Consider the following 144179-nt stretch of genomic DNA (forward strand, 5'->3'; position numbering starts at 1 on the left):
CTTGAATCAAAACCGTTTGACCAATGGCGAACACCTTTCTCAAATGGTGATCTTGTTAAAACAATTTAATATAAACACACTCAAGAACAATCTCTCAACTAATATTCAACAATGGATTTTGAGATGAAAAGTTCTTTGAGAATAAATATTAACAAGCAAATCAGTTTAGATGAAAAATTCTATGAGAATAAATATTAATGAGCAAATCGATTTACCAAACCTTAATACCAAAATGAAAGCACAATGATTGCTGGATTGCCTTTTGAAAATTGAGATAGCCTTAACTCAGATTCGACATATAAACTTTGAAATCCCAAGAAAAGGTTTCAGCAGTGTGTTCAAAGTTGTGCTAATCTTACAATATGCTCAATCATATGCCAAAGGTTTGCTCTCTCTTCACTTCTTGGGGGCACAAGGGTTTAGATGTTGATTATATAAGTAACCTTGCCCTTAGAATGAATCCTAACCATTGGATCAAAAAGTAACTCAAGTGTTCTCTCATTAAAAATCAATTTTTTAACTTTCCTGCAAGTTCAGACGACTGACGGTTAAAACTCAAATGACTGAAGTTCCTTAGAGCTTTGAAGAAAATTAACCTGGACATAGGGTTAGACAACTGAAGTTGGGGTTCAGTCTACTGAAATGTCGGGTTCAGACGACTAAAGTCTGAGTTCAGTCTTCTGATGTGCTTCTTCTAGGTTCCATGTTTCACCATTAATTCTTCAAATGACTAAACTTAATCTTCAGTCTTCTGAAGAAATTCTTTAAATGACTGAGCTTAACTTCAGTCTTCTGAAGTTAAATCTTCAGATGACTGAACATGGAGTTCGGTCTTCTGAACTGTTCATTTCCTGGATTTTTCCTTTTTAGTTCCAAAAATATGCTGCTATCTTTCTTTGCTCTTTTATAAATATTTTCTGGGGTTTCAAAAATATCTCTAAGTCCATAAATATCCCCTAACGATGTTCATGAGATGCATGAGTCTTAAGGTCAATCTAGGGTGAATTTTGAGCCTCAAATTAAATCATATGAAATATGTAAATACATTAGTTCTAAATACCCATTCCCATGATGATCTTGAACTTGTCGCTTGCATCTTCATTCTTCAACTCTTTTAGTTCCATGGATTTTGCCAAGATGTGTATACGTTAGTCTTCATGGCTTCCATAATTTTCTGTCCTTCCGTGCATGCTAAATATTGTTCCTGTTCACAATTTCAATGCACAGATCAAATACCAAGTGATTTGTCATTATCAAAACCAGATTGGACTCATAGAGTCAACACCACCGTTGATTTCAGAATACGTGAGTGAATATTGTTATAATCAACATAGCAAATGCCCAAAATCTAGATGTGAATCAGTTGGAGTGTAGGCAATTGCTGAACAATATGATCAAGTCTCTGAATCTTATGCAAAAGGTGAGGCACTAGGGTTTAGAGTTCATTTTTATAAGTAATCTCGGCCTTAGGTTAAATCTTGACCGTTGGATCAATTAGATTAAGTAAACAACCCGCGTGCTTTCTCGCTGAAGTTCAGACTTTTAAAATTTCCGCAGGTTCAAATGAGTAAGCTTTTGGGTTTAGACGTCTGATGTTCCTTAAAGCACTAAAAATTATAGTCTAGACACAAAGTAAGACGACTGAACTGTAGGTTCAGTTTTCTGAAGTCCCAGCTCAGACGACTAAACTGAGGGTTCAGACGTCGAAAGGTGTTCTACCTTATCTGTGTTTCAATAATTAAATCTTCATATGAATGAACTAATTCTTTTGTCTTCTAAGGAAATTCTTCAAATGTCTGAAGTAAAACTTCTGTCGTCTAAGGTTGCATCTTTAGACTTCTGAGGGTACACCTCAGTTTTCTTGGTAGACTAACTTCAGAATTTTTATTTTCAGTTTCAAAATCTTTGATCCCTTATAAAACATTTTTTGGGGTTCAAAATAAGGTCTCTAAGTCCATGTTTAACCCTAGAAGATTTTCATAAGATGCATGTGTAGGGCATATTTTGAGCTTCTAGCTATATCATATAAAATATGCAAATACATTCAATTCTAAATACCCATTCCCATGACGATCTTGAACTTCACACTTGCATCTTCACTCTTCTACTTTTTTAGTTCCATGTATTGTGCCAGGTTGTATATGCTTTAATCCTTATAGCTTCCATTACTTCCTAACCTTCTGTGCATGCTAAATATTGTTCCTGTTCATAATCTCAATGCACAATTCAAATATCAAGTGATTTTTCATTTTCAAAACAAGATTGGACTCATAGAGTCAACAGTCATTTTTCCTCCAGTTGAGCTATTTTGGCTTTAATAGAGCTTTTTAAGTCATTTTGGGTTATTTTCTTTGCCATTTCCTATTCTCTTTTTGGTAAAACCTTACTAGAATTGCCTCTACTCAACCTTGCTTAGTGATTTGGCTCAATTCAAGTTGGTAAGTCTACATTTTTTGCCCAATAGCCAAGCAGTTGACTTTTTTTCCAAAGCAATTTCTCGCCAAGCACATAATTTCATTTGGTCAAATAGATCATTTTACCTGCTGAGCAACTTTTATCAAGAACAAGTTTTTTTTATCCTTCTATGCTCATTAAAATGACCTTTTTTATGGGTTGTGCCCACCTCTTATTTTATGTTGTGCTCATCAAGTGGGCGTCCCCAGACCTCATAAGTGGAGCTCATCAGATAGGCCATTTTTGTGAGTCATGCTCACTTATTTTTCCTTATGATTTATTTCCACCTCTTGTTGTCGCATAAACTAAAGTGGGCTTCCCCAGGAATCATAAATGATGCTTATCAAATGGGCCATTTTGGTGAGCATGATCACTTCTTATTGTCTCATGAGTTGTGCTCATTGAGTGGGCATCTTTGAGCCTCGTGAGGGGTGCTCATTACATGGCTCATTTTAGTGGGTCATGCTCATTTCTTGTTACCTTATGAGTTGTGCTCATCAAGTGGATTTATTCGGGCCTCATAAGCGGTGCTCATCAAATAGGCCATTTTGGCGAGTCATGCTCACTTCTTATTGTCTCATAAGTTATGCTCATCAAGTGGGCATCTTCAAGCCTCATGAGTGGTGCTTATCGAATGGGTCATTTTGGTGATTCGTGCTCACTTCTTTTTACTTCATAAGTTGTGCTCATCAAGTGGGAATTTTTGGGCCTCATAAGCTATGCTCATCAGATGGGTGATTTTGGTAGGTTGTGCTCACTTCTTATTGTCTCATGAATTTTTCTCATCAAGTGGGCATCTTCAAGCCTCATGAGTGGTGCTCATCCAAAGGGTCATTTTGGTGAGTTGTGTTTCTTGTAATTGGTGTATTCCCAAGAGAGGGGTGAATTGGGTATTTCAAAAATTCTTCCTAGGTTGAATCCAAATCACAAACGGTATTACACAACCTAGGGTCTTTCTATGAAAACAGAAATACCACTAATATCAAACTAAGCAGCTAATCAAAACAAGTATAGTAGGTTTAGTATTTCCCAAATAAATATGTATGCGGATATTTAAAGCATATAAGACATTCACAACAATTTAAGAGCAAGCATACACATACAAAAAGTAAAGAGATCAAGGAAAGAGTGACACAGGAAAATGTGATCGAGGTTCAGCCAACAATGCTTACGTTTCCGCCTCAAGCCAACGAGCAAGAGGATTCCACTAATTGTGCTCACTTACGGGTGGAGCGTTGAGTAGAATGTAAAATGTCATATTTTTCTCCTTTAATGCTCAGTACTATATACTTATTTGGTGCCTCAATTTACTCATTATTCTTATATTTTGATTTAGGATGCAAATGGAAGCGTTAAGTGGAAAACGAAGCTAATTGGACGATTTTGGACAGTTTCAACATTGTTTCGTAATTTGGGCATAACTCTCTCATCCAACTCTAATTGAGATGATTCAAGATGCTATAGAACGCCAAGACAAAGTTATACAACTATTGTGTTTTGAAGTTTGAGAGATACTAGCTATATCAAGGTTAAAATCAGGATTGAAGTTACCGCACCTGCACTGCTGACGTTCTGGAACGTTCCTTAGCCTGCAATTCTAATAAGGTGGAAGTTGTTGCGAAGGATCGTTCCCTGCTGCAAATGAAAAGTGTTCCTTTTGAACGATCTCTTTTTCAATGCAGGAGTTTTACATGGTTTAAATGCTTTAAAGCCAAATTGAAAAAGTTATTGAATGGAGTGATTGGTTTTACATGTCTTATATATTCGACCTTGAGTTGATTCATTTTTGCTCCACTAATTTCAATGGCTTTTGAGCTACATTCCCAAATACTTCCCACCTTGATCCTAAACCCCATTACAACCTTTGAAAATTCCTTATGATTCGTGTTATGCATGTGATCCCAGTGGTGGAAAATGAGAAGATATGCAAGTCTATGGTAGATCATTTCCATTGGAATGAATTTGAGCAAAACACATACCCTTCAAACACATGAGAATCGCGTGTTTATTTTCATAAGGGTCTACGTATTTAGTTTACTCCATCTTTGAGTGAAAATGCTTACTAAGTAATTGCAAGTTGTTTAAGAATTAATGACATGTTATGAGTTTTGAAGAGCTTGGTTGTTCTTTGTTGATGGTGTTGCAAACTTAGCGTTTTTGGGAAAGTAAATTTGACTTTTGCTCAAGGACGAGCAAAAGTTAAGTTTTGGGGAATTTCATGAGAATGCAAAATGTCATATTTGTTGTTCGAATTGGTGTATTCCCAAGAGGGGGGTGAATTGGTTATTTAAAATTTTATCTCCTAGGTCCAACAAAACTAGCAACAGTATAACCACAACCTAGGGTCTATCTAAATAATCATAAACCCAATCAACACATGTAAAGCATATAATGAATCAAGCATACAACATACATGTGCTGAAAATGAAAGTGTGAAAAATAAATTGCAGAAATATAAAGTACATGCATAATATGTTATCGGGATTCGACCAATACTGCCTACGTCCCCGCCTCATGCTCATAAGCAAGAAGATTCCTTAAGGGCTCACTTCAAGGGTGGACCCGCACCGATTACAATCAGGTCAATCAACGGGGCTGACCTCAACCTATAACTGCACCTTACCAGGATGGTGCACCCAACTTTCCTAACCGGATCTAAGTCAATCCAAGACTATTCAACAAGGCTAGTCTCCCTCTTCAGGCAATTGCCTGGAATAAAATAGATTCATAATAAAATTTGCGTACAAACTATATGCTTCTCAATCAAGCATGTTTGCACCAATATAATCAACACACTACCAAATGATAAGATATGATAAGTTCAGTGTAGTCTTAATATCTACTCTTAAAGATTAATGCAAATATGACAATCAATATGTGAGAGTGTGTGTGAAAGGATCTTTGTGTCAAAATAATAGTATCAATCACAATGTAGTAACAAAGATCTCAAGAACACCTCAAATATGCTTAACAAATATTTTTCTCAAAATAAATCACAAGAGATCTTTGAAATCGGTTTGTAAAATAGTATTTCACAAACAAAATGCAATATAAACTCTTGAGTATTGCAATGAAGATGCAAAACTCACGAGCTCTAAAAAGTTTTCCTACGGAAGGCTTATTTATGAAGCCCCCTAGAAAAAACTTAAAGCTTACTCTCAAAATAAAAATATCTCAATCAACAAGAACAAATGAGAGTGCAAGCTTAGTGAGAAAATATCAAGAACACTCTTACTATATGATTTCAGCAATAAAAATAAGTAAGAATGAGTGTAGGGAGCTTGAATGTGAGAAATGGAGCTTTTGGAATTTCAAAGAAAAGACCACTAATCGTTTTTTCTAATCTCTCGCTAATCTTTGCAAATGAGGGGGTACATATAAACACCCTTGAATTTTTGACCGTTTGAGATCTATTAGTCATTTTTGGAAAAGTTTAAATGAGGTTAATAAAAAATAATAGTATTTTAATCTAGGTAAAATTCGAGCAACCCGAGAGAGTCGGTCGACCATTTTCATGGTTCAGTCGACCGAGTTGCCAAGTTTGGTCGACCAGGTGATTTTTGAACTAGAGGTTCGGTCAACCGTCCAAAGGCGATTCTGAACCCTTCGAAGTTCAGTCGACCAGACATAGTTCGGTTGACCGAACTTCATCTACTTTGGTCGACCAAGTCATTTTGAATTTAGAGGTTCGGTTGACCAGGACGTTGGGGTTTCCCACATACTGGTTCGATCGACTAGAGGGTTACAGCTCATTTTGAGGTCATTCGACCAAAAGATCAAACTCTTGACCTGGTGGAGGTTCGATCAATCGAAGGTCCCTGAGCATTAGGATTCGGTCAACTGAACATGCCAACTTTGGGCATTTCGGACCCGTTCCTCTTATACAATGTCCTATTCATATGATGATTAAATTTAAGTCAATAGGGCACATTTTCATGCAAAAATGAGAGTCCTAAGGTCAGTCTAAGTCCTTTTGAGTTTATCTGTCCTACCATGTAGGTAAGGCATTAATTATTACAGACCATTGAACTTAAATTATTACAGACCCAAAATCTAAAATGCAATTAAAATGAAAAATAGAAAAGTCTTTAGTCTTCATGCTCTTCACTGAATGAGATATGCCAGGTGAATGTATATAATCAGTCTTGGCCTCTATTCTCTCTGTCCCTTATGTGTGATCTCAATCATAGACCTGTGCACATGCTAAATACACACATAAGTTCCCAGTGTTTCATCAACATCAAAAGAGAGATCGGATTCATAGAGTCAACATTTTTCTCCCTTAATGTTTAATATTTTATACTTATTTGGTGCCTAAATGTACTCATTATTCTTATATTTTGATTTAGGATACAAATGGAAGCGTTAAGTGGAAAACGAAGCTAATTAGGTGATTTTGGACAATTTTAACATTGCTTTGTAATCTAAGAATAACTCTCTCATCCAAGCTTCAATTGAGATGATTCAAAATTCTATGGAACTCCAAGACAAAGATCTACAACTTTTATGTTTTGAGGTTTGAGATATACTAGTTGTATAAAGGTCGAAATTGGGATTGAAGTTTCCGTACCTGCACTACTGACGTTCTGGAACGTTCCTTAGCCAACAATTCTAATACGCGGATCTGACGCGGTTTATTTACGGAAGTTTCCAGATCTAGTACACAAAAAATTCCAGCAAGAAACACCACTTTCCTAGTTATATTAGGACTTCATTTTATTTTTAATATTTTCCTTAATTAGTTAGATTTTGATATTGTTATTTCAGGATAGCATTTAGAATATTTTTAGGAGATTTTTTTGGCTTCTAATAGGGGGAATGAACGTTTAAAAGGGGGAGAAATCATCAAATTTCTCACTCCTCCTCTTCTCACACGTCTCTCTCTTCCCTTTTCTCTAACTTCTGCTTCGATTTTTCATCATGGCCCTACGTGGCTAAACTTTTATAATTCTTCAAAGGAAATGGAAGCCTTGGAATTAATAAAACTGTGAGATTTAATTTGTTTTTGTTTGTTCAATTCATGCTTTGAGTATCGGATATTCTTCTGTGCCTATTTTCATGATTGTCTTGTTTAATTACTAGGAGGCCTACTAGTTTATTATTCGTTGCAATCTACTACTAGGTTAGATATCAAATCCGTAATTGTTTGATACCTCTAATTTATAAAGCAACTAAGATTTAATGATTTTCTGCGTCAAAACTTATTAGATCTTAGGAAGAACGCTCGACTAAATTAAATGCAACCGCTTGTGCTCGTGCTGTTTAGATTTATCGATCTCTTTAATTCTTAAGGTTGTTACTAGATTAAACCTTTAGCACTTGTCTTGGGTTGTTTAGTAGTTAGGGTTAATAAGATCACTTGTTTTCAAATTAACTACGACTAAGGAGAGATAGGAAAATAGTTTCAATGGTGAATATTCAAAGTGTGAATTTATATACACTTGCATCAATGATCAATTGTAAAATTTCGATGGTGGATGTTGACTTGGACCCAGGTTTGTTCTTTTGATTGATTTTGATACTTTAATTTGAAAATTTTCTTAGTTGTTTCTCTTAAAATTAGTTTGTTATACTCAAATTCCCTCCCTCCCCCCCCCCCCCAAATCCTTGTTCACGTAGCATAAAACTAGGCTAGACACTCTCCGAGGGAACGATCCTTACTCACACCACTACATGTATTTTTAGGAGTATAGGTTTTATATTTGGTTTCCTACGACAGCACTCCAAGCATCACTGATTACAATACCCTTTCCTTACTAGGCAAGGGAATACTCCTGGTCAAATTCACACGGCTGGCCCCAACCTTTACAACCACACCTTAGAAAGGTGCTCCTGGTTTTCTAAATTGGGTCTAAACCATCCAATGCATTTTTAATCGGGTCTAAGCAATCCGGTGCATGTTACAGACTAGTTTAATCCTCTTCCAATGATCACATGCCAAAAATACAGCAATGATAATAAAAATTTGCATACAAATAAATGCTTCTAAGCTAAGAAGATGTGTACAACAGTGAAGCTTAAATGCACTCTAGCATGATAAAGATTTATATTCAGTAGAGAATATGTGCAAATATATCTCCAAAGATAGTTTATGAAATATGTGAGAGATGTTGATTTTGAGTTAACAAAATATGTATATCAAGAACACTTCAAAGATCTAGTGCTTTAAAAAAAATTATCTCCAAAAATTATTTTCAAGATTAAGTGCAGGAGATATTTGATATAGCTCAAAAGAAATTGTTTAGAAATAAGCACAAAGTATAGCTCTTGAGTCTTGCAATGAAGATGCTAAAGACTCACAAACAAGAATGAGATTTTCCCAATAATATTTATCAATATGAGATGATATGGGAAAACACTCTAAGCTAACTCTCAAGAAATATTTCCAAAAGATTATACAAGGTCAAAGTTTAAGCTTTAACAATAATATATACGTGAGCACACAATACTAGAAATCAAGCTCTCTCAAAGTTGCAATGGATTTGAAAATGAGGAGTATAAAGATGCAACTCTATTTTTGTAAATGATCTTAACAAGAAGTAAATAAAGAGATAGTATAAAATAGGCTTGGAAAATGATGTGCATAAGCAATGGAAGCACAAAAATTTAAGAGAGAATTTTTGCTAATCAAATCTCTAATCTCTCTACTAAACAAGACAAATGTAGGGGTATAAATAAGTTTCCCAAAAAATATAACTGTTAGGGACACTATTGGCCCAGATGTGCATTTAGAGGGGGGTGAATAAACGTCTTTCACTGATATAAAACTTTTTCTACAATCACAAAAATAACTTGGCAAGATGCAAGAGTATTATATCACAATTTATATTTAAGGCAAATAATAACAAGCAAACAATACGAAAGAGGAAAGATAAGAAAAGCTTAACACGGCGATATTAATGTGGTTCGGCACCAAGCCTACGATCATGCCTTGAAACCAACTCAAGGATTCCCCAAATCCACTAAGCAATCCTCCTTCACCAGTGGAGAAGCCTTTATAATCCAGCTGCTCTCCAAGAGCTACAACAAGGCGCTCACCAAGAGTCACCTTACAAAGGCTCACAAAGAACCCTTCAACACAATGAATCAAAACGACAAGATACAACTTCAATTGCACCTTTTTGAGCTAATATTACAAGTCAAAACCTCACACTGCTCTCTTTGTGAGTGCTATGTAAGGCAAAAGTAAAGAGCAAAAGAGTATGAGCAAAAATGAAAACCCTAGAAATGAATGCTCATTTAATGTGCTTAACCACAAAGTACTCAACTAGATCTAGAATGAATGCACAAAACTCATATTTTTTAGCAAAGGGACGAGCAACACCTTGGAGAGTCGTTGGGCATTAATGGAGGTGAGACAAATTGAAAACTAGCCGTTAATATGCATTAAATACTGCTAGTTGCCCGACGCTCATCGACGAGTCCATGCACTCATCTCTGATTCATAAACATGCATTCATCGACGACTCCATTTAGTTCGTCAATAAGTCTTCTCTTCTGTGAAAAATCAGCTCTTGGTTTCTCTTCATCGATGATTCCCCTGTGTACGTCGACGAGCCACTCATATGCATTGGTCGATGAACCATGTGTTCATCAACGAGTCAGCTTCTGAGATTTTAGGTGTTCTAGGGATCTTCTCGCTCATGATTCCCCTATATATGTCGATGAGTCTCTCGTATCCATTTGTCGATGGGTCCTTGCATTCATCGACGAGTTGCCTTATTTACACTTTTCAAAAGAGACCTAAAAGAGATTTTAACAAGTTCAAGGGTGATTTTTGTTTAAGTTAAACTTCAGACTTGTCCAGAATTAATTTTACCATTTTATAAGATGTCTTGATTTGATGAAGTATGTTTTAAAAACATTTAGACATCTTATGCAATCTAAAGTGACTCAGTATGCATGTGTGGCCTCGGTATTTATGTTCTAGCCTATTATGAACTAAATGAGTACGCAGTTTGCTCATCTCTTGCTAGTTACTCCTGAACAACACCATACACATAAGAGTTACAATATTAACCTACCTCACTCACACACAACTCAAAGATCGTACAAGCAATGTAAGATTCATAAATTCTTTGGTTGAGTGGTTGATCTCAGGATGTACCAGGTATGGAACCTTGCTGATGGTTATTTGCTCTTTTCTAATGCATGTCTAACCCTTATGCTTGCCATGGAACTGTCATGCATATTTGAACTAAACTTGTGGAAAAATGTTAGCATGCTTAAGAACCACTAATGGGTTGTTGCCATCAAAACCAGCTAGAATGAGAACCCTTAGCTACTAGGGCTAACATTCTCCCCCCTTTTGATGATGGCAAACCATTTGGGTTCTTTTTGAAAAAAAAAATGCTCAAAAATGCTCCCCCCTCAAGATATGCATATGTGTTTAAACTATTTTAACGTTTCCTCCCCCTTAATGTATGTACTTTAGGACCCTTTTTATTTTTGGAAAACCAATAGAAATTTTGGCAGCATGTCATCTATAAATATAATATTTTTCATATATTTAAACCTAAACCAATTCAATATTTCATTCAATGCAAGCAATTTAGTATTTCAATTCAACACAAACAGTTCAATATTTCCATTTAACACAAACAGTTCAGTATTTCACAATAGTTCATTCAATCACAAGCAGTTCAGTATTTCATTAGAAGTATCAGTAAAGCATTCAATCACAATGAGTTCGGTATTAGTCCATTCATGATTACAAAAGTAAAGTGAATAAGGAGTACAAGGTAATTTGCATCAAGACACCAAAATTGATGCAAACTCAGCAATATGATTAACAAAAGATCATCTAAGAACAAACAGAACCATCGATCATTCAAAAAGAACAAGTACTACTGCATCCATATATATCTCCCCCTTTGCCATTATCAAAAACATTGGGGTTCCTACTCAGAAGCCTCTATTGCTGACACTCGAGCTTGGCTAGGATGGCAACTAGGGTGGTCTCAAGGGAGTCAACATAAGCATCAAGAGAGTCGAAATGGGTATGATTGTGTTGATCCGATTGTGTCACGGTGAACTAAATCACATCTAAGCACTTGATTATTCGATCAACCTATGGTACCTCAGGTGCCACAGGCTCGTCCATAGCCGCTTTGACCTTATCTATTGGTGCCCTTCTAGGTGCTCTGGCTTTTACCCAATTATTCGTGTCCTCGACCTTCTCAAAGTGCATGTGGCGAAGGGTGGTTCCATGTAAACATCATCCTTAGTGGGGCCCACACTAGGGATGCCATCGCTAGTAATATGAAAGTGATCAAAGAGCTTGGTGAGTAGGTGACCATAGGGTAAGCATCCTCCTTAGTATTTCACGCACTCTTCCATATTCTGAATATTGATAGATGGCAGAAATATCCCTTTCCCATTCCACATACAGAACATGGAAAAGATATCTCCCATGGTTACCTAATCTCGCCCACCCTTCCACGACGAAAGATTATAAGTAATCATGTGATGTAAGATCCTGAATTCAATGGTTAGGTCCTTTGATTTTGGTTTTTCCACATCGAGAATGTTTGGGCTTCCTATTACAAGTTTCAAGGTATTGTGTGGATGGAACTAGTCAAATTTTGTGGGCCAAGCTGCTTTAGATAGACCTTGAATGGGATAGAATGAGCGTCCCAACACAGTAGAGAAGGTTTCATCAATCAATCGGATTAATTTTCTCCTAACGATAGAAAATGCATGGCGCACAGCCTCGAGCAAACGGGACAAATTTTGTATAAAACTCCTGGACTAAGTCAACATATATTGGGTCGGCTAGGCTAAAAAACATGTCCCAACCTATGGCTCTCAATTTTTCAACCAAAATGGGAAAGTTGTCGTCAAGGAAAATGGAAGAGACGATTTTACCATAACTAATATCCCTTTTGGAGATGATGTTAAGGTAGCGGTAGGCTGCTTCAGATGACACGAAGTGGTTGTCAGCTTTGGCTATCGCCTTCCATGACTGTTCAGTGTGAGATGAGCTCTCACTGGCTTTAGGATGGTAAGGAGGATCTACAGCCCTTTGCTTGGGACCTGGCACCATGGGTGTGAGTGGATAAGAGGTCGTGAGGGTAAGAAAAGAGAGATGAAAAGGTTAAAGCTTGGATGGCTTGGCGGAGATGAATCAAGAAGTGTTAGGGTTTGAAACGAGCACAGGGGGAGCAAATGAGGAGTCGCAAATTGAGAGAAAGAGAGAAAGAGAGAGAGAGAGAGAGAGAGAGAGAGAGAGAGAGAGAGAGAGAGAGAGAGAGAGAGAGAGAGGATGAGGGCTCTGAATGATTCAAATGGGGGTCTTCGAAGGGAGGTGATCGGAGAGGTAAAAGGAGTGAGTGCGCGAGATCTAGGGTTAGGGCATGAAGAATGAACAGTTCTGAATCAGATATATTAAAGTGCCCTGCCAACACTCATCAATGAGTGTCGATTAGATGTCGACGAGTGGGTGTCGATATGTCGTTGATGAGAGCCTCTGGCTCATTGACAAATGCAGTGAAAATTTCTGCTTTAGAGTTTAGTATAGCCTTGAAAGAGCAAGATAATCGAGTGAAATTTTCACTCATCCTTTCAAAAACAAAGAACAAATTTATTTTCTTTTATTCTTTTCTTGATAAGGTCCTTGTTTGAAAGATTTTGCTTCAAAAATGGGATTGAGGAGACCTTGCAGCTTGGTAATCAAAGGGCATTCCTTATAGAAAAAACTAAGATAGGTCCTCGGAAGTGCACATGCCCAATTCATGCCTGATTTCACTGAACCTTTCTTCATTTAGGGGTTTTGTTAAAATATTAGCCAATTGATCTTCGGTATTTACGTATACTATTTCATCGTCCCTATTTTGAACATGATCTCGAATAAAGTGGTGTCATATCTTAATATGTTTGGTCCTAGAGTGCAGGCATGGGTTTTTCGAGATATTGATGGTACTAGTGTTATCACAACGAATTGGTGTACCCTTAATCAAAATTCTAAAATCCTCAAGCTGCTGTTTCATATATAAAGCTTGAGCACAGCAACTACCGGCTATAATGTATTCAGCCTCAGTGGTGGAGAAAGCAACTGAAGTTTGCTTCTTGCAAAACCATAAGACAAGTGAATGTACTAGAAAGTGACATGTGCTCTTTCTATCGGTTTTGCACCCTCCATAGTTAGCATCTGAGTAGCAGGTGTGATCAAATAGGGCATTCTTAGGGTAAAAGAGCCCTAAGTCATGTGTTCCTACTAGGTACCTAAAAATTCTCTCGATGGCATTAAGATGTGACTCTTTGGGACATGATTGGAATCTAGCACATAAGTAAACGCTGAACATAATATCAGGTCTGCTGGAAGTAAGGTACAACAAACTACCAATCATCCCTCGATATGGTTTTTTGTCAACATTCTTCCCTTTTTCATCATTATCAAGTTTCATTGTTATGCGCATGGGGGTTGCTTTAGATTTTCCCATTTCAAGACCAAATTTCTTAAGCATATCCTTGACGTATTTGGCTTGATTAATAAAAATTTCATTCTTCATTTTTTTTATTTGCAACCCATGGAAGAACTTTAATTTGCCCATCATACTCATCTCAAATGTCTTTTGCATAGTTTGGGCAAATTCTTTACACATATTCTCATTTGTAGCACCAAAAATGATATCATCTACATAAATTTGCATGACTAGCATATCATCCTTATGTTTCAAGAACAAGGTAGTGTCAAATTTTCCTCTTGTGAAGCCATCTTCCAAGAGAAACTTGCTTAATCATTCATACCAAGCTCTTGGTGCTTGCTTAAGTCCATAAAGAGCTTTTGAGAGTTTAAATACATATTTAGGGTGTATATGGCTCTCAAAACCTAGGGGTTGTTTAACATAGGCTTCTTCATTGATGTACCCATTTAGAAAAGCGCTCTTTACATCCATTTGGAATAACTTGAATTTTTTATAGCAGGCAAAGGCAAGCAGCTTCCTAATGGCTTGAAGTCTTGCTACAGGGGCATAAGCCTCATCATAGTCAATACCCTCTTGTTGGTTATACCCCTGCAGGACCAATCTAGCTTTGTTTCTTACAATGTTACCATCTTCGTCTTTCTTATTCCTATTATTGTAGTGTTTTTGGGTTTAGGAACTAAATCCCATACTTTGTTCCTTTCGAATTGGTCAAGTTCCTCCTGCATGGCAAATATCCAATATTCATCATTTTCAACTTTCTCAAAGTTCTTAGGCTCTAATTGGAACACGAAAGCTATATGATTACATCCACTTCTCAAGTGACATCTAGTACTGACTCCATGGGATCGACTACCAATGATGAGATCAGTTAGGTGATTCTTAACAAATTTCCAAGCTCTAGGGAGTTTCAAATTTTCATCTTCCAGTTTCATAGACTCTTCTTGAGTTGATGATTCTTGAAGATCATTTTTGATTTCTTGAGAATTTTCATTTTGTTCATCATTTATCTTAAGATGCTCAAGCTCCTATTCAATTCTCATGGTAGTCTCTTGATCATCCAGGTCAACTATCGTTTTGGGTGTATATGGGTTAGTTTAATCAAAAAGAACATGTGTTGACTCTTGAATAGTTTGGGTTCTTTTATTAAACACTCTATAAAGTTCATTGCATACCCTAGAAAGATTCCGTCATCGGATTTTGGGTCAAATTTTTCTAAGTGGTCTCTATTGTTTAACATAAAACATTTGCATCCAAAGACCTTAAAGTGTGAGATGTTTGGTTTTCTACCCTTCCATATCTCGTATGGGTTTTTTCCTATTTTGAATTTGATGATGACATGATTACTAACATAGCAAGATGTACAAAAGGCTTTGGCCCAAAAATATTTTGGAAGATTATGTTCATTAAGCATTGTCCTGGCTACTTCTTGGAGTGTTCGGTTCTTTCTTTCAACTACTCCGTTTTGTTGTGGAGTTTTTGGTGCGGAAAAGTTGTGTGAATAACCATTTTCATTACAAAAGTCTTCTAATTCTTTGTTCCTAGAGAAATCATCAACTATCACAAAAGCATATAGTTTTCCACTAATACTTGCAATATCATTTGGTCCAAACAAATCAGGATGAATCAATTCTGATGGTCTTGTTGTGGATATCATTTTCTTGGTTTTGAAATTGAAATGCATATCATTCTTTTTCTTTAACATAATTTGTTGGAATTGGTGTGATCCCAAGAGGGGGCGTGAATTGGGCTTTAAAACATTTTGACTAATTTAAAATTTACGCCGATTCATCACATATCATATCCCATTTTAATTATGGTTGTGTATATAAAAATGGAATAAGCAATATGTGCAGACACACACGTGTATCTCATTTAAAATAAATGTGTGCATGCAAATTGTTATAACCATAAATGAACATACATACACATGCAAAATTTAAAGTGCATAAATTAAATGAGATAAGGAGAGAGTGACATACGATATTTGTTATCGAGATTTGGCCAAACCAGCCTACGCCCCCACCTTGGGCATACCCTCCAAGGATTACACTAACCTTGCTCAATTGAATGGGCGGAGTAGAAACCGTTACATCCTCTCCTTACGGGGTGAGGTAAACCCCATCTCAATTACAAGGTCAAACCCAACTTGTCTCACTTATGGGGCTAAGACTCCCCAGTTCAATTTCCCAAACTGAACCCAACCAGTCTCACTTACGGGGCTGAGACTCGCTAGTTCAATTCTAGGCTGAACCCAACCAATACAATAAGAATATTTATGTACATGATAAAATGCTTCTAAATACAAGCAAAGATGTGCAACGTTTAAGCTCTAAATACATGAACTCTAATATGATAGGAAATATGCTCAGTAGAGTAAGGGTTTGAGGCAAAACCTATATGAATAGGTGGTATGTTTTCGAGCTCAGACTTTCTCAAAGATAGTAGACAGGGTTGCAGTGATTAAGAGCGGCCTATGGAGAGGCGCAGTAGCACGGAGCCAAAGGAAGAGGCCCATGCCTTTTGATTTTCAGGCATAGTCCAGTCGAGGGTCGTGGAGGATATATGATAGTAGAGGAGGACGACAGCAGGGAGAAGGGGAGCGAGCAGTAAAGGGTAGACAGATGCTCCCTCCTTGTCCCAGATGTTTGAGGAGGCACCCAGGAGAGTGTTGAGTAAGGGAGGTTGTCTGCTATCAGTGCCACTAGCCTAAGCATATCGCAAGGAACTGTTAGACACTGCCAGCAGTACCAGCTGCTCCTCGACCATATAGAGGAGGCTACCAAGCACCTCGAGGTGGACAGCAGAGGAATACTACTACGGCATGAGTTTATGCACTAATGTCAGGAGATGCTGAGGTGGCAGGAGATGTGGTGACAGGTACTGATTCAATTCTGTCATTTAAAGCTATTGTCTTATTTGATTCTAAGGTGACTCATTCTTTTACCGCCCGAGAATATGTTAAATTGTGTGGGTTTGAGCCTCAGCAGTTAGATATCAGTCTATCTGTTGCTATGTCGACTGGGGCTGCGGGGATATGTAGAAAGGTACTCAGAGGTTGTCCAATGGGTATTTAGGGGAGGATTTTGTCTGCTAATCTAGTAGTTTTTGATATGCATGGGTTTGAGGTAATCTTGGGAATGGACTGGCTAGCTGCCCACTATGCTAGCATTGATTGCCATCAAAGAGAGGTAGTGTTTAGACCTCTAGGGGGACAAGAGTACAGGTTCAAGGGTTCACATGTGCGTACCCCACCCTAGTTACTATTTGCTATTCAAATACATAGGTTGCTATCAGAAGGCTGTTAGGGATATTTAACCTGTGTGAATACAGTATTAGAAGGGGAGCTGAGGGTGGAGGATATCCCACTAGTGAGGGATTTTCCTGATGTATTCCCCGAGGATTTTCTAGGACTACCTCCTAATCATGAGGTAGAGTTTGTTATTGATCTGGTTCCGGGGACAACGTCGATTTCGAAGGCGCCGTATAGAATGGCACCGGCAGAGCTGAAAGAATTGAAAAAACAGTTGCAGGAAATGTTAGATCTAGCCTTCGGGCCGCACAACCTTGACGATGGGAGGATGCATGACATGAAAAGAAAGATCCTCAGGTTGGCCATGAGTTACAGACGCGATGTTGGTATTTGATACCAAGGATACTCATGAGCCACAAAGTAAAATGTAAATGGAAAGTAAAAGAATGACAAAATGGGCAAAAATGAGAAGTGAAATAAATAATGAAAATTGAGAAATAGAAAATGGTAAAATTGAGAAATGGAACCATGTGAGTTAATAATATAAATAATTTAGGCAAAGTGAAACTCTCCACCTGAGGGCTTACTGAGTAAGGTGAGTGCCCTGATAAGTATCAGATGTGGTTATACCTAACTGCATAACGTGTTAGGGTAGAGGTAAGCTACCTGTATGGGCAGGTAATCTTCCCTATTCTCAGGAACTTCGTGGGTAAAAATATGTGTTGGAAATCATGGAATTTGAGAAATGGTTTTAAAGCTTATAAAAGCTTGTGTTGTATATCTATATGATTATGAGAATGTGTATATCAGTGTATTTTCTAAGATGAAATGATGATTTGAAAAGTAAAGTGTATTATAGCTGAGCTCTTATGGCCACACACTATAAATAATTTATTCCTTCTTACTAAGATGTGTCTCATCCAAATTATCTAAATTTTTCAGGGAACAGGGATAGGCCAGGAGATAGAGCTCTGAGACCATAGGGAGTTGGGACCCTGACACACAGTGTGAGTTTTTGGAGTAGGGGAGGTGTAATTCCCCTAAAGTTGAGTTGTTTTTGAGTATACGATGGTGATGTTTATATATATGCATGTTGAAACGTTGGGTATTGTATTCTAACTTATATGTATATACTGTCTTCGCTATTAGGTTGTATAATAAAATAACTTTTAACCTGGTACCCAATGCGGGTCGGCTCGTGTGAATGGTCATAGGGTGGTTAACGTGGCCGATTTATGGATGTGATGATGAAGTGTAAATTTTTTTATTTATTTTTTAAAAAGATTGTACAAAAATCGGGGCATCATAGTTTCGTATCAGAGCCTAGGTTGCTAAGTTTTGTAGACTTTATTAGACAACGGAATACAATACCAGAGTATAGGAGTGGATTTTGAGAGAAATAAGAGATCGGTAGATTGAAATGTGGGTTAGCGATTGTTAGAGGATAAGGTGAGAATTTAGGATTCTATCTTGCGGCCTAGAGGCAGCAGTTCCGGGGGTTGTTTCTGTGTTTTTCCTAGGGTGACGATTTCATGAAAACCATGGATACTATCACTGGGTCTTGTTTCTAAGTGGTAGGGTTGAATCCTAAATGGGGATTAAGGATGTGGATAGAAGAGTAATTTATGAGTTATAGTGGTATATTGGTTGGGTGATAGTAATTGTATGCTGCGATTAGTTGCTTCCTTTGCAGGATGGATCCGGTGAACAGTAACATGAATGCGGGAGGTGATGGAGTAGGACCTTCCAGTATGGGTGGTGCAGACCCTGACGTTGTGTTGCATAGCATCACTCAGCAGGTGATGGTAGAGATGGCTAGGAGCTCAGGGGAGTGGATCTGCACGATTGAGCAGTTCACGCGTATTACCCCTATCTTTTTCTAGAAGAGCGGACCCACTGGTAGCAGAGAACTGGGTTCAGGACATATAGGACATACTGGCAGTTCTCTCATGTACAGATGAGCAAAGGGTGTTGTTTGCCACATTTAAGTTGACTGGGGAAGCAAAGCGCTGGTGAAGGTCAGTGAGATTATTGGAGGTGCAAAGGTCGGACCGTATAGTGATGACGTGGAGTCGCTTCATGAAGATTTTCTTCAAGCGGTACTTTCCCGCTACGGTTAGGAGCGAAAAGGCATCAGAATTTCTTTATCTAACGCAGGGGTCTTTGATGGTGTAGCAGTACGCAGCGATATTTATTTAGTTGTCCCGATTTGCCCTGTATATGGTGCCAAATTAGGCAAGGAAGGCAAGGAAGTTTGAGGAGGGCTTGTGGTAGAACCTGTACGAACAAGTGGTAGGTTTTCGAGCTCAGAATTTCTTAGAGATAGTAGACAAGGCTGTAGTGATTGAGAGCGGCCTACAGAGAGGCGTAGCAGCACAGAGCCAGAGAAAGAGGCTCGCACCTTCTTATTTTCAGGCAGGGTCCAGTCGAGGGCCGTGGAGGAGATATGATAGCAGAGGAGGACGACGACAAGGAGTAGGGGAGTAAGCAGTACAGGGCAAACAGATGCTCCCTCCATGTCCAGGATGTTTGAGGAAGCACCCAGGAGTGCCGAGCGAGGGAGGTTGTCTTCTATCAGTGCCACCAGCCTGAGCATATCGCGAGGAACTGTTAGGCACCGCCAGCAGTAGCGGCTACTTCTCGACCATATAGAGGAAGCTACCAAGCACCTCGAGGTGGACAGCAAAGGAATACTGCTCCGGTGCGAGTTTATGAACTGATGTTGGGAAATGCTGAGGCAGTAGGAGATGTGGTGATAGGTACTATTTCAATTTTGTCATTTAAAGCTATTGTTATATTTGATTTTGGGGCGACTCATTCTTTTATCACCCGAGAATATGTTAAATTGTGTGGGTTTGAGCCTCAGTAGTTAGATGTTAGTCTATTTGTTGCTACGCCGACTGGGGCTGTGGGGATATGTAGAAAGGTACTCATAGGCTATCCAGTGGGTGTTTATAGGAGGTCTTTGATAGCTAATCTGGTGGTTTTTTATATGCATGGGTTTGAGGTAATCTTGGGAATGGACTGGCTAGCTATCCACTATGCCAGAATTGATTGCCATCAGAGAAAGGTAATGTTCAGACCTTCAGGAGGACAAGAGTATAGGTTCATGGGATCACGTGTGCGCACCCCACCCTAGTTACTATCTTCTATTCAAGCACGTAGGTTGCTATCAGAAGGCTGTCAGGGATATTTAGGTTATGTGAAGACGGTATCAGAAGGGGAGCTGAGGGTGGAGAATATCCTAGTGGTGAGGGATTTTCCTAATGTATTCCCTAAAGATTTACTGGACTACCTCCTGATCGTGGGGCAGAGTTTGATATTGATCTAGTTTTGGGGACAGCGCCGATTTCGAAGGCTCCGTATAGAATGGCACCAGAAGAACTGAAAGAATTGAAAGAACATTTGCAGGAACTATTAGATAAGGGGTTTATTCAGCCCAGTGTGTCGCCGTGGGGAGCACCATTTTTGTTTGTGAGGAAGAAGGATGGGTCGATGAGGTTGTGCATCAACTATCGAGAAATAAACAAAGTAACTATCAAGAATAAATACCCGCTCTCGCGTATCGATGATTTGTTTGATCAGTTACAGGGGTCACGGATCTTTTCGAAGATAGACTTACGCTCAAGGTACCATCTAGTGAAAGTCAGGGCGGAAGATGTTCCGAAGATAGCATTTAGAACATAGTATGGACACTATGAATTTCTGGTTATGCCGTTTGGGTTGACAAATGCTCCTGCAGTGTTTATGGATTTGATGAACAGGGTCTTTCACCACTATTTAGATCAATTTATGGTAGTATTTGTTGATTATATACTGGTGTATTCGAAAAGCCTAGCAGAGCATGAGGAACATCTGAGGATAGTGCTGAGAGAAAAGAAGTTGTATGCGAAGCTCAAGAAGTGCGAGTTCTGGTTGGAACAGGTTACCTTCCTTGGACACATTATATCCAGGGGTGGTATTTCTATTGATCTGAGTAAGATTGAGGCGGTAGTAGACTGGTACGACCAAAAAATGTGCACGAGATCAGGAGTTTCTTGGGATTGGCTGGGTATTACAGCAAGTTTGTTGAAGGTTTCTCTAAATTGTTAGGCCCACTAACCACATTGACCAGGAAAAGAGTGAAGTTTGAGTGGGCTAATGAATATGAACAGAGCTTCCAGGAATTGAAGCAGCGACGCAGCGACTCATCACTATGCATGCGTTGAAGATTCCTTCAGGAGAAGCGGGGTTCATAATTTACAGTGATGTGTCCCATAAAGGGCTTGGATGCATATTGATTTAACGGGGGAGAGTAATAGCCTATGCCTCACGACATTTGAAATAATATGAGAAGAACTACCCTACCCACGATTTAGAATTTGCAGCAGTTGTTTACGCATTGAAGATTTGGAGCACTATCTATATGGGGGTAGGTGTGAGATATTTATTGACCATAATAGCTTAAAGTATTTCTTCATGCAGAAGGAATTAAATATGAGGCAGAGGAGATTGCTGGAGCTAATAAAGGATTACGACTACACTATCAGCTACCACCTAGGAAAGGCTAATGTGGTCACTGTTGCTTTGACCCAAAAATCAGTGGATTCATCTATATCTGCAGTGGAGATTCAGCATCCAATCTAGATGGATCTAGAGAGGCTTGGTGTGGAGCTAGTAGAGGGCGATCACCGGGCGTTTATTGCAAACTTGGTTTTGCAGCCGACTCTACATGAGAGAATTAAAGTAGCTCAGAGGAATGATACAAAACTAATAGAGCTTATGGAGAGGGTACAGGATGGTCAAAAATTGAGTTAAGCATCTCAAGTCATGAAGCTTTGAGGTTTCATACCAGGTTATGCCTTCCTGCCGATCCTGAAATCAAGAAGGTCATTCTAGAGGAAGCACATCGGTCCGTGTATAATGTACATCTAGGTAGCACTAAAATGTACAGGGATCTTCGAGAGTCCTTCTGGTGGAGCAACATAAAGAGGGAGATAGCCCAGTATGTGGATCAGTGTTTGACGTGCCAGCAAGTAAAGGCTGAGCATCATAGACCAGCAGGATCATTACAGCCACTCCACATTCCTGAGTGGAAGTGGGAGTGTATAACGATGGATTTCTTCACAGGATTACCACCGACGTTGCATGGACAGGACGCTATTTGGGTAGTGGTGGATCGATTGACATAGACTGCCCACTTTGTGCCAATCAGAGTTAGCTACTCCATGGATAGATTAGCTGAGTTATATATCCAGGAGATCGTTAGACTCCATTGCGTCCCGGTGTCCATAGTTACAGATAGAGACCCACAGTTCACATCTCGTTTTTGGAAGAGTCTGCAAGGGGCCATGGTTTCTTAGGTGTCGTTTAGCACAAATTTTCATCCTCAGACAGATGGGCAGACGGAGAGGACGATACAGATTATGGAGGATATGCTGCGAGCATGTGTGCTGGACTTTGGAGGTCATTGGATGCAGTATTTGCCACTGGTTGAGTTTGCGTGTAACAACAGCTACCAGGCTAGCATTGGGATGGCACCGTATGAGGCGCTGTATGGCAAGAGGTGTCGATCCCTGTTGTACTAGGATGAGATCAGGGAGAGATAGATATTGGGCCCAGAGCTGATACAGCAAACTCAGGATAAAGTCAAACTCATCAGAAACAGGATCAGAACAACACTGAGCCAACAGAAGAGTTACGCAGATACTTGTTGGCGAGAATTGGAGTTTGATGTAGGAGATCACGTATTACTGAGGGTGGTACCGCTGAAAGGTGTTATGAGGTTCAGTAGGAAGGGTAAGCTGAGGCCTAGGTATATTGGACCATTCGAGATTCTTGAAAGAGTGGGTCCAGTTGCCTATCGATTGGAATTACCACCGCTCCTATCTAGGATCCATGACATATTCCACGTTTCTATACTGAGGAAATACGTCCCAGACCCCTCCCATGTGATCTGCTATGAAGCACTGAAGTTGGGTGATACTCTACCTTATGAGGAAGTGCCAGTGTAGATTCTTGACTGGAAGGAACAGGAACTACGCACGAAGAAGATTCCACTAGTAAAAGTTTTGTGGTGTAATCATGTCGTTGAGGAGGCTTCTTGGGAACTAGAGGATCAGATGTGCCAGAGATATCCACACTTATTCAGTGGAATTTAGAGTTGAGCCACTCAGAGTAAAGGAAATAAGACTGTGTATATTTATTTGTATAGTGTAACGTAGGATAGATAGAGTTTTTAGTTTTGAAATATGAATGGCTTTGGGAGAATCTTGAATAGTTGTAATCTCCCATAACCCCCTTTGTAACCAAGGTATTTCTCCGCCATAAGTGAGGGTAATTAATAAAATTGGGGTGTTTCTCTCTAAGGATGGGAAGCAGATGAACAGCAAATTTCAATGGCGAAATTTTTATAGGGAGGGGAGAATGTAATAACCCCAAAAATGACTATAGAAGATTAGTGGAGTGATTCCAAAAAAAAAAAACAAAGCTTCAGGAGGCACCTCAATTGGATTCTAAAGTATCCAGAACCCCCCCCCCCTTTTCCCTTCTTCACGCCCCTCTGTAATTTCTCACCCTCTCTCTGTCTCATCTCCGTCTCTCTCCCACTCTCTTCGATTTCTCGACTGATTTTCGCCTGATCGGAAATCAGAAGATATCACTGGACTCCATTCTCCGCTGCCGCCATTTCTACCGGAGCAGATTGGTAGTTGGAGCGGCATACGCATATCTCCTGGGGTAAGCCAATTTATGCCTTTATCTCAATTTCTTGCAAATTGTAAGCCTGATTGATGATCGAACACCACCACAAGAATCTAGAGGTAATTCTCTACAAGTCTAGTGGAATGGATTTCTCGTGGGCTCGTCGTGGGCATAGCTCCAAATTTGGGATATGGGGGTTATTAAGGGGCTTATTTTTAATTAATTAGTATTAATTTAGAAATGTTAGAATATTGACCATCTAAGATTGAAGTAGGATTTTCGGAATTTAGGGTCCGGGTGAGCGCCGCAGGTGTAATTTTGGGACCCGCAAGCATAATTCAGAAAACTAAGTGGGGATGTTAAATATTTGTTTAAATGTTAATTTAGGGTGTATGAAGCCTAGGGAAGATTAGATGAGTATTATTTTGGGAAAATGAGTAAATTAGTCTGGGAAAAATGCAGATTGCAGGATTTGAGTTTTGAGTGCCAAAGGCGTAGGATTTAGGTGTTAACGAGACTCTTAGTAAGTCGGGTAAGAGGAATAAATAGCAACATTTTTAAAATTACTTTTTGAATTAATATGTGAAAATGAACATATGGTATTTTGCATGAAAATTATTATGATATAAATATTAGATAAATTGTGTGGCATTTGAGTAATATTTTATTGTGATATTTTGGGAGTGTGAAATTAATATATTATGAATATTAGATGAAAACTGTGTGGCATATGACATGTATTGAAAAATGTGAAATATAACGATGGGTATTTTTTCAGAAAATATTAAAATGAGAATGATTGATGTGATTAGTGGAAAATAATGAAATGTGGTATTTATATGTAAGTAGAAATTATTTGCATGAAAAATGTGATTGTACAAATTACTAATATGAGTATTTTAGGAAATATGAAAATACGTGAAATACGATATGTACTATTATGAGATGATGGAATGTGCACAGAAAATGATGAGAATGTTTATATTGAACTGAATTGTGATATACTAAACTATGATTGATGAAATTCCAATACTACATAATGATTGTGGGTATGTGGTAGTGAACTCTAATGGATGGTTATGATATTGAGCATATTGAGCATGGTACCCTTGCTAGTGGTGTAGTACAACCACACGGACTCTTGGAGCGTGTGGTGTGACAGTCAACTGTGCCATTTTGTAGGGTTATTGGGCCCCCTGAGTCCGAATCAGGGCTATAGACCGGCCAGTCGTACTACAGACACAATATGTGATATGATATTTTGATCTAGCTAGGTCGACCAACCACGGTTAGATCCAGCCTTCGGGCCGCACAACCTTGACCATGGGGGGAAGCATGACGTGAAAATAAAGATCCTCAGGTTGGCCATGAGTTACATACGCAATGTTGGTATTTGATACCAAAGATACTCATAAGCCACTAAGTAAAATGGAAACGGAAAGTAAAAGAATGACAAAATGGGCTAAAATGAGAAGTGAAAGAAATAATGAAAATTGAGAAATAGAAAATGGTAAAATTGAGAAATGGAACCGTATGAGTTAATAATATAAATAATTGAGGCAAATTGACACTCTCTGTCTGAGGGCTAACTGAGTAAGGTGAGTGTCCTGATAGGTATCAGATGTGGCCATTACTGACTGCATAACGTGTTAGGGCAGAGGGAAGCTACCTATATGGGCGGGTAATCTTCCCTATTCTCAGGAACTTCGCAGGTAAATATGTGTTGGAAATCATGGAATTTGACAAATGGTTTTAAAGCTTATAAAAGCTTGTGTTGTATATCTATATGATTATGAGTATGTGTATATCAGGGTATTTTCTCAATTGAAATGATGATTTGAAAAGTAAAGTGTATTATAACTGAACTCTTATGGCCACACACTGTAAATAATTTATTCCTTCTTACTGAGATGTGTCTCACCCAAATTATCTAAATTTTTCAAAGAACAGGGATATGCCAGGTGATGAGCTCCGAGACTATAGGGAGCTGGGACCCTAACACACAGGGTGAGTTTTTGGACTAGGGGAGGTGTAATTCCCCTAGAGTTGAGTTGTTTTTGAGTATGGGATGGTGATGTTTATATATATGCATGTTGATACTCTGAGTATTGTATTCTGACTAATATATATATAATGTCTTCCGCTGTTAGGTTGTATAATGAAATAACTTTTAACCCGGTACCCAATGCGGGTCGGGTCGTGTGAATGATAATAGGGTGGTTGAAGTGGCCGATTTATGGATGTGATGATGAAGTGTAAATTTATTTTTATTTTTTTAAAAAAAATTGTATGAAAATCGGGGCGTCAAAACCTATTTTGAAACTCATATTTTTAATTGCTTCAGGCAACCGAACTACAAGCTTAGTCAATGGAAGCACACGATAACTTTCACAAACAACAAGATATCTTTTTGATTTTGAAAAATAATGTTTCCAAAACTTGCACAAATGATCAAAATTCAAACCTAGCTATAAATAGCTAAACCTTATCATGTTAGAAAAGAAGAGAAGACAAGAATTTTACAACGAAAATATGATGTGCACCATTCCCCTTGTTGAAAATATTTTTCTGGTTTATGCTTCCAGGTTCTAAACTTTCAAACCCAGAAACCCGAGCCAATCTCATGAGCTTCTTAGCAAATTTTTTTTTGACAATATTACAGTATTTATTTGTGTACAAATATGCTCTATTAAGAGAGTTTTTCATTGTACAAAATCAGCTATTGATTTCATTGTAAACTGATGGTTCCAGTTGTGAATTGTTGACAAGTGAGAGGATTGTTCTTACTTAAGAGTTAACTCCACCTACTAAAAGAAGAGAGGCAACTCGGCCTAGTGAAGGAGTGGGGTGCCCTGCCCAAGTAAAGGAGAGAGGTAACTCCACATACGTAAAGGAAAGAGGCAACTCCGCCTATTAAAGGAGTTTTGTAAAAAGCATCTCTGCCTACTAAAAGAGAGAGGCTTCTCCTCTTAGAAGGAGGGATAGTAAAATCCTCATAGCGGGTTGCATGAGGCAAGGACATAGGCACGATTGCCAAACTTTTTAAAAAATCTAGTTTCACTCTTTCTCCCTTATCTCTTTTATTTTCAGGCATATTAATCTTAAAATATATCTACTATGTATGCTATGAATGTTTTACTTTGAGTTGTGAATGCTATGAATGATTTGAATACCCATGTTAATCAAACTCTAATATAGTTACGAATTTATGTTTGATTCAATCTGCTGAATTGTACGGTGTTGGTTTATTAATCATGCAAGTTCTAGGATAAACTTGTGTGTGGTTGAGCATATTGTTGTCAATATCAATCTGTTGTAATTATTGTAAATCTTGTAGTTTGGTTTCACGTTTAATCTTAAGCTCATACTCGTTAGAATTTAAGGATATACATATACTAATCAAGTTGGATATTGAGGATACTGCTACTGTTAAGGAATTAGGGCACATGTAAAATAAGTTTTAAAATTGATTTAGTTTCCGTGCATAAAATTTTAAAATACCCAATTCATCTCTCCCCCCCCCCCCCCCCCCTTCTTGGGATTACAGCTTAACTTTCATTTTCTGGTTTCCTTCTTTTTACCTCCCTTGATTGTCTCATCAGCATCTTCTTTTCAAATATGCCCTACTCCTTCTCATGGTAATAACCTCTTCTAAGTTGATATACTTTTAAGCTCGTGTCATTAACTCGCTCATATTAACTAAGGGTTTCTTTCCCAAGGAATTCGAGAAATCACATAACTGAAGTGTTGTCGTCAAAGCAGCTACTACAACCCCATGATCTAAGCTTCTAATTTCCAGAGTTGCATTAACAAAGTGGAGTTTTAAACTCCTTTAATGTTTCTTTTTCCTTTTGAACAAGACTCATTAGGTGGGCTAAATTTTTCACCAATTTTTGACTTCTGATGAAATGTCCTATAAACTACTGCTCCATTTCAGAAAATGACTCAATTGAATCAAGATTTAAAGTCTGGAACCATGCCCCGACATTTCCTTCAAGGTTGCTACAAATGTTCGGCACATAATTTCACCTTGCAATTGCATCGGCATTTTGAAGGTGTTAAGGTGGTCCAAAGGATCTAACAACCCATCATACCCTTTAATGTTCAACATTTTGAGCTTACTAGGCAAAGTAATCTCCATTACCTTCTTGACGAAGGGAGGATCTGAGGATTTGGTTGAAGCCTCCCCCACCAAGGGTTAATCGCAAACTTCCTTGACCAACTTCTCTAGCTAGTCAATTTTTCTAAATTTTTCCTCAAGTTCCTAAGATTGTTATTTATAAATGCCCATACTATTGGAATCTTCTATTTTTCTGGTCGAATCTGACACTTTCACAATTGCCTTTTGTGGTACCACCACTTTTTCTTTAGGTGTTGCTTCTATTTGAGTAGCCTCTGGATCATGTACCACATAATTCTTTTTTTGTTGTAGATCAAGCTAAATATAGCTTCCACCCTTTTTTGAAAAGTTAAAAATTTGTTAGGGATACACTCTGTGATGAATTGTCTACCAGTGTGGAATGGATCAATTAGGGCAATTGATCCCCAACAGTTGGTCTTGATTTGGAGTTATGCGACATGGTCATAGTCAATGATAAAAATCCTGCCAAATTCCTACAAATGGCACCAACTGTTACTGCCCAAAACTAGCTGAAAAATGTGGACCGACATTTGACCTTGATCACCTGCAAAGAATCAAACAAAAGGCTTAAAAGACCCAAGGTGTACTCTGAGGGATTACTCTAATTCTTGCGTTAGGGAATGTGAGAGGAAAAGATTTTTGCAACAAGAATGGATGAGAGCGAGATGCCTTATCTCTTCGCGGAGTGCCCCTTTTTATAGTAGTGGAGGGCATGTCTCTATTGAATTCAGTATTTATTGGTCAATTATTTTGATGGTAGGGGGTTATATTTTAATTTAAGGATATTTATTGAGAATAATGGTGGTGCCTTGATTTTGGTCTCTTATTAATATGTCCTATTAATCTTAGTTATATCAATATTTTTTGTTTTCTACTTATTAACAAAAAGTGAACAAACAAGTTATATGACAGTATGGTTGTTTGTCATATTAGTTCAAGCATGTTTCTGTTGTCAATTTCTGTAAAAACTAAGATCTAAAATTAGTATTTTTCACTTATTTTGATAACATGTCGTTATAATAGTTTCATATCGACAATTGACTCGCATGGATTAAATCATTATATCTAAAAAAAATTATTAGATTTTAAAAATAATAATAAAAGTAATTCAAAAATATTTTCATCATTTTTGAATTGTCATCTACTACAATAGGAATGTTCTTTAAGCACTAAAACGTGAGTTACAAAAGAAATTTAAATTAAAATTTTATATTTTTCACCATTCGTGGGCATGAGACCTATGAGACTGCAATCCATGGATAGGATGTTGTTACAACTCATCAAATGCCATGAATGATAACCGAATGGATTAAAAATTCATCAATACATGATTTCCAAAAATGTAGCACTTGGGTGCAATCCATTGAACCATGTCAGTGCCTTCCAAATTTTAATTTTTTTTTAAATTCATAAGAAAGAGAAAAACATAAATATTTTCCACCTTTCGGATCTGCAACCCACAGATGACGATGCTGCTGCTGCCTGTGAAATGTCGCCGCTAATAACCAAATGAATTACAAATCCATGAATACACGATCCCAGAAGTACAACGCTTAAAAGGTCAATGAACTAGCAATCAATTTTTTTTTTTTTTTTTTTTTAAGGGTATTTTTTAAACTAAAAACATAAATCCATTAAGAAATACTAACGGTCTTGACAAGAGTGGAGGATTCGGCATCATATAAAATAGTTGTTTTAATTCAAGGAGTATTGCGCAATAACATTTAGTGCAAGGTGGTTTTACTCATTTTAGCCTAATTTCAAATCCAAAGTTATAAAGTCAACATTCTCAAATGCAGTGAAGTTGAAAAATGAATAAAATTTACCACAATGGAATGCATCCTTGAACTTGTCATTGAGCATTTTCTTCAGTTCAACTGTATGCGAGTGTTATGGATCTTGCTCTGCCCTACTGATTACAGACAAGCCTAATGCTGCAGCTGCACTCCTGTACAGACGTTTTAACATCTGCTGCTGCCTTGCATTCAATTCTCAAGTACTCGATCAATTCATTATAATGAAATTTACATATTCATATTATCAACATTTCATCGACAATTTAAGTGGCTACGTGGAGTCGAGACCAAAAGACCTTAACATAGCAACCCAAAGGGTTCAACTGACGAAAAAAGTAGCAATGGAGAATAGGAGAAATCAACATCTTCAATAATACTAATCAAGGCATGAATATTTCCAATTTGGCTTCTAACAATTATCATAGGTGGTAGATGGTAAACTTCTTCGAAATGACACATGGAAGCTCCAATTTCAACCATTACAAAAGGAATAAAGTAGCATAGCTTATCAAACTTGACGAGTACAAGAAAGAAAAGTATACCAAAGAAAGTTCCCCATCTAATTCTGCAACTGACCTCTGGTAGATGGGTTATTCCTACTATTTTAGGATGGTTTCTCTCGTAGACAAGTCAAGACTGATGGAAGGAATCTACTCCTTGTTCATGATGGTTACTGACTGGGGGGCTGACAACAGAAATATCCAAGCTTCTTCCTTCTGTCTCATGAGTGATCTCTCTTACATCGGCTACCCGAGCCTCTGTCGCCTGAATATCACTCCATCCACTGTCTCCTGGTTGCTGGAGGTCTACTTGATTCATGTTGACCACGCACTCCTTAGATGCACTGAGACATGCTTTGTCAACATTCTCCTCTAACAAGTCGACGTGCTTTGTCAAGGGAAGAGCACTGCCAATATCTGAGCAGGACTCTGTCTTCTCCTCAAACACTTGCTTTGTGTCCATCTGCTGTCTGCAAGTGTTAACAGCAAAATGATTGATGAATCATCTTTCCAGATCCTTCTAGAAAACTTAATAACCAAGATCTACAATCACTTTATGATACTCTCAATGCTGATATGATGCACCTTTTTAATGGAAAACATGTGTTCAATAACTTGTATATCAAGGTTATGCTTAATGCTCATAGTATAGAGATTTGATAGCTTTAAAATTTTTAAATAATAAAAGAGAAGTCCTCATTATAAAGCAAATGACAATGCAAAAATTTGTTTTATTTCATCAAACACGAAATAAGATAGGAACAGACATTCCCAGATTTAACAATGATTATTCCTTGCCTACTCTGTGCTATGGATTAGTTGCAAGGTCATTTGCTTGACATTAATATAACCATTCTGTTCTTCTAATCTTATGAATAGTTATTCTACGGAACAAACATAAGGTAAGTGGTTACACATGGAATCCCAGCTATTGTCAAGTCAAATGGAGGGTAATTCCCCCCGCAGGAGGGAGGGGATCTCCTTTAATCCTTCTTATTTTCTTCATTCCAAGAGAAGAGGCTGCAATAACTAAATTCATAAATCAGCTGCTCATACCACTGAAAAATCCTAGGAACTCTTAAAAAAGGGAGGGGAAAAAAGGTAGAATTACTAAGTCTAATATTAGCCCCGTCTTGAAGAACAGAGGCTTACAAGCCCTTCATTCATCATGATGACTGTAATTGGTCTAGGATCTGTATGTCTTTCTTCATGACAGAAACAGAAATCTACATGTTATGACATGGATATGAATTTTTCTCATAAATGAATGCTGAAATAACTAGCTCATAACAAATGAATGACAGATAAAACACAAATAAATTTTTTGATGTTTAAATTTTATTTGCTCTCTGTTTTTTGTTATCAGCATCCCTCATTTGAGATGATCATGTTTTCTAGTGAAATTCTACGTTCATTTTTCCATTCTGTATCGCTACTTGTATATGTAGAAGGGCAGCTCTTCCCCTACGGAAAGGGGTTAATTCCATCCCCAACTATGCTGACATAAAATTAGAACAGAACTGCAAATCACAAGGGATAATCCAAATCAATATGCTGTATATGAACTCATACTAGCTAAGAAAAATCAGATGATAAACCTTTGAAGCTGTGCTTGTAAATTGTTAACATATGCCAAAAGCTCCTGCTTGTCCATCATGGCAGCTGACTCATTCTGCGCAGCTTCCTTTATTCGTCCTTCAGCATCTGCCTCGACAACCCTTACCTTCTCCTCAGCTCTAACAACAGCACCTTCTAGTATCACAACACGTTCTCTGGCCTTTGCAAGCTCAGAACGCCACAAATGTGCCTCCTGAATAGCAGAGTCTCTCTGGCTGATCAGTTGTTCTCTTTCTTTGCCTAGAACCATAACCTTTCCTTCAGACTCTTTCAACTACAAGTTCAAATGACAAGCCCATATAAAAAATTTAGGCTTCGTCTGGTAGAATTTACTTATCACTTTATAAGAACATTATAATGATATAATATATTATGATATAATTTAGTATTATATAACTACAATATTGAAAATAAGAAGTAATATTATTACTATGTCATAACATAAAAAAAAAAAAAAAGTAAATAAAATTGCTGCTGGAATTTGCTGAATCAGAACACTTCCATTTGTGTTGAGCTTGTGTAAAATCTTTGTGAGTGAAATTTGCGTAAATTCAGAAAAATTTTATTTTTTTCATTTCTTCAATTTTTCCAGTTCTATAATAGGTGTTTGAAAGGGCTAAAATGGTATATATAGTTAAAAATATACACATTTAAATTTTTATGAAGTTTAGTTATCAAACATTCTAAAATCTTCCGTGTTCAGTTGTTCCTTCATTGTCATTCTTTCTCCAACCCCAGAAAAACAAAGTCCTAACTAGTTTTACCTCAAAAAACTTTCCGAAAAGAAAAAATAAGTGAAAATTTTCCACACCAACCCCAAGTTTGTAGCCTAGTCCCCCAAAGATCCACAAACATGGTAACCAGTACATTTATAGAAAGGACAGGAAAACTAAGAGAGGGGAGAGGAAAAAAATAGAATTTATCTTACAAAAAAACCTTCCAATTAACTAAATGCAGATGCCCTCAATTAGCCCACTCAAAGCACCCATTAGCAAGATAAAAAGAGTAGAGAAGATAATAAGCAGAGTCCCCCACAAGAGTCCTATTTATACTCATTTCTGAACTGAAGTAACCAAAACCCACCCACTCCACTCATTTACAACACTCATCCTCCTTGGGCCATTTTTAAGATTAAGATGTCAACTGCTCACATTTTTCAAAACATCTAATTTCTTCTCCTAGCTATGCCCCATTTGCTACGAGCACCAAACCCACTCCCCACACAGAAGTTTATTTTTTTGACACATTTCGCCCTGCCTGATGCAGCCAAGCATATGGAAGATTTTATTTTTATTTTTCATTTTTATTTTAAGGTATTGTTAGCAGGGTAATATTTTCAAAGATTCTGGATTAGTTTTATTTAGGGAACTGGTATTTCAATTTAGTTAGGTTTGAATTTATTCCTTTCCCTTCAAGCATTGCAAGCCTATAAAAGCCCTTATGTACTAGGTTCTATTCATATTGGAATTGGGTATCAAGTTGTTAGACAGCTGGTCCTGCTGCATGGTCCTAGGTTTCCACAGAAATGACAACGGAAATTTCCGCTTTCCATCACCCTCAAAATCGAAATAGCAATTGATTTTTCTTACAAAATCTCCATCAAAATATCAACAAATCATTTGAAATTTATAGAATCTCAAAATTTTAGCAAATTTTGTGGAAATATTGACTATAGAATGAAGTTTCCACAGAAATGACAACGGAAATTTCCGCTTTCCATCACCCTCAAAATCGAAATAGCAATTGATTTTTCTTACAAAATCTCCATCAAAATATCAACAAATCATTTGAAATTTATAGAATCTCAAAATTTTAGCAAATTTTGTGGAAATATTGACTATAGAATGAAGTTTCTTTGGAATAAAAATGTGAGATCTAGATGCATAGTGAATTTTTTTCTCTTAATTTACCTTTTTCTTTATTGAAACAAAAGATTATTAGATGGGCTTTTGAAATTATATGAAAAATTAAACTTAGATAATAGCAACGACATTTTAATTCAACCATTAATGTCTAAATTATCTTTATTTGTAATTTAATTGATTTATGAATTTCATTTGTATTAACCAAATATGTTTGTTACAGATTATATAATTTAAACTACAACAATTGCACCTTATTCACAACATAGATGTACATAATTTATAATATATTAGTCCTAAAACTTACATTATGTCTATCAAACACTTCTAAAGTTTCATAAAAAGAATCCAATGCTTTACTACTAATTTACATCATTTGTTCAAATTGAAATCAAATTGATATTGAAATCGAAATTTCCTTCAAAACTTTCGTACTTTTGGAGCTTCATAATTTTAGTCAACATAAAAAAGTATGACCTTCTCTCCCGCATCAAGTGGAATCAGAGTAAACTGTGATCCAACACGACCATTAGCATTATCTGACAATGTCAGTGTTATTCAACAGAGTACATGATTTTAACTCAAATTACCACAGTAGTTAGCATCTGACAGGGTAGTATACAATTTCTATCTCAAACTTGTACAGTTCGCAATTTCAAATTAAATCTTCAAAACCACCATTCAACATCAACCTTCACCTTTTCTCCCCCATTTCCAACCAACCGCAGAAATATTAGGGGAAAAAATGCAATGCTAGATCTCTTCCAGCCCAGGCCAACCAATCCCAAGACACGCTGATCTAAATCCCTTGCTGCAGATTGATGTAAGCCTTGAAGCAACCAATGTTCTTTGTTGCTGTCAGTGCAACATCATAGACCTTAGTTTGCAAGCTACTGTCAGTCACAAGCTAAGCTTGTTCAGGGCATTATGCTTGCCTGTGACCGCTTATTTTGTGTGTTTGGGATGGGTTTCCATCATGTAAATACTAATATAGGGTTATTTTCTGCTAGTAGTGTCTTTGTATGCCAAATAAGGCAGTATGACTCCTCGGTCACTTTGATGTTTCCTAGTGCTAGAGTGGGAATGGCCTAGAAAGCTCTTTAGGGGAGGGTGAGTGCTCATCAGTCATTGTAAAACTCACTAGCTATTGTCAACGTGTTTAGCCTACTTGCCTCCCTCGCTAAGCACACAATGTCAATAGACGTGTTCTTAATGAATTGCGTAGTTTCAATGTTTACTGCTTGCGTGCCACTACTTTCATGAATGCTTACTGTTTTCGCTGCCATTTGATTGAATGCTAATGAAAGTATTTCGTGGATGAATGTTGGTAAACGATTGGCTGGCTAGTTAACAAAGGTGTTTTATCTAGCGTCGCACGGCCCTTTACAATGGTGTGAAAATAGTCGGACCGTGACACTTGGTATCAAAACCCAAGGTTGAGTTGCTACGTGAATTCGTTTGCCTTCGTTGTCGGATTTTGAAAGCTTTGGTAAGTGACCATGGCACCAAACAATGCTGAGAGGATCAGTGTGCTAGAAGCACGGGTTGAGGCAACAACCAACACTGTGGCCGCGGAGGTGGCCAAGATGAGAGAACTTGTTGATGAAGTGATGGGATCACAAAAACATCAAACAAGTTTGATAGGCGACATGTCAGAGGACTTTCTCCACACAGTTGAAACTTTGCAATCGCGGATGGCTGATCTGGATGCAAAGGTGAATCTGATGGTTCTTGCTATGGGGAACTCCAACACTCTGGGAATTAGTAAGACCAAGGTACCAGAACCCAGGATGTATGGGGGTGCCCGTGATGCCAAGGAGTTAACGAACTTCTTGTTTGATGTGAAGCAGTACTTTCGCGCTGTGAGGATGGCCTCAGAACATGCAAAGGTGGATACTACGACCATGTACTTGGTTGGTGATGCCAAACTATGGTGGCGTACCAAGTACCAAGAGATTGAAACTGGACGTTGTGTAATCGATAGTTAGGCAGACTTTAAAAGAGAGCTCACGACCCAATTCTTTCCTGAGAATGTTGAGTATAATGCAAGGAGAAAACGGAGAGATCTCGAGCATACGGGGTCGATCAGGGAATATGTGAAACAATTTTCTACTTTGATGTTGGATATTCAGGATATGTCGAAGGACAAGTTGTTCTATTTTCTAGAGGGGCTGAAACCGTGAGCAAAAACAGAACTTCATAAGCAAAGGGTTCAAGACTTGTCAACTACACAAGCTGCTGCAGAACGCTTGACTGACTACGCTGGTGATGATACCACTTCATCCAAAAGGTTTGGCGGTGAGGGAAACAGTAGAAAGTCTTTCAAGAAAGGCAAACCCAAGAGTGGGGGAGCCAACTCTAAATCATCAATTTCAAAGGAAGTTTCGTCGTCTCAAGGGTTCAACACGTCCAATGGAAAGGGGAAGAGTAAAATTTTGTACTACTTGTGTGGTGGATCTCACAGAGTGAGTGAGTGTCAACACAAGGGATTACTCAATGCCTTACAATCTTCCACTTCAGGAAAAGTGATGGAAAGCGAAGAGGAAGAGGATGATGCCCCGAAGGTGGGTTTAGTGCGGCTAATTAGCGCATTGGAAAAGCAGCCAAAAGCACCGAAAGTTACACGAGCAAAAGGGTTAATGTTTGTGGACTTGAGGATCAATGGGAAAAGTACCCGCGCTATGGTGGATACGGGGTCTACTCACAATTTTGTTTCGTAAATGGAAGCATGCAGACTCAACTTATCCTTAGAAAAGGATGGACGCATGAAAGCAGTTAACTCTGTAGCCCAGCCTACTCTAGGAGTAGTCAAGCAAGTTACTATGAAGCTTGGACAGTGGGATGGTCATGCGAATTTCACAGCGGTGCCATTGGATGACTTTCCAGTCATTCTAGGAATGGAGTTCCTAAGGGAGATGAGGGCAATGCTGATGCCTTCGACTGGTTCCGTGTGTCTAATGGAAGATCACTCGTGCATGGTGCAAGTCGTTGCAACGAAAGGAAACGACGGGAAGTCCCTTTCAGCCATACAACTCAATGAGGGATTGGGTCAGGGTGAGCAGACACATCTAGCCACGGTGGTGGTAGACAAAGTAGGCCAAGAGCTAGAGCCTACGACCATCCAAGCGATGTTGGATGAGTACAAGTAGGTGTTGCCAGATAAGCTGCCTCGCAATTTGCCTTCACGACAGACTGTGGAGCACGAGATCAAGTTGTTATCAAGAGTGAAACCACCTGCTAAAGGGCCATGTCGGATGGCGCCTCCAGAGATAGTAGAGTTGGGAAAACAGCTTGATGAAGTGGAAGCGGGATGTGTTCGCCCTTCTAAAGCACCGTTGGGAGCATCGGTGTTGTTTCAGAGGAAACATGAAGAGCATCTATGGAAGGTGTTCGACGGGCTGAGGGGAAATAGTCTGGATATGAAGAATGAGAAGTGCTCTTTCGCTTAGCGGAGCAACAAATTCCTAGGTCATGTGGTTGAACAAGGTCATATCTAGAGGGGTATGGAGAAGGTAAGGATGATTCAAGAACGGAAGATCCCCACGACAATGAAGGAGTTGCATTCCTTTCTTGGCCTTACTAGATATTGCAAGAAGTTCGTTGAGGGGTATTCGCGGAGAATGACTCCAATGACAGGACTACTAGGGAGGTATTGTTGGCCGCACACGCGGGATGATGTGGTTGATGATACCAAAACTTGTCTCACTTGCCAACAAGACAAGGGGGAACAGAAGAAGTACGATACTTTCAAGGCCGCACCAAAATACTGTTCGGCAAGGGAGACGACACAATTGTTCCTTGTAATTTTTGTAAAACATTGGGGTGTTCCCCAAGTTATTGTTTGTGACCGAGACTTAATGTTCACTAACAACTTCTTGACAGAATTTTTCAGGATATTCAAGTCACATATTGACATCTCTTCACGTTATCACCAACAGACAGACGGACAAATGAAGAGATTCAGAGAGCTACTAGATAAGTACTTGCGCCATTTTGTCAACGACAATCAGAAGAATGACGTGCAACTACTTGATGTGGCTCCGTTCTGTGGCAATGCCCAAAGGAGCTCAACAACCAACAAGAGCACTTTTGAACTTGTTACAAGCCAGCTACCGCTGTTACCTCACACAATGGGTGAGCCGTACAGACGAAAGAGTCCCAGGACGTACATCTTCACTAGAGAATGGAGACAGAATGCAGAGTTTTACCAAACCTATATGGAGAAAAGCTTCTAAGCAGATGAAGAAGTGAGCAGATCAGGGGAGAAGACTGCAGTTTCATGTCAGCTGCCTCAAGCCGTTCAATGCCGACACCAATGACCTGAGCAGAAGTCAGTCAAACAGAGCAGAGTTGAAAACAGTGTCACCTGATGGACGTGAAGTTGAAGAGATCCTCGTAGACAGAAAGTTCATATCCTCAAGGAAGCGGCAGAAGTTCCAAGTGAAGTGGAAATGCCTTGATGACAAAGAAATCAGCTGGATTTCTGTGAAAGATATTCAACCGTTCGTGCACAAACTTGAAGTGTACCTACCGCCAAAGTCTACAAGGATGTCGACCACATAAGTGGGGGAGAATGTCACGAGCTAAGCTTGTTCAGGGCATTATGCTTGCCTGTGACCGCTTATCTTGTGTGTTTGGGATGGGTTTCCATCACGTAAATACTAATATAGGGTTATTTTCTGCTAGTAGTGTCTTTGTATGCCAAATAAGGCAATATAACTCCTCGGTCACTTTGATGTTTCCTAGTGCTAGAGTGGGAATGGCCTAGAAAGCTCTTTAGGGGAAGGTGAGTGTTCATCAGTCATTGTAAAACTCACTAGCTATTGTCAACGTGTTTAGCCTACTTGCCTCCCTCGCTAAGCACACAATGTCAACAGACGTGTTCATAATGAATTGCGTAGTTTCAATGTTTACTGCTTGCGTGTCACTGCTTTCATGAATGCTTACTGTTTCCGCTGCCATTTGATTGAATGCTAATGAAAGTGTTTCGTGGATGAATGTTGGTAAACGATTGGCTGGCTAGTTAAACAAGAGTGCTTTATCTAGCGCCGCACGGCCCTTCACAAGGGTGTGAAAATAGTCAGACCGTAACACTTAGCCACACCATCACTGCTGAACAGAAGTGTTAACAAACCAGCCATCCCCAAGTGTTGTGCTCCACATCGCTATCATCATTGACTTCTTCCCACAGGCAAGACATGCCATCACTACCAAAGATGGAATTGAGATCCTAGAGTTAGACCAATGCTGACGCTTCAACCTCCATCGGCTGAGACAGATGCTCTCGCACTTAATCTCTTCGATCTCCCTCACCTGAGCTTCCTCCACCTTGTCAGTCACAGCAGCTAAAGATGCAAGTCCTACAGGAAGAGACACGAACCCTGTACTCAGATAAGTACAAGTATAACCAGTTCAGCTAGAAACAGTCTAGCTAGACAAAATTGAAGGGGTTCGACTGAACCAAACCAAACAGATTCATCCAAACTAGTTTGAACCAGCAAAAAACATTTTTTTTAAAAAAAAAAAACAAAACAACAAAAGTATAGGAGAAAAATGGTGACAAAGGACCAATTTGATGCCATCATTCACAAAGTAGATTAAAAGTTTGAGACTTAGTGGAAAGGATGGGCACAAAGGCAGATCTAGAAATTGAGCAAATGAACTCATCTGAGCATTTTGAATCCACTCCCTTATCCTTCATTGATCTGACTCAAAAACAAAAGGGAGTTTCTGAATTGAATAGTAATTCAAGTGTTGTTTACATCCATAATATTTTGCCTCCACACAAACTCCCAACAAGCCAGATAATGGAATCATGGTTGCTTTGCCTGAGTTCACCAACGAAGGTGACCAAGAGCTACTCTTTGACTGGTTCAACCATCATTATTTATTGCAGTGCCTCCTCAGAAAAGAAGGTTGGTATGGTCATTCTTTGTCACAAGGGTCTTGCATGTGTTTGGTGGCAAATTCTTGCTCATCAGTGTCAACTTCAGAGGCAAGCTCCAATTACTGAGTGGAACTTTATGCAACAAATGATGGAGGAAAAATTCATTCCAATCAATCATGAAAGAATATGTACTTCAGGTTATGGGTTTTGGCACTGGGTGATCAACAAAAAAGTTGCCTCTTCGCCCAACAAGTATGAGTTTCAAAAATTAGTTTCCTAATGTTTTTTGATGAATATGAATAGAAAATCATCATTCAAAACCTTTGAGGACTTCATGAAGGCCTATGCATTGAGTTACAATTCTACAAATTTCATTCTGTGGATCAAGCAGCTACCTTTTCTGGGAATGATGAGAAAAAGAACAAGTATTGGAGGGAGATTTGTAAGAAGATGCCTTTTCACATGAACCCCCTGCTACCCCTACCAAGTCCCCTGATTCTAACAGTTTGTTTGGTTGGACGTAATCAAGGTAGGACTAGAGACTCCTCTCCTCAATTTGGTTATTCACTAGATGATAGGAATGCCGATTCCTTTGAAATGAGCAATATTTTTATTCAAGGAATGGGTATTCCACCAAGCCACCACAGCAATGAGCATTCCGTTCCTACCTTTTTTTACTTCAAAGAACAAAAATGCACCTACTAGAAGACTTTATTCCAGTGAAAATATCCCTAGCAGGCCCGATAAAATCACACTCCCTCCTAGCTTGCTCTCTTTGGCTCTCACTCTCCCAAACCTCCATTGTATGCTCTTTCAAGCTCTACAATTCACTCCAGGTGTTTACTCCCTCTAGGGCTCAATTTCTCTCAATCCATGGCTCAATTTTCCTCCCTAGGGCTTCATTTGGATCTTTGTTTTTGCTTAATTTCAACTTGAATCTAGACACAGTTCTTCGGAGATTTTCAAGTTGCAGTCAAACTCTCTTTACCTTGCTCTGTATATGTTGGGATTTTCAGGCTGTTCAATGTAGGGGTAAACACTTATCCGTGAGACATACACAAAAACAACTTGTTAACACATGAAATTCTCATTTGTTTGATTTTCCTAGCATTGGATGATAATTTTAAGGTCCTTTCTATCTCTATTTGTGGTATGGTTTATTGCACTTGTTTTCCTTCTCTGGATTCATGTTTAATTTATTTTTCCCCATCAACCTGCAGTCCGTGGTAGCTTCAGCTCCACGCCCTGTGCAAACCACTTCCTGGAAGAGTTTCTGAGGACTTTTTTATGTGCTAACAGGCTCCAATAGGTAATATCAGGTGAGAATAAATATATCAATCACTAACAATTGCATAAGTTGTTTCTATTTTATTTTTTAGGTTTCTTTTGTATTCCTTCTCTCTTGTAATCTCTTAATTCTTCTGTGCAATTTCTATTTTTAAGGCATTAGGTGTTTTACTATTGTAGTCTTGTAGATTGATTGTTCAAGGTGCTTGACCTTCACTTGTTATAGAAAAAATAAAATATAGTGGTTCCACAGGACTCCATTGACTCAATCAATGTGATGTGTACCTTACTGAAGAAAGGGGAAGAAGTTTTTTAGCCTACAATATTTTATTCCCATGGATCTGAGAATGGATGTGTGGAGTCAATCTGAAATGCTCAACTGAAGCTAAGAATTCCAGTTCAGAGATTAGGTTAATTCTTTATCTTCCTTCCTTTCTTTATTCTTTATTCATTTTTTTTAGGGGCTAGGCTTTTGTTTTCATTCTTGTCTAAATGTCAAACTTGAACTTCAAGATTTGCTGTAAATTGCAATAATCTGTTCCAGAAACCTTTATGGATCATTTTGCTGGGTATATGATTTTTTGACCAATTGCTGATGTATTTTCCCTCAATTTTTACACAAACCACCTTTGGGAGCTCATGAACAAGCCAACAAGTGAAATCATTATCCCTGTAATGGGAGATGGGCTATTGGCCTAATTAAATAAGACATGTGAGCTAATCCCTTGTATTGTTACTGGTGCTGTGCACAAACCACCTCTCATGCAACTGAGGTGCTATGCAAAACATTAATAATTTTTATTCATGCTACTGATTTAGTAGAATTTTGATATATAAATGGAATTTTAATCTTTTGTATATTTAAGTGCTTATACTGTTTTGTCACTTAAATATAAATTTAATTCAGACAATTAACTGCTCGGCATTGGTGTTGGCATTGGCATAGGCAATAACTGGAAACCCAAACCCGCCGTTGGCATTGGCATAGTTCAGAAGTTGGAAAAACATAAGGTTTTTTGCTAATGATTTGTGGAAACTGTTGGATGATATGTTGTTTGGAATAATTAAATGTTTATTTTACAAACTCACAAGAAAGCAGCATGTTTCAGGTATAAGTATTTTCCTTATTTTCCTTATTACAATGATTTGGACAAGGTATTTGGGAAAGACCGTGCAACAGGAGAAGAGGCACAGAGTCTTGCTGATAAGGAGGAGGAAGTTAATAGCAAAGCCGTTGAGAAGGAGATTAAGGGTGACACCATAGGTGTCATTCCTGCATCAGTATCATTTAGTGGAGGCCCAAGTGTTCCATCTGAAGCAAGTTCAAGGAAAGCAAAAAGGAACTGGATGTCTGATGAGAATCTTGGTGAGATGGTCAAGGAGGCTGCTGCTATCATAGGTGCAGATATATGAGAGTCTTCTGAAATATTTAGTGCATTTGGTCTTGCTTCCTTGACCAGCCAACAAAGTATTAATGACGAACTAATGAAGCTACATAGACTCACAAAAAAATCAAAGGTATAAAGCAACTTGTTTGATTGGTTTTGATCATTCAACAACCAATATTTTCTTTAGCATCCCTAACGAAGCAAGAGGATTGGGAATTGACACTTCTTGAAGTTGAAGAATGATGCATCTTAATTATTGTTTTTTCTAAGACTAGTTAATGAGTTTCATGGATTATTGTTATTTGTTTTCTAGATATAAACATAAACATGGTTATAGTTTGTTAGGTAAGGATTGGGTATTGACCCTTCTTGGATTGGGTATTGACCCATATGGATTATGATTTTATATAATGGGGTTCCACTTAATTCTCTTCTTGGATTGAGTATTGACCCAATCTCTGATGCCAGTGATGGACTTCATGTATATGTAGATGTATGCGTGTGTATTTTGATAATTGTGATACGTAAATTTTATGTGATTAAAACTGCATAATGTATATACATTCATGTCCATTTTGATTGTCCATGCATTTTGTAATACTTTGGCACATAACGGCATTATGGTGAATTTTATTAAAATATAATTTAATAATATCCATTCATGTTGATTACCCATGCATTTTGATGCTTGTAATAGGGATGGCATTATGGTAAATATGAGGGCATTATTTATTAAATATCATATTTTGTCACACAAGGGTATTATGTTAATTTAAAATAAACATAATTCCATATTTTACATGCATGTTCATTTTTTATCATCTATGCATGTTCATTTTTTTATTATCTATGCATTTGGATGTTTGTATAGTAAAGGCCCTTGGGGTATTATGGTAAATATAAAGAAAATATTACTAAAATATTATATTTTAGCATACAAGGGCATTATGGTAAAATTCGTATAAGTAGAATTCCATTCCTCTGGTTTTATTGCACATAACAAACAATGGAATGGAATTGGCATTCCATTCATAACTTGATTCCATGATTAAACAAAACATTGGAATGGAATGTCATTCCCTTCCATTCAAACAAGGGTTCCACTCCTAAGTTGATTCCATTTCCCCTCAATTCCATTCCGCAAACAAAACGTGCCATAAGAAGATTCAAAGTTCCCTGCTGGGTTTCTATAATTGTGCACAGAAAGGAAACTCTTATCACCATTGTCCTACAAAGACTCATGTTGCTGTAGAGCCTATGCCTGGCAAGAACTCCACAAGGGTAATGCTAGCTAGCATATGGATGCAGCCGGCATATCGATGATTTTATTTTTATTTTTTGTTTTTATTTATGGTAGTTTTATTAGGGTAATATGTTTAAGATTCTAGATTCTTTTTAGTTAGGAAACTGCTATTTAGATTTAATCAGATTTTAATTTATTTCCTTTCCCTTCAAGCATTGTTAGCCTATAAAAGGCCACTATGTATTAGGATTTATTCAAATTGGAATTGAGTATTAGGTTGTTGGATGGTTGGTCCTGCATTACTACCACTTCTAATATTTAATCCAACATTTTAACTTTAAAAAATTAAAAATAAAAGAACCAGACATTCGATTAATTTCAAAACAGCCATCCAAAAAAAGCTCTCCAAAATTTTCCACATCCTCGTTCACAATTTTCCCCCCAGTTTGCTCAGGCCCTATCCCACTCGCAACCCTCCATATGACTCACCCACCTCTTCCTCAAACAAGGGTTTCTGCCAGAGCACTTGACAACATATCCAAGCTCCCAAGAAAAAGAAGAGATATATGAAGAGAAAAGAAGTACAAATCAGAGAACAAAAAATCCTCCTCAGAACTTAGAAGATATAAGAAACAAAAACCGCAAATATCAAAACAGCACTGCCTGCCAATCACACCATAATCTGAAAAATACAGGCTCCAAAGCTTCTTAGAGGCTGATCAGAATTGCTAGCCTGATATTGACTCTCATTAAGCAAACAGCTCTCTCCTTCATAACCCATTTTCCAAGGCTTCCTTTCAATTTTCACACTACTGATTAGACCCACCCTCTGTGAATTATTGATTCAGAGAACAGACTATTTAATCTGACCCTTCTTGGGGGCGGATAAGAGGTCGCAACTGCTAGTGGGTCTTTTTGCATTTCTTTTCATTTGTGGGTGTGTGTGCGCGCGCGCGCATGTGTGTGTGTGTGTGTTTTTTTTCCCTAGCAGGGAGGACATAAGCATTGAATCAATTATTTCCCAAACTGTTAAAATTATTGTAGGGCCCCTACACATTTCATGCAATCACCCACTCAAAACCAAGAGAAACAATTTTGTCTCCAACTTAACCTTTTCACCTTTTTCTAGTTCTATCAACCTTGCCTAGTTCCATATTACCTCCACTCTTCTATTAAATTTTCCCCAAGGAAATCAAAATACCAAGGAAATCAGTCAAAAAATTGATCATGGATAACTTCTAGTCAAAATTAGCAATTTAAAATCTAAGTACTCTCCAATATGAAAACTTACGATCATCAGAATCTTGCAAAAAATATTCTCAAAAAGGATCTTGTAAAATTGTGATCAAATTGTTTTCGATTTTTGACAGTTTCAATGACTCTCCATAGATGAAGCAACTTGATTTTTTAGTAAAATTAGCATTTTTTTTGTCAATTTTTATTATGGGGCTCTAATTGCAAGGCCTATCAAATTTTGGGTGCAGTACTAGTAGCTCTCATAAAAGATGACTAGGAGTACCAAAGTTGTTGGCCTAACAAGGCTTACGACTCTTATTTTGATGATAACAAATCAAGGGAATTTAATATGTTTCAAAGTTGTAATGTTTCAGGAATCACATATTAGAAAGCTCAAGATCAAGTAAATGAAAATATACAAACAAGTGATTCAAGCAAACAAATTAAAGGGTGACAAAGCTCATAGTTTGACAAAAACCATGAAAGCTTAAAGTCCAACAAATATTGTGGAAGCTCAAAGAATGTTGAAGTTCAAGACAAGATGGACTCAAATCAAGGACATACATGAAGACTTCAAGAATTGAAGGATTTAGAGTCTTATGGAAGTCTTTTGTAAATACTTCAAGAAAAAATCAATATAAATGCATTGAAGCTCTTTAGGGATAATCAAAGACCTAGAAACCATTTTTTTAAGACCTTGAAATATAATTTCTAAAAGTTATATATTATAAAGGTCCCAAGAGAAAATAGTTGTTAAAATAAAAATCTTGAAAAACAATTTTTTTAAAATGCTCAGGCGCCTGACATAAAACCCACAGGCGACTGACATTTTTATATTTTTCAAGACAGGCAGACAAAATGGTGACAAGTGCCTGCCTTGTGAACTAAGGCGACTGACTGTGTTTTGACAGGAGCCTGCCAGTACACTGACTTTTAAATAAAACTAAGACAGGCACCTGACCCTGTGAGACAGGAGACTCCCATTCGAGAGTCTTTTAAAAATTACAAACAGAAAAGTTTCAAAAATTGGTTTCTTGGGCTCCAAACTTTGTGCAAATTAGAGAAACACTCCAAGTAAGCTTGGGGAACAAGGAATTAACTTTTTAAACTCTATATATAGCCCCCAAGGCAAAGATTTTCATTACCAAGAAATATTTTTAGCAATCAACATACTCTTAAGTGCTCTCAATTCTCAAAGGCTATCTTGCTCACATCTTGCTGATCTTTCAATTGAGTTTTTGCTGAACTTCTCACACCGAAATTGAGCTTTAAGTTTGAATCTTTCAAAGATCAAACCGATGATAGATTTACATTCAGCTTCAATTTCATTATATTGAGTTTTATATTGAAGTATACTTTGTGCTTATACTTGTACTAACCTACTCTATCTGAGAGTGATTCTTGTACACACATATCTCTTCTTCTTGTTTCTTGTTTCTTGACGGTTCAGTGCTATTGGATCGCTGTAACCAAGTGTGGGGTATCACTTGGAGAGGGATCTCTACCCTTAAAGAGGGACTTGTAAAGGTTTGCTCAGCCCAGAAAAGAGTGCTATAGTGGAATCCTTAGGTGGTATTGGCCTAAGGCGAGGACGTAGGCTGGGGATAAGCCAAACCTCATAAAAATCTTGGTCTCACTCTTACCCTTCTCTTTATTTTCAGCATATATATATATATATATATATTGTGTGGTGTGTATGCTAAGTGCAGGTTGCTGAAAATCAAAAACCAAGATTAAGAAGACTCTTAACTTAAAAAAGTACGTTTGATTAAACTTTTGTGGAAACCCAAAAGGGAGTACGTTGTGTAATCGTTTGCGGAAATCTTAGTTAAGAGAGCAAGCAAAATTCATTCATATACACAGGGCTACAAACCAATATCTGAGTTCTTGCAAAAGCTGAGAATTGCCAAAGAGTTGCATATCATATCTTGATTTGGTATTTGGTGGTTGATTAGTTATTTGATTGATTGAATATTGGTTTGTGGATTGATTATTCAATTAAGTTTTTGTTGGGTGATTGCTAAATTAATAAGAGGTTTAAGATTCTTAAAAAGAATTAAAAGAAAATTTTAATAACCCAATTCACCCCCCCCCCCTCCCCCTTTTTCTTAGGACTACACCTTAGTTTTCAAAAGTTCCTTGTGAAGGAAGATAATAATGCTAATTTTGAGTCACTAGAGTCCAAGCATATACACAAATATTTGGACCATGTGGTTTTATTAGTTCTCCTCACCTACAACAAAACAAATAATAGTACTATCGTAGTCAAAGCTGCACATGAGGGACAGGGTGCTAGGCGTAAGGCGCAAAGGCAACAAAATAGTACCTCAAGAGGGCTGAGGCAGGGCAACCTGTAGGAGGGGCTGTGAAGTACAGATAGGCAAGAGGCTCCATAAAGTGCTCCTCTTGCATGCTATCTCACACTATTTTTTTCTCTCTTCTAATATTAGCCATGTGATCTGATATTGATTAAATGGGTTAGAAACACCGAAATCATTCTTATAAGAAGAATCCTAATCGAGCCCTAGGCAGCTTCTTGAAGGCTGAAGCAACTATCAGCTTCTTCTTCTTCAAAGGAATACCAGCTTCTTCATACTTCTTCAAAGACAAACAAGACATCATCATCATCCTTGTCTCCTTCTTCGGATCTCGACCAGGTCAGACAGTCAGAGTCACCAAACTTCAGAGCTCTGCTTCTTTCTTCCTCCTCTTCAGTTCTTCTCAAACCAATCAAATGGCAGAGGCTCAGCTCCATGTTTCTTCTTCTCTCTGGGTCATCTTCTTTTTCTTCTTCTGGCCAGGTGAGTGAGGACCTAATCTGCATCTCTTCGCCAAATCATCTCTACCTCTGAGGCTTTTTTTTTCCCTTGGCAGTTTTTTTTTCGGAAATCTCCTGCCTTTTTTGGAATGGCTGCTGCATTTATTTTGAATGCTATTTTTCCTCTATTTCCTGGAATTTGTGGCATGAACTCTTCATGCTGCTTGGCATTTAGGGGGCATTTGTTTAATTTGAATGACCTCTGAATAGAGGTGCCTGAAGTGGATCAATAAATAAGTGAACCAGTTTGGTGGCAGCTTTGAATTTTCTTAAAATTCCTCTAATAGAATCAGACATGGAAACATGTCTAATTCAGATTTAGAGGTCTCTTTAACAATTGTATCCCTTATAAAAAAAAATGACAAAAAAAAACTCAATACCCAAGTGATTTAAGTTAAAATAAAAAATTTTATTTTTGTAAAATATAAATCACATTATTTTTATTTATAATTACTATATTATTTATGTTAAATTAAAAATTTTAGCTTATGTAATTGCTCATTAATATCAAATATTTATACTCTTAAGCATTGAGAAAGTTAAAATAGAAAAACAACACAGATTTAGATATTAGATATCAAATAGTTAAAATAATTTAGGTTTTACATCAGTGATCAGTTCAAGTTAAATTCAGAACTAGTCCACAAAATAAGATTTGAATTCAGTGTTCAGCACTAAACACTTAATTTTAGCAAACACCCCCTTAGCCAGGATTCCTGCTTATTTGTTTCTTTTTTCCTGCTGCTCATTTGTGCTGCAGTGTTCCGAATTTCTGGCATGAAAACTATTGCATATTATTGAAAGTCTGTAATATAGAAATCATTGTAAAATATTCCTTGTGTTTAGGGATTTAAATTGATTCTAAAAGCTCAGCAAAGAAGGATCCAGCATGGAAGTACGCATATTTGATGGCTACGATTCATAAGAATAGTAGGAACAATGTTGATGGTACTTTTCGAGGAAAAGTGATACAGAGGCAGCATGCAGGTTCACCCAAATGCATTGCAAGGTTTAGTGTCATCGACTGAATTGCAAGAAAAACTTTCAAATTACAACTTGTAAGACCACTCAAGGCCTCTTTGAAAATGATGTGGTTGTGAGACTAAGGAAGACAAAAGCACCAAGTAAATTGGCTTTTTAACTACTTTGGTTTTAGTTAGTATTTAGGTGCATTTTTACTCCCTCTTCCTCTTTAAAATAATTTTTATCTACTTAGCTAGTAGCCATTCATTTGAAATTCATTTAACTAACAACGAATTGGTGGAGCTCATTTGGATCATCAACAAACTTAGAAAAATTTGCTGCCAGAATTCTTTGCCTCACATGTTGTGGTACTGGTTGTGAAAGAAATTTGAGCATATTCTAACACATGAGTCAATAGGATATGATGGGTAAAAGAACCTAGAGTATTTCGTTTGTTGCTACTTTTTAGAATAACTCTATTTGCTAAGTTATTTTTTACTTCTAGCAGCTTCACAGCAAAAGCAGGAACAGGCATGCCCAACAGGCTTTGAATGATTTAATGTTTGTGAATAAAATCGAACCTCAAGGCATTGACACAATAGGCATGATGCTATATATGCATTCTTCTAAAGGATATTGATCATAATGAGTGGTTGATTGGAAGAATGATGGAGACTGATTATGATGATGACAGTGATGATGATGATGATGATGTCAACGGAACAGCAAACAGCAAAGCAAAAGATTTCTTTCCTTCAGCCCACAATTATTTCTTTATTTCTCAACTCATTATTTTGTACAGTTAGCATATATTTAGTTTACATGTATAGGGCTTGACAGATTATAGTTTATGTGTATAGGGCTAGGATAATGCTAGAACTTATTTACTTTCCACGTATAGCATTCTTGTAAAGTCTATATATAATATACAGAACTCAAGGCCAAACCATTCGGCCATTCACACAATACTTTGACATGGTATCAGAGCCAGCCGACTCTAAGTTTTTTTTCCCCTTCGAATTTTTTTGTCTTCTTGGTTTGTCTCTCGTTTCTGTGGCTGTTGTGGTTTTTTTTTCTCTTCTGGAATTTTTTGTTCTATGTTCTTTCGGTATTTCTGTGGCTGAGTGGCTGTCGGCACAGCAGGTTTTCTGGTTTTCCATTTATTTTAGTGCAGGCAACAGCATTCTGTTGCTGTTTCTGGTGCTTCTCTGTCTCAGCACAGCAGGTTTCTGTCCTTGTGATTCTCGGCACAGCAGGTTTCTTGGTTCAAGATTTATTTTTTAGTACAGGAAGGTTGGTCTTGGTTCTCTCCGTTGCTGTTTCTGGTGCTTCTCTGTCCTTGTGATTTTTGGCACAGCAGGTTTTTTTTGGTTCAAGATTTATTTTTTAGTGCAGGCAGGTTGTTCTTGGTTTTCTTTGAACCTGCGTTGATTTATTTTTTGAGCTTCCAGATTTTCTGGTGGTCTTTTTCTTTCGGCACGGTCTGTTTTTTTTGGGCTTCTCGATTTTCTCCTTTATTTAGCATGGACTCCGCGCATGTGTGTGCCAAGTTTACGGGCAACAATTATTCTGCGTGGGCTTTTCAATTTGAACTTTACCTGAAGGGAAAAGATCTTTGGGGTCATATTGATGGCACGGCTTGGGCACTCAATCCTGATAAATCTAAGGAGTCAACGGCTTGTCCTTCATGGGCTGTGCCTGGTGCCAAGGATTCAGCGGCTTGTCCTTGATGGGCTGTGCTTGATGCTCGGATTATGTCTTGGCTTCTTGGCTCAATTGAGCCACATATTGTCTCCAACTTGCGACCTTATCGCACCACTCAATCCATGTGGATTTAATTAAAAACAGTATATCATCAAGATAATGGCGCCCGTCGTTTTCAGTTAAAGCGTGTGATTGCCATGTTTCAACATGACAATCGTTCCATCCAAGACTATTATTTTGGGTTTCTGACTCTTTGGAACAAATATTTTGATCTGGTTACTGTGGATGTTCCTGTTGCCTCTCTTCCCATTATTCAACGTCTTCATGAGACTAGCCATCGTGATCAATTTCTTAGGAAACTCTGCCCTGAGTATGAATTTGTTTGCTCGTCTCTACTAAATCGCTCTCCTGTTCCTCCTCTTGATGTTTGTTTTGGTGAGTTACTTCATGAAGAACAACGGCTTAGTACTCAAGTTACTCTGGCACAATCTCATGGTAGTTCAGGGTCTGTCCCTGTGGCATATGCTGCTCAACGACGAGGACTGCCTGTGCATTCTAACACCTTGCAGTGTTTTTGCTACAAAGAATTTGGGCATATCGCTGCGAATTGTTCCAAGAAATTCTGCTCTTATTGCAAGAAGAAGAATTACATTATCAAAGACTGTTGTATCCGCCCGCAGAAACGTCAAGCCCAGGCATTACAGACTTCTGTTATTGTACCCCCCACAGTGACTTTTGCGGCCCCTAGCTCTTCTTCAAGTGACTCCTCTATTCCTGCCTTCCTACAGCAAACTACTGCACACACGAAATGGTGCAACAGATGCTAATTTTGGCATTATCAGCAATGGGGCTCCAAGGTAACAATTCTACTAAAATCTGGTATGTGGACTCGGGTGCCTCTAATTACATGACGAATAATCCCACTACCCTATGCCATGTTCAGCCCTACGCAGGTCAATCTGCTATTCAGACTGCCAATGGCAGTTCTTTGCCAATAGCTGCTGTCGGAGATGCCTCTTCTAAGTTCAGTGATGTGTTTCTTGCCCCTCAACTTTCCACGAATCTTATTTCTGTTGGTCAATTAATTGAAAACAATTGTGCCGTTAATTTTTCTAGTAATGGTTGTGTTGTGCAGGACCAGGTAACGGGGTAGCCGATCGCGAAAGGACCTAAAGTCTTGTTTCCACTACTTTTGCCTGTTCCAGCACGTTCTCCAGTTTCTTCTATTAAGTCTTTTGCTTATAATAATAATGTTTTAGATCTTAGTATGGTGTAGCATCGTCGTTTAGGTCATCCCAATACTCAGATCTTATCTCATGTATTGAACTCTGGTTTACTTGGTAATAAAGAACGTTCTTCTTCATCTCTTGAGTGTGCCTCTTACAAACTTGGTAAAAGCAAAACTCTTCCCTTCCTTTTGCATGCTAGTAGAGCTTCTCAGTGCTTCGATCTTATCCATAGTGATGTTTGGGGACCTTTCCCGGTTAGTTCACATGAAAAAATTAAATAATATGTGACTTTCATTGATGATCATAGCAGATTTATTTGAGTCTACTTTTTTCGCTCTAAATCTGAGGTTTTTCATACTTTCACTGAGTTTTAATGTGTGTTGACAATCAATTTTCTGCTTCTATTAAGACATTACGCACAGATTCTGGTGGTGAATATGTGTCTACTGAGTTTCAGGCATCTTTGGCTTCTAAAGGTATTATTCATCAATGTTCATGTCCCACTACTCCCCAACAGAATGGAGTAGCCAAACGGTAAAATGGTCATCTCCTAGATGTGGTACGTACTCTCTTGTTGGAATCGATTGTTCCATCATTGTTCTGGGTTGAGGCTTTGAAAACTGCTACTTACTTGATTAATCGTTTACCTTCTCAAGTCCTACTCATGAAGTCTCCCTATTTCCACTTATTTACTAAGCAACCTAGTTACAATAACCTCCGTACCTTTCGTTGTGTATGTTTTGTTCATTTACCTCCTCATGAAACAACAAACAACAAAACCAAGCCTTAGTACCACTAAGTGGGGTCAGCTATATGAATCCTTTTCCGCCAATTTATGCGATCACGGACCATTTCTTTTAATAGATTCAAGGATGCTAAATCCTTACTCACTATCTCCTCCCAAGTTATTTTAAGTCTACCCCTACCCCTTCTACTGTCCCCCACAGTAACTAAGTCACTCTTCCTCATAGGTGCACTATGTGGCCTACGTTGCAAATGTCCATACCATCTGAGTCGTCTCTCCCTTATCTTATAAGAGCTACACCTAACTTACCACGAATATGTTCATTCCTTAATTTATCTTTCAATGTTATACCATTCATCCATCTAAGCATTCTCATCTCGACAACTTTTACTTTTTGGATATTATGTTTCTTCGTCGCCCAACATTCCAATCCATATAGCATAGTTGGTCTTATAGCTGTCCTATTAAACTTTCCTTTCAATTTTAAGGGTATTCTATGATCACAAAGCACACTTGAAGCACTTCTCCATTTTACCCAACCCGTTTTAACTCTATGCATGACATCATCTTCAATTTCTCCTTTAGCTTGCATAATAGATCCAAGGTATCGAAATCTACAAGTGCTATTTATTTCTCCATAATTCTAACTCAGCCGCTACTCCGTCCCCAATTTCGTCAATTAATACAATATCATCTGCAAACAACATACACCATGGAACCTCCTTTTGAATACTCTTAGTCAATTGGTCCATCACTAAAGCAAAAAGATAAGGACTCAAAGCAGATCCTTAATGTACAACTATGGTAATCGGAAATTCTCTAGTTTCTCCATCTATAGTCCTTACACTAGTCAATACTCCATCGTACATATCCTTAATGACATCGGTATACCTACAACAAACACCCTTTTTTTCTAAAACCCACCATAGAACTTCCCTAGGTATCCTATCATATGCTTTCTCAAGGTCAATAAATATCATATGCAAGTCCCTCTTCTTTTCCCTAAACTTTTCCATTAATCTTCTTGAAAGATAAATAGTTGTGGTAGATCTCCCAGGCATAAAACCAAATTGATTTTATGAGATCTTCGTTTCTAACCTAAATCTTTGTTCAACTACCCTTTCCCATAGTTTCATCGTATGACTCATAAGTTTAATTCCATGATAGTTATTACAATTTTGAATATCTCCTTTATTTTTGTATATAGGTATTAAAGTGCTTTTCCTCCATTCATCTAGCATTTTCTTAGTTTTTACAATTGTATTAAATAAATTAGTTAACCATATAATTCCATTATAACCCAAGCATTTCCAAACTTCAATTAGGATGTTATTTGGTCCCATAGCTTTCCCATTTTTCATCTTTTTTAGTGCAAACTTAACTTCATTAACTCTAATTTTGCGAATAAATCTTATATATTTAGTCTTTTCCTCATTTAACAATTCTAAGTTTAAGTCTTCTATTTGGTTTTAGTTAAACAACTTACTAAAGTAACTTCGCCATGTTTCTTTAATATCTTCGTCCTTAACCAAGACAATATCATCCTCACTTTTTATACATTTTACATTTTCTAAGTCCTTACTCTTCCTTTCTCTAGCTTTAGCAAGTTTAAATATATCTTTTTCCCCTTCTTTTGTACCTAATCTATCATACAAACTATTAAATGATCTATATTTACCTCCTCATAAGTGACATAAATTATCTGCTCAATTTGTTGGATGTGCATTGTGAGGATATAATGTGTGTCAAAAGGGATTTGTTTGCTATGATCATACATTACATTGTACACACATTTCTAGGAATGTTATTTTCTTTGAAAATCAATCAAAAGGGATTTGTTTGCTATGATCATACATTACATTGTACACACATTTCTAGGAATGTTATTTTCTTTGAAAATCAACATTTCTTTCCTGTGTCCTTTGTACCCTCCTCTTCTACTGTGATTCTCCCCTCCTTTGAGGAGCAGTTCTCGAATCCTCATCAAGTCAGTTCTCGTTTTAAACCAGGTATTGTGTATACGCGACGCTCCCGCCCACAGTCTCTTCCAGTAGCTCATCAGATATCTGATCCTACCACGCTCTAGATTCAGTCAATTGCAGCACCTCCAAAGCCTTTGGGACATTGCTTTTTTCGAGTGTCTGTACCCCCAGATAGGTATGGGTTTCCCTCTTCAAGTTATGGCAATTCTGTTTCAGCTCTTACTACTACATTGTCCAATTTAGATATTCCCACATCCTACTCACAAGCTACCAAGCATGATTGTTGGCAACAAGCTATGCAGAAAGAAATTGCCGCTCTAGAGGCCAATCACACCTGGGACATTGAGCCTTGTCCTCCCACCATTGTTCCTCTGGGTTGTAAATGGGTTTACTCAGTCAAGGTCCGATCTGATGGAAGTCTAGATCGTTACAAAGCTCGCCTTGTTGCACTTGGGAATAATCAGGAAGATGGTGTCAATTATGAAGAGACCTTTGCTCTTGTGGCTAAGATGACAACTGTTCGTACGATTTTGGCGATTGCTGCTTCCAGTGATTGCCCACTACAACAAATGGATGTCAAGAATGTTTTTCTTCATGGGGATCTTAAAGAGTGTATTTATATGAAGCCACCCCAGGGCTTGTTTCCCTCTCCGACTTCACATGTGTGTAAGTTTCATCGCTCTCTTTATGGTCTTAAACAAGCTCCGAGGGCTTAGTTTGATAAATTCCACACCACTTTATTACAATTTTCATTCAAGCAGAGCAAGTATGACACTTCATTGTTTCTTCGGAAATCAGACATGGGTATTGTTGTTCTTTTGGTTTATGTCGATGATATTGTGATAACTGGTTCCGATTCTACTTTACTTGCTCAGCTCAAGACTCATCTCTCAGAGTCCTTTCATATGAAAGATCTTGGGTCTCTCACATATTTTCTTGGTATTGAGGTGAATTGTAGTCCCTCTGGTATTTCACTCAATCAACATAAGTATGCTAGTGAGTTGGTGGCCACAGCTGGCCTTTAGAAGGGTACTTATGATGATACTCCCATGGAATTAAATGTCAAGCTTCGCAAAGAGGAGGGTGACTTACTTGCTGATCCTAGTTTATATCGGAAGTTGGTGGGTAGTTTATATCGGAAGTTGATGGGTAGACCAGATATTTCTTTTGCTGTACAGCAAGTCAGCCAGTCTCTTTAGACTCTTCGTCATCTTCATTTGGCTGTTGTCCATAGGATCATACGCTATGTTCAGGGCACTTCTGCCCGTGGTTTATTCTTCCCTACAGGCAATTCTACTCGCCTTGCTGCTTATAGCGATGTTGATTGGGCCAGTTGTGCGGATACACATCGCTCCATCACTGGCTATTGTGTGTTCTTAGGTGATGCATTGATCTCCTGGAAGAGTAAGAAGCAAGACAAAGTTTCTAAGTCATCAACAGAATTTGAATACAAAGAGATGTCTCTTGCTTGTTCTGAAATTATTTGGCTTTGAGGTTTGCTTGTTGAGTTAGATTTTTCTGAGACCAATCCTACACCTCTACATGTCGATAATATGAGTGCTATCCAGATCACAGCCAATCCTGTCTATCATGAACACACTAAGCATATTGAAGTCAATTGTCACTCTATCCGTGAAGCATTTGAAGCTCATGTTGTCACTCTTCCACATATTTCCACTGAATTACAAATTGCGGATATCTACACCAACGCTCTCACTTGTCATCGACATTGCTTCCTAAGTATCAAATTGATGCTTGTTGATCAACCTGCATCAATTTGAGTGGGGCTGTCAACGGAACAGCAAACAGCAAAGCAAAGCAAAAGATTTCTTTCCTTACTTCAGCTCACAATTATTTCCTTATTTCTAAATTCACTATTTTATACAGTTAGCATATATTTAGTTTACATGTATAGGGCTTGACAAATTATAATTTACATGTATAGGGCTAGAATCACGCTAGAACTTATTTACTTGCCATGTATAGCATTCTTGTAAAGTCTATATATAATATACAAAACTCAAGGCCAAACCATTCGGCCATTCACACAATACTTTGAGAGATGAATGTTTTTTTTAATATGATTCTTTGACATGGTATCTTGTTTCTAGAGCTGCTGCTAGAGTAGATGAGCCCACCCATCACACTAGATCAAGAACAAGTGTGTGGATGTCTCATCCTCAACTTCTAGAGGAAGAGCTTCATCTACCACTGCTAGGGCTACAACATTGGAACTTAGACCAGGATGTGAGCCATGAGACCAGTGTAGAGGAGACTGGAGAAGAAGATATTAGATAAAATAAGTCAAGTGAAGAAGAAGAAAATGATGATATCTTAATTGATGACAAGGACTATCAGATTTTAGATTCTGGAATCTTTTATTGTACTGTTGTCTTTTGATATTGAACAATGCAGCCTATGATTTTGTTTTAAATTTCATTTTCTTCATACTCGCCTTCTTATGTTGAACTAGGCTTGGTAGTCAATAATTTCTATGCATTTATTTTTAGGTATTGAATATTTTTGTATTTTTAAATTCAAATATTAGTGCTCATAGATAAATAATCCATCATATAGGGCACTGTACAATCAATTTTAATAAATGTGTGCCTCGCCTTAGAGAGCCATGCACCTTCACCTCGAACCTTGGCTTCACATACCCTTTGCGCCCCAGTGCGCATTACACCTCAAATGAGTGATGAAAGAATCCAAAACTGCTATTAAATTTGCAAGCTTATCTACTTGACTGCTTCTCTTAAGATAATAAAAGAAATGGAAATTTCATAAATATATATATATATATGTGTGTGTGTGTGTGTGTGTGTGTTTCCAGCAATGTTTTTGACCCCAAAATCTCAAGTCCCAAACCCCCTTCTCACTTATGCCACCTAACCACATCCCAACTCACTAGAGGATCCCTCTCATTATTGCACATACCAACCATAAAAGTTCTCATAATTAACTCTTAACCTAGATCAACTAAATGACTGAATTCAAAAAAGAGAAACAGTAATAAGCATGATACAACCCCCAAAGGATAACATAAATCCTTTTCCAACCCTCTATCAACTACCTACTCTCTCAAGCATGAGATCTTAAAAACACACAAAACAAGGATCACCCCCTAAATGAGGACTTGAGAAACACAAATTCCAAAACAAAAAAGTACAGTCAACCAAGATATGAACTGCTCCATCTCACACTAATCAATACTAATCCCCAAACACTACTCCCTTAATCTTCAATTTCTAAAATCTTTTCAAAGATTTTATTGATGCAAGCACTTTCAAAAGTTTCTCAGCATAATAATCAAAAAAGAAAATGGTGCCATCAACATATTGATGACGAGAAACTTCCACTTCATGTTCCAAACTTCCAATAGTCATCCCTGTTGATGCAGAGCCCTTTAATCACACCTAACGCCTACAACAACAACAACAAACCAAGCCTTCAGTCCCACTGGGTGGCATTGGCTATTCCGCCAATTTTACACAATCATGGGCAATTTCCTCCAACAATTTGAGGGCTATTACATCCTTATTCACTACCTCATTCCAAGTAAATTTGGGTCTACCCCTTCCATTGCCACTAACAGTAATTAGGTCACTCCTCTATTTGGCCTACATTCCAGATGCCCAAGGCATCTGATCTGCCCCTCCCTTGTGGCCTTATCTTCTACAAGTGGTATACTAACATACCATGAACATGTGCATTCCTTAATTAATCTTTTATCGTTATACTAATCATCTACCTTAGCATTCTCATTTCGGAAACTTTTGCTTTTGTACCAAACCCCTGAGTATATAAAGACATTCTACAAATGAACCACTATCATAAACACCAAAGGAGAGAAAATCCCAAACTTCAACCCCTGAAGGCTCTACACTACCCTTAAGTTTTCTATTTACAATCATAGACATCCTCATATATGACATGCAACTTTGAACAATCTAAAACCTTTCTCCTCTAATTCCCTATCCAAAAGACACAACACACCATATCAGATAACAACAACAACAACGAACCAAACCTTAAGAGCCACTAGGTGGGGTTGGCTACATGAATCATTTTCTACCAATTTACGCAATCATGGACAATTTCCTTCAACAAATTCAGGGCTATTAAATCCTTACTTACTATCTAATTCTAATTTATTTTAGGTCTACCTCTCCCCCTTCTACTGCCCTTCACAATAACTAACTCACTCTACGCTTGCTCAAAATCCAGTTAAAAAAACAGCACTCAGCTTTGAACGTCTCTTCCACAAAACTTAAGACACCTCCATAATCCAATATAGGAACTCTATCAGCAAAAAATTAAAAAATTAAAAAAAAAAAATCAAACAACCAAACAATTATTAAAAAAAGAAAAAAAAAAAAAACAGGAGAAAAGGCATCAAACCGTCAAGAATGATGAGAATTCATGTTTACCTTCAACATGGATGACTCTAGCTGCTTCTTGAAATTTTTTGTTAAATGCTCAATTTCTGCACATGCCATTCTTCTTTGTTCATCCATCTTGTGTGCTGCAGATGCTGCCGCCCCAGCCGCTTCGGCCGTATCAGACAACTTCTCTGCTATCTCTTTAATTGTTGAATCACGTGCACGAAGGTCTCTAGCCAAATTCTGGAGTTCCTCATCCTTAACCCTCAGTGTCTCCTGCAAATAAAAAAAGAGTTCAGACAACAGAAAGCAAGTTGAATAAATATCCAGAAACTTATAGCAGTAATGCTACTATATAGAGGAAGAAAAAAAATGCTAAATAACTCAATAACCAATAGCAGATGGTCCAAGCAACACCAGGCACAGGCAATGCCTGCCAATAACTATTTTTAGGCCCATAATCACTAGAAAATCCCACACATCCTAGCTAGCTATGAATTGGTACAAAACATTTCAAAACATGGTACATTTTTGTTTGACAACATTAACTAAATGTCTGGTACATTGCAATGGAATGGAATTGGACAGAATTGATTCAAGAATTGCGACAAACATTTCAACACACGGTATATTTTTGCTTGAGAAACTAACTAAACATTTGGTACATTGGAATGGATTTGAATTAGATAGAATTGATTCAAATTTGTCACTTCATTTTTCATCTTCTCAAAATTGTTTATTCTCTCCCATTCCCACCCAATTCAATATCACAAACCAATGATACAAAATTCAGGGATCCAAAGTTTTAATTCAATATTTTCCCATACGAAATATTTGAAAAAGTAAAAGTGGAGCGTCATAATTTTACAGAGAGATTATCAATCTGCTTCATGAACAAAAATCTCTCTTTAGATTTAAAAACACCTCAATATCCTCTCTCAAAATACAAGTGAATTATGCATTTCACCAATATAACTATTAAGCACACCCCAAACATGCTTCATTTAGAGCATGTGCTGCACCACGAACCCAATGAACTAGAACATTTGTACGATAGATGACATAGTTTCGGCCCATCCAACCACGTGTATGGGCTCTAAAGCCCTTACCTAAACTGCTTAGCTGGCATCTAAAACAAAGCCCATGTATTAAATAAGCTCCCTGAGCAGTAAATCCAAAAAAGAAAACTCATCTTCCTCTTCTTGGGGTAATACTGTAGTGACTATAAATATAAAAACATTAAAACACATGTTCAAAAATCTTTCTACCATGAAACTTTTGAACAATAGCAGTTAAACTGCTCCCAATGCTCCACCTCTTAGGCCAAAACCGTTTTCAGTTCTGGGAAGCTCCTAACACAAGGTTTTACTAGAAGTGCTACAAAGAAGTTTTAAAAGAAACTTATTTTGAGCTTTCACCATTTGATTAACATAACACAACTTTCCTGGTTGTTAAAGGTAAATTTAGTTTCTTAGAGTTTGCATCTTTACAGAAGTCTTAATGATTAAAAATCCATAGAGCTGTCTTCAATGCTCACTTTATTGGATTCTTTTCAATCTCATTCTAGATGGTTTTCCTCTCATTTAACTCATTCACGTAGTAATGTTTCCCCTGTCAATCGAATTTTGAGGGTTAGGGTTCCATCAAATGTAAATGCATTTGTTCCATTGGCATCCTTAAATCGGTTGCAGATTAGGGAACATCCTAAGGATTTATCTCCCAATGTTTGTCAGATGCATTTTGGTAACTGACATTCTTGTCTTTCCTTTTTTTTTTCATAGTTCTCTAACTTGGAATTTTTGAAACATCAGGTGCTTACATTTTTTAGGTTTTGGAAGTCGTGATGATGCTAGAAGATTGTGGATTTGTGCAGTCTTCAAAGTGCTTTTAGCATTTGGATGGAGAGGAATGCTCATATGTTGAATGGTCATTCTTTGTCCAAGCAGCTGTTTTGGGACAGAATAGTCTGTCCTGCTTCTTTTGTGCTTGCTCTTCTACACTTCCAGAGTTCTGGTTGTTTCTAAGTGTTTCATGTTTGATCGATAAGTTTTCAGCAGATCTCATTGGCATCTTAGATTGGATTTTTTTTCTGTTTTCTGTTTTTTCCCTTCTTCTTGTTTACTTTATCCTCCTCTCTGCATCTTCAGTTTTTCTAAAAAAATTGACTTTTCTATTCGAACCCCCTCCCCCAAAAAAAATAAATATATAAATAAATAAAGATTCTCCCCCAAAGATGTGTTGCCTAAAAGATTGAGAGAAATATTAAGACTCTGTCAGTTCCCAGAGCAAGTTCAAAGGTTAACAAGGAATGCTGCTTTGGTCACTAATGAAATGGTGGAGGATGTAAATAAGAGTAATTGAGTTTTTTTTCTTTTTTTTAAGTGGATATTGAGACCTTGTGATTCACTGAATTGAAGTTTTTTTTTGGGGGTAGGGAGTTGGAAACTGTTAATGGTTATTTAGTCATTTAGCATTATTATTAATTGTTAAGAGTTTGGTTTGTAATAAGTGTAAGTTAGTAAGGGTATTATGGTCATTCCCATTGTACTTGACATATATTATTAATAGAGGGAGAGACCTACCATTGAGTTTAGGGCTTCCATTTTACCCAATTATTCAACATGGAATCGGAGCATGATTCTGAAACCTATACCCTAAGTGTTACCACCACCATCAAAACGAAGCCTGAAACAGAAAATCTGCTGCATGTCTATCATCATAGAATATTTTTCAGTGATACTATAACCCTAGAAAACAGCCAGCAGCAGCAGAAATTCAGACCAGTCACTGGAGTTTCTGGGCGACACTGCCAGTTCGAGAAGATCAAATCCACTATAGATTTGTCAAAACCAACACCATAGTCACCCACAGACACTGCCGATCTGCCAACCACTGAAATCCCACCTCCAGGCAGTGTGCCACGTGCCAGCGCGTGAAGCCACTTTCAGGATTGTTTCAATGCTGTGAGTTGCTTTCTTGGGGCTTTGTTTGAAACCTTGTTCGTGGTCGTTCCGATTGTTCCAACAATTAATCTTATGGTCATAGGTCCGAGTTTGTGAATGTTGGGAAGAAATTTGCAAATCCCCAAAGTATGTTTCCTTCGTTAATCACTTGTTTGAGTGAATCACATACTGTAACTATATCAAAGGAGGAGTATTCAAGGCTTCTACAGTATCAGTCATCTCAACAAGCATCTTCTCACATTGCGTATTTTGCCCAAAAAGATAATCCTATAGTCTGTATGTCATCTGGAATCCTTCCTACTAGTCCTTGGGTTATCGATTATGTTGCCACTGACCATATAACAGGTGCAACCAACTTCTTTTCTGATCTCCAATATCCTAAAAATATACATCAAGTTACCCTTGCTAATGGGTCCACTATTGCTATTAAGGGGATAGAAACAGTAAATCCTACTCTTTCCATCTCTCTCTCTTCTGCTTTATACATTCCTAAATCTCCTTCCGATTTCATGTCAATTAGTAAGCTTTACAAAGTCACTAAATTGTTCTGTCACATTCTTTCCTAATTTTGTGGTTATTCAAGATCTGAAGACAAGAAAGACAATTGGCACAAGACATGAGGCTCATAGACTTTACTACTTTGAGTCGCCTTCTCCACCCATTGCCTGCACAGTTGCAGCTACACCACTTCAAATCCATGGTCACCTTGGTCATCCATCCTTGGACAAGTTGAAACAGTTGGTTCCTACATTGAGTTATGTGTCTAATCTTGAGTGTGAGTCATGTCAGTTGGGCAAGCATCATCGTGTTCCCTTTGCTTCCCGAGTCGACAAATGAGTGGTTAGTCCTTTCATGTTAGTCCATTCCGATATTTGGGGTCCTAGTTGGGTCACATCAAAGTTGGGGTTTCGGTACTTTGTTACATTTGAGTATAACTTGATTATACTTGATGAAAGATTGTTCCGAGTTGTTTGATATCTTTTGTGCCTCTTGTTCCCAAATAAGGACTCAATTTGATATGTCAGTCAGGATACTTTGTAGTGATAATGCTAAGTAGTACTTTAGTACCCAATTCAGTACTTATATGACTAGCTCTGGTATGATCCATCAATCCTCTTGTGCCCACACTCCACAACAAAATGGGGTTGCAGAGCAAAAAAAACAGACATATTCCTGAAGTCACTCGTACCTTATTGTATCAAATGAATGTTCCCAAAGTTTTTTGGAGTGATGCTATGCTCACAGCTTTCTCCCTCATTAAAAAAAAAAAGTCATCCTCTGTCCTTGGAGGCAAAATCCCATATTCAATTATCTTCCCTAAGGCTCCTTTGTTCTCCCTTCCTCCTCATATATTTGACTGTGTGTCCCTTGTTCATCAGTTAACTTCAAGAATGGATAATTTGGATCCACATGCTATCAAATGTATCTTTTTGGGATATTCCTATACTCAAAAAGGATATCGATGTTATAGTCCTACTTTACATCGATTTTTTGTCTCTGCTAATGTCACCTTCTTTGAGTCTACACCATGCTACTCTGATTCCTTAAGTTCTATTGACCTTAATGAATCTCTTCCTCTACCTTGCCTTCCAGATCCAAACCTAGTATCTATGCTCAGTCCTCCTACATCTTCATCTAGTTTGAGCCCTTCTCGTCACTTGGATCATCCCAATTTGCAGGTATACACACGGAGACTCAAGGGGGAAGTGCCTCCTTCAACTTCTACTATTGTGCCTCTAATTCCATCATCGGATGATCTTATTTCCCATGATGTTGATCCTCCTATGGCTGTTCGAAAAGGCAAACACACTTGTACCCAACATCCAACCTCTAATTTTGTTTGTTATAATTTCTTGTCACCCTCTTATTACTGTTTTATTACAACTTTGTCTTCCATTGCTCTTCCAAAATGAATTTTTGAAGCCCTATCCCATTCTGGGTGGAGGGCAGCAATGGTTGAAAAGATGTGTGCACTACATGATAATGATACTTGGGATTTGGTACCTCTTCCTCCTGATAAGTCTATGGTTGGTTGTCGTTGGGTTTACATTGTGAAAGTCAATCTTGAAGGTTCTATGGCTCGTTTGAAGGCCCGCCTCATTGCTAAGGGGCATACTCAAGTGTATGCTTTGGATTATTCAGACACATTCTCTCCGATCGCTAAACTTGCCTCAGTACTATTTCTTTAGCCACCATTTGTTATTGGCCTCTACATCAGTTAGATGTGAAGAATGTTTTCCTACATGGTGATCTTCATGAGGAGGTACATATGGAGCAACCATCTGGGTTTGTTGCTGAGGGGGAGTCGGGCTCAGTATGTCAACTTAAGAAATCATTGTATGGATTAAAACGATCTCCAAGGCATCATTTGGCCGTTTTAGTGTTGTAGTACTTGAGTTTGACCTTCATCAATGTGCTGTAGATCACTCTATCTTTTATCATCATACTCCATCTGGCAAGATTTTGCTTATTGTGCATGTGGATGACATTGTGATCACTGGTGATGATGATCGAGGCATCCAAAACCTAAATCTTTTCCTACATAGTAAGTTTCGGACAAAGGACTTGGGACCATTGAAGTACTTGGGTATAGAAGTATCGAAATCTCGTATAGGAACTGTATTGCCTCACAAAAAGTATGTTCTCGATCTTTTAGATGAGACAGGGTTGTTGGGATCCAAACCTGTTGATACACCCATGGATCCCAATAGTAAGTTAGTGCTAGATATAGGTGATTTGTTGCCTAACCTAGGTCGGTATAGGAGACTTGTTGGAAAGTTGAATTATCTCACAGTCAGTCGACCAGATATATCCTTCGCAACAAGTGTTGTGAGTCAGTTTCTTGATTCCTCAAGAACAAGTCTGGGATGCAGTAATTCACATTTTGAGATATCTCAAAGATGCACCAAGGAGAGGTCTTTTATATCAAGATCAAAGCCACACTCATATTCAAGGATATACAGATGCAGATTGGGCCGGGTCACCTCCCGACCAAAGATCCACAACCGGGAATTGTATCTTTGTCAGTATAAATTTGGTGTCTTGGAAAAGTAAGAAACAAACTATGGTGATCAGGTCAAGTGTTGAATCAAAATACAGGGTAATGGCACACACTACATGTGAACTTGTTTGGTTGAAGAACATGTTGAAAGAACTAAGTTTTCCACATTCTCAACCTACAGAGTCGATGTATGATAATCGAGCTGCTATTCATATTGTCTCCAACCCTATCTTCCATGAGCAGACAAAGCACATTGAAGTCGATTGCCATTTTATTCGAGAAAAACTTGTACAGAAGCTCATTACAACCACTTATGTTAAGTCCAAGTTTCAGCTTGCTGAGTTGTTCACTAAAGCCTTGGAAAGTGCTTGTGCGAAATTCATTTGTAACAAGCTAGGGGCATATGATATATATGCTCCAGCTTGAGGGGGAGTGTTAACGGTTATTTAGTCATTTAGCATTATTATTAATTGTTAAAGAGTTTGGTTTGTAATAAGTTAGTAAGGGTATTATGGTCATTCTCATTGTGCTTGACATATATTATAAATAGAGGAAGAGACCTATCATTGAGTTTAGGTATTCCATTTTACCCAAGTATTCAATAGAAACAAAGGGGGCTTTGTGAGATTGGTGGAGGAAATTGATTAAGAAAAGCCCCATCCCTTGTGCTTCCATGTCTTGCCATTGTTAATGGTCACCCTCAATCTTGGTTTTGAGCATCTAGAGGAAGGCTTTGGTAGGGTAATACACTCCCCCCTTTTTGTGGAACAATGATTCCTACCCTTACAAATAGGTATCACAATTCCATTCCTAGCTCACTTATGAAAGGAAATTATAACCCTCACTAAATAATAAATGCGACAAAAAAAAAAAACACACACACACACACACAAGTTGACTGTATCTGAGCCACGCCTCTGCTACTACTACTGCTGCTGATGATGATGATGATAAGGACATCCCTGCTTTGCAAGGTTAGGTGAAGAGTCGTCACAGTGTATGCCGCCTTACCCCTGCTTTTATGCAAGAGGTTGTTTCCTTGGACTCGAACCTATGACCAACCAGTCACAAAGGACATTATTGTTCTTATTAACTAAGATAAAAGATCCAGTTGAAACAGCTAACCCCATGCATGTTGTGTGTACATCAAGTCACAAAAATTGTATAGTATCATAAATAGCTAGTCCAAGTAATGCCCATTGTTCATCCACCAAAAGAACTACTACTACTACTACTACTGTTATTTTTGGTCTTTGAGCATTATTAGTATGTGCTAGAGTTATGTATGTGTGAGATCATGGTCATTGATATGTACTTGAAATATAATATAAATAGAGGGAGAGACCTCATTGAGGTTAGGTCTTCCATTTACCCAATTATTCAACATGGAATCCGAGCAAGATCCGACCAAAACCCTAAAACCTCAAACCAAAACCAAACCCAAACCCAAAACCTCAAACCTGCTGCTGTAAAAGGATAATCCGCACCACCAAAGACCAGAAGCATAGTCCAGGAGCTGCCAGAAAGCACTGTATTCACCAAAAAAATTCTGGACGGCTGCTGCCTCTGTCCTTCTAATAACTCAAATAAACACTTCATATTTTGCAAAAATAACCACAAAGCCGCCCTCAGAACCAGCCAATCTGCTGCTTTGTGAAATTTCACAGCCAGAGAGCATCCCATGTGCTGCCACAGGTGAACTGGAAGCTGGCAGCTCCATTTCCAAGCGCCAGCACATGAGAGTGTTTTGAGCAAGATTTCTGCTCCCATTTTTTCAAGAATGTTCTAAATAGCTCCATACATCATAAAATCAAGTTGTTCGTCATGTATTTTATTCAAAAATTCAAATTTTTCAATTCTTCACTCAGAGCACTTTGTTAATGGTTGGTTGGTACTGTTAGAGCTGTGTGTTGGTTTCGAGGAGTTGTGAGTAAGCTTCTTAGTGCTGTGGAAGCCTTATGCTGGTTTAGTTTTGACTCGTACGTGGTGGGTCACCTTGTTCATGGTTGTTCCAATTGTTCCACTTGTTTGGCACAGTTAGGACTGTGTGTTGGTTTCTTTGGGATGTGTCCAAGCTTCTTGGTGCTGTGGCAGCCTTATGCTGGTTTATTTGTGACTCGTTCGTGGTGGGTCACCTTTTTCGTGGTTGTTCCAATTGTTCCAGCTATTAATCTTGTTATCATCGGTCTAAGTTCGTGTATATTAGAATGGAGTCCCCAAATCCCAAAAATATGTTTCCCTCATTAGTCATTTGTTTGAGTTAACCACGTACAAAACTATCTCAAAGGAGTATTCAAAGTTTCTAGTATCATCTCAACAGGCATCTTATCACATTGCATCTTTTGCTCAGAAAGGTAATCCTACAATCTGTATGCCATCTGGTATCTCTCCCACTAGTCCTTGGGTTATTGACTCCACCACCACTGTGCCATATGACAGGTGCAACCAACTTCTTTTCTACCCTCCCGCATCCTAAAACTCATCCTCAAGTTTTCATCTCTGTTTTGCTGTGCAGCATCCCATGTGTGATCATGGTGATTTGCTGATGTGAAGTGACACACTGTTTTCGTATTTGCTGTCGCTGTGTGACACTCCATTTTTGTTATTTTCTATTGCTGTGTGGCGCTCTGTTTCTGGTAATTGATATGTTTCTGTTCACTGGTTGGTAGTGGCACGATGATGCTGTGTGTTCGTTATTGATTGCCACAATCTTGAATCAGTCGCTGGTGTTTTTGATTGGTGTTCAATGAACTTATTTCCTGCTCTCTCCAGCACTCAGTACTAGCTGCTGCCAACCATCATACCTGTATCTGTTGTGCTGCCAGGTATATCAACTGCCTGTAGTGCTCGTTGTGGTCTTCCTCATGGTCAATTAATTCCTTGTATGATATTTGTAACTTATGTTCCATGCTCAAAGCAGCCTCTTCAAGTACTGAAGTTCTACACTACTTGTGTGCGCTGCCTGAATTTGCATTGTTGCTTTGTTGCTTATAGCTGGTACGTGTGCACTTATTGTGGCATATTCTATAGAGAAAGCTTCAACTGAGACTGTTAATGTACAGATCACAGCTATCAAATTGGTTGGATCCTCCAACTACCTGTTATGGTCTCAAGCAGTGTGTATGTATATTAACGCGAAGGGAAGTCCAAATATTAGCTGCATTCTCCTCTGTCTCCAGACTCCAAGGATTATGAAGATTGGATGAAAGAGAATGACATATTGCTCGTGTGGTTGTGGAATAGAATGGGGCCATGAGTTGATGTGAAAGTGAGGTTTCATAGAACAGCCAAGGCTGTATGGGATGATCTCCATGAAAGCTTCTCACAAGACAAAAATCAAATGCATGTTTTTTATCTAAATGAGAATTTTCTTTTCAAATGTGACAAAATGGTGCTCATTAGTGAATATTATAAATAACACACTAAGGGGTATGTGGGAGGAGCTCAACATTTATCAACCAATTAGTTCCAACATTAAGATGATTAAGAGGCAAAGGGCAGAATTCCAGGCTGCCAAGTTTTTGGCTGGGTTCAACCAATTCATAATCAGATTCTTGCAAATGAATCTATTCCATCTATAAATGAAGCAAATGCTAGAATCCAACGGATCACCAAAGATGGCTCTCGATCTTCTTCTTAGATTTCTTCACATGACAGTTCAGCCATGGTTAGCAGTATGCTTAACCATGGTTGGGGGAGTGTAGAAAAGGATGAGGACGAGGACGAGGACGAAATTAGAATGGCGGTTATGGCAAAAGTAGTGTATCAAGACAAGGAGTTCATCATAGAAATTCTTGCATTTTCACTCATTGTGGAAAGGACAATCATACTATTGATCGATGTTGGGATCTCCGTGGCATACTTGGGCCAATATGTCTCTTGCCGAGTGTGATTCTATGGTTGACACTTCTTTTGCACCTGGCCACTCCATGAGGGAGTTGAGTACATCATCTACCGTGTCCTAAGAGGGGTATAACAATCTTGTCCGCATGGTTCAACTTCAAACCCAGTCTTCTACATCTAGTGTCGTTGTGGCCCACCATGGATTATTAACTCTGGTGCCTCTTCCCATATGACAGGCAGTCCTAATTTGTTTCAGTCCATAAAACCCACCACTTTACACTCCAAGGTGGCTCTTGCTGATGGTTCAGTTGCACTGGTCTTTGTCTCTTTGGTCGTGGCAATATTCTTTCATTTCCTTTTATTCTCTTTCTTCTGTGTTATATGTGCATAAATTTCCCTTTAACTTGTCATCGGTTAGTCAATTAACTTATCTCATAATTGTTATGTGGTTTTCTTTCCTTCCTATTGTTTTATTCTGAATCTCCAAGCAAAAAAGAAGATCAGTGGAGGGCTTGAGACGAATGGTTTGTACTATTTCGATGTTAGTGGTGGTAGATCCAGTTCTTGCCATATAGCTTCATCAATTTCTACCCATGGTATTTCTCTACATCAGTGGCATGCCCATTTGGGCAGTCCATCACTTCAAAAAATTGCAACAATTTTTTCCTATCTTCAAGTCTATCTCTCATTTTGAGTGTTCTGCGTGTCAATTAGGAAAACAGAGGGAAGAAAAGAAAGCACGATTGCACAACACCTTCCCTTTCTTGCTCTTGCCCAAGCCCCAAAACTTCACCCCTTATAAAATCAATCAAGTCATAAGGTCACATTCTCATCTCCCCAAAAACAGTAGGAATATTAGACCAAGGCTAAATGGCCACTTGATAGAGGACAAAAAAGTGTTCATTTTCCCCATTAGATGCCAAGTGCATTGCATAGATAGCAGGGCTAATTGCTTTTTCATGCCGCCTCACTTGCAACAAGACTTTAGCATTAATTATTTTAACCAAAGTCGAAGTGAACGCAATAATCTTCCAAATTATTTTCTACAAATGATATGAAAAAGGAGAAAGAGATTCCAGACAGCAAAAGAAAAGATCTGGAAGAAAGATACTAGAATTATTCCCAAGCTAAATACAAAAGACATGCCCAGGATGAAGAATAAAAGCATTGAGGACTGCCATCAAACCAACAAGCTCATCCACTTCTCTCATTAAGATTCGAAAAAAGGTGAAAATCTCACAAGAGAATTCCAAGGAAGCATTTGGAACATTAAGAATTTTAAAGTCTAAATAGAGGAGGAAACGAGGCACACAAATAAGCATCGCTAACCTAAGGATCTTCCCAAAATCAAATAGGGTGACCATCACCAAGCTTATACTAAGCGGAAAGAAAACGTGCGCACCAAGGAGGTAAATTTCTATAGGCTCGCATAAGAAGCATATATGCAACCCACCACCCACCATCCCAAGGGCCCAACAACATCCCACCCCTTACTATAAAGCCTATAGTTGCTCCTAATGACCTCATACCAAAGGCAACTTGTTACAAAAGGAACCTCAACAACCATTACTCACTAAAGAAATGTTTCTAGAGACCATATTCTCAAGACCTAAATCCACTATGATTCAAGCAATGTAACTGCATCCCAACTTATGAAATAGTAGCTCATACCCCTAACTAATACCGAGCCATTAAAAAAAATTATCATCTTCTCTAATATCTCATTGACACCAAAAAGAATTCCAAAAGAGACAAATAATAAATAAGGATATTCAAAAACAAAAAAAAAAGACAAAAAACAAAACAAAAAGAAAAAAGCAAAAAACTACCCTCCCAATATATATATATAAGCCCTCTTTCAACCCTTTAATTTCCTTACCCACACACTCCACAAAAGAAGAAACTCTATGATTTCACTCCAATGGAAGGCCAAAGTAAAAGGCCAAACACAAAATCAAACATCACAATGGGGAATTTAAAAAAAAAAAAAAAACTCAATCTCATTCTTAGCCTCAATAAACCCATTGTACCACTCAACCATTATCTCTAGATTGAAGATTTTGTTAAAGATTTTCAATAAAACAAACACTTTTAGAGATTTCACTTCACTCTCTAAGAAAAAAATGGTGTCTTTTGCAATTGGGGATGGGAACTGACCAAACTGTCCCTACAAACCCTAGTTTGCTCAATACGCCTTCTTTTTGCATCAAAATTATTTTTTTTTTTTTAAAATGAACTTGCAAACTTTAAATCCATTATCTTCAAATATTCTTGATGGACAATAATGCATCCACTAACTATGGCGGCACAAGTCACACTTTTATCACACTTACAACTATCATTGTCTTTCGTATTTATATGGTTTGAAAATCAACAATTACTGTAGCAACCATTACACAAACATAAGTGCCTGCTAAAAACAATTGTGACAGAGAGATATCTCAATAGTATCTAGCATTCTGGTATATGTTAAAGGTTATTTTAGTCTTTTAGTATTATTATTGTGCTAGTATGTTAATTAGTGAGCATTAGTAAAGGTATTATGGTCATAAGAATCTCTTTGATTTGTATTATAAATGGAGGGAGGCACCTATCTTCAAGTTAGGTCATTCATATAATCAAAATCTCAACATGATATTAGAGCGTGATCCAACCTAAACCCTATCACACACAGCCGTCACCAGGAAACACCTTCCCATCGTTGCCCTTCTCAAATCCACCTCCACACTCCATTATTTCACAAAACCAACCTTATAGCCTAAAATAGAACCATCCAAAGCCTAACCCTACCAAACCCCATCATCATAAAGTTCCTCACGTGCCCCCATGCGCGGGCACATCAAAAGTTGTATGGAAAGAATTATGTTCACTAGTCTAAGGTTGTTTAGGTTCATTTCGTAGGATTAGGAAAATCTGACCACTTGCTCCAATCTGATCCTTCTTATCAGAAAATAAATAAATAAATAAATTGAAGTGTAGATTCAGGAAGATGCCTTGATTGTTTCCCTCTTTTGGAATTTGATGGAGCCCCAAATTGCACGAATGTGCATGCATCTAGATACATGCAAGGATATTTGGGACTATGCTAAGCTTCTATACTCTAGTAACATTACATATATGTATGATTCATCATAGGAGTACTTTCAGTCACAACAAGGAGACAAGAATATGCTGATTACTTTGGAGAGACGAACGTATTCATGAGGAGCTAAAATTCGTGCAACCTATGACTGCCAACGTTCGTGTGATGCAAAAGCAGAGGGAGCAGATGAAAATTCTTCAAGTTCTAGCTAGTTTGAGACTCGAGTTTGAGGCAGTCTAGTCTCAGATACTTAGTAGTGCAAAGTTGCCATCATTTGCCGATGTTCATTCTCACATCCTTCATACTTCCTTTGGCACACATTCTCCTACTATTGTATCTGGCTCTGAGAGGACAGCTTTTTCTACATAGGGTGATTCTAGTTCTCTACCAAACAACCACAGAAGTTATCAAGGGTGTTCAACGGTCGTGGTGGTAAAGATGGATGAGGTAGAGGCACTCCTCGCAAGTGCACTCATTGTACACCTTCACATGTTGCCAATGCAGCCACCACCGACTCCACCTCTTTAAGGGCATCCAAAGCACCAACACCAAGACCAAACCTTTGAGGCCAAGTAGGGGGAAACGTGCTGTATCCATATTCCAAGTTCCAACAGTATCAAGCGTCACAACAAGCTTCTCTTCCCATTGCATCTCTTACTCAAACAGGTAATCCCATAGCATGCCTGTTATCCATTACTTCTCGTCCTAATCCTTGGGTTATAAATGCAATTGTCACTGATCATATCACAAGTACACCTAATTTTTTCTCTACTCTTTAGTAAGCTACAAATTTACCTTGTGTTACTCTTGCTGATGGATCCACCACTGTCGTCAAGGGAATTGGGACTATAAATCACATTTCTTCTATTTTTCTTCCTTCAGTTTTGTATATTCCTAAGTTTCCTTTCAAACTTATGCCCATTAGCAAGATTACTAAATCCATGAAATGTTCAGTGTCATTCTTCCCTAATTTTGTCGTTATTCAGGATTTGAAGATGAGGAAGACAATAGGCCATGGACAAGAAGCTATTGGACTATATCACTTTGAGTCGCTACCTCCTTCTACCGACTGCACTACTGCTGCCACACCTCTCCAAATTCATTGTCACCTTGGGCATCCCTCATTGGAAAAGTAGAAACATCTAGTTCTTGATATGAGTTTTTTGTCTAGTTAGAAACATCTAGTTCCTGATATGAGTCTTGTGTCTAGTCTTGATTGTGAGTCTTGTTAGTTGAGAAAGAATCATCATGCCCCTTTTGCTTCCCCAGTCAATAAAAAGACAGCAAGCTTTTTCATGTTAGTCCATTTTGATGTTTGGGGTCCTAGTAGAGTTGTGTCCAAGTCAAGGTCTTAAATTTAGATTTCGCCTTAAATTTCGAAGCTCCAAAAGTACAGAAATTTTGACGGAAATTTCGATTTCGATGTCAATTTCGATTTCGATTTGAAAAAATAAAAGAAACTAAGAGTAAAGCATGGAATTCTTTGTGAAACTTTAGAAATGGTTAACAAACATAATAGTATAAGTTTTAAGACTAACATATTACAAATTAAATACATCTGTCTTTTATGAGGTGGAAAAGTTGTAAAATAGTATGTGTTTCAAACATGTTTGTAAGACAATATACATTGAACATATTCAGTTAATGCAAATGAAATTAATAAATCATTTAAAAATTATTTATTATACAAATATTGATAATTTAGACATGAATGGTTAAATAAAATATTACTATAAGTTTATTTTTTCATATAATTTCAAAAGCACTTGTGATAACCTTTTGTTTCAATAAAATAAATTAAAAGAGAAATTTCACTTCACTCTTGAATCTCTCGTTTGAATTTTGACGAAATTTCATTGCATAGTTAAAATTTCGACAAATTTCACTAAAATTTTAAGGTTTCAATAAATTTCGGACGATTCGTTGAGATTTCAACAGAAATTATGCAAGACGGAATAGGCTGCCATTTCAATTTCGAGGGTGACGGAAATCAAAAATTTCGACAATTTCAGGGAAATTTAAGACCATGGTCCAAGTTGGGTTTCCGGTACTTTGTAACCTTTGTGGATGATTATTCAAGGATGACTTGGTCATATTCAATAAAAGATCGTTCTGAGTTATTTCATATATTTTGTGCCTTTTGTTCTGATATAAAGACTCAATTTGGTTTGCTAGTTAGAATTCCTCAGAGTGATAATGCTAAAGAGTATTTCAATACACAATTCAGTACTAATATGACTTAGTTCGGTATTGTTCACCAATCATCCTCTGCCTAACTCCTCAACAAAATGGGGTTGCGGAGAGGACATATCCTTGAAATCACTTTACACCTAACTACACCCAATCCCTAAGTGCTTTTCATCCCAATGAATCTCTTCCTCTGCCAAATCTTCCAGATTCTAGTTTGTTGTCCTTGCCCAATCAACCATATGTGTCTCCATGTAGTTCGAGTCCTCATCGTCTCAATCATCCTAATTTGCAAGTCACGACGGCGAATCCAAGGAAGAGTCCCCTCTAGCTTCTACTTCCATGCCTTTGGTTTCCTCATTTAATGATATCATATTTCCCATGATGTTGATCTTCCCTTTGCTGTCTGGAAAAGTAAACGCACAAGTACCCAACATCCCATTTCCAACTATGTTTGCTATGGCTTCTTATCACCCCCCTCTATTATTATTTTGTTACTGCTATATCATCTGTTGCCCTTACTAAATCTGTTTTAGAAGCTTCATCCCACTTTGGGTGGAGGAATGCATGATTGAAAAGATGAATGCTTTACAGGAAAATGGTACTTGGGACTTGGAATCTCTTCCTCCCTACAAGTCTGTGGTTGGTTCTCGCGAAAGTCAACCCTGATGGTTTTGTGGCTCGTTTGAAGGCACGTCTTGTTGCTAAGGGGTATGCTCAAGTGTATGATTTGGATTATTCTGACACTTTTTCTCTAGTTGCCAAACTTACATTAGTACGTTTGTTCATCTCCTTGGCTACGACTTGTCACTGAACTCTTCATCAGTTAGATGTGAAGAGCGTCTTCTGCATAGTGATCTTGAGGAGGAGGTCTATATGGAACAACCACCTAAGTTTGTTGCACATAGAGAGTTAGGCTTAGTGTTTCGGCTCAAGAAGGCATTATATGGTTAAAAACAGTCTCCCAAAGCATATTTTGGTTAATTCAGTGTTGTAGTACTTAAGTTTGGCCTTCGACGATGTGCAGTAAATCTGAAATCAGAATAGATTTTTTGTATTTCTTGAATGAATAATTTGTACAAGCCGATACATTATACTTATAATACAATCGGGTAACAATCTCCTAAAATAATCTCTCTCAATAATACACAATTCTCTACATAAATATTCCTTAAATCACTCCAAGACACTCTGGATTTCTACAAAATCACTCTGTGTTTTATCATCATACTTCATCGGGTAGGGTCCTTCTTGTTGTGTATAATGATATTGTTGTTATAGGTGATGATGATAAAGGTATTCAAAGTCGCAAACTTTTTCTACAGACTAAGCTTCAAACCAATGATTTGGGACCTTTGAAATACTTCTTGGGTATAGAAGTATCCAGATCTCGTATAGGAATTGTTTTGTCACGGAGGAAGTATGCTTTTGATCAGTTGGATGAAACTAGATTATTGGGATCCAAACCAGTTGATACACCCATGGATCTGAACAGCAAGTTAGTGTCGAATATGGATGATTTGTTGCCTAATCCTAGATGATATTGGAGACTTGTGGGAAATGAATCATCTCACAGTCACTCAACCGAACATATCTTTTCCAACAAGTGTTGTGAGTAATTTTCTGGATCCTCCAAGGACAAGTCAATGGGACATAGTCATTCGCATCTTGAGATATCTCAAAGGTGCACCTGGGAGAGGTCTTTTATATCAAGATTAGGGTCACACTTATATTCAAGAAAATACAAATGTAGATTGGGTTGGGTCACCTTTCGACTAAAGATCCACAACCGGGCATTATATCTTGGTCGGTGGTAATTTGGCTTTTTTGGAAAAGTAAGAAACAAACTGGCTAAGTCAAGTGCTGAATCAGAGTATAAAGTACGGCTCACACTACTTGTGAACTTGTTTGGTTGAAGAACATGTTGGAAGAATTGGGTTTTACACATTCTCAGCCTATGGAGTTGATGTGTGACAATCAAGCTGCTCTTCATATTGTCTTCAACCCGGTCCTTCATTAGCAAACGAAACACATTGAAGTTGATTGCCATTTTGTTTGTGAGAAACTTGGGTAGAAGCCCATTACTACCACTTATGTGAAGTCCAATATGCAGCTTGCTGATTTGTTTACCAAAGCTTTGGGGGGTGCTCGTGTTAAATCATTTGTAACAAGCTAGGAGCATATGATATCTATGCTCCAGCTTGAGGGGAAATGTTAACTGTTATTTTAGTCTTTTAATATTATTATTGTGTTGGTATGTTAATTAGTGAGAGTTAGTTAGGGTATTATGGTCATTATAAATAGAGGAGAGACCTATCTTCAAATTAGGTCATTCATTTAATTAAAATCTAAACGGTACCATAACAGCGATTATTGTCCGTTACAAGCCCATTATCATCCAGTACTAGACTTTATGCCCCTAAACTGGTTGTGATTCACTTAAAACAATTTTACTATATTATTTTTGTATTTTCTAAACACTTGAAGCTTTTAAACTTGAAGACAAGATTTATAAACTATATTCATCATATTTTCTATCAACTAGTCAACACTTCCAACTCAAAATTAAGATTGAAGTGAACTGAATATAAACAAACTGCCTGTTACGTGAAGGGTTAAAAAAAGCAAATTTTGGGCAAATTTCTTCTACAAGTTAGAAATCATATTTGTGAGGTACATTTACACCCTTCCATTGCTAACTAAAAATAAAATGATTTAAAGCTTAACGATTTGGTCTTTCCTCCATACTGCTTCCATAGCTTTTATTCCAATAGTTTTATAATTTTTTAGTTCAGATTAGTTTTATAATTTTATACCAAGTAAAACAGTGAAAAGTAGAACATTAAAGGCTTTTACTCCTTTTAGCAACAAAATAACTAATATAACATTTAATTTGAGTATATGCCATGCATAAAACAACAGTGTAACATTATTGACTCAAAACATGTTTTTAATGTAATAGGTTTTTAATAAGTTTATAAATGTGATAAAATAATTAACTAATTCACAAAAACTGTGTCATGTAAAATCTGAAACAACCACAACACTTGTAAAGGAAATTAGGTCCTCTTTAAACCTCCATGACAAGATATAACCTACACAAAACCAGAAATTCTATGGGGCAAGTAAACCACAACTATCCAAACCAGATAGCTCACAGTAAGCCAGAATCGAACACACCATGGGCCCACACATGCATGAATGCACAGCTCATTGGTGTGAACCACCATTGACCCCTACCCCTCACCTTTGGATCAACAAAGATGGAAAAAGACACCAAAAGCTTATCAATTCTACTACAAACCGCAGTATCCTAGATAAAAGGAATAGTCGCACAGAAGATACCACCCTCATCCACCAGATAAGGTGCTGTCTCCGCTCCTCACCTATCCTTCCCGCTCTTTATCATACCACATCAGCTGGTTGTCATCACCAAAATTATAGAAGCAGAAATAAATGTCACCTGGCAACACTGGAATACTGGATATATTCAAGATCCATAAACTTATCCAGTAGTAAATTCCCATCATCCTCCGAAGTTAAATCAAATTCAGATACCAAAACTCCTTCAAAGGTAAAGGATTTTGCATGGATTCTTAATAGAGTTAATGTCAACAATTTGCTGCTGATTAGAAAAACGTATACAGAACCCCCTCATGATGTGTATGTTTTGGGTTCTGCGAGTAATCAGGACCATACTCATTTATTTGTTCATTGCTCAGGGGTTTGTTTCTTATGGAACAAACTTTTTTGTTGGTTGAGAGTGGGCTTGTCCACGTTCTTTGGAGGTTTTTTTGGTTGATTAGTGTTAGGGGCTCTGGGAGGCAAGCGAATGCAAAAATATTGCAGCAGTCTGTAGTTTTTGCTGTTATACGGGTACTTCACCTGAAGAGAAACGCCCAGATTTTTCAAGATCACGTTTCATCTATTAATTTGATGTGGGATAGGATTGTTATTTCACTTCTATGAGGATTTTATCAACAAGGTGTTTCAACAGTACAATACTACAATTTTCTCAGTTATCCAGCATGACTGCTTGATTATATCAGCTTAATTCCATTTTCTTATTGCATTAGTTTTCTTTTTGGTTTTATTCTTTGCCTTCAATTCTTTTTTAAGGAATTCTCATCCTCCTTGTACATTTTCCTATCTTAATAAATTTCATTTTCTATCTTAAAATAAATAAAAAGACTCCAAAAAGATCATTCTCTGGTTCAAAGCAATCTTCATTCTCCTTCCAACAAATCAGAAGAACCAGTATGCCTCAATCCCGAATCCACCTACAAAGTCAGCTTCAACACTTCAAAAATATTCTTCACTAGAATCTGCCATTGTGCAGCTGATCAATTACCTGTATCCAGAATCTTGTTGGATTCAATGGACCATGTTTCACCAGAGTTGCACAACCTTTCCTATCCCCAGGATTCTTGGTAAAAGAAGCAGCAGCAGCTCAGCCATCACTTGCAGTAGCTCTACAACATACCCAGTGGAAGCAGCAGACTCATTTCAAAGGAGAAGAAACAATACCTACTCAAACTACAATAGCACAAAATGCCTCCATCGGAGCTCATTCTGGAAATGACAATCCAGAACCGTGCATCAAACAGTACTAGTCATTTCAAAAACTACAGTTGTGAGTTCAATTATTTTTTAGACATTTTCCTAAAAGTAACTATTTGCCATTACAATTTTATATAGAACTTTCTAGAAAAAAAAACTAAAGGTCGTCCCCGGGTGTCACGGTCCGCCTTTTTCACACCGTTGTGAAGGGCCGTGCGGCGCTAGCTAAAGCACTCTTGCTTAACTAGCCAGCCTTTTGTTTACCAACATTCATCCACGGAACACTTTCATTAACATTCAATCAGATAGCAGCGGAAATAATTATCAATTCATGAAAGCCGTGGCAACCAAGCAGTAAATATTGAAGCAAACGTAATTCATTAACAAATCCTCCGTTGACATGTTGTACTTAGCGAGGGAGGCAAGTAGGCTAAGCACGTTGACAATTGCTAGTGAGTTTTACAATGATTGATGAACACTCACCCTCCCCTAAAGAGCTTTCTGGGCCATTCTCACTCTGGCACTAGGAAACATCAATGTGACCGAGGAGTCATACTGCCTTATTTGGCTTACAATGAAGTAAATACTGGAAAATAACCCTACACTAGTATTTACATGATGGAAACCCATCCCAAACACACGAGATAAGCGGTCATAGGCAAGCATAATGCCCTGAACAAGCTTAGCCCATGACATTCTCCCCCACTTATGCGGTCGACGACCTCGTAGACTTTTGGCGGTAGGTACACTTCAAATTTGTCCACGAACAGTTGAATATCTTCCGCATAAATCCAGCTGATTTCTTTGTCATCAAGGCGCTTCCACTTCACTAGGAACTTCTGCCGCTTCTTCCTTGAGGATATGAACTTTCTGCCTGCAAGGATCTCTTCAACATCATGTCTGTCAGGTTGCACTGTCTTCAACTCTGCGCTGTTTGACTGACTTCTGCTCAGGTCATTGGTGTTGGCGTTGAATGGCTTGAGGCAATTGACATGAAATTGCGGTTTTCTCTGTTGATCTGCCCCCTTATTCATCTGCTTAGAAGCTTTCTCCAGATAGGCTTGGGCAAACTCTACATTCTGTCCTCCTTCACTGGTGAAGATGTACACCCTGGGACTCTTTCGTCTGTACGGCTCGCCCACTGTGTGAGGTAACAGTGGCAGCTGGTCTGTAACAAGCTCAAAAGGGCTCTTTTTAGTTGTTGAGCACCTTTGGGCGTTGCCACAGAACGGAGCCACATCAAGTAGTTGCACGCCATTCTCCTGGTTGTCGTTGACAAAATGGCGCAAGTACTCATCTAGTAGCTCTCTGAATCTCTTCATCTGTTCGTCTGTCTGTTGATGATAACTCGAAGAGATGTAAAGATGTGACCTGAATATCCTGAAAAACTCTGTTAAGAAGTTGTCAGTGAACATTAAATCTTGGTCACAAATAATAACTTGGGGAAAACCCCAATGTTTCACAATAGTCACAAGGAACAATTGTGTCGTCCCCTCTGCCGAACAGTACTTTGGTGCGGCCATGAAAGTACCATACTTCTTCCGCTCCCCCTTGTCTTGTTGGCAAGTGAGACAAGTTTTGGTATAATTAACCACATCATCCCGCGTGTGCGGCGAATAATACCTCCCCAGTAGTCCTGTCATTGGAGTCATTCTCCGCGAATACCCCTTAACGAACTTCCTGCAGCATCCAGTAAGGCCAAGAAAGGAACGCAACTCCTTCACCGTCGTGGGAATCTTCCATTCTTGAACCATCCTTACCTTCTCCATACCCCTCCGGATACGACCTTGTTCAACGACTTGACCAAGGAATTTGTTGCTCCGCCGAGCGAAAGAGAAATTCTCCTTCTTCACATTCAGACTGTTTCCCTTCAGCCTGTCGAACACCTTCCGTAGATGCTCTTCATGTTTCCTCTGAAACGACACCGATGCTCCCAACGGTGTTTTGGAAGGGCGAACACATCCCGCTTCCACTTCATCAAGCTGTTTCCCCAACTCTACTATCTCTCGAGGCGCAATCCAACATGGCCTTTTAGCAGGTGGTTTCACTCCTGATAACAACTTGATCTCTTGCTCCACAGTCCGTCGTGAAAGCAAATTTTGAGGTAGCTTATCCGGCAACACCTCCTTATCCTCATCCAACACCGCTTGGATGGGCGTAGGCTCCAGCTCTTGGCCTACTTCTTTGTCTACCACCACCGTGGCTAGACGTGTCTGCTCACCCTGACCCAATCCTTCATTGAGTTGTATGGCTGAAAGGGACTTCCCTTCGTCTCCTTTCGTTGCAACGACTTGCACCATGCACGAGTGATCTCCCATCAGACACAGGGAACCAGCCGAAGGCATCAGCACTGCCCTCGTCCCCATTAGGAACTCCATTCCTAGAATGACTGGATAGTCATCCAATGGCACCGCTGTGAAATTCGCATGACCTTCCCACTGTCCAAGCTTTATCACCACTTGCTTGGCTACTCCCAGAGTAGGCTGGGCTACAGAGTTAACTGCTTTCACGCGTCCTGTATCCTTCTCTAAGGATAAGTTGAGTCTTCCTGCTTCCAACTGCGAAACAAAATTATGAGTAGCTCCCGTATCCACCATAGCGCGAGTACTCTTCCCATTTATCCTCAAGTCCACAAACATTAACCCTTTTGCTCGTGTAACTTTCGGTATTTTGGCCTGCTTTTCCAATGCGTTCACTAACCGCACTGAACCCACCCTCGGGGCTTCATCCTCTTCCCCATCGTCTTCCACTGCCTGTTCTACAATGGAAGCCTGTAAGGCATTAAGTGATGCTTTGTGAGGGCACTAAAAACTCGATGAGGACCTCAACACAAGAAACACTCAATTTTACTTTTCCCCTTTCCATTGGGTGTGTTGAACCCTCGAGACGACGAAGCTTCCTGTGAGGTTGATGAATTAGGGTCGGCTCCCCCACTCTTGGGTTTGCCATTCTTGAAAGACTTTCCACCGTTTCCCTCTCCGCCAAACCGTTTGGACGAAGTGGTCTCATCACCAGCGTAGTCTGTCAAGCGTTCTGCAGCCGCTTGTGCAGTTGACAAGTCTTGAACCCTTTGTCTATGAAGTTCAGTCCTTGCCCACGGTTTCATCCCCTCTAGAAAATAGAACAACTTGTCCTTCTCCAACATATCCCGAATATCCAACATTAAAGCAGAAAATTGTTTCACATAGTCACTGATTGACCCCGTATGCTTGAGATCTCTCAGTTTTCTCCTTGCATTATACTCAACGTTCTCAGGAAAGAATTGGGCCTTGAGCTCTCTCCTCAAGTCTGCCCAACTATCAATCACACAGCTTCCATTTTCAATTTCTCTGTACTTGGTACGCCACCACAGTTTGGCATCACCAACCAAGTACATGGTCGCAGTATCCACCTTTGCCTGTTCTAAGGCCATCCTCACAACGCGAAAGTACTACTCCACATCAAACAAGAAGTTCTCTAACTCCTTGGCATCTCGGGCACCCCCATACGTCCTGGGTTCTGGCACCTTGGTCTTGCTAACTCCCGGAGTGTTGGAGTTCCCCATTGCAAGAACCATCACATTTACCTTTGCATCCAGATCTGCCATCCGGGCTTGCAAAGTTTCCACAGTGTGGCGAAAGTCCTCTGACATGTTGCCTATCAAACCTGCTTGATGTTTTTGTGATCCCCTCACTTCATCAACAAGTTCTCTCATCTGGGCCACCTCCGCGGCCATAGTGTTGGTTGACTCTTCAACCTGTGCTTCCAGCACGCTGATCCTCTTAGCATTGTTTGGTGCCATGGTCACTTACCAAAGCTTTCCAAACCCAACAACGAAGGTAATCGAATTCACGTAGCAACTCAACCTTGGGCTCTCACCAAGTGTCACCGACTTGGGCTCTGATACCAAATGTCACGGTCCGCCTTTTTCACACCGTTGTGAAGGGCCGTGCGGCGCTAGCTAAAGCACTCTTGCTTAACTAGCCAGCCTTTTGTTTACCAACATTCATCCACGGAACACTTTCATTAACATTCAATCAGATAGCAGCGGAAATAATTATCAATTCATGAAAGCCGTGGCAACCAAGCAGTAAATATTGAAGCAAACGTAATTCATTAACAAATCCTCCGTTGACATGTTGTACTTAGCGAGGGAGGCAAGTAGGCTAAGCACGTTGACAATTGCTAGTGAGTTTTACAATGATTGATGAACACTCACCCTCCCCTAAAGAGCTTTCTGGGCCATTCTCACTCTGGCACTAGGAAACATCAATGTGACCGAGGAGTCATACTGCCTTATTTGGCTTACAATGAAGTAAATACTGGAAAATAACCCTACACTAGTATTTACATGATGGAAACCCATCCCAAACACACGAGATAAGCGGTCATAGGCAAGCATAATGCCCTGAACAAGCTTAGCCCATGACACCGGGCCATAAGGCTCCACACTTTGCGAGGGCGAGGTTAAGGGGAGGAGTGTACGCAGTCTTACCCCTAATTTTATGCAGAGAGACTGTTCCCTAGACTCGATCCTATGAGCAACCAGTCACAAAGGAGCAACCTTACCGTTGATCCAAGGCCTGCCCTCTTCTTGGAAAAAAAAAACTGTTAATACTAAATAGTTTCTTCTAAAATTATACAAAATGAGAGCCAAATTTCCCACAAGATCAAAATTAAACCCAAATCTAAATTCTAACCACCATGCATTCATGACCTAACATGACACAAAGCTAATAACCTCAAATGTTAGATAGCATAGACCATCACCATAGTTTTGATGTCAAAACATTACAAGATGCAGATATAAGACAACAATCAATAAGCATGTTGAGATGCAAATAAAGTAATTAATGGAGTGGAATCAATGCTACTTTCCTTCTTCTGGAGGGAGAGATGGGGATAATTACAGAATGAGGAACTAACACATGGCATACCTTCATGATTGTCAAATCATCCATTTGACCATCACTTGTTCTATTCGTCAACATTCCCAAAGCATTTCTCATGGATATCTGCATTGCCGCTTCAATTTCTTTGGAAGATTCCCTGGCTGTTGAATTGGCAGCAGCAACAACAGTTGCAACAGTTCCTAATTTTGCTGCACCAGTCCCACTTAAGGAATTCACAGCTTCTTTATGGGCTTTTAGAACCAACTGTGTTGCCCTGATTATCGCCAGAAAAGGATTAAATTACAAGGAAAAATACACAATTGCAATAACTATAAATTTTGTAGTTGATCTAGTCTTCCAAAGCAATGAGGGCACGTTCAGTACCAAAAACAAGAGCAAGGAAATAAGAATTAGTTACTAAACACCTTCAACATCACGTGAGGAGACAATTTGATAATAGATAACACCATCAGCAAACCAATTTGATGTAATATATCCACATCTCACCAAGTCAACAATCTTAGCAATGTAGAAACACCTAAATACTTAATAAACCTTTTCCAATTATCTTGTACTGTAAGATTACCTAAGCCTAAGTGAGGCAACGCAGCAGGCAAATCATTAATTTTGTAAATCAAAAAGCTTGCAAGATAAGACATTTAAACAAATAAAATAATGCAGTTGCCCATGTGATGTTGTTAGATTACCTAAACCTAACGCAGGCAACACAGCATGCAAATCATTAATTTGGTAAATCAAAAAGCTTGCAAGATAAAGACATTTAAAAAAATAATAAAGGGAACAAAAGTACACAAATAACAATGATTCATTTGAAATCAAACGTAAATTCCAACAATTGGCAGCCCAGGAGACAAAGGCATGCAAATGCTGGGTTTTGGAATGTTCTTTATATGCATCATTACCCTTTTAGGCAAAGAGGCTGTTTGGCTGTTTCCGCAACTTAACAATTAGCCAATGCCCGCCCTCAATTATAAAGTAAAATCGCCCCCCAAAAAAATATCAACATGCCAATATCTTACAATAGGAAAAACGTAAAAAACTGTAGTCACTTTTTGGATGAAAACAAACATTTTGATAGAGATAAAGAGAAATAACTTCAATTTAAGTTCTTTCTTTGGCCCAATTATTGATTAGAAGATTTAGCTTGTATGAATCACTATTGGTTTGATACCAATAATGGCAGTGCAGTATTACAGCAAAGCATACATTATACAAGGACAGAAACCAAGGCAAGTTAGGTGGCAAGGACAATCCTATTCCAGCTCGTTTCTCAGAAAAATCATCCCCATAAAAAAAGATCTCACAAGTGGCAAAATTAGAATTCTACAGGACTCATTTAACATCTTAAATTTTTTCAAGTATATAGGTTTGATACTAAGTTTGTAACTGATAACACACACAAAACCCAAAAAAATCTTGCATTACAATTAATTGTAGTCATTCATGTAAACGTAGGATTTTATTAAGCATTGCTGTTTTGCCTTATTTCTGAAAACTTTTCTCTTTTTCTTTTTTTTTTTTTTTTGGAGTTTGAAGATCAGAACAGGGATCCCAATATGTTGAAGCACAGGGCAAGATTAATTTTGGAAATTTTTATGCGGATTTATGGTTTTGTATGTATGTCACTTTTTGGGACAAGCCTAAGAACTGGGGATGACATTGAGCTTCTGTGCCCCCCCCCCCCCCGGCTCCACCTTTTCTCCTCCTATCTAATTATTTTTTCCACTTCTTCTCTTCTCTTCATGTACTTTCTTTCTCTTCAGCACTTAATCTCTCTCTCTCAAACCCAAGAATTCCAAATTTTAATGTACATCATCATGATCAATAAAAGCTAAACTGCACCTAACCAGAAGGCCCCAAAGGGGAGCCAACCCAAGTACAAAAATTATTTACATGATAAAAATCAACTAAAACTAAAACAAACTCTAAAACTTGTTGTCCAACCATCCTTTCAAGTCCACTATACCAACAGTTCTCTTTAACCACCTATTTTTAAGCACTAAAAGTAAAGACTCCTCCTCCAAAAAAGCTCTCCTATTCCCCTCCCCCCCATACTAACCGAAAAATGGCGAGAGGGATCAAAGATAGGACTCTCTTTCTTTCTGTGCAAGTATGAACACCCATGCAGAGTAGCTGACCACTGAAGATCCTGCAACAGCCAATGGATACTGACTAAACAAGCCAGATCCCCAATAGAGTTTTAGTGCAAGAACACAAATAAAAAGGGGTCACACCATTTCTACTGAACTCTTACAAAAATAGCATCCATGAACCATAGTCGTCCCTCTTCTTTGAATATTTTCCATGACCAAGCTGAAAAAAAAAAAAAAAAAAAAAGGCATTCTGGCGGAAGCACGGGTGTTCCATAATGCAGAGCAAGTCAGAGAATCCAGACAAATCCTCATCTCCCAATCTTGTGTATCTCATACAAAAGATGCATCCCAAAATATGGAGCCATTAGAAGGATGGACATATGGACTAATCAAGGCATCATTAACTCCTTATCCCCAGCCAATAAAAATAGATCTGGATAGTAGTCTTTTAAGGATGTTTCCCTACACCACCTGTCACAAATTGCAACAAAAAAGAAATTAGATACACTGTTAGCCCTAGTGGCTAAGGCTTCTCATTCCAGTTGGTTTTGATGATAACAACCCATTAATGACCCTTGGGTTACCTAATCTACATTCCCAAATTAAGTTCAGGTATACCGGTCAACACCAAACCAAGCACAAGGTTCAGACATTTATTAAGGAGGCAATGAGCAAAGGCCTTTACCAAAGCACATACATGAAACACCCGAAGCACAGCCAACCAGAGCATACATGAAGTCTTTTGTTTGTTTACATATTTGTAGGGTTGTGTGAGAGGAAGGAACTACTTTGTAACTCTTGTGCATGTGATGTGTATAAGGATACCTTGCAAGAGCTAAGCAATTGCATATGCATTTAGTTCATATCAGTTTAGAACATTAAAACCGAGTTAATACTTGCATACCGAGTCACACCATTGCATAAGATGTCAAAAAAGGTTTTCAAATATGATTAATTAACCAAGACATCTTATACTTCGTCAAAACTACATTAGGACAAGGTTGGATTTTAATTAGAACAAACCCACTTCATTTGAACTTGTCCTAGTACATTTAGAGACTTATTTGTGTAGTAAAACAAGTGACTCGTCGTGAACAGGGGACTTGTCGACTAGCGCAAGGCACTCGTCGACTAGGAGATCCCGAGGCCTAACTGAGATTGCAGAGGTGAATCGTCGACGAGAACAGGGGAATCGTCGACTAGTGTATGCAGGTGACTCGTCGACAAGAACAGGGCACTCGTCAACTAAGAGATCCCGAGACCCATCTATGACTTGCAGAGTAGACTCATCGACGAGAACAGGACACTCATCGACTAGTGCATGTGTGTGACTCATCGACTAGTGACTACGGCAGAGAGAAATTTAATACGCGATAACGGCTAGTTTTTGCCTTGTCTTGTCTCCATTAATGCCCAACGACTTGCTCGTCTTCTTGGCCATATATAAACCCCATTAGCATTCATTAATAATATTGATTGAGCATTGGTTGTTGAGAATATTCATTGTGCATTCATTCTAGGTTTCGCATTTGCTCTCAAGCTCTCTTGCACCTTATTCTTGTTTACACATCATTTGCAAAAGAGAGTAGTGTGAGGTTTCTACTTGTAATATCAACTCAAGAAGGAACATTTCGAGTTGTATCTACTTGCTATTGATTCATTGTACACCTGGAGGTTCTTTGTGAACCATTGTAAAGTGATTCTTGGTAAACACCTTGGTTGAGCTCTTAGTGAGTAGCTGGGAGTGGTTCCCTTGTTGTAAAGGCTTTCTCCGTCTTGAAAGGAGGTCAAATAGTGGATTTGGGAATCCATGAGTTGGTCTCAAGGCGTGGACGTTGGCTTGGTGCTGAACCACGTTAAATCGTTGTGGTTAGCTTTTCTCTCCCTCATCTATTTATTTGCTTGTGTTTTTTCGCTTTGAAATAATTGTGATATATTTCACTTGCTTCTTGCCGAGTTATTTTATTTTGTAGAAAATTTACATATCCGCGAAAATCGTCTACTCACCCCCCCCCCCCGGGCGCTAAATGCACACACGGGCCAACAAGTGGTATCAGAGCCAGTCGCTAGACCTTCAGAGCAACATCTAGAACGCAAAGATCATGGCGGATATGTTTTCCCAAGGACAATTTGTTGATCGTCCACCAAAGTCCAACAGAAGAAACTACTCTGCATGGAAGGACCGAATGGCAATCTTCATCCAATCATACAACTTGAAAATGTGGAATGTGATCACCCAAGGAGATTACGTGTTTAAGGATGACAAAGGTGAGCTCAAACCAATCAAGAAGTTGTCGGACACAAAATCAAGGTTAGTTCAACTAAATTACAAAACAAAAAAATTTTCACTATTGTGCTGTAAGTGATGAAGAGTACAACCGTATTTGCGGATGCAACAACGCAAAGGAAATGTGGGAAAAGTTCCAGGTAACGTATGAAAGTACATCTCAAGTTAAAAAGTCAAAAATTTATATGTTAGTTAAAGAATATGAAATGTTCAAAATGGAAGAAGGTGAGTCAATTACTTCCATGTTTACACGATTTACACATATAACAAATGGCTTGAAAGCACTTGGTAGGGAATACTCTACGGAAGACAATGTGCAGAAAGTGCTTCGTTCATTGCCGGAATCGTGGCATGCAAAGTCCACAGCCATTGAAGAAGCGAAGGATCTTTCAGAGGTCACACTTGATGAGCTCATTGGGTCTCTCAAGACATATGAGATCAAAAAGAAAAATGCTACACTTGAAGTGGAAAAACCGAAAAAGGCATCGGGATAGCCTTGAAGGCAGCAAGTCAAAAAGTAATTGTGGAGGAAGAAGAAGAGAATGACAATGAAGATGAAGTAGCTCTCCTCACAAGAAGATTTAGAAAGTTTTTGTTGAACAAACGGGTTGGTAAGCAAAAGGAGAAAGGAGAATCAAACATAAGGTGTTACAATTGTAAGAAGACCAGACACCGAATGGCTGATTGCCCACAATTCAAAAACAAAGGCAACAATTAGCAAGGAGACAAGAAGAAGTACAAAGATATAAATACAACCAGATGATACAAGCTGAACGGAACTTCAACCGATGGAGAAAACGAAGAAGAAGTTGCAAACTTTTACTTCACGGCAGATGAGCTAGATGAGGAAAATGCAAGAGAAAAGAGATATGTCTTTGTTCTGCTTTAAAGGAAGAAAATGCATCTTTGCATACAAAAATTGAAAAACTTGCGAAAAATTCTCAAATAGATCATGAGTTTTTTCAAAAGAAAATCGAAAATTTGAAAAACCAAATTGATGAAAGCTTTAAGGAAAACTTGCCCTTGAAGAAGGAAATTGAGGACCAAAGCAAAATCATTTATAAGTTTACCAATGGAAAAGAGAATTTTGACAAATTACTTGGAGTTCAAAGATTTGAGATTTTCAAAGGTTTAGGTTATGGCTTTTCATCATCCAAATCTACTGGTTTTACAAATCTACGTGTCAAAAGAAACTCATTACCAAACAAAAACCCAACACCCAAACCAAACCCTTTGCATGTTAATAAAACTTGCTTATACTGTGAGAGAAAGGGTCATGTACGATTCACTTGTCCTTTTAGAGGAAACAGAGGAAAAGAAAAGAAGTACGTGTGGGTGATCAAGAATTCTAACCCCGTAGGACCCAAGGAAAATTGGGTACCAAAACAAATCACCTAACTTTATTTGCAAGTTTGCTTGAAGACCTCTTCGATGAAGAACAAGTGGTTCCTTGACAGTGGGTGTTCAAGGCACATAACGGGAGACTCCAACAAATTTGTCTCTCTCAACTTCAAGAAAGAAGGGTTCGTGACGTTCGGAGACAACGCCAAGGGAAGAATCATCGGTAAGGGTAAAATAGGTAATTCATTTCTTTCCATTGAAAATGTTGCACTTGTTGACACACTTAAGCACAACTTATTGAGTATTAGTCAGCTATGCGATAAGGGACTCATTGTTATATTTCAGTCCACCCAATGCCTAATAAATGATTTGAATGGAAATACTATACTAGTAGGCAAACATGAATCAAATATCTACACTATTGAATTTGATGATATAAATTCTTGTGATGTTAGATGTTTGGCTGCTACAAATGAATCTAGTTGGTTATGGCATAGGAGGCTTGGTCATGCTATTATAGATTTATTGCATAGTTTATCTACTAAAGATCTAGTTAATAGCTTACCAAAGGAAAACTATGTCAAAGACAAAGTTTGTAATGCATGTCAATATGGGAAACAAATTAAATCGTCATTCAAAAACAAGAAATTGATTTCTACAACTAGACCTCTTGAGTTAATACACCTTGATTTATTTGGGCCAAATGATGTAGCAAGCATTAGCGGTAAATTGTATGCGTTTGTGATCGTTCATGATTTCTCCAGATTTTCTTGGGTTATATTTCTTGCAAACAAAAGTGATATTTGCAATGCTATCAGTCATTTTTGTGGAAAAGTTCAAAATGAAAAAAGGAATGCCTATTGTTAACATTAGGAGTGATAGGGGAAGAGAATTTAAAAACAAAGAGTTAAAAGATTTCTGTAATGAAAATGGTTACTCATACAACTTCTCCGCACAAAAAACTCCACAAAAAAATGGAGTAGTTGAAAGAAAAAAACCGAACTCTCCAAGAAATGGCTAGAACAATGTTCAATGAACATAGGCTTCCAAAATATATTTGGGCTAAAGCCGTTAGTATAGCTTGCTACGTTAGCAACCGTGTCATCATTAGATCCAAAATAGGCAAAACCCCATATGAGATATGGAAGGGTAGGAAACCCAACATCTCACACTTTAAGGTTTTTGGTTGTAAATGCTTCATTCTAAATGATAAAGATCACCTAGCAAAATTTGACTCAAAATCTAATGAAGGGATCTTCCCAGGGTATGCAATAAACAGTAAGGCCTATAGAGTATTTAATAAAAGAACCCAAACTGTTCAAGAGACAACTCATGTTGTTTTTGATGAATCCAACCCATATGCACCCAAAGCAACATTTGACTTGGAAGAAGATGATCAAGTAACTATCATGAGAATTGAAAAGGAACTTGAACAACTCAAGATAAATAACGAACAAGAAGAAAGTTCCCAAGAAATCAAAAATGATCATCAAGAGTCATCACCTCCGGAAGAATCTGTAGAAATAGATCAAGAACTCCCTAGAGCTTGGAAATTTGTTAGAAACCAACCAACTGATCTCATCATAGGAAATCCATCTAAGGGAGTCAATACTAGATCACACCTGAAAAGTGGATGCAATAACATAGCCTTCGTATCCCAAATTGAACCCAAAAATTTTAATGAGGCTGAAAATGATGAAAATTGGATCATTGCCATGCAAAAAGAACTTGACCAATTCGAAAGAAACAAAGTATGAGAATTGGTTCCTAAACCCAAGGACAACGATAATAGGCACAAAATCGGTGTTTAGGGATAAGAAAGATGAAGATGGTAACATTGTGAGAGACAAAGCAAGGCTAGTTGCACAAGGGTATAACCAATAAGAAGGTATTGATTATGATGAAACTTATGCCCCTGTAGCAAGACTTGAGGCTATTAGGATGTTACTTGCATTTGCTTGTTTCAAAGACTTTAAACTATTTCAAATGCACGTCAAGAGTGCATTTCTAAATGGATATATTAATGAAGAAGTATATGTTAGACAGCCCGCAGGTTTTGAGAGTCATACTCACCCTGAACATGTATTTAAACACTCAAAAGCCCTATATGGACTTAAACAAGCACCAAGAGCATGGTATGAACGTAAGTTTCTCTTGGAAGATGGTTTCACAAGAGAACAATTTGATACTACCTTGTTCTTAAAACATTAGAGAAATGACATGCTTGTCGTACAGATTTATGTAAATGATATCATTTTGGGTGCTACAAAGGAAAATATGTGTAAAGAATTTGCCTGAACTATGCAGGAGACATTTGAGATGAGTATGATGGGCGAATTAACCTTCTTCCTTGGCTTACAAATTAAATAGTTGAAAAATGGAATATTCATAAATCAAGCTAAATACGTAAAAGATATGCTCAAAAAGTTTGGTTTGGAAATGGGAAAAACAAAAACAACTCTAATGAGCATAACAACAAAGCTTGATAATGATGAAAACAGTAAAAAGGTTGACCAAAAACTATATAGAGGGATGATTGGCAGTCTTCTTTATCTGACCTCCAGTAAGCCAGACATCATGTTTAGCGTTTGCCTACGCGCCAGGTTCCAATCATGTCCCAAGGAATCCCACCTAAATGCCATTAAGAGAACCTTCAAGTATCTGGCAGGTACACATGACTTAGGGCTCTTCTACTCGAAGAGCAACCCATTTGATCTAACCTGCTATTCAGATGTTTATTATGGGGGATGCAAAACCAATAGGAAGAGTACTAGTGGAACGTGTCACTTTCTTAGACACTCTCTTGTTTCATGGTTTTGCAAGATGCAAACCTTAGTTGCCCTTTCAACCACCGAGGCTGAATATACAGTAGTTGGTAGTTGTTGTGCTCAAGCGTTATATATGAAGTAGCAACTCGAGGATTTCAAAGTTTTAGCAAAAGGAACTCCAATTCATTGTGATAACACTAGCACCATAAACATCTCGAAAAACCCGTGCCTGCACTCTAGGACTAAACATATCAAAATCCGGCATCACTTCATTTGAGACGATGTGCAAAAGGGGGACATTGAGCGAGTATACGTTAACACCGAAAATCAATTAGCGGATATTCTTACAAAACCCCTAAATGAGGAAAGATTCAACAAAATTAGACATGAGTTGGGTATGTGCACCTTCAAGGACTTTTGTTAAAATACCCAAATCATTCTTGGTCTTTATTGGCTCAAATTTGAAATTACAAGGCAGCAATTTTTACTACACACTCGTCGACGAGCCAGAAGCTCTCGTCGACGAGTAATAAAGAGCCACTCGTCGACTAGCATATATCACACGTCAACGATCAATAAAGAGGCACTCGTCGACTAGCTTGCGCCACTCGTTAACGAGTCCTGACGAGCAAATTAAAATTCCAGCGCCTAGAACAAAAACCCTTCAAGCCCTAAAAACCCCAACTCTCTCCCATTTCCTCTCTTATCAACCATCTGAGCCCTAGTCTCTCATCCCAACATCTTCAAGCCCTATAACAAACTCCATGGCATCACTCTCCAAGAGAAAAGCCGCCGGCTCTTCCCAACAACCTGAGATTGGCGAGGGTTCTTCTCGAAACCCCACCTCTGAGCAAGCACGCAAAGAAGCCAAAGATGCAGGCATGCAATTTGTGTCTTCAAAGGCTGAGTACCGATACAACAACGACATCTGTAAGCAGAATATAGTATTCGAAAAGATCGTTCCATTAAAATTTCTTAAGGATAACTTCTCTACCTTGTTAGACAATATCAAAGTTGTAGGATGGGAAACTTTGTTTACTTTGGATGAGCCTGTCTATGTTGAATTAGTTAGGGAGTTCTACGCAAATTTTGTTCCATCATCTTGAGGTTGTGCAGCTTACTCCACCGTTAGAGGGAAAATCATTAGGTTAACTGATCAAACCTTTTCTAAGGTCTTATCTTGTGAATTTTACCCTGTTCAAAGCCTTCCCAAGGCAATGTGGCCTACGGGCTATGACTGGTTTGACTCACACGATGCATTGAAATTAGTGACAAGCAATCCGGATATTCCTGAAATACCAAAACCGAAATCTAAGGAACTAACAGTCGAATTTAGAGTTTTACATCATATGATTACCTACAATTTCTCGCCGCGACAAGGCGGGCGAGACTGGGTAACGCTCAGCAACATCTTTGCTATGTTTTGTCTATGGAATGGTCGGGGAATATATTTGCCAACTGTCATTGCTCAGCATATGGAAGAGAGTTTAAAAAGGAAAAAAGGGTGTTCGCCATATGGACGTTTGCTTACCAAATTCTTTGATCATTTCGAAATTATTCAAGCCGACATGCCTAGTGTAGTACCTTCTCCGGAAGACATTTACACTGACGCCACCCTTCATAGGATGCACTTTGTGAGGGGTGATCAGGACAGGATTTGGAGGAATTCTGCAGAACTTGTTGGCAAACCAGAAGACAAAGTGGAAGCCGCTATGGAAGCAGACACGGCAGCCGAAGGACAGATCGTTCCTAATGCTCCTGAGGCACAACCGACTGATCCCATTTTGGAGCACCTTGACAGACTTGAGCTAAAAATGACGTCCATGCGGCAGGAACACCGTGCAGTCGTTCAAGCTCAAGAGGCTCACATGACTCATGCCAATTCTAGTTTAGCTGCTATTCTTGAGCATCTCCGCCGCAACCCATAGGGTCCTCTCGTTTCTTTTTCATGATGGCAAAAGGGGAGAAGAAATTGTGTTTTAGAAAGATTTGTTTTGGAAGAAAGTTAGGAAGGAAGGTTAGGAAGGGAGAACAGAATTTTCGTATTAAAAAAAAAAAAAAGAAATATTGTATGGCTGACTAACATACTCACACTTATGGTTTTTGTATGTACTGTGTTATGAATCTGGCGTTGTTCCACTATCTAGTGAGCATGATACATGCTAATGAAAAACAACTTTTAATGGATTCCGTTGTACTCAACTGATGTTTTATGATTAATACTCGTTGCTTAATTTGATTGCCTACTGACTGTTGAACTTCTTGTATTGGACATACTGAACTGCTTGTGTTGGACATACTAAACTGCTTGTGTTGACATTGGGAATGTTGCTAAACTGTACTATCGATATACTGATTTCTTTTGAAAAAATGCTTTCAAATCATGCATAGAGTGCATATAGTTAGGGGAGGAATTTTTCAAAATTTTTCAAGCATGTATGCATATCTTGAGGGGGAGCATTTTTAAGAAAAATCTTTCAAAAGAACACCAATGGTTTGCCATCATCAAAAAGGGGGAGAATGTTAGCCCTAGTGGCTAAGGCTTCTCATTCTAGTTGGTTTTGATGATAACAACCCATTAGTGACCCTCGGGTTACCTAATCTACATTCCCAAATTAAGTTCAGGTATACAGGTCAACACCAAAGCAAGCACAAGGTTCAGACGTTTATTAAGGAGGTAATGAGCAAAGGCCTTTACCAAAGCACATACATGAAACACCCGAAGCACAGCCAACCAGAGCATATATGAAGTCTTTTTTTTGTTTACATATTTGTTGGGCTGTGTGAGAAGCAGGATCTGCTTTGTAACTCTTGTGTGTGTAATGTGTATAAGGATACCTTGCAAGAGCTGAGCAATTGCATATGCATTTAGTTCATATCAGTTTAGAACATTAAAACCAAGTTAATACTTGCATACTGAGTCACACCATTGCATAAGATGTCAAAAAAAGTTTTCAAATATGATTTATTAACCAAGACATCTTATACTTGGTCAAAACTACATTTAGACAAGGTTGGATTTTAATTCGAACAAACCCACTTTATTTGAACTTGTCCTAGTACATTTAGAGACTTATTTGTGTAGTAAAACAAGTAACTTGTCAATGAGAACAAGGGACTCATCGACTAGTGTATGAAGGGGACTCATCAACTAGTGCAGGGCACTTGTCGACTAGTAGATCCCGAGGCCTACCTGAGATTGCAGAGGTGACTTGTCGACAAGAACAAGGGAATCATCGACTAGTGTACGCAGGTGACTCGTCGACGAGAACAGGGCACTCGTCGACTAGGAGATCCCGAGACCAGTCTAAGACTTGCAGAGAAGACTTGTTGACGAGAACAGGGCACTCGTCAACTAGTGCAAGTGTGTAACTCATAGAATAGTCCATGGACTCGTCAACTAATGACTGCAGCAGAAAGAAATTTAATACGCAATAACGGCTAGTTTTTGCTTTGTCTTGTCTCCATTAATGCCCAACGGCTAGCCAACAACTTGCTCGTCTTCTTGGTCATAAATATACCCCATTAGCATTCATTAATAATATTGATTGAGCATAGGTTGTTGAGAATATTCATTGTGCATTCATTCTAGGTTTCGTATTTGCTCTCAAGCTCTCTTGCACCTTATTCTTGTTTACACATCATTTGCAAAAGAGAGTAGTGTGAGGTTTCTACTTGTAATATCAGCTCAAGAAGGAGCATTTCGAGTTGTATCTACTTGCTATTGATTCATTGTACACTTGGAGGTTCTTTGTGAGCCATTGTAAGGTGATTCTTGGTAAACACCTTGGTTGAGCTCTTGGTGAGCAGCTGGGAGTGGTTCCCTTGTTGTAAAGGCTTCTCCATCTTGAAAAGAGATCATATAGTGGATTTGGGAATCTTTGAGTTGGTCTCAAGGCGTGGACATAGGATTGGTGCCGAACCACATTAAATCAATGTGTTGAGTTTTTCTCTCCTTCATCTGTTTATTTGCTTGTGTTTATTTGCTTTGAAATAATTGTGATATATTTCACTTGCTTCTTGCCAAGTTATTTTATTTTGCAGAAAATTTACATATTCGCAAAAATCATCTATTCATCCCCCTTCTAGACGCACACACAGGCTGACATACCCCATTACCTCAATCTACACAAACATGGAGATATCATCCTAACCTCTCCTAATCCACTTTAAAGTGCCCACCCCATAAAGGATTCTACTACAACTCATGGTCCAACCATGATGGTCCAAACCATACTCAGCAACAACCACTATAAATGATGTTTATTTCCACCAAAAATCTCCAAATCCACTTATTTCGAAGAAATGTCTAAAAAAACCAAAACAAAAAAACAAAAAAAGCAATTATTACGAAGAAAAGCTAAAAAATGCAACACCCAGTGCACAAAGCTGGCATGCCATCAAGGGTCTGGGAGGGCATGATGTGTGCAGTCTTACCTCCATGCTTGGAGAAACTAATTTCATGACTCGAACCTCTGACCTTCAGATATGTATGCAACAAGTTTACCATTGAGTCAAGGCTCACCTCCACCCATTACAAAAAGCTTTACAAAAATGAGAAAGAGAACTACATGGGAATTTTAAAAGAAAGGAAAGTAGGATAAACTTGAGAGAAATTTTTCAAGGTCTCACATGAGAAATATTCCCTCCCGGGCAACACTATAACACCCCAATCATACCTATAAAGTCCATATTTACTCTTAGTAACCTTGTGGCCAAGGGATTCAACCTTTAAAGCAAAAGCCACAACCACTTCCCACCGAGATAGATGTTTTTTAAAAAATAAATAAATTCATAAAAGAAAGTATATTAGATTGAGAAAGATAAGTTACAATGTAAGAGGGCAAGAAATCCACTGAAAAAAATAAAAAACAGAAAAAATAAAAAATAATAAAAAAGAAAAAATACAATAAAATAAACTACAAACAATAAACAAAAAGAACAATTAATTAAGGAAACCCCTTTTCAGTCCTTCTCCATCATAATTCACCGAGCACTTTAGATTTGCTAGCTCCCTCTGACCCTTCTTTGCTTTGTACTTACCCCCAACAAAACGCACTTTCGTTCCTCTAGCATCACACATTTTTAAATCCAATTTCTCCAATATCTCTTGGGCTTCTAAATCCTTCCTGGAAAGAACCTGGTGTAGGTAAAATTCCATTTTGCACCCATTCCATTGTTTTCAAAAAAAAAAAAAAACCCTCCAATCCTTCCAACGGGGCTGGATGAGCATATGATCAGTCCCTGAGACAATCACAGGAATCAGAAACATAACCAAATTGTTCCCGAATCTCATCCAACAGCAAACCCACTTATGTCATCACTATCATTATCTGAAAAATCTCCACATTTCTTAACCTCCATTCCTTTGCAAGCTCCATTACTCCCTAAATCCTTTCTCTTATCTAGTGCATCTTCCATGATACTCAACTCCCCAGCAGAATCTCTCCTTAAACTCTGTGGCCTTATCTCACCAGATTGCTATAAATGTTCTTAAACATAAAATCACTTATTCCTGAAACTCCTCTAGTTTTATGCTTCCCCAAGATGTCCCAACTCACAAAATGATCCTTTTCTCCCCCCCCCCCCAGCCCTTTCCAAATAAAATCTTTCATCAACTTGTCCAAACTCTCAGCTACCCTTACAAGAAGTCAAGAACCCCGAAAAGAGGGGAAAAAGAATGGAAATACTAGAAAGACAAGCTTAAGCTGAAGTAATACAACCACATAAGGAAAACTAACCACACTTCCACCCATCCGACCTCTGAGTAATTCACTCTGCCACAGGATCCCCAAAAGAAATACTATGAGGATTACCTCCAAACAGAAGACCTAAATAAGTTGAAGGCCAATCCTGAATTTAAAACCCAACTAAAGAAATATAGCAAGAGGGATCCTGCACACTCAAATTCAACCCAAACAAGCTAGATTTAAACAAGTTAATCCTAAAATCCAACACAACCTCAAAAATCTGTAGAACAGTTAGGACATTCTTTTTTTTATAGAAAACAAAGAGATTTATTTCAAGAATGAAATTACAAAAAAGATGAATTGAACCCTCCTTAAAAGATATGAAAACAAAGTACATGTAAAATCAAAATGAAACCAACACTCCCAGTCAATCATATGCTGTAAATCCGAAAAACATATCCCTCTGAAACAACCAGCTGCAACAGCCCACAACAAAACCATATACAGAACCCTATCCCATAGCATATAGCAAGGCATTCCCTTTCCCCGTAAATATATGAGTATCTCTTTCCAACCACATACCCCATAAAACGATGAAGAAACCACACCTCCACAAAGCCTAACAATCTCTACTCCTGCCAAATCCTGTAAAAGAAATAGCCAGGAACTCCACCAATTCCGGACAAACCCAACTCTCTCTCTGAAACCCAAACAAACTTATTCCAAACCGTCCAAGAAAAGGAATAATGCAGGAATAAATGAGATACAGATTCTGAAGTAATTAATTGATAGTCAATAAAATAATTAGAGGAAAATATGTTTTTAAGTTTAAATCAAATATTTAATGAGATTAATATCGAGATAGTTCACAAGTTATTAACAAACTAATAAACAAGCTGATAAACGAGCCGAATTGGCTCAACGAACTGCTAAACGAGTTAGATCGTGAGCCTAATAAGCCAAGTAAAACTCAACTTGAGTTTGGTTTGTTTAGTTAATGAGTTCAAAAATTGAGCTAGAGCTCAACTTATTTAATTTAATAAATGAATTCAAGTGAATCATTATCCGGTAGAGTATCGAGTAGTTTACGACAGTCCCTACCTTAACTGTTTCTGCTGAGCAATCTTCAAATGCAAATGGGAGAGAGGTCAATATAGATCGAAGAACAATCGTCACTGCTCATGTTGCAGAGATGAGAAAAGGAAGTCTAAAGATTTGGAGATCTGAAGTGTTTCGAGTGTTGAGGGTCTGAATCAGACCTTCGTGCTTCTTCCTACAGTCATCAATCCTCATGCAAAATGAAATAGTTGTCACCCAGGAAGACAAAGTTGCCCGTGTAGGAAGATTTAGAGCTACTTGACCATTTGAAACGTTGTTGAAGGTTGAGAGAGAGGAGCGTTCATCAACAGGGGTTTCGTGCTTTGAAGTGCAAACGGACGAGAAGAATCCTAACATTTTCCTTCTGTAAACAGTCCATGATGCGTACGCTTCTTTGGTATAGGCATAAAAGACAATTTTTTCTCTGGAACATTCTAGGCATACACCTTTGAGGATTTTCGCCTTTCTAATTGCGCCTTGGTGTGTTTTTGGCCAAAAATGCACTGAGGCGCGCCTCAAGATGCATCCCAATAACGTCTTTTAAATCACTGTTCTGAACTGTCAAAGCAAAGAACACACATATCCAGAGATAAAGCCTTAGAAGGCCTCCTATGCTACAACAAATTGTTTGTCTTAACTGTTAAATCTATTAAGAACAAATAACCAAATAAAAGCCTTATCCTAGAGAGGACTTTAGCCTTCCAAATGGTACAACAAAGTGGAATAATCATGTTGTTATGCGTCAAATGCTCAAAGAAAGAGTCACAAGTATACTCCCATATACAAGAATACATGCACCCCACCACAGCGCAAGCACAAAGAATCAAGGACACATGACCGAAAGTCCCTTCAAATAGAGGGAAAACCAACCCCCAACAAGCACAACAAAGAGGAGAGCTCCATCAGTTCCCCATAATTAAAAGCCCTACATAAGTGGGAATGCCAAGCAAATTCATCCCCATTAGAGATTAAAAAAGATGACTCCATTATACAATGAGAAAAGCCAAAATAAACAAAGAAAACAAATGCAAAGCACAGACCCCCTGCCCAAATGTCTTCCCAAAAGCAAATGCGAATAGCATTACCCACAATGAGTACAGCGTAAGGAATAAAGAGAGAATAGACTGGTAAAGTACACCTCCAAGGACTCTCAAAGGAACATCTTAACCTGAATTTGCATCCAACCTAAATATCAGCATGACAAATTTATTTTTAGTGACTTTATGCCAAAGGGGATTCCCCTACAAGGGTAACCACCAAGCCATTTACCATTAAAGCAATGTTTTTAAACACTAATTTCCCAAGACCCAAACCCCCTTCCTTATTAGTCATATGAACAATCTCCCAACAAACCAAATGATCCTTCTTCTCTCCAACTCAGACTAAAGGAAATCTCTTACGACTCACACAATATTCCTAGCTATGTGTACTAGAATTCTAAAAAATAAACGCACAAAGAGTTTGCTATCTTTGCTAATGTTAGATTACCACTTCACCTAAAAACTTAAGTTCTTAAGTTATGGACTAACAACGTATATCCAACTATAACAATCCACTGCACATGCAGCCCAACAACACGTGAAGAAATAAGCAAACGAGAAATAACACCTACTACAGGCAAAAAAATAATTTTTATGCACCAGAGCACCACACAATAAATGTGGGCAACAAGACTAGAACCCAGAACTTCCTCGTATAGTGGTACCTAGCTCTGATAACAAGTTAGATTACCAATTTACCTAAAAGCTTAAGTTGTTAGGCCGTGGGCCAACAATATATATCAAGCTTTAATAGCTAATACCCACACACACCTTAAAAAAATTATAAAATAAAATAAAATTCTTCGTTAGGCATTTTAAAGTGGGTCAGTTGTGGCAGCATGGGATTTGCATGGTTCTTTCTTGTCTTAATCCCTCGATCCATGAGGATTTGCTTGAGTTCATTCTATTCCTTGCCCTCTCCCAAGAACATTTTCTTTTCATATTTTTTTCTTTTTTAGGCTGCTGCCCCCATATTGAATCCAAAAGAGAGAGAGGGGGGGGCAGGGGGGGAAAAAACTATTTAAGAAGTGGGTACCATGTGGATTTGGTGTAAAAATAGATTCCACCCAAAAAATATACAAAATTATATGCATATATTTCAGCATGGTCCATACAGAACTTATGATTCAATCATAGTGTTTCATATTGAAAAAACGTAAATTATTAACAACCTGAACAAGATAGAAACTAGAATGAAAAGAAGGCTTTAGTTGATTTATGAAATTGAAAAAGAAAAACAAAAGAAACGGGAAAATTAGAACAATAACTAGATAAAAATAATTAAAAAAAATACAGTTTTAGTGCTGTAAAATCTTGCAGTGGCCTTTTAGAATGACCGCCACTGCAGGGTAATGGTGGCCTCGCAGTGGCCTTTTATATACCACTACATGGAAGTGGTGATACATAGAAACTGCTATGGCTATGATTTTTGTTCCTACCGTTATAGCACTGTGTAGCAGGAATCTTGAACCCAAAAAAATCGTACATAAAGGTTGCAGCCACAATTTTCAACAATTTACAATTGAGATTTTCATTTCCTTACAAATATCCATGATAGAGAACTAAAGGTTCACACTTACTTTTCCCCTTTTTCTCAATCTGATGCAAGAAATTGGAAATGTGATGGTTCTGATCTGCTTACTTTCCCAGATGCATTTCTTGTCCTTTCACTCTCATCACGTTGATTTGACTGGCAAAGTTCCTTCAGAAGTTAAACTGCCTCCAGACCTTGATTCTTAACAGAATCAAAACAAATGAAAGCATTTTCCATGATAAGTACATGCCTTCTCCATTGTATGATACAAAAGTTGTTTTTCAAGCCTCCCTCTGGCTTTTTTCTTTTGGTAGTTCGGGGGGTGATCTTTTTAAGTGACATAGCATGTGATTGGATCATTGAAGGACAGCATTGATTTTTCCTTTTTTCTTTTTTTTTCTTTTTTTTGAGAAGAAAAGAAAGAATATATTAAGAAAGAGAAAAAGAATATACAATACGGAGGACAAGAAGTCCACCCATAAGAGCATAAAAAACAAAAAAAATACAGTCAAGCCAAGCAAACCAAGTAAAAATTTAGTGTGTCAAAGATATCCAATCACTTTGAATATGACTCAAAGAAACTCATGCAAAAGTGCCAGCCATTGAAGCTCAGAGCAAGGCAGAAAAAACCACCCTATCCCAAAGCAAACGAAAGGGAAAAGTAGTCTCCCTAAAGACCCTAAAATTCCTCTAAAACAGAGGCAGCACACCATAGCCAGTAAATCACAATCCTATAAAATCCTACAAACTTTCCTTCACCTAAATCTGCAAAATCTCAAGAGAAACAATTCCTCAAAAGTTTTTTAGCACACCCAACACTCATCAATGTTAAAGTAAAGATTCCACAACCTTCAAAGCATAAAGGAAATGCAGAAAAGGGGTGTCCCACAACTCTTCTTACACAGAACACACATTGTGGCCAGTCCTTACAAGACTGCCACTTCTGCAAACAACCAACACTCAAAGTGTAAAGTAAAGATTCCACAACCTTCAAAGCGTAAAGGAAATGCAGAAAATATGGGAATCTCACAACTCTGCTTACACAGAACACACATGGTGGCCAGTCCCTACAAGACTGCCACTTCTGCAAACAACCACAGTGATTAACCAATTCAAAATCAAGCACCAAATGGACCCTTAGCTTTAAAAGGAACCTTGGTCTTCCAGATAAACTTATTCAATATGAAAGGACTATCTGTCGGAGTTTAAACAAGCAAAGAATATAAGGATTTACAACAATAAATGCCAGAACTATCAAAACATGAACATCACATGTCCAAACAAAAGAGCGCCCAACAAAAATCAAGAGTAAAGCTCAAAGAAATAAATTCATTCACCTACCTATCATTAACGTTAAAAAAAAAAAAAAAAAAACTCCATCCTTATCCTTCCCTTTAGTATTTCTCTTTTAATAAATCTTCTTTTTCCATCCAAAAAAAGAGCAAGTGATGCAAAATATATCCCAATGTTCTTAAAGGATGATAAAAATATTATTTAAGGAAGTTTCCATTAGCCAACGCAATATGCACAGTGAACATATAAAAAAGCATGAAAAGAAAAAGTAAATAAATATAATCATAGAAAATCAATAAACAAGATTATTTCTGCAGCAAACTCCAAAGGGAAAGCTCTAGAAAACTTACTGTAACGTTGATACCCAAGCACTAGCAGCACCAGGAGTTTCTGCACAGAGGAAGTAGTCTTTTTTCTGAGGGGTCCCAATATCTAAATAAACTGTCAAGAAGCACTCACCATGGTGCTGTGTTGAATACAACAGTGACAAACTGATTATAGTTCCCAGAAGAATTTAAGAGACAAGAGGTCAAATTTATCTACACTACTGAAAATAAAAAATAAAAAATAAAGCTAGAACAATGTGGATACAGAAACAGCAACCCTCATACTTTGGTAGTCCGCTGAAGCAAAGAGTAAGAGAAATTGCATTAGAAACTATTCAAAAGAAACAACGCTGAAATAAACTAGATTCTGCTTAGTAACAAAGAGAGATTTATAAATTGGCTATCTTACTGGAAATTCACAGGAGATATGGTGATCGTACTATTTGCATCAAATATAATGGTTCCCTTGACTGTTGGTTCATTTCTCCTAATCCTAGAACAAAAAAACAGCAGAAAATCTCAAAGGACCATAATTCATAAAACTAGAGCAAGTCCAGGGAAAAAAAATTAATAAATTCAGACACATGCACTTACTTGTATTCCATTTTTCCCGTTGTTGGGTCTAGGACAACCCACCGCTCATTCCATTTCCTCAGCTAGCCAAATAGACAATGAAATACATTTAAAAAAAAAAAAAAAAATCTAAAGAAAAGCTGGGAAACTTCTTCGAAGTTTTCCAGGGTTCATTTAGGTTAATCCTATTATCATGTAAATTTTTCCCATCCATATTATCCATAATCCATCTTTTAGAATTATCAACATATAATAAGGAAAATAACAAAGCCTTGTCCAATGGCATTTCATCTATGGAAATATTCCACATTGTACTCTATCTAGAAACAATAGGCTGAGTTTGTTTAATAGAAAAGGAAATTTTTTTAACAAAGAATAGGGATAATGCTACGGGGCATTTGGAAATATTACATGACTTTAGCTCTTTGTTTCATCAAATAGAAAACATGTTTATATTTTGTTACAGCATTGCATGACTGTTCTCAAAAACAGTTGAAGCAACTTTCTCTATTTCAAAAAAATCAACTTTCGACAAAATGTTTATAAATTACATAAATACAAATGAAGAAATGTTATAAAGAGTTTTTCTGCAGTACTACAAAAAACAACAAGAAGCAAAAGCATTTTCAAATGCACCCAAGTGAGTTTCATTCTTCATGGAATGAACAATTGCACTTGCATTTCCCCTTCTTAATAGTTCATTTGTTGATCATTTTTGCATCAGATCAAATCCTCAATTAACTCTCTCCTTTTTTATGCCTATACATGTGGAGCTAGGACCTAAACTCTGGAAGACTGTAGATGAAATAACTAACACTTTTTTGGTTTTTTTTTCTATACATACCTCCATCCCCTGCCTATATAGAAATATTTTGCATAATTGCCTTAAATACTAATAAAAGAAAAAAAAAAAAGGCATGTTCACTTAGTTTTAGTTAGTTAAACTACTTAAGTGATTTCAGTTTTCTATTTCACTTCCACAGAAAACTGGTTTTTAGTAGCACAAGTTTGCATCTCCTTATGTTCATACTTCATAGTCACGCCTAGACCATGTACAAGCTAGGCTTAATACCAGTTATGATATAATATCAATTCTTTGTTCGCCTCCTACGTTTGCATACTTCTGGTAGGCATTAAAAAATGGTACTTACTTTCAGGAATTTTTTTTAAAAATAATAACAATAACAACAACATCATCATCAAAATCAAGTTAATTGACCCCACCCTTCTACAATTCAACATTAAACTAAGATGTATACACTGTCGACTGGAAAGACTGTAAGCCCAATCTAATAACTCAATTTGCAATTTCTTCCTTTTAAACAATTAAAAAGTGCCTAAATTGGAGGTAATTTACGGAGCTATAAACAAATATCGGTGGTAAAAAGGAAAATATAATTCAACGCCCTACAATTCGGACAAACAGAAGCAGAAACTTCACAGAGAGCTGCCAGTTAATTGACAATTCAACAATATGCTTCCATGAATCAGCAAAAACATGAGAGAGAGAGAGAGAGAGAGAGAGAGAGAGAGAGAGAGAGAGAGAAGAAGAAGAAGAAGAAGAAGAAGAAGAAGAAGAATTACGGTTTCGGATCGTTTGAGAAGCGGACCCTGCAGCAAATTTCGACCGGAACCAGAACCCAACTGCCGCTTGATCTTCTCTAAGCTGGTCTCCGTATCCCCAGCTCTCTGCAATACCAAATTTTCGAAAACTCTTAAGTTGTTTTCCAAAAGCAAAAACAGTTTCGTCTTGTTATCCAACAACACAAACACACGCTCGAGGGGAGACCTGAGGAGCTCCATTAGAGGCCATGGATCAGGAGAATCGAGAAGGTTAGGTGCTCTGTGATCTTCGTTCGGGGCTGTTAGGTTTCATGGACTCACTGTTGACGATAATGGTGAAATGTTGAGTTTGTACGTTCGCTGGCCGATACGTCGAAGATTACTTGTAGAATGGAAAGGCTAGCAAAGCTGTTGAAAGTTGAAACTTGGAACTTGTCAGAGAAGTACCATCCAGCGGAGTTTATACCAAAATAATATTTATTTATATATTATATATAATATACACAGTAAATGTTTCTTAAAATTATGCTAACCAAACTTAAACATATGAAGTGGATTATTTTTTTGAAGAAAAAAAATGATTCCATATTAATTTAGAAGGCCCATATTATGCTTAATTTACGAATTGGGAAGTGTCCAATCCTCATCCTATTTTTCTTATCATGCTTTTAAGATTTTAACAACTTCTATGCAAAAATTCTAAAAGAAAAAATTTTAATTTGAAACTTCTCTCCCACCCTTATTTAGAGCTTGTTTGGATTTATTGTTCTTTTCTATATTTTTATTTTTTATTGTCAGTTTTCAATTATTTGTGAAAAAATTTAAAATCAGATTTTATGATTTTTAATTATTTTAACAGCCTATTGTCAAAAATTTTAATATCTAGAAATATTTCTTTTGATTAAGTCAATCATTTTATACACTTTAAAATTAAAATTAAAGTTAAATGATCATATAAATTTAAATAAAATTAAAATAAAAACATACGTAAATTTCAAAATATAATAATAAAGTCAATTAGAAAATATTTTTAATATTTTTAATTATCGTGTCCAATAAAATTTTTTATTTTAAATAAATTTTAAAATTATAACAATTAAGTAAAATAACTATAATAATTTTATTTTATAATTGTATTTGTTAATGTGTATTATTCTTCAATTTTATTATTTTAATCATATTTTAAGAATATTATTTGATTTAACGATGAAAATGACCATTTTTTAAATTAATTTTTTATTTTTATAAACATTAACAAAATAGGTTGTTGGTTTCTAATATTAAGTTTTTATCTATGATTTTTTATTTTCGTTTTTAGTTTTCATTTCTGTTATTATTGATAATGATTCCAAACCGCTCCTTAGTGTTTCAAAAGTCATAAAACCAAATTGGATCATTAATTGATCAACTAAATCAGAAGTTATTCCAGTTTAACCTTTAAAATTTTTCAAAACCCAATCAAACAATCAAACCTTTAGAAAATTAATTTGATTAGTTTACATATATTTTTTTTCACGCCCCGAACTCGGCAATGGGCCCTAGGATGTGATGTAATAACCTAACTTGTCCCTGTATCATACATACACACATGATACTATAATGAATGAGGGTCTAACCTCATGTGGTTCTCATATACCCTATACACCTTCACATACATGACATATACGCACCAAAAAAGTTCATTCCATATATACACAGTACCATACCAGAGTTTATACAAATAGAGTCTAAGCTCCATATTACAAAACATAACACAGGGTGTCAGCAATACCCAAAACGACAACCTTGTTAAAGTCCCAAGTACTTACACAAGTACTCTACGCAGTGAACCGACCACCACGCTCCCAACACTAGGACGCTAGTTTCAGTTACTCTAATGACCTGAAAACATATATGTACGATAAGGGTGAGAAACATCTCAATAAGGCAGAATCAAATTATATCAGTGTGTGACATATGAGTATTATCATGACATAAAACATACACAGTTCAGTTCCAGTATTTCCACAAAATAGTTCCTGTATAGTTCTCAACACATACGTGATCAAACAACCCGGTGTCGTCACACCCTTTGGCACAAAGTCAGCCTACATTACACGACGTTCCCAACACATGGCGTAGCCCCAGGCTCTCATGGCATCATACCGGTACATCTAGTGGATCCACACCCTTCGGTGATCAACTGGTAAAAAGCGATATTTCACGCCTTCGAATATAGAGTTGGACACTCTTGCCACTAGCAAGTGGTATTTCATACCCTCGGATATAGAGTCGGACACTCTTTCACAACCTGGAACAATTTGGAACTCACGTTCCTATAACTCATTTCAGCAAATCACAACTCAATGCATATTCATATAACAATTCATTCCACACTAATTTGGTAATCACAAAATCATGATTTTCAAAATATAGTTTAAAACAAGTCAAGGCACGACCATCTCCATAACACAATATACTCAACAATATATCCATGGTTTTCCAACAAAACCAGAGATGCAACCCAACGCCCCCTTTTTCCCAAAACTATAATGTAAAAACCTCATAATTTTTACCCGTTAGATTTCCCCAAATAAGTAGTCAAAACACACACAGGATTGTGAACCATAGTTTTACCGAATCCAATTTCAAAAACAACCGATATAAACAAAATACCCTTACCTTTCCCTAAAAATCCAACACGAACTCTATGTCTCCTAAATAGCGAACCAAGTTTCCAAAACCTATAAACCACAGTACGATAATTACTTACAATCTTACTCTCTACAGATCTACTAAAATGGAAATGAAAACTGAGCCTTACCTCGATTTTTGGGTCAAAACCCGAAGGCCTCAAAACGAAGATCTGTTCCACAAAACACGTAGAGATTTCTTTCCTGATCCCCACAGTAATGTCGGATCGTCGATTCTAATGACGATCGGCGAAGAAATCTAGAGAGAGAGTGGAGCTTCAAGTTCTAGAGAGAGAGAGAGAGCATTTTGATAACTTAGCCAAGAAGCAAAGAAAATGGATATTTATAGAGCCTTTGACCCGGCCAACCTCGTTAATGAGGCGGCGTCTTCGTCAACGAGCCAATGAAGGAAATTCGTCAACATAGCAGTGGCCTCGTCAACAAGCCTGAGATTTTCGAATTTCCCAAAATCTCTTGGCTTCTCCTCGTCGACAAACCTCTATATTTCGTCGCCGAACAGTAGAAGGGCCTTCGTTGACAAACGTCAACGAAACTCTGGCTTCATCGATGAAGCCTACTCAAATTACTGTTTTATCCTTTTCTTATTTATTTATTTCATATCTCACGGGTCGGGTTCTTACAACCTCCCCTCCTTACAAAAATTTTGTCCTCGAAATTTGAAATCTCTCATTTACGAACTCATCCACACAACCAAATTCACATACCCGACTCTAAGAAGAGTCGGCAACCACTTACAACGCAGCCCTATCACAATATATACATACCCTTGCTTATGGCGTAGAAATACCGTGGTTACATACATATACCATCTCAGAAGTTCACAATAACACACACTCCCAGAGACTAACCACCTATCACAATATAATAGCAACATTATTCACACGTACTCAACTGACTCTACTATCCAAACTACCACTCAGAACAATTGTGGATACTTCCGGCGTATCTCTGCTTCCAATTTCCAAGAAGCTTCCTCAACCTCGTGATTCCTCCACAATACCTTCACTAGCGATATATCCTTGGTACATATCTTCTGAACTTTACGGTCCAAAACTTGAACGGGTACCTCCTCATACGCTAAAGCATCCCCAATTTTTAAGTTCTCGTAACTAATAACATGCGACAGATCCGACACATACCTCCTCAACATGGATACGTGGAACACGTCATGGATCCACGAGAGCGCTGGGGGTAGTGCAATCCTATAGGCTACCGAACCCACTCGCTCAAGAACCTTGAATGGTCTAATATACCTCGGGCTCAACTTGCTCCTTCTTCCCGAATCTCATCACCCATTTCATCAGAGCGATTCTCAAGAATATCTTACCCCCCACCTCGAACTCCAACTCACGGCGGCGAACATCCACATAACTCTTCTGCCGACTCTGAGCCAATTTAATCCTATCCCGGATCAAACCCACCTTCTCAGATGCCTACTGCACGAGTTCAGGTTCTAAAACCTGACGTTCACCAACCTCATCCCAATACAGAGGAGACCGACACCTCCAACCATACAGAGCCTCGAACGATGCCATCCCGATACTAGCCTAGAAGCTATTGTTATAAGCAAACTCCACTAGTAGCAAAAACTGCATTCAACCACCACCGAAGTCTAACACACAAGCCCATAACATATCCTCCAAGATTTATATTTTTCTCTTCGACTATCCATCAGTCTAGGGGTGGAACGCTGTATTGAAAGTAAGCTTCATCCCCTGTGCTTCCTGCAAGCTCTTCCAGAATCGAGAGGCAAACCTCGAGTCTCGATCTGACACAATGGACACTAGTACCCCATGTATTCTAACTATCTCATGCACGTACAAGTCTGCTAACCTACTCAAAGAGTAGCTAACATTTATCGGTATGAAGTGAGTAGATTTCGTCAACCTGTCCATGATTACCCGAATGGCATTCTACTCATGAAGCACTCGCAGCAATCCGGTAACAAAGTCCATGGAAATGTGCTCGCATTTCCACTTCAGTATAGCTAAGGGTTGTAACGCCCCTGCCAGCCTCTGATGCTCAGCTTTCACCTGCTGACACATCAAACACTGCTCCATGAACCGTGCAATCTTCCTTTTCATACCACTCCACCAGAAGGTCTTGGGCAAATCCTGATACATCTTCATGCTACCAAAGAACGATGCGCTTCCTCCAGAATTGTCCTTCTGACCTCGTCATCGTTTAGAACACACAGCTTGGTTCCAAACCTCAACGCACCTCCCTCAGAGATGTTAAAATCCGCAGCCAGCCCCTATTGCACTTCTCCCTAATTTCAACTAACTCCACATCACTAACCTGCGCGACTTTAATACACTCAAACAAAGTCCACTGGATCACCAAGCTAGCAATGAAAGCCTAATGATCTCCAGCCACCAAATCTATGTCAAGGCTTTCTAGATCCCATCGGATATGATGCTAAGCTACAACTGCAGATACTATCGCATGCTCCGACTTCTGACTCAACGCATCAGCTACCACGTTAGCTTTCCTCGGGTGATAACTGATGGTGCAATCATAGTCTTTGATCAGCTCAAGCCACCTTATCTACCTTATGTTCAACTCCTTCTGCGTGAAAAAGTACCTGAGGCTTTGTGGTTAGTGAAAATGTCACACTAAACACCATACAGGTAGTGTCACCAGATCTTCAGTGCATAAACTATGGCAGCCAATTCCAGATCATGCGTAGGATAATTATCTTACCCTGTTGCATAAGCACACATCCCAAACCCTTCATATATGCGTCACTATAAATCACAAAACCGTCATCCCTAGCAAGAATGGTCAAGACCAGAGCAGTAACCAGTCGCTGTTTCAACTCCTAGAAACACCGCTGGCAATCTTCGGTCCAATCAAACCTCACACCCTTCCTAGTCAATCGTGTCAGAGGCCTAGACAACTTAGAGAATCCCTCAACAAACAGACAATAATAACTTGCTAGTCTCAGAAAACTTCGAACCTCCTGCACACTCTTTGGTCTCACCCAGTCGACCACAGCTTCAATCTTTCTAGGATCAAATGAGATACCGCCCTTAGACACCATATGGCCTAAAAACGTAACCTAATTCAACCAGAACCCACATTTCTTCAGCTTGGCATACAACTTCCTCTCTCGCAGAATCTGTAGCACCAACCTCGAATGGTTTTCATTCTTTTCCGAACTCCTCGAGTATACCAGAATGTTGTCGATAAACACGACTACAAACTAGTCCAGTTACTCATGGAAAACCCTGTTCATCATATCCATGAACACTGCCGGAGCATTAGTCAACCCAAAAGGCATGACTAAGAATTCATAGTAGTCATATCTGGTTCGGAAAGCAGTCTTCGCAACATCCTCATATCTAACCCTCATCTGATGATACCCTGACCGTAGGTCGATCTTTGAAAAGACCTGCGTCCTTTGTAGTTAGTCAAAGAGATCATCGATACGAGGCAACAGGTAATCGTTCTTCATAGTCACCTTATTGATCTCATAGTAATCAATGCACATGCGCATTGACTTGTATTTCTTCTTTACGAACAAAACTGGAGCTCCCTAGGGCGAAACACTAGGTCGGATAAAGCCATTGTCTAGTAACTCCTGCGACTGCTCCTTCAACTCCTAAAGTTCTGCTAGAGCCATTTGGTATGGAGCTTTAGAGATCGGTGCCTTACCAGACAACAACTCTATCGCAAATTCCACCTCACGATCAAGAGGTAAACTAGGTAAGTCTTCCGGAAACACATCCGGGAACTCGTTAACCAGTCGAATATCCTTGAGCTTCAACTCATCTCATGGTGGTTCCTTCACGCAAGCTAGGTACCCCTGAGATCCGTCCAAGAGTAGCCTCCTCGCCTGTAATGCCAATAGAATCTACGGCGTCGGACGCACACACGATCCTACAAACACATGCTCCTGTTCCCCAAGAGGTATGAACACTACTACCTTTCCTTGACAGTCGATCACAGTATAACTGGAGGATAACCAATCCATCCCCAGTATGACGTCAAAATCAGACATATCATATACCATAAGATTCGCCGGTAGTAGCCTTCCCTGAATTTCCATTGGGTAGCCTCCTAACATCCTCTTGCAGGATGTTACACTCCTAGACAGTATAGCTACAAATAACCCTTATTCATAACTTGGGTCTTAACCCCACACAGCTTAACGAAGCTTGCAGATACAAAAGAATGGGTTGCACCTGAATCAAATAAAACAACAACTCTATTTGAAATCCATAACAAGGTACTTGTCACTACATTCCCTACATGGTTAGTATAAACTGTAGTAAGAGAATATACTCTCACCGAAGCTGTGTTCACCTGGATGGTTCCCCGAGGTATCTGATTGCTACCCCGGTTCACACTGTATGTAGGTGTGTCTCTCTTCGGTACGCAACAGTCACGAGCCATGTGGCCTGATTTGCCACAACTGTAACAATTACCCCCAAATGACTAGCACTCACCTTCATGCCATCTGTGGCACCTAATACAACGATCGCGCGACTAATCCACCTAAGAACCCTAACGCTCGGTATTCTGGTGATAGCCCAAGCCATGGTTCCTTTTCTTCCATGATCCCTAACTAGAACTAGATGGCGCTGGCCTTTTCTTCGGTTCCTAATCCACCTCATCCTCTCGAATGTCAATCTCGATCACAGTGGCCTTATCCACCAAAATCAAAAACTCACAAATCTACAACATACCCACTAATCTGTAGATGTTTTTCCTCAGGCCCTTCTCGAACCTTCGAGTCTTCTCGTACTCGTTTGAGATTAAGTACGGCGTGAAATGGGATAGTTCCATATACCGAGCAGCATGCCCCTGCATCGTCATATTTCCCTGTGTCAGAACAGAGAACTCATCCGCCTTAGCATTGTGTGGGGAGGTCAGGAAGTATCTCTCAAAGAACACTTCCTTGAAGTGGCTCCATGTCATCTTTGTGGAATCGACTCTCTGCTTATCCAACAAACTCACTGCAGTCCACCATTGCCTAGCCTCCCTAGACAGCTGGAAGGTAGCGTAGAGGACTCTCTGCTTATTTGTGCAGTGTAGGACCTCCAGAATCCTTTCGGTCTTCTCGACCCAGTCCTCCGCTATCATTGGATCGAGTCCTCCTGAAAAAATTAGAGGGTGCATACATGTGAACCTCTCGATACTACACCTCGCAGCAGCAGGAGAATGTTCACGTCTCCTAACATTCTACCTGATCTCCCGCATAACTTGCCTCGTCAACCCTCGAGACACTGAAGGAGACTCATCACTTGGAGTCCCCTCGGAGCCACTATCCAAGTTGTTATCCTTGGGCTCCATTATGAAAAAATAGAATAGGAATTGGTTAGAATTCCTACATCATATACAATTTACACAATCATTGACATCTAATTATGTTAACTACCCATCTCATGGGTCCAGGTCTGTCCTATAACACCGACATGAAACCATCTATGGTTTTTCATGATTTTACTAAAATCATCATTCCAGGAAAAATACAGAACACTGCCAACGAGTCCCTGTCTAGCAACAAAACAACCCTCGACCTATGCTACCCATTTCCTACATCTTATACTCTGGTATGTACACATAGCTACGCCTAGCCAAGTCTACAAGACCTAGCAACTTGGTTGGCTCTGATACCAAGCTGTCACGCCCTGAACCCGGCAATGGGCCCCAGGGTGTGATGTAGTAACCTAACCTGTCCTGTACCATACATACACACATGATACTATAATGAATGAGGGTCCGACCCTGTGGGTTTCCCGTATACCCTATACACCTTCACATACACGACATATGTGCAACGAAAAAGTTCATTCCATACATACATAGTGCCATACCAGAGTCTATACGAACAGAGTCTATGTTCCATATTACAAAACATAACCCAGGGTGCCAATAATACCCAAAACGACAACCCTGTTACAGTCCAAGTACTTACACAAGTCCTCTACGCAGTGAACCGATCACCATGCTCCCAACACAAGGACGCTAGTTTCGGTTACTCGAAGGACTTGGAAATATGTACGTACGATAGGGGTGAGATACATCTTAGTAAGGCAGAATCAGGTTATATCGGTGTGTGGAATATGAATGTTATCATGACATAAAACATACACAGTTCAGTTCTAGTATTTCCACAAAACAGTTCTAGTATAGTTCTCAACACACACATGATCAAGTAACCCGGTGTTGTCACACCTTTCGGCACGAAATCGGCTAGCATTACACAGCGTCCCCGGCACATGTCATAGCCCCAGGCTCTCATGACATCATACCGATACATTTGGTGTATCCACACCCTTCGGTGATTAGCCGGTAAGAGGCGATATCTCATGCCCTCGAATATAGAGCCGGACACTCTTGCCACTGGCAGGTGGAATTTCACACCCTCGGATATAGATTCGGACACTCTTTTACAACCTGGAACAATTCGGAACTCACGTTCCTATATCCCATTTCAGCAAATCATAACTCAATGCATATTCATATAACAGTTCATTCCATACTTATTTGGTAATCATAAAATCATGATTTTCAAAATACAGTTTAAAACAAGTCAAGGCACGACCATCTCCATAACGCAATATACTCAACAATATATCCATGGTTTTCCAACAAAACCAGAGATGCAACCCAACGCCCCCTTTTTCCCAAAACTGTAACGTGAAAGCCTCATAATTTTTACCTGTTAGATTTCTCCAAATAAGTAGCTAAAACACACACAGGATCGTGAACCACATTTATACCAAATCTAATTTCAAAAATAGCTGATATAAATATAATCTCCTTACCTTTCCCTGAAAATCCAACACAAACTCTACGGCTCCTAAATAGCGAACCGAGTTCCCAAAACCTATAAACCATAGTACGATAATTACTTACAATCTTACTCTTTATAGATCTACCAAAACAAAAATGAAAACCAAGTCATACCTCGATTTTTGGGTCAAAACCCGAAGACCTCAAAACGAAGATCCGTTCCACAGAACACGTAGAGATTCCTTCCTTGATCCCCGCAGTAATGTCGGATTGTCGATTCTAACAATGACCGACAAAGAAATCTAGAGAGAGACAGTGGAGCTTCAAGTTCTAGAGAGAGAGCGAGAGTATTTTGATAACTTAGCCAAGAAGCAAAGAAAATGGATATTTATAGAGCCTTTGACCTGGCTAACCTCATCGATAAGGCGGTGTCTTCGTCGACAAGCCAGCGAAGGAAATTCGTCAACATAGCGGTGGCCTCGTCGACGAGTCTGAGATTTTCGGATTTCCCAAACTCTCTTGGCTTCTCCTTTTTGGCAAACCTCTACATTTCATCGCCCAACAATAGAAGGGCCTTCGTTGACAAACGTCGATGAAACTCTGGCTTCGTCGATGAAGCCTGCTCAAATTACTATTTCACCCTTTTCTTATTTATTTATTTCATGTCTCACGGGTCAGGTTCTTACATTTTTTTGTTTAAAGTTATGTTTCTGATAAAAAATTTTTAATTTCATTCAATGTATACATAGGATATATGTTTTGTATGTATTTCATTGATAAATATAAGGCAACCAGTTATTTATTCTATTTTTTATAAATATTTAATTTATTGTCCATAAATATAAAAGTTTGTAGTTGATTTTGTCTAGTTTTAAAAGCATTGTACCTACTTTGAACCCCCCCTCATCTTCTCGCACTAGTTGATTGAAATGGTGCTAGGGATCATTTTTGCATCTCATTTCATCAATGATTATGCCACTTGTTCTTGAGTTAGCGATTATTTCTCTTTTCAATGAGGTAGAACTTGCACGCCTATAGAAAGATTGTTCCAAGGAGAGTAAGGCATCTCACTTTTACCCACTACTATTGTCATATAATATCCTTCTAGTTTCCCTAACTTAGACATAGAATCATCTCTCGAAATACATCCTAGATCCTCGAAAGCCCTTTTTCTTCATTCCTTACCGGTGGTTAAGATTGTGATTGTTCTAGATAATCTGACCAATTTTTTGTTGCAATAGTTTGGCATGGATTTGTGGGAAATTTTGAAAGGATTTTCTTGGATTTCTAATATGGCCACATCACACAATTATGATTTGAAACCCATTTTTGGGGACCATTCACCCTAATTTGTCCATACACCACGATAAACATTCCATCACAAAGGCAACGATACCATTGGATCAATTTCTAACCTTTTAAAGAAGGGTGGAAGATATGTTACGAACACTCCTGCAACAAAAAAAAAAGGACTCTTCAAAACCCAACCGAGAGTTCCATCCATTAGATATGACATCTAAGGGAAAAACAATTATGCCTTAAGAAGCAACCTTGAAAATATCAAATTTAGCAAAGAAGATAGAGGATGCCAACAGTGTAGGTATCAATGAGAAGTAATCACTTGTGTTTGAAGAAAAATTCAAAAAGATTGGCCAACTTGAAAAGTTGGTGAAGGTAGTGCATGACTAACCCATATTGGGAGAACATTTGGTCAAATTTTTGATCCTCCTTTCACCAAGGAGGTAATGTAGGTCTTTTTGCCCACCAAATTCAAGATACTAACCATAGAAGTGTATATTTGTGCATCAAACCCCCTATGGACCATCTTGAAACCTTTAAGATGTTGACGCAACTACAAGGTACACCTAACACAATTATGTGTTGATCATTTGCAGTTACCTTGAATGGTAAAGCCAAATCATGGTACCGAACATTGACACCTAGACCAATTGGGTCCTCTGTAGAAATGGAGCACAAAATCATAGGGCACTTTATTAGTAGTCAAAATATTGCTAAGACTTCTACCCACCTTATAAGCCTCATTCAGAAAGAGAAGGAAACATTGAAGGTTTTATGGTCACTTTGTCAATGCACCCTGGGGATCAAGAATCTAGATCATGAGGTAGCTGTGGTTGCCCTAACTACCAACTACGACTAGGGGATTTACTGAATTCATTGGAAAGAAACCCTTGGTTGATATAAGGAATTGATGAAACAAGCACAAAAGTGCATCAACTTGGAGAAGGACATTACGACAAGGAAGAGTAGGGTCAAACTAAAGAGGAATAATGTAAGGGACATGGAAGAGACAATCAAGGGAGGTAAGAGACCAAAGAACAACATGTGTCCTAGTCGTACAAAGGATGTAGAATCTAGTACCAAGTTTAATTCTTATGCTCCTTTGAATGTCTCTCGAACCCATGTACTAGCGCACATCAAGGGAAAAGTTACATAAAATGATTTAAGCCAATGCATACGCCATCATACAAGTGGAATAGATCAAAATATTACGACTTTAATGGAGACTATAGGCATAACATAGAGGATTGTGTCTACCTGAAAGATGAGATTAAGGCCTAGATCCGATGGGGGTAACTTTCAAAGTTCGTAAAGAAGAATGAGCGTAGAATATAGATGGGTAATAGAAGAAAGCCAAGAACTATGCAGAATGAGGAACAACTTGTAGGTAAGATTGTTGTAATATGTGGGGGACTAGCTAGCGAAGGCAACAAAAGATGAGCCCGAAAAAGGTATGTAAAGTAAGCTTTCATAGTAGATGTGCTACCTTATCAGAAGGAAAATAAAATGAAGCTATAAAGAGATGAGGCTATCACCTCTATAATAGAGGATATTAAAAGGGTACAAGTACTGCATAACGACGCCTTACCTTACTTATCACTAATTACCAGGTCAAGAGAATCTTATGAGACAATGGGAGTTCGACAGATATAATCTTATGGTTAGTGCAATATGCCATAAAAATAGGGTTAGATTGCCTAAAATCCTTTAGTGGGATTCGAAGGAGATGTGGTACACCCATTAGAAACCATTGTCCTTCCTATGACGATGGGAACACCACCTCAACAAGATACCCTTACGATAATCTTCATAGGGATAGACCATCCATTAATTTATCACGTGATCATCAGCCTCTTGACGCTCAATGCAACACAAGTGATAACTTCCACATGTCATCTAAATATCAAATTCTTGACCCCTAACAGGGTGGGAAAAGTGTAAGTCGTCGCGACGTTCCTGATGCGAACTTGACAAGGGTTGTAAAATGTGGTTTTTAAAAATATTCTCGTGGAAAACATGGTGTAATGGATTCGCCACTAACCTTTTGGAGTGTGGTTAGAACACTTGATTACTACCTAATTAAGGGTAGAATTAGTCCGCATTACCAGATCTGGGATCGGTAATTCGGTTACGCAAGGGGAAGGTATGAACACCCCTTAACACGTCGGTTCTACCAACGGTACCTAATTAATTGAAATTTATCCCACAAATCAAATTTAATAAGCCTTCAAAATTACTCCCTTTCAAAAGTTATGAAGAAAAATGCACAAGATAAATACTATATATAAGTATTCCCTCAGAACTGGGGCATATCGTACTTCGAAGAGCTCATGCCTCCCTTTTAAATCATCGGGATCGAAAAATTGAGAAAATAGTTTAAGAAATACACTCCCAAGATTTTTGAAATTTTTATATAATTTTCTAAGTATGAAAAATAATATCCAGGAGGTTTTTAAACTCATTTGGAGATGAAAAACTTGTAAAGATGAATTTCCAATCGTAAAAATATTTTATATTTTTCTGTAATTTTTCTGAATTTTTATAATGACCTTTTTATATTTTTTCCCCAAATTTTGAAATAACAAAAGACAATTAAAGGAAAAGAGTGAAAATCAAGTCAAAACTATTTTTAAATTTCTCTCATGAGTTCCCTGAATTTTTCTTATTTTTCTAATTTTTTAATGATTTTTCCTAATATAGAAGCAATTTTCTATCCTTAAAATACTTTTGGAATTTTTGTAGTTTTTTTATGATTTTTCAGGCACAAAAATAATTTTCTAAGCTCAAAATATGTTTTTTGAATTTTTCTGTAATTTATCTGAATTTTTGTGTTTTTTTTTTCTGAATTTTAATTCTTTTTCAAATGCAAAAATAGTTTTTCAACTTCAAAATATTTTTGTGAATTTTCTCGGATTCTTCTAAGTTTTTATTGTATTTTTATGGCATTTTCAAGTGCAAAACATTTTAAAACTTCAAAATACTATTTGTGCATTTTTTTTAAATTTTTTCTAATTTTTTTTTATTATTTTTGTTGAATTTATTTGAATTATTTAAGCATTTATATAATGATAATTAAAAAAATAAGGAAAACCAGTTCAGGGGGCGAACCGGTCAAACGTTGACCGGTCTAAGGGAAACTGATATAAGGCTTGGTTAGGGCCGTGTGTAACCTAGATAGGCCACGTGGAGTCTGGTGAGTGGAGGACGCGTGTAGGTGAGGATTGATGCAGTCGCATGATCTTAAGTGTCCATTGAGTAGTGAAGATCAGACGGCTGAGAGGGAGCCGTTTCACATATTAATGGCGAGGGGGATAGGATGTGTTGACTTTTTTATTCCAATCCTTGTTTTGATGTTGACAAAGCACTTAGATCTAATGTGTGTGCATAGTACTTGAATAGGTTTATTGTAGTGACCCAGAGGAATTATAATATTTAAATAATAAAAAGAAGGGAGAAAAGGAAATTAAAAGGGACGCACAGCAGGTCTTCATCGACGAACGCTTTGCGTTCGTCGACGACGCAGTATATTAGACTTGTTGATGAGGGTGTAATTCGTCAACGAGAAAATACCGAGAGAGGTTTTGGGTGGTTCTGAATTTCATTGACAAGGAGAGAGTTCGTTGACGAGTTGTCTTCATGACCTTGTCGATGAGGTGACGTGGCTCGTCGATGAAAGTTAGTGTATAAATAGTGTTAAATGCGATTTTTCAGCTTAATTTGACCGCATAATCTCTCTCTCTCTCTCTCTCTCTCTCCCTCCCTTCAGTTTTTCTCTCCTCTCTTGATTTCTGGGCCGGATTTCTGCTGGTTCGACGATCTGAAACCACCACAACGCTCCTGGGAAAGTTCTCTGCAAATCTGACGGAGCGGATCGTCGGTGAAGCTAAGTTGGAAACCATCCCAAATTCAGGGTAAGACTTTCTACTCAATATTTGACTTCTTAACAGTGTTAGAAAGCGTAGTACGCGTAGAAATACTGAAATTTAGTTCCGAGGAATGTCATTTTCAGGGTATTGATTGGGGAACCCTGTCGGTGCAAGATTGTTTATTTTAGGGGCTTTTAAGGACTCAGGTAAAGGGGATAAACTAAGCTAGTTATATATGGAAATGTATGTATGTTATTACAGCATCTGATTTTAGATATATATATATATATATGTTTTATATTTGGGAAATACTGTTGAAAATGATGGTATGTTAAATATACGAAAAACCTAGTTCGTGTGTCATGAGTAGAAATTACAATGAAATACTGTTTTTTGGGAATATGATAAAGATATGGATTTTTATATTGAAAAATTAGTGTACGGGCCGAGAATTTTATATGATTTGCCGGCGTATGGGCCGAGCTATGGATATGTTTGCTGGCGTACGAGCCGAGTTATGGATATGTTTTTCGGCGTACAGGCCGAACTATGGATATGTTTGCCGGCGTACGGGCCAAGCTATGAATATGTTTGCTAGCGTACGGGCCAAGCTATGGATATGATTTGTCGGCATACGGGCCGAGCTATGGTAAAATATGAAATATTGGCGTACGGGCCGATGATTTTCATGATATACATATATATATGCAAAATGATATGATGATATTGATTTGGTAATTAATGGTATGAATTATTCATGTATCATAGTTTCATTATATGCTATATATTATCAGAATCTGGTTGGTTTGGTTTAGGCTAGCACTTGCACGGTACCGATGCTATGTGTTCATGACTTGTTATGATATTTGTGTTAACGCTACTGTACGGAGTGGCGTGAGGTTGGATGGTCGATGTGGTTTTAAGAAGTGTGAGCGCCCTTGGTGTACGGACTAGGTTTGGCAGACCCATCGGACTTACAGACTGTACTTTTGACTTGGCAGTGGTCGGCCAATCATTGTCAGGTCCCACCTTCGGGCCACACAACCCAGTCATGTGGGGGTAACACATGACAACAGCCAGCTAACCTACTAGTGTTGTTTTCATATTATATTATATGAGATGAATTATGTTTATGAAAATCATGTATGTTCTGCCAAGATATGAGATTATATGTTTCCCTAATATAGACAATTATATTGATATGTTTATGTATGTTTTTTTATAGAACACGAAAATACTCATGTTGCCACACACTAGTATTAGTCTATTTCCCTTACTGGGAGGTGTCTTACCCCGAATTATATGAACTTTTCAGGAGCCCCTAATAGAAGAACGGGTAAAGCTCCGCTGATATAGTACTGTTGATCTACCTTCTCTGAAGGGTAAGTTTTGGTGGGGCGGTTGGATTTTTGTGGGAAATGTCCCTAGGTCTTTCTTTTTGGGATGTATATACCTAATTACAATGGAGGTAGTAACTCTGGTATTGAGATGGATGATTTTGTATTTATGGTATTAAGATTCTATGTTTCAAGCTACTTAGGCTTCCGTTATGTGTTTCTGTTTTGTCCCTAGTACCCACGGGTCCAGGTGGATTATAGTATGCCAGATTTATTATATTATAAAAAAATGTATGAAAATTAAGCAGGTCGTTACATTTATGATTCATATCACACACATGGAAGATGATTAATGAAAGTGTTGGCCTAGTTAGGCTTACAAACTCTTGATTTTGATGATAACAAAGTAAAGTCATCTTATATGTTTCCAACTGATAATATGTAAGGCAAATATGATTTGCTCAAATTACACATACCCTGACATGAAAGCTTATGAGGATCACGGAACAAGGAAAGTCACATATGAATACCAGAGATCCATAATGAAAGCTCATAGAAGTTTGAAAGATTGAAGAGTAGCATTGAAAGGACTCAAAGCAAACACGTGTCAAATGTGTTTATAGAACAAGTTTTGTAAGTATTTCCAAGTGTATTCAAATATGAATTTTCATATTGAAGCTCATTAGGCAAAGATAGACTTAGAGACTTTAGTTTAAGTCTTGGAACATGTTTTTCAAAGGTTAAATCAAGTTAAAATTCCAAGGTTAATTAAACAAAAAAGAGAGAAATCAAAAAATGACTTACATCCAGCTGACAGACGACTGACTCTCACAAGACAGACGACTGGCATATTTTTGTAAGACTTTAAAAACAAGTCAGAAGCCTGAAAGACGACTGTCAAGCAATTGACAGACGACTGCTAGTAATAGTTGAGTCATCTGTGTGTGTTCTGCCAGACGACTGCCACCCTTCTGAGTTTGTTTTTAAAGCTAAGTTGTTCTTGTGACAGACGACTGCCAAGCTGAGGACAGGCGACTGCCACCCTACTGAATTGTTTTAAAACTGAATTATTCTTGTGACATACGACTGCCAACATAGGGACAGCCAACTGCCACCCTTATGTCTGGAAAAATATGAACGTTATACATGGACAAACGATTGCCAGGACTTCACAATTGTCTTGCTCGCGGAGATTTTCAAAATTTCCAATGGGCATATTTTTGAAATTTAAATTATTTGAAGCTTAAGTAAATTTAAAACTTGGACCCTACTCCAAGTAAACTTGGGGAACAAGCAAGAAGTCTTTCTACCTCTATAAATACCCTCAAGGATCATTGTTTTAGACACCAAGAAATCAATTGAGCTCTCATACTCTTTCAAAGCTTATTGAAATTCTGAAAGCTCTCTATTGCTCTCATCACTCACAAAAATCTTTGAAGTTTTGCTGAGTTTCTCATTGAGTTTGTACATCGATTGTTGATTCTTTCCTTCATCGAAAGATACTTAAGGTGATAAATTTCTAGAGCTTCATTTTGAAATTCATATTCTGAATTTACTGAAGTACATAGTATTTCAATTTGTACTAATCAGCTCTTTGAGGAGCAAATTCTTGTACACCTTGTTTTGAATCTCTGTAACAGGTTGATTGACGGTTCGAATGCTGAATCGTTGTACCAAACAAGGGGATATTGTTTGGAGAAGGAGGGCTCTAGCCTTAATTAAGGAGTGTTGTAATTGGTATTATTCCTCCTGGTAAAGGAACGGTGATAGTGAATCCTTTGGTGGTTTTTCCAAGGGCGAGGACGTAGGCTGTTTTGAAGACGAACCACGTAAAAACCTTGTGTTCTTCTTTCTCTTCCCTACTCTTTATTTTTCAGCAAAGGATATAATTTGTGTGGTTGCTTTAAAATTCATTTTTGAATGTTCTGTTGTTAAATAGACCGGAAGGTAATATGTTTTGGATTGATTAGTATTGATTGAGAAAACCAAAAGAGACTACGTTGGTTGATCATCCTTGACTTATTAATCTGAAAGTTTATTTAAAAGTTGAATATTAGGAAGAATAATAATATTGATACAGGGTTATTATTACAAGGATTAAGTGATTGATTATATTATTTTGATTTTGATAAACTTTGTGATTGTGTTTAAGTTTTGGTTATTGTTATAACTCAAAAGAACTAAGACAAAGGGGAATAAAATTTTTAAATCCCAATTCACCCCACTTTTGGGAACCTATTCCAATTTCAATTGGTATCAGAGCCTAGTTATAGTAATTCCTAACAAGAAACTATAAAAAGATCAAATGGAAAATATAGGAGTAGCACCTTTCGGTGAAGGCTAATCCTCAACTCGTCCACCAATCTTTTGTGGACATAACTATATGTTTTGGAAAAAGAGAATGCAAATCTATCTCCAACACATGGATTGGAAAGCATGGGAAGTAGTTATGGATGGAGACCCTATTCCCACTAAGATAGTAGATGAAAAACAGACTCTAAAAGAGAAAAAAGATATGACTAATTCAGATTATAAAATGCTTCAAATCAATTCAAGCGCTATAAATGCTTTATACTGTGCTTTAGATGCTAACAAATTTAATTGGTTCATGGCTTGCAAGACGGTTAAAGAAATATGGGACAAATTAGAAGTGACATATGAAGGAACTATAGGTGTTAGGGACAATAGGATAGATATGTTGACAAGCGAATATGAAGCATTCAAGATGAATTCAAATGAAACAATATCAAGCATATACACCAGATTTACCCACATAATCAATTCCTTAAGTGCCTTAGGAAAAACTTATACTACCTACGAAATGGTTAGAAAAATTTTAAGAAGCCTTCCCTCCATATGGGAACCAAAGGCTATAGCTATCAAAGAAGGTAGAAACCTTAAGAACACCTCTCTAGATGAAGTCATTGGTTCACTACTCACTTATGAGATGACTCTAAAGGAAAGGAATCTTGAATCAAAACATAAAAGATCCATTACATTAAAAGCCTCTATTAATAACTCAAGTGAAGAGGAAAGTGAATCAAGCGACTTAGATCAAGATGAATTAGCATTCATCACTAAGAGATTAGGCAAGTTCTATAGGAAAAATAAGAGGTTTCCTAGAAAATTTAACAAAAAGAAATCTAAAAAAGGAGAGATAAGTAGAAAAGAAAATAAAAGTAAGAATGAACCTCCTATATGTTATCACTGCAAGAAACCAGGGCATATCAAGTCGGACTGCCCGTTGCTCAAGAAGGACAAGAAGAAAAAGAAGGAAGTTATGAAGGCCACGTGGGATGATTCAAACTCTAGTGAAACGGAAAATGAATCAAGTGGATAAGAGATGACAAATATATGCTTCATGGCTAATGATGAAGAGGTAAACTCCTACTATTTCTCTATAGAATCTTACAATGAGTCTTGTGATGAGTCATGTGACAGCATGCCTATAAGGAATTGCAAGCTGAGTTGTTTTCCTTACATAAAAGATTCATAAAAATTTATAAGAGAAATATAACTCTGAAAGATCAAAATAAAGAATTAATGAAGCAACTTGAATCCTTCAAAACTATTGAAAAAGAAAAGGACTCTTGTATTAAAAAGTTAGAAGAGGAAGTAAATGAAATAACTCAAGAGTTAGGCAAAACTAAGGTAGATGAAATGAATAAAAATAATTTAGAGATAAATGAACTTAAGAAATCAGTAGAGGATAAGGAGAAAATTATATGTAACTTCACCAAAGGAAAAGAAAATTTTGAAAAAATGATTGGACAACAAAAACTACATGGAAATAAAGAAGGAATAGGTTATAATGGTAAAACAAATAAAAAGAGTAAAAAATTATACATGGGATACTTTGTCAAAGAAGTCAAGCACTATGCTAGTACTTCTTCAAACAACAAACGTGAACACACCACTTGCTACATGTGCAAGATTAAAGGTCATGTAATGTTCAATTGTTTACTAAAAAGAAAGTATGTTAAAGTTCAAGGAGAATGGAAAGTCAATAATGGAACCAAAAACAATACAAAGAAAGTTAAAAGAATTGGGTTCCAAAGACTAACACAATGAATCCCTCATTGTAAGTATGCTTTAGGACTACATCGTCAACGGATAAATGGTACTTGGACAGCGGATGTTCAAGGAACATGACCGGTGATAGGACCAAGTTCACTACATTCAAACAAAAGGATGGAGGATATGTCACCTTCGGCAACAATGGCAAAGGTAAAATTATTGGCATTGGAAGAATAGGCAAAGAACCTTCCCTTACTATTGATAATGTGCTATTTGTGGAAGGATTAAAACACAATCTTTTAAGCATTAGCCAATTAAGTGATAAAGGGTTCGAAATAACTTTTAAGAAAGAAAAATGTGTTATCCAAAATCCTAAGAACAATGAAACCTTGTTTATAGCCCATAAGATAAATAATGTTTATTGTTGAAACCTTGAGAATTTAGTAAGTCAAAACGTAACTTGCTTGGCAGCAATGAATGAAATAAGTTGGCTATGGCATAGGAAATTAGGACATGCTAGCATGAGCCTTTTATCCAAATTATCTAAGAAAAATCTTGTAAAAGGATTACCAAATATTAAATTCATAAAAGACAAGATGTATGAAGCATGCCAAAAGGGAAAGCAAGTTAAAACATGCTTAAAAAAAAATACATATCTACTAAAAGACCCCTAGAACTCTTACACCTAGACTTATTCGGTCCAACTAGAACCATAAGCTTAGGAGGCAAACAATATGCCTTTGTAATAGTAGATGACTATTCAAGATTTACTTGGGTATTATTCTTAGCAAACAAAGATGAGGCATGCTAATCACATTATGGAAGAAATTACAAAATGAAAAGGGCTATAATGTAAGAAATTTTAGAAGTGATCAAGGTAGGGAGTTTAAAAACAAAAATGTTGAAAAATTCTATAATGAACATGGAATAAACCATAATTTTTCAGCATCTTGGACTCCACAACAAAATGGAGTTGTAGAAAGAAAAAATAGAACTCTCCAAGAAATGGCAAGAACCATGATAAACGAAAATAATCTACCAAAATATTTTTGGGCAGAAGCTATGAATACAACTTGTTACATTATAAATAGAGTATCCATAAGATCAAGTATAGACAAAACACCGTATGAATTATGGAAAGGTAGAAAACCTAATATTTCCTACTTTGATGTATTCGGATGCAAATGTTTTATCCTTAATACCAAAGATGATTTAGGAAAATTTGATGCAAAATCTGATGAAGGTATCTTTCTAGGTTACTCTACAAATAGTAAAGCTTAGAGGGTTTAAAACAAAAGGACTCTTACTATTATAGAATCAATACACATAACGTTTGATGAATCAGATAATTATGACAATAAAGTTAAGATTGATGAAAAAGAAGATTTATCACAAAAAGAGGAAGATATTGAAATAAAAGAAGAAAACAATAATGAAACATCAAATGAAAATCAAGAATTACCAAAAGAATGGAGATATGCTAAAAGTCACCCAAAAGATCAGATTCTTTGTGAACCATCAAAAAGAATAACCACTAGAGCCTCATTAAAAACTATTTGTAACCATGATGCCTTCTTATCCCAAGATGAACCAAAGAATATAGAAGAAGCCTTTAAAGATGATTCTTGGATCATAGCTATGCAGGAGGAACTAAATCAATTTGAAAGGAGTCAAGTATGGGAACTCACACCTAAACCCAAAGATAAGTCAATCATAGAAACTAAATGAGTGTTTAGAAATAAAAAGATGAAACTGGGGTAGTTGTAAGAAATAAAGTTAGGTTAGTAGCACAAGGCTATAATCAAGAAGAAGGTATCGATTACAAAGAGACCTTTTCTCTCGTAGCAAGAATGGAAGCTATAAGAATGCTTCTTGCATATGCAGCCAATAAAGACTTCAAACTGTACCAAATGGATGTAAAAAGTGCATTCCTAAATGGTTATATAAATGAAGAAGTTTACGTTAAACAACCTCCTGGTTTTGAAGACTCTCAAAACCCAAATCATGTATTCGAGTTAACTAAAGCCTTATATGGATTAAAACAAGCTCCCAGAGCTTGGTACGATAGACTAAGCAAATTCCTACTCCAAAACAAATTTTCAAGAGGAAAGATAGATAGCACTTTATTTATTAAAACCAAAAATAATAATATGCTCATAGTACAAATTTAAGTTGATGATATTATATTTGGAGTAACTCATGAATAATTGTGAAATGAATTTGCTGCAACTATGCAAAGAGAGTTTGAAATGAGCATGATGGGAGAGTTAAATTACTTTCTAGGATTACAAATCGAACAAGCTAAAAATGGAACATTCATAAATCAAACTAAGTATATTAATGACGTGTTAAATAAGTTTGATATGGAAGAAAGTAAACCTATAGGAACTCCCATGAGCACTCAACTAGTCTTGACAAGGATGAAAAAGGGAAACAAGTAGATATCAAGCCTTACCGAGGCATGATAGGAAGCTTACTTTATTTAACAGCAAGTAGACTGGATATCATGTTTAGTGTGTGCTAGGTTTCAATCAGCTCCTAAGGAACCACATCAAATCACAGTTAAACGAATCCTTAGATATTTACTAGGCACACTTGATTTAGGTTTATGGTATCCAAAGGGGACTGACTTCGAAATGATAAGTTATTCAGATGCATATTATGCGGGATGCAAAATAGATAGAAAAAGCACTAGTGGAACTTGTCTCTTCCTAGGACACTCACTAGTTTCTTGGTTCTCAAAGAAACAAAATTTTGTAGCATTATCTGCAGTTGAAGTAGAATACATAGCAGCTGAGAGTTGTTGTGCACAAACCTTGTATATGAAACAACAATTAAGGTACTTCAAAATACAATACCAAACAATCCCTATAAAGTGTGACAACACAAGTGCTCTAAATATTTCAAAAAATCCGGTATCACATTTAATAACCAAGCATATTGATATATGTCATCATTTCTTAAGAGATAATGTAGACAAGAAAGAAATAGTACTTGAATTCGTTAACACTCATGATCAATTAGCTGATATATTTACTAAACCATTGGCTGAAGATCAATTTGTATTTATTCGACGAGAATTAGGAATGTTACATGTAAGAGAAGTTAACTAAGAGAGAAGAAAACAGTTGTTTAGGGCAGACAACTGCCAGATAGCTGGCAAGCAACTGTCTATGTGAAAAGACAGTGGACAGACGAATGTCAACTTTGTGACAGACGACTATCTCATGGCAGGTCGGGTTCTTTTCACATAAAAATTCCCTTTTTAAAACCCGCCCCAGATGTTTTTCCATTCGTCTCCCCTTCTCTAAATCAACTCCTCTTCATTCTCTTCAAAGTTCCTTCTCTCCTAAACTCCTCCCAACAACCATCCATCATAACCCTAATCTATACACACCTAGGGTTTCCTGAACTTTAGCTTCATCAAAATGGTTCGTACCAAAATTGTAGGAAGAAAGGGCAAAGCCTCCTCGTCTTCTTCAAAGCCTACAAGCAACGACGATATAGAGAAATGACTGGTTTCATCGCATGCAAAAGCATTATATCAAAATCACATCTCTGCAATCGATCCAATGTTTTGTAAGGTATTAGATGCCACTTTCTTTGAAGAAAACTTCCCTGAAATTCTTGAAATGTTAAAAAATATAGGATGGGATAAGTTCATTCTTCACCAAGTTAAGGGGTATTACCCATATCAGATTAAGATTTTTTACTCAAACTTGGTAAAGAAAGACGTTGGAATTGATACTGAAATTTATGGCCAGAAGATAACACTTACTCCACGCTCTTTACGAAAAATTCTTCGTATCAAGCATGGGGATTTTGAGTGTATTCCAGTATAAAAACAGTTGACTATGGAGCAAGGTTTTTCACCACAAGAATTTTTTCCTCTTGTGATGAACGATCAACCCGTCTATTTTGGACATCCTCCACCATATAAGCAACTCAATCTCCAAGCACAAATCCTCCATAAGATCATTGCTTATAACACAATTCCGAGGTCTGGATCCTTTGATCATATGTCTTTCTTCGATTGTTTCATAATGTGGTGCCTATTAAATGGGAAGAAATTAGATTTAGCTAGGATCATACTAAAATGGATGGTCATGAAGCTCGAATCTCCTAGAATTGGGCTTTTGTATGGTAGCATTCTTTCCTTGGTCTTCGCTCATTTTCAAGTCCTCTCTCCATCTTCAAAAATAGTGAAGCGAATCCATTACCATGTCTTCTCCACTACTACACTAAAAAGAATGGGTTACAAAAAGTATACCGAGGGATGGATGTTTAGAGGAAAAAGACTGGTAAGACCAGCACCAGAAGAACCTAACCCAAGACCAGAAGAAGCTGATATGCCTCCATGGTTTGTTCCATTTTATTAGAATTATACCAGTTTTAGTTTTGAAATGCAGGAAAAATTTGCTTCTGTTCAGGATGAGATCTCAAACATTGATGAAAAATACACTTCATTGGACCAATGCATTGCCAAAATAGAGCATCATGTCACAAAAAATGTCACTGACTCAGATAATGAAGGTAATGAAAATAATGATGAGGAAGAAGCTGAAGAAGAAGAAGAAGAAGAAGAAGATGTTTTTAATGTTTTTTTTGTATGCTACACATGCTCAGTTTCTGAATGTATTATGCCTTTTTGTTGATGTCAAAAAAGGGAGTATGTGTGTGAGCAAAGGAGTCTATGAGTCTATGACCATGTTTATGAGTTAAGTTTGTAAGCAAAGAATATGCTTCAATTTTATGAGTTTTATGTTTGTAAGCAAAGAATATGCTTCAATTATGTATTTGAAATTATGAGTTTTATGAATATGCTTCAATGATATATCTAAAACTTTCACTCTTCTAAAATTATGTCTCAATGAGATTATTTTTTTTATGTCTATGCTTATTGACAGGGGGAGCATTAATTTTATTTTATATCTTTGCTCTTTCTTTGTCATCATAAAAAAGGGGGAGATTGTTGGCCTAATTAGACTTACAAACTCTTGATTTTCATGATAACAAAGTAAAGTCATCTCATGTTTCCAAGTGATAATATTTTAGGAAAATATGATTTGCTTAAATTACACATACCCTAACATGAAAGCTTACGAGGATCAAGGAACAAGGAAAGTCACATATGAATACTAGAGATCCATAATAAAAGCTTATAGAAGTCTAAAAGATTGAAGAGCAGCATTGAAAGGACTCAAAATAAATACGTGTCAAATGTGTTTATAGAACAAGCTTTGTAAGTACTTCTATGTGAATTCAAATATGAATTTTCATATTGAAGCTCATTAGGCAAAGACAGACTTAGAGACTTCAGCTTAAGTCTTTGAACATATTTTTCAAAAGTTGAATCAAGTTAAAATTCCAAGGTTAATTAAACCAAAAAAAGAAAAAACAAAAAATGACTTACAACCAGCTGACAGACGACTGCTTGTCATATGACAGACGACTGGCATATTTTTGTAAGACTTTAAACACAAGTCAGACGCCTGACAGACGACTGTCAAGCAATTGACAGATGACTACCAGTAATAGTTGAGTCATCTGTGTGTATTTTGCCAGATGACTGCCACCCTTCTGAGTTTGTTTTTAAAGCTAAGTTGTTTTGGTGACAGACGACTGCCAAGCTGAGGACAGGCAACTGTCACCCTACTGAGTTGTTTTAAAACCAAATTATTTTAGTGACAAATAACTGCCAACATGAGGACAGCTGGCTGCCACCCTTCTGTCTGGAAAAGTATGAATACATGGACAGACGATTGCTAGGACTTCACAGTCATCTGGCTCGCGGCAATTTTCAAAATTTCCAACGGGCATATTTTTGAAATTTAAATTATTTGAAGCTTAAATAAATTTAAAACTTGGACCCTACTCCAAGTAAACTTGGGGAACAAGCAAGAAGTCTTTCTACCTCTATAAATACCCTCAAGGATCATTGTTTTAGACACTAAGAAATCAATTCAGCACTCATACTCTTTCAAAGCTTACTGAAATTCTGAAAGCTCTCTAGCTTCATTCTGAAATTCATATTCTGAATTTACTGAAGTACTTAGTGTTGCAATTTGTACTAGTTAGCTCTTTGAGGAGCAAGTTCTTGTACGCCTTGTTTTGAATCTCTGTAATAGGTTGATTGATGGTTCGAGTGCTGAATTGTTGGACCAAACAAGGGGATATTATTTGGAGAAGGCGGGCTCTATCCTTACCCAAGGAGTGTTGTAACTGGTATTGTTCGGCCTGGTAAAGGAACGGTGATAGTGAATCCTTTGGTGGTTTTGCCAAGGGTAAGGATGTAGGCTGTGTTGAAGCCGAACCTCGTAAAAACCCTGTGTTCTTCTTTCTCTTCCCTACTCTTTATTTTTCAGCAAAAGATATAATCTGCGTGGTTGCTTTAAAATTCAATTCTGAATGTTTGGTTGTTAAATAGACTGGAAGGTAATTTGTTTTGGATTAATCAGCATTGATTGCGGAAACCGAAAGGGACTATGTTGGTTAATCATCCTTGACTTATTAATCTAAAAGTTTATTTAAAAGTTGAACATTAGGAAGAATAAAAATATTGATACAGGGTTATTGTTACAAGGATTGAGTGATTGATTATATTGTTTTGATTTTGATAAACTTTGTGATTTTGTTCAAGTTTTGGTTATAACTCAAAAGAACTAAGACAAAGGGGAATAAAATTTTTTAAATTATGGTTTTGCTCTACTGCTCTGTTCTTCTGCCGCTCTCTTTTCTAATTTCCCCAATTCTCTGTAGAATTTCTACAGAGCTTCATTCTCTTTTTCAATTTCTACATAATCTCTCAGGTTTTTATTTCTTTCTACGACTCTCAATCTTTGCAGAGTTTCTCTGACTCTCAAATATTTTCTTCTCAATTCTACAGAGTTTCTCTGATGCTCTACTTGTGTCTGCTACAATGCAAGACTCCCTATCTATAAGGAGTCTGAGGGATGGATTTGGCACCAAAATTTGCTAACAGAATTCCCTATACGAGCAGAGAATAATTCCTTTAACCACTTTTATTCTCCATGTGAATTTACATTTTGCTTTTTGCTTTATGAATTTCACTTGCTGATGTGTTTTCTTCTCTCTTTTGTGCGCATGTGAACTAGGGGATGCCATCAGCTTCGCTAGCTGGCAGCAAAGGACCGGAGGGCTTGCATTTTCTTTATTTTTTGTAATTATTATTATTTTGATGTGGATGTACCCACGTGGTCATTCCCCTGCAACTACTATTTGTAACTTGTAACAATTTTATTTTCCTGTATGTATTTCATTTTTTGTATTTTCTTTTTGTTTCTAGTTGCATGTGTGTACCCAGTGGGCACGTGCCCCTTCCCCTCTTCAATAAAATGTGACCTCATTTATATCTTTCAAGTTTGACCTTGCCTAAGAATGCAGGTAATAAAATACGATTATAAGACTGTAATCAAAATCCCTAGTTTTAAGATTAAAAGAATAGATTTGAAAGAGACTCAATTTTAAGATCTAAGAAAAATTAAGAAACTCGAAAGAAGAAATAAAGGACTCTATTTAAGATTTAAGACTCAATTTCAAGAATTAAGAAATTCAATTTTCAAAAAGAAATGAAGGACTCAATTTACGATCTAAGACTTGATTTAAAGAGACTCAATTTTCAAAAGGACTCAATTTATGCACTAAAACTCGAATTTAAGATTTAAAAGACTCGGTTTCAAGATTTAAGGAATTTTTCAACTTTTAAAATTTAATGCCAAAAGGACTCAATTTTGGAAGCACCAGACCTATTTCACCAAACCTAACCTAAAAGAAAGACTCAAGTTTCAAAGAAGACTTAATTGAAAATAATCGAGACTCCTATTTGAACCCAAACACTAGGGTTTGATCGGACTTAAAATCAATTTTATTGTACTAGGCCTTCATAAAAAGGTCTAGTAAAAATTAGGGTGTCTACATAAGGGATCATAAGTAGCATGTAGCTTCTATGTGATGGTTTTTAAAGAAAACTTTGGAGTACCAGAGACCTTAATTGTGGAAAACATCGATAAGGGAAATAAAAATAATTTACAAGTGGGCACCCAAACTAAGGAATTGATAGGCATCCACTGAAGAAGGGATAAGACAAGAAGTTTATCTAATTAGGTGCACCTCTTTCAAACTCGTTGAGGCAACCGCTTTTGGAATTATTGAGGGAATACGTAGACATATTTGCTTGCTCAATAGATAATATAGGCACTGATCCTACAATTATTGAGTACAAAATATAGGTGGACCCTAACCACCATCTTGTGAACTAGAAAAAAAGAAGTTTCTCCCTATAACAAGTGCAATTAATGAAAAGGTGTCAAAACTCTTAGAAGAAGACTTTCTTAGAGAAGTACTGTAGAGACCTGAAGAATTATGGTATTTAAATAAAAATAAAAGAGGGAGAAAAGGAAATTGTAAAGGGAGGTCACAGCAGGCGTTCGTCGACGAAGTGGCTTATTGGGATCATCGACAAGGACACGTATCTTGTCGATGAGAAGTTATCGAGAGGCTATTTTTAGCTATGAATTTCGTTGACGAGGAATGAGCATTCGTCAACGAACTGCCATTGTGGCCTCGTCGACGAAGTGACATGGCTCGTCGACGAGTGCAGGTGTATAAATAGCCTAAACTCTATTTTTCTGCAGAAATTATGCTAAGGATCACTCACTTTCGTCGACGAGGCTCGTCGATGAGTGCAGGTGTATAAATAGCCTAAACTCTATTTTTCTGCAATAATTACGCTAAGGATCACTCACTCTCTCTCTCTCTCTCTCTCTCTCTCTCTCTCTCTCTCTCCTGTTCGTCCCCTTTCCCTTCTCTCTAAGATTTTGGGCCGGTTTCTTGCCGGTTCGACGATCCGAGGCTGCCACGACACTCCTGAGAAGTTTCTCTCCAAGTCTGTTAGAGTGGATCATTGGTGGGGCTAACTTGGACTTCATCCCAAATTTAGGGCAAGAATTTTTATTTAGTATTTGGCTTTTTTACAGTTGTAAAAAATATAGTAGTCGAAGAAATACATAAATTTTGTTTAGGGAAATGTTGTTTTCACGGTGTTGAACGAGGAACTCTGCGGGTGTAAGACTAGTTATTGTAGAGGATTTTCAGAAATCAGGTAAGGGGATAAACTAAGCTAGGATTTCATGAAAATGTATTTATTATTTTACAACATTTAATTTCAAATAAATATGTATATTGTAGAATTATGTTGGAAATAATGCTGATGATCAGAAATATGGATTTTATGTATAATATCAGAAATAAGATTATTATCTCTTTGTGGGGCATGAGTAATATTTATCATGGAAATTATGATAAGGAAATATTATGTTTACAAAATAAGTATGTTATTACTGCTTTCAGGAAAATAATAAAATGATACAGGGATTTTTTCAAACTAAGGAATCTATATGATATGTCGGCGTAAGGGCCGAGGATTTTATACGATATGCCAGCGTACAGGCTGAGGTTTTATATGAAATACCGACATAAGGGCTGAAGGCTTTTATGATATGAAATACCGGCGTATGGGCCGTGATTTACAAAATACAAAATGCCGGCGTAAGGGTCGTAAATTTTATATGATATGTTATGCAAAGATGTATGAAAATATTAACATGACAAATATGCTTATGAAATAGCCATGTATCATTATTTGGGAATATATTATATGTTATCAAAACTTGGTTGGCTTGGTTTAAGCTTTCACGAAGCACTGTACCGTAGCTATATGATCACGATCATGTTTATGTTAGTACTACTTCTTGCCGTACGAGGCAGTGGGAGATCGGCAGTCGATGTGGTTTATTATAGCGCAAGAGTCCCTCTAGTGTCCGGACCAGGAGGGGCAGACCCATCGTACTTACAGACTTATGTTGATCTAGCGTGGTCAGCCAGCTATTGCTAGGTCCTGCCTTAGGGCCACACAACCCAGTCATGTGGGGGTAAGACATGACACTGGCCAACTATCCATCCAGGGTGTTTTCTATGTTCAGTTATATGAAATGATTTGTATGTATGGAAATTTAGTATGTTGTACCATGATATGATTAATTATGTTTTCGAAATATGATACAGATAGTTTTACCAAGCATGATTTTTGTACTGTTATATGTATAACACAAAAATACTCATGTTGCCACACACTAGTATTAGTTTATTTCCCTTACTGAGAGGTGCCTCACCCTAACTATATAAACATTTCAAGAGCCCTAGATAAAAGAGCGGAGAGAGCTTCGCAGCGTTAGGATTTAGCTAATCTACCCTATTGGAAGGGTAAGTATTTTGCTAGGGTCAGACGGATTTTTGGGTGGCGAAGCTAGGATTCTTTTTGGTTATTTTGGGTTGTGTGTATTCATATGATGGATGTAGTAAACTCTAGTATTGTGTTGGATGGATAATTTGATATGTATATGATTTTACTTTTCCTACTGTTTAGGTATCAACATTGTATTTCAAGTATACCCTTGGTACCCATGGGTTATGATTTTTCAGATTGATTATGATTTGTCAAGATTATTATATTGGATATTATTATGAAAAAAAAAATTTGGTAAAATAAGCATGTCGTTACAAGTACATTACCTAGAATGACAAAGCAATGTGGTGTTGGGGAAGAAGTTAAACAAGAAATGGCAGGAATGCATTAATTTTAAATACTTAAATAGAGCGAGCCTTAAAGAGAGTTCCCCACTCCCACAAATAGATCAATTCATCTCCACCTTGGGACATAAACTTCTAAGTTTCATAAATGTGTACTTGGGTTACAACTAGATCCAGATGCACATGGTTGCCTTCATTATTGAAAAAGGGCTTTATAGTTATAAAGTAATGTTGTTCAGATTGAAGAATACAAAGCAACCTATCTGAGACTTGTAAACAAGATTATCAAGGATCTCCTTAGAAAAACAATGGAGGCTTGTGTAGATGACATTCTAGTCAAAAGCCTAAAGTCCAATGATCATACAAAGGATTTGAGAAGTGCATTTGAACTCTTCCAGAAATACCACATGAAGTTGAACCATATGAAGTGCATATTTGGAGTATTAGCGGGGAAATTCCTTGGTTTCATGGTGACACACAGAGGAATAGAACTAACCTAGACAAAAAATTGCTTTAATGGAGATGTGTGCCCTGCAAAATTACAGAGAGATAAATCCTCACAAAAATTTTGGCATCATTGAGTAGATTTTTCTCTTGCTCATGAGACAAATTCTTGCCCTTCTTTAAGGCATTGTGAAAGACAAAAATTTTGAATGGGGTGAACAATAAGATATGGCTTTTACTCAATTGAAACGATATCTCAGTTCCACTGCTCTTAACAAAGGCTATCACAAGTGAATATTTGTACCTATATTATCTTTTATTGCAATTGTAGTAAGATTAGTTCTTGTATGGGAGGAAGGTAGGCAACATAAGCTCATATATTACGTAAGAAAAATGTTAAGAGGAGTAGAGATTAACTCTCTGCCCATAGAAAAGGCAATTTTTGTTGTAGTCTTGGTAGCTAGGAAGTTGAGGCAATACTTCCAAGCTTACAAGATCACTGTGTTAATTATTATACCCCTAATAAAGATTCGTCAATGTCCAAAATTATTAGAAACACTGAAAATTTTGTCAATCGAACTTGAAGAATTTGATATCCAATATAAGCCAAGTGGATTTCATAGTTGAACAAACCTTGGAAAATTTAGAGGAAGTAGGGCAATGGATGCTATATGTTGATGGATCTTCAAACAATTTAAGAGGAGGGGCAAGACTCATCGAGCAGAGGTCTAGTATACACTAAGGCTAAAGTTCTTTGCAACTAATAATGAGGTAAAATAGAAAGCCTTGCTAGCTAGATTGCAACTTTCTATCTTCGTGGGAGCATGGAGACTACAAGTAATGAGTGATTCACAACTGGTGGTAGACTACGGGAAGTGAGATTTTGAAGTTAGAGAACCCAAAATTATACAGTACTTAGCCTAAGTACAAGAATATGTGAAAACATTCTAAAATTGGATATTAAAAACATTCCTAGGTAAAAAAAATATGAAAGCAAATGCACTATCAAGGTTGGCTTCAACTTTAAAACTAGATTGGCAAAAAGTAGTCTACTTGGAACGAATAAGACAACCTACTTATGAACAAAGTTGAACAGTTTCCATTTTCAAATAGTTAGAAAACTCATTTAATGAATTACCTCAGAGATGGCTAGTTGCCATATGACAAGAAAGAATCATTAAAACTTAGAGGGAAGGCAACTAGGTCTTTAGTTATTGATGGATAATTGTATCGTAGCTTTCTTACGCTGCCATATCTATGTTTCTTGGATATGGGCGAAGCCAAATAAATTTTAAAGGAGATTTGTGAGGGAATCTCTATAAACCATTTAGGAGGAAGAGTCCTCACTCATAAAGCTTTGAGGCAAGGTTATTATTGGCCAACCATGAGAAGATATGCACAACACTGGGTTAAGCAATGTGATAGATGTTAGAGGTGTGATAATATAATCCATTCACTGGCCAACAACTTCTCATAAATAGCAAGTTCATGTCTATTTGCATAATGGGGTATCAATATCCTAGGGCCCTTTCCCTCGGCAACTGAATAACATAAAAGTTTCTAGTCGTCGCCATCGACTACTTTACTAAATATGTAAAGGCTAAAGCATTATCACGCATCACACAATAGAATACTATAAGGATCTTCTAATCCTTTATTTTTTGTTGATACGTAGTACCACATGTAGTAATAACTGATAATGGGAAATGCTTTGACAACAAATCACTTTAGAAAAATCTGCACTTACTTAGGCATAACCCTTTGTTATGCCTTGATGACTCATCCACAAAGTAATGGGCAGGTGGAGAATATGAACCACACAATCATCCATGAACTTAATACATGTCTCTATTCCATACAAGGAACGTAGATAGAGGGGTTACCCTCAATACTTTGGGCATATTATACCACCAGTAGAGCAGCAACATAGGAGATCCCATTTTTACTAGCAGCAACATAGGATTCCTTGATGGTGGAGGCAACACTTTAATGTAGAGGAAAATGATGAAAATTTGAGGATGGAATTGGACTTCGTGGAGGAAAGGCGAGACTAGGCCTATATAAGGATAGCAACACACCAACAGAGGGTGGCAAAGTGATATAATACCTAGGTAAATACTTGAGTCTTCAAGCCAAGAGACCTAGTTGTAAGAAGAGCCCGACCAAGTTAAAGGGAAATGGGTCTTACCAAACTCCAACCAAATTGGGAAAGGGCATACTAGGTTATAACCAAAATCAAACTACAAATATAAAAATTGAGAAAGATTAAAGGACAAGAGTTGCACAACACATGAAACTCTTAAACGCTAAAGAAATGTTATCAATGATTATACTTTTACTCATTGAGTGAAACAAGTTCAACCAATAAAGAAAGTGCACCAACTTAGAAAACATTGTTTTAATTTATTAAGAAATTTTTTCACTAAGTAGAGCTTCTTCTCTCCTTATCCCCTTCATTATTCTCCTCCTCAAGGATGGAATTGTCGTATCTTATAGAACAGATGCTAGTTGCATCAATTTTAGAGTATTTTATCTTAAACTACTAGTTACACTTGTGGAAGCTCCTCGAAAGGACTTGACAACTAATGTTTTCAAAGCCTTATTATACCTTTTAAACCCTTTGTAATCTTTAAGCACATATTCTACTACATTAGGAATCTCGGTATTTCTTATCAGTGAATTCTCCTCTCCCAAGGCCTTCATCTAAGCAACACTATTTTTCATTTGTATCTACTGATCTACCACCTACTCCTTAGACTCTAAAGTCACGCAATTTAAACATCAACCCTTCATTCATCCAATTATATTCTTGTACCTAAGCCCTAAAAAAACATCAAGAGTATTGCCCCTAACCCAACTCACAAATTACCATCCTAGATTGCTTGCAAAACCCATAAAAAAATAGATCTCCTATGACTTACCATCTCGTTGACCTTGTTTTTTGGGATGAAATTTATAGAAACTAACTAGAGACTTGCAAAGAAGAGTAAAAACATGCAAAGTAAGCAAAAAAGACAATAGTAGGGAAAAGACATCCAATAGACCATGTGATGGGCCACAGCTCCTAAAGCCTTAAGCATATTCATCTTTAATGCAAAAGAGTCTTCGAAAAGAATTAGGAAATGAAGAGCTCTAGCGGAAACTAGGGTATCATGCAAGCCTCAACCTTGTCAAATGAGACTAAGGTCATGAGGGGCACCTTCTGCTTCCCCAATGGGCTTTTCAAGAACATGGGACAAATATTCTTAAACAAATTTCTTCTTATTGGAGGAAGACTCGTCCATGGGCTGTTTCTCAACCCTTTTTTGCTTGGATGCCGCACTAGAAGACTAGGGCTTCTTAGAAGCAGCCCAGGCATTGGTGCGGTGTATCATGATGGCAAAGCTGCTCGGAAGAAGAGATAAGGGTGTAATGAGGGAAGCAGATGAAGATACGAAGCTTCACTTGAAAGAACACTTGTTGTGCAAGGGGGTACTCAAGGCCATGAAGGTAGGAGGATGGCGGGAGATGGTTGCTAAAGGTGGGAAGGTGCCAGCGAGGCTCGCCGAAGGTAGTCGGAGAAGGAGGGGCAACGGAGACCAGGTGGTATGATGAAGGTGCGAAGAGAAGCAAGCAATGGAGGAGTTAGGGCTTCACTGGAGAAAGGGAATTTAATTCGTTTTTGCAGTCTTGACTAGGTAGCACCAAAGTGGGGCTAGTTTTAGGCTCGCCAAGGTTTGGGTCCTTAACTACCAAAGATGAAATTTATAAAACCTAACTAGTCCCAAGTTCAGTAGAAAGTGGGGTAAGTTGGGTGTCGATCCTCAGGGACTGAAAGCACAGTTATCAAACCACTTCCAAATCAGTTTATTAAAGCCTTGTGTGAAAAAGAGTAAAAACATGATATTTTGCAATGGGTGAAGTCTAACCAACTACAGGAAAGCAATTATATGAAAGCATGTAACTTAATAACTACAGGTCAGCAATTAAAGTCTATGTTATCCTACTCCTACAAAGTGTTGTTGAGGTCCGAATCAGATGCTGGACGCCATGCCTCTGACTATGCTCCTTCAAACTTCGATAGAAGTACTAACCCAAGAATCTCAGGCAAAAGCGAAAGAGGGTCATTCAAGGGCACAGGGTAGCAAGGGTGCACCAACCATCCGGAGCATTGTCGGGAACTAGAGTATACGTTGTCTCAACGATCACGAACACCTCGGCGGATCCGTAGCCAACTATTTTCCTCTGATTGAGACATAGTAGTGCTTATCCTTATATGTAGCCTTTCATCATACACACATTAATAAATCAAAGCAAGTAAATGGAAAGTAGTAACTTGAAAGAAGTAAAGGAGAAAGAAAGTAAAAAGATCATCCCTTTATTATTTAGAACTTCTATCACTAATGCCAGAAGGTATAAGAGAGTGATCATGTAATATACACGGAGAGCACATGAACGCTGCCATTTGTCATAGGCCATCAGACACTTCACACCCAAATTGATGCAGGAATTGAAATCTAATATACTCCTACTCTGACTTGGCTCTCATTGACATCTTAGGTCTCTCACTAACCTAAGAGAGGCCAAAGAGGAACCCAGAGCTTATGTTCGTAGTGAATACTTATAGGTTCTAGGGTTTACAAAGTTTGTTTCACATTTTACGAAAGTCCGCAACATATCTCGCATAGAAGATCGTTGCTGTCAACCAAGTCGCTCCTATGCTCCTTTTGTGCAAGCTCTGGTTGAGTCTTGCGGGAAATTAGGAATTTGAATCTTCAGTGTTCTCGACTAAGTCGCACTTTGGGGTCTTACTGGTCGAGTTGATGGTTGAGACTTGCCGGATCTCGTTCTTCAACAATTCTCAGGAACTTGACATAATCGCCCCTCAAGGTTTCTTGGTCGAAAACTTGGTCGATGCTCTTGGTAATTCTAGGCTCAAGAGACCTCGGTATCTTGCCTTGGTCGCCCTTGAGGGTTACATGGTCAATCACTTGGTCAACCTTTGCAACATTTTGATCTCAGTCTGAACTTTGGAGTCTGTAGTGGAAGACTAGGTCACCCCTGATGTTGCTGGTTGCACCGCTTGGTTGGAGAAAGACTTCCTTTTCTTTGATGATTTGAGGCTTTGGGAGCTTGGCTGAACTTCCGACTTTGAGCTTTGTATACTTGTTGGAATCGGTGTATTCCTAAGAGGGGGTGAATTGGAAATTTAAAATTATTTCTTCCTAAATATAACTAATCCAATAGCAGTATACCACAACCTAGGGTCTGTCTAAAACAAATATCAATTCAACAGATAAACTACTGAGTAGATATATAAGCAATTAAAGCAATATCAGTATATCAAACATTCAGAGAAATAAATATTAACATACAAGTGCAGAAAGTAAATTGTGGAAAATAAAATTGACACCAGATATGTAATCAGGGTTCGGCCGAAACTGCCTATGTCCCCGCCTCAAGCTTACAAGCGAGAGGATTCCATTAATTTGATCACTTGTGGGTGGAGCAACACCGTCTACAATCTCCCTCTCCTTATTGGGCAAGGGAATACCCTAGGTCATATTAATAGGGCTGACCTCAATCTTTACAACACCTTACCAAGATGGTGCACCTAGTTCTCTTAACCGAGTTTGAGCCAGTCCGGTGCTCTCCTAATCGGGTCTGAGCAAGTCTGGGACTATTCACAAGGTTAGTCTCCCTTTTTCGATAACCGGTCGGGAATACAACAGACAATCAAATAAAATATTTTTTGTACAAAAAAGAATGCTTCTATACTAAGAATATGTGTAAAACAATAAGATTAATGTGTAGATACCCGGAAATTTTAATATAAAAGAAAAAGAAGGAAAAAAAATTTGATGGGGTACACAATAGGGGCTCATCAATGAGAGCCCTACGCTCGTCGACGAGTAGATCCCAAGAGCAGGGAAATTTAGAGTATTTAATGATGGTCGACGAAACCGCTTCTCTCATCAACGAGTGTTCTTCATTGAATCGTCAACAAATCTTATGTACTCGTTGATGAGTACACGTGGACAGGTTTCTATATAAAAGTTTTAAGTCATTTTTCTAGAGAAAATATCACTCTCCCTCACTTTCTCTCTCTAGGGTTCATCCCTTCCTCCTTCTCTCTTCATTTTCGACCTGGTTTTAGCTCAATTCAACGATCAGGAACCACCATGAGGTTCTAGGGACAATTCTCATCGGAGCAGATTGTTGAGTTGGGGTTCTTGGGCACTACTCCAAAACCAGGGTAAGTATGATATTTTAGGATTTAATTGGCTATTTGGAGTATTTGGTCCTTGGAAATGTGAATAGGATTATTATTCTGGGGTTAAGTTGATTGAATTGGGTTTTTTGGAATACATGGTTTGGTGCGAACGCCGCAGGCACAAGTTTAGGATTCCTGCATGCGTTTCTTCAGGAAATCAGGTAAGGGGATAAGTTATACTAGTTTGTTTCATAATTTTTTACCAGTTAAAGTATAGTATTTAATTATGGGGTATCAGTATATGTTTTTCTTAATATTACAGGAAATAAATTTAGAGTAATACTAGTTAGTTTCAGAATTTTTTACCAGTTAAAGTATAGTATTTAATTATGGGGTATCAGTATATATTTTTCTTAATATTACAGGAAACAAATTTAGAGTATGGAATTTGGTTTTTTTTCATGTGTTATATATTTGTGAAAACCATAGATCTAATATTTCCTATTTTAATGTGTTTGATTGTAAATGCTTTGTGCTTAGGGATAATGAGCATCTAGGAAAATTTGACCCTAAATCTGATGAAGGAATTTTCCTAAGTTACTCTCTTAATAGTAAAGCATATAGAGTTTTCAATAAAAAAACCTTAATTGTCATTGAATCTATTCATGTTGTATTTGATGAATCAAGTCCGTTTTCTAAGAAAAATGATGAAGATGACATTGACGTTAGAAAATGCTTAGACAAGTTATTTATTGAAAACAATGCAAGTGAGAATTCAAAAATTAATGATAAATCATCTGAAGATAATAACAATGACAATGAAATTTAGGAGTTACCCAGGGATTGGAAATTCATTAGAAACCATCCTATAGATCAAATTATAGGTGAACCTTCCCGTGGTGTAGCCACAAGATCCTCCTTAAAAAACCTAGAGAGTCATTTTGCTTTCTTGTCCCAAGAAGAACCTAAAAGTATTAAAGAAGCAATAAAGGATGAGTCTTGGGTGATGTCCATGCAAGAAGAACTTAATCAATTTGAAAGAAGCAAAGTGCGGACCCTAGTTATGAGGCCTAATGATCATACAGTTATTGGAACTAAATGGGTATATAGAAATAAGAAAGATGAGAATGGGATAGTAACTAGAAATAAGGCTAGACTAGTTGCCCAAGGTTATAATCAGGAGGAGGGGATAAATTTTGATAAAACATATGCTCTTGTATCTAGGATGGAAGTCATTCGTATGCTACTTGCTTATGATGCTTTTAAAAATTTTAAATTGTTTCAAAGAGATGTTAAAAGTGCTTTTCTTAATGACTATATTAATGAAGAAGTGTATGTAGAACAACCACCTGATTTTTTAAATCATAAATATCCAAATCATATATATCGGTTATCTAAAGCCTTGTATGGAATGAAGCAAGCTCCTAGAGCTTGGTATGAGAGACTTAGTGGTTTTCTACTAGAAAATGGGTTTACCCATGGCAAAATTAACACTACACTTTTCATCAAATCCAAAAATGATGATATGCTTATCGTTCAAATTTATGTTGATGATATCATTTTTGGAGCCACTAATGATGAGTTGTGTAATAGGTTTGCCAAATGCATGGAAAGTGAATTTGAAATGAGCATGATGGGTGAACTTAGTTTCTTTTTAGGGCTACAAATTAAACAAGCTAAATATGGAACTTTCACATGCTAATCTAAATATGTCAGGGACTTGCTAAAGAAATTTAATATGAAAGATAGTAAAATTCTTGGTACTCCTATGAGCTCTTCCATTAAACTTGATAAAGATGAGCAAGGAATCCCTGTTGATGTGAAATTGTATTGTGGCATGATTGGGAGTCTCCTATATCTTATAGGTAATAGGCCTGATATTATATTTAGTGTGTGCATATGTGCTAGGTTTCAAGCTGCTCCTAAGGAATCTCATCTATTAGCAGTTAAACGAATCCTTAGGTATCTAGTTGGAACCATAGAGTTAGGATTATGGCATCCTAAGCATACGACCTTTGAGATTGTTAGTTATACTGATGCTGACTTTGCCGGTAGTAAGGTTGATAGGAAGAGCACTAGCGGCACTTGTCACTATTTAGGACAATCTCTCGTTTCTTGGTTCTCCAAGAAACAAAACCTAATTGCCTTATCCACAACCGAAGCAGAATATATTGTGGTTGGAAGTTGTTGTGCTCAAACTCTTTATATGAAACAACAACTTATGGATTTTGGGTTGCACAATGATACAGTACC

The 144179-nt window shown here is 37.8% G+C and overlaps 1 protein-coding gene across 1 annotated transcript; it reads right to left on the bottom strand.

Moving 5' to 3' along the window:
- Window positions 1–30097: 30097 nt before the first annotated feature.
- On the bottom strand, window positions 30098–105182 carry LOC131148896 (uncharacterized). The gene is made up of 10 exons (XM_058098856.1): window positions 104952–105182; window positions 104747–104851; window positions 103184–103245; window positions 102999–103082; window positions 102855–102886; window positions 102614–102695; window positions 83144–83372; window positions 58640–58867; window positions 31847–32139; window positions 30098–30718 (listed from the first exon to the last, which is right to left on the bottom strand). The coding sequence occupies exons 1-10, from the start codon at window positions 104973–104975 to the stop codon at window positions 30379–30381; spliced, it is 1479 nt and encodes a 492-aa protein (XP_057954839.1). The 5' UTR covers window positions 104976–105182; the 3' UTR covers window positions 30098–30378.
- Window positions 105183–144179: the final 38997 nt, after the last annotated feature.

Source organism: Malania oleifera, chromosome 2 (assembly GCF_029873635.1).
Source record: "Malania oleifera isolate guangnan ecotype guangnan chromosome 2, ASM2987363v1, whole genome shotgun sequence".
Taxonomy (NCBI): Eukaryota; Viridiplantae; Streptophyta; class Magnoliopsida; order Santalales; family Ximeniaceae; genus Malania; species Malania oleifera.

What these genes read in the sequence shown, in the direction of transcription:
- LOC131148896 (XM_058098856.1), bottom strand. Translation starts at nt 104,975, where the DNA reads ATGGCCTCTAATGGAGCTCCTCAG. An exon ending in GCTTGGGTATCAACGTTACA is followed by an intron (nt 83,373 to 102,613) that starts GTAAGTTTTCTA and finishes GGCGATAATCAG; the next exon opens with GGCAACACAGTTGGTTCTAA. An exon ending in ATGATTTGACAATCATGAAG is followed by an intron (nt 58,868 to 83,143) that starts GTATGCCATGTG and finishes TTTTATTTGCAG; the next exon opens with GAGACACTGAGGGTTAAGGA.